The sequence below is a fragment of the Esox lucius genome, chromosome 25 (genome assembly GCF_011004845.1).
Source record: "Esox lucius isolate fEsoLuc1 chromosome 25, fEsoLuc1.pri, whole genome shotgun sequence".
Taxonomy (NCBI): domain Eukaryota; kingdom Metazoa; phylum Chordata; class Actinopteri; order Esociformes; family Esocidae; genus Esox; species Esox lucius.
This window is the reverse complement of record NC_047593.1, coordinates 3,492,319-3,636,497: the sequence shown is the minus strand read 5'-3', so window position 1 is coordinate 3,636,497 and position 144,179 is coordinate 3,492,319. Positions and strand designations below refer to the sequence as shown.

Sequence of the window (144,179 nt, the reverse complement as noted above, 5' to 3'; positions counted from 1 at the left end):
ATTATGGCTTTGAATGAAGGGTGATTGGAAGGAGAGAAATGGAGAAACAAATTTTTTGGAGTACGTTATCAGCCACTCAGATTGATGTTTTAAGTCACACAGCGTGACCGCACAGAAACACAATGTTGTTGTTTCGTTTCTTTTTTTACGTGTGGCGAGGCGAGCAAATATTAAGAAAGCAAACGGTCCACCTGTCTGGCAGGAGACGAAAGCCCCATCAGTGCCGTACCTATTGGAGTAAATCAGGGCCATACGTCCTTGTCAGCTGGGTGTCCGCACCGAGGCCAGGGCTGAACGATGACCATTAGGATGACACGGACAAATGAAGACTAAAACGACGTGGCGAGCCCCTGATTCATTTCAGGTCAGGAGGTTCGGATGATTTATTGCAACTCATCACCGGGAGGTGGGATCATAACATTATCACTCTCATGGTAGCCATCTTCCCAAACCAGCAATTAATAAAAAAAAAAAATATATATTTTATATTCAATTTTTTTTACACGGTGACAATGTAATTTAAGGCAAACAACAGTGTAACTTATTTTTTTGGGCAGATGAGCCTGGAGCCAGCCCAGCAAGCACAGCCATAAAACATGTCAACGGATATGTTATGACTCATTTGACAGCCGTCTGGTTATATTTTGATAGAAATACATGTTTTGTTTTTCTGCCCAGATCATAAAAGAGTAGGGTCTATCTGAATGACTAAAAGCTTAGTAATTTTATTTTCTTTCTATAACCTGGCTTAAAGGCTTTACAATACCAGGTGTAATGCAAGAACATGTAGGTGATGAAGTCCAGGAGAGGTTAAAATGTACTTACAGTGTAACAATCTTTTACAAACAACTCTGATTGCAACGTTGTCATAATGAATGCATGTATTTACATCGAATTGAGAATATACTTAGATGGATAGAATAGAAAAAAAACCCAATAATAACTCCCTCAACATTTGAATAAAACCAGATATTTTCAGCTAAATTTTGTGAATTTGTTCATTAAGCACAAAAAATACTTTTGAGTTTGGCGACACCACACAATTTACTATAACTATATCAAATTGAGAGCGTTGGTATATTTCACAGAGTCAAGTCTGACACTGGGGGAAAACATTCATCTTCCAAGAACATTAATGACATTAATGAACATTAATAATTCTGTCAGTTTTATTAATCCCTTTAAACTGTAGATGTTAAGAAGCTAATCTTCTAAAGAATCTCCTTTATAGAGGGGTGTCGTCTCCCATCTCTGAATCGGGCATGCCAGTAGTGAAAGAGTACTGTCAACTACTCTCAATGAGGATTTTATTAAAGTTACTGTTTATAAATAAAAGAAAAGCATGGATCCGTAAAAAGTAGGGTATATAGGGCAAATCTTTTTTGAAGAAAAAACAAATTCTCATAAAGAAATACCAAAAACGTGTGTCCTAATTCAAAATTCTTATGAACCACATCTAATAGAAAACCTTGCATGCCTGAAAATGGCATATTGCCCTGCAGGTAGAGCAGCAGCCTGAACAGTCAGTCTGAACAGTACAAGGAACGTTGCTAGATTGAATCCTTGAACCTTCAACATTAAATTATTGTTTTATAGTTAGGCCTATTATTATTAGTCTACTTGGGAAAATGCATTAAGAATATTTGTGAATTTACTGCCTAAAGCCTGGAATGTCATGACTTCAAGGACATTTTTGATTTTGATTTCCAGAGATGCCTAATCCACAGTGCAAATATCATTAACTAATATAGCCAAAAACATTGATTCGAAAGCAGGGGAAAAAATATTCTGCTAAGAACAATTTTCTATATGCATATTTTGACTACACAAATAATTAACATACACAGGGTAAAGCCTACATGACAGCCCTTGCAAATATGATTTACGTAGGTTCTAATCCTTACAGAGTTTAAACTTTTGATTACATTTGTGTAATAGTCAGGTGTGTTTGACAAATATCAATTAAACTGAACAAAGTTATAAACGCAACATTTTTGTTTTTGCCCCCATTCATCATGAGCTGAACTCAAAGATCTAAAACTTTCTCTATGTACACAAAAGGCCTATTTCTCTTAAATATTGTTCACAAATCCGTCTAAATCTTTGTTAGTGAGCACTTCTCCTTTGCCAAGATAAACCATCCACCTCAAAGGTGTGGCATAATAAGATGCTAATTTCACAGCATGATTATTGCGCAGATGTGCCTTAGGCTGGCCACAATAAAAGGCCACTCTAAAATGTGCAGTTCCATCACACAGCACAATGCCACCGATGTCGCAAGTTTTGAGGTAGCGTGCAATTGGCATGCTGACTGCAGGAAGGTCCACCAGAGCTGTTGCCCGTGAATTGAATGTTCATTTTGTTCAGTGAGGGTTCATTAACATTTATGTCTAAAGGCTTGATTCTGTTTTACATAGTTCTTAGGCACGTTCATTCTAATAAGAAAGAAGGACAGTGTGTGTTGAGCACTGCTACATACACCACTATACAGAGGCAATGAGCATTTGAAAATTCAACTATAAACCATTAACATCAGTTTGACATTTTTTTTCTTTGTTTGTTCATTTAGGACACACACCTAATGTTCTAGGCTCAAATATGACAAAATCAGATCGTCTAAATATTCTAGGCGTTATATAGCCTCAACACTTTCCTATGACACTGAAACTCTGCTGTATTTCTGTTTGTTGTGAGATATTTGTTATGTCATTAAGTAGCCAAAGGCACAGTTCTAGAAAAATTGTATTATAATCCATGGTAGTTGGTGTATGTCCAGATATCAGATGTTTGCATACCATTCATGTGAAACCCCTCGCTTGATTAATGCAGTTTTTCGATTTGTTTTCTCACTAATTGCACTTTAGATGAGACAAACGTAGCTAGGGCAGTGCTGCACCTTCAATGTGAATACATTATTACTACTATGGGGAATCGTACATTGACAAAAGCTAGTGGTTTCGAAAGTTCTTCAAAATACGTCTTGGATTTCAATACATTACCACTCCCTATTACAGCAATATCATCCCAACTAAGAATTTTACTGCAGATCTACACTGACCTCAAAAAACAACCTCTCCAGATAAGATCAAGGACTCTGGAGAGATTCTACATGAATGAATGGTCCCAGATCTCTTGCTATTTGTTTTCTGACCTCATTAAACATATTGGAAACTCAGTTCTATTATCTTGGCAAGGGGAGTGAGCCAATCATCGCGACACACATTTTTAAGAATTATGCTTAACTGTTTTTCTTTCTTTGAATAATTTTACCTTGATTGAATGTTTAGTTTCTCAGCCTTGACTCAGTAAAAGTATTTCAGGGTGAAACGATGCTGTATTTCATCCACAGCCACAGTCTGCCTGCTATGACTTATCTGGCAAATAACTGTGTACATTTAGAGATTTTTTTGCTGAGCCAGTACATAGTGTGCACGCTTATATTTCATTCATCTTTGCTCAAGATCATGTCTGCAAAATCAGCCATTATTTATTTTGCCTTTGATGACTAAATCATTAAGGTTGCAGAAATCACCTAGAAAACACATTGTTGTGTGCAAATATTGCAAAATGGCAATCACTGAGAAAGATTGGGGGGAAAGAATCCTCTCATGTGGAAAGGAAACACAAGGACAGGCAAGTTGAAATGCGGGATGGCAGTAACCATAATGTTGTTTGTATGATGGAAAAACATTGCGCAACTGATAAATAACCTCACAGCAATGACTACGATGACTGCGACAGTGAAGATATGAACTTGGATGTTGCACATCTATAGAAGAATGTATCTTGGAATAACAAGAAGAAACCCAGACTACTACAGCATGTGAATCTGTGTTTCACCAAACCAAGGTTCAGTAGACAGCACATAGTAGCAATCCATTCAAAGATACAGTACCTTGCCAAATTCTGCCAAAAAAACAAACACAGACAAGTCCTTGAAGGAAATGTGAAAACACACATGCAGTGGCTTTGGAACAAGTCTGTGAATGTCCATGAGCGGCCCAGTCAAAGCCCAGTCTTGCATTACATTGAATATCTGTGGGGACTTGAAGATCACAGTTCACTCACACTCCCCATTTAATCTGATAACATAAGGATCTACAAAAAAAAAGTGAAAAAAACACCCTACATTTAAATATTTTCTTAACCACACATTGCCTAACATTAAAAAAATATTTGGCATATTTTGACCATATGGCACTTTGCCCTTTTTGGCGCCAATGCGTTCCTATACTTAAAAATAAAATATACATAAAGGCAGAGAGCTCTGTTGCCTGTTTTCTTTTACAGTGGGTCTCAAAAGTATTGTCATAATGTCAAAGTATGAAACAGAAAATAACAGAAAGTATACATTTGGCAGCAATTACAGTCATGAGTCAATTTGGACTGACATCCAGGCTTTGACCTGGCCACCTCAGAATACTGACTTATTTGTTTTTAAGCCACTGGCTTTCGCTGTACGTTTTGGTTCAGTGTCCTAATGGAAGATGAAGCTTCTACATAGTATCAGGTCTGTTGCAGATTTCATCAGGTTTTCTTCCAGGATTTCTCTGTACATTTCTGCATTCATTTTCCAGGCCCTGGCGCATAGAAGTATTCACATAGTATGATACTGCAATACAACCATGCTTAGGGATGTTGGTGTTCTTAGGATGATGTGCTGTGTTAGGCATGTGCCAAATATAGCACTTAGTGTTGAGGCCAGAATGTTCTAATTTTAGTTTCATTAGACCATAGAATCTTCTTTCACTTGGTCTCAGAGTCTCCCACATACCTTTTGTACGGTGGCCCGGAAGTGCAACACACAACCACTAACACAATTACACACCTCCAATAAAAATACTGTGCAAAACACCACCACTAATACAATTACACCCCCCCAATAAAAATACTCCCCCCAATAGCACAAAATACAACCACTATTAACAGATTTTGTAATCAATATTTTTTCATATATATTTATAAATAATTCAGAATAACTTCAAGATGTTTTTTTTGACTTTGACATCATAGACATTTACTGTGTTGATTTAGCAATTTTGTCTTATGTTGTAACAAAAAAATATAGAAAAGCGTGTCTCAAAACTGTGTCTCAACAATCACCCTTTTTTAAACAACAATACGTAACAGTCTGGCCTATCGCCCACAAAATGCTAGGGCCAAATTTGCATGAAAAACCAAAACAATGGGCAACTTGGGTTGTCCATCATTGATGCCAGTGACTATAATTCCTGAATACGACTGATCGCAAAATACTTATACTTTACATTCCTCATTTACTGTTTCCTTTATTACAATAGATACCTGTACATTTTAGCTGGTAAAAACAATAATAATACAGTTTTACCAATTATTTCACAATGCACACAACTGTGATACTTATTTGCAGCGTGTACCATTTCAAAGATTTCCTAGAGAAACTCCCAATGGACACTACTGTGTGAAGCTAAGTAATTGTTCTAGAGTAGAGGGGAGGTTTAAAATGAAATGCTATTAATTAATTTCAGTTTGTTTGCAACTGCATAACTATGCATAATGAGGTCGATGGGGACAAAAAACAATACTCTTTACACATTATCCTTCTTGTAGCATGAAACGTCTATACACCCAAATCCAGACGCCCCTTGCCAATTTGTGATGTGCGATGAAGGCTGTTGAGCAGTCAGTAAGACGCTGCCTTTGCAGCATATGCCAATAACTCCCTGTGGGTGTTCCAACTTAGGCTATCATGCAATGCCGGAGCCAAAGCTCTGTGATTGAACAGAGAGCTGCCTGAATGCAGATGTATTTACTGAGTGTATATGCCTGCCCTGGGAAGTAGCATCAATCCAACAGACACCAAGCTCCATCCCTCCAAAGATATGAGCATTGATCCGTGAAAAAATAGCTAAATGGTTTAGGATCCAGGCAGTTCTCCAACAGCACTTACCAACTGCAGGGAGGAGAAGACGTCCTTGTAGATGTACTGCACAGAGAAAAGTCTTGAAAAGTATTTGCTTTTTGATTGCTCTTGAGCAGTATTTTATTGGATGTAAATTCAGCATTCTTCTAAATAAAAGCTCACCACAATTTCCCTCCAGTCTTTATCAGAAACCAGACCTCTGATTTAATGTTTAGTTCTCATGTGCAATTCGGTATCTAAATTGATGTGATCTACACACTAGATGTTCATTACCCTCCTTACATCCTTCTCACAGTCTTGGGTATTGTGATGGTTTAGTTGACAGGGACAATGCACATTAATTAGCATTCCTCTAAATAAAAATGATTTCACTGCAATCAAATGCAGTCACAACACTACTCAAGAAGCTCAACTTTGTTGGTGTAGCCTACGTTTCACAATAGTTCCACTGAGGAACAGTCAGCCTTACAGCACCATTTTTTTTTTCTTCACTTCAAAAAGAAGTCTTGACAAGTTGTCTTCAAAACAACCCTATCTGCGTCCTTCCCAATCTGACTATGGAGGAATATTGCTGTCAGAAAATGTTGTTACGCAAGAATGTTCTCCTTCCGCCAAATATCTCATTCACAATTCATATCCTTTCCCCCCTACTCACCCTATTTTTCTTTAGGATACTATTCAATGCTTCACACAGGGTCTGAAGTCTCGAAAAAGTGTTCATCATTCCAATTCACACTGCTTTACCCCAGCACTAAGGTTTATGCCTCCCGGCAAGTCTTGAAGCTTTGCAGCATCAGCCAACCGCTTCCAGAATAGGTCTGTTCTTTATTCATCAGAGAAAATATAAAATGGGTCTCTCCTCAATCACTCACTATGTGGCAGGAGAAGTGAGACTCATTTTCTGGGAATAAGAGATACATACATGGATTATTGCTTTACTGCAGTATATTAATGTAGTTTCAGGAATGGAACTGATGTAAAGATGAGCAGTCATTTTTCATTATTGTTTTCTGACTGAACTATTGTTTTGTGCCTTGGACTTGTCTTAGCCCCCATGCTGTTTACTGTGGTGTTCTGTTGTTGCAATGTCAATTATTAGAATTAACTACTGCAGATCTAGTTAGAAGACATGGTTAAGTAACGCCAGCTACTGTATACCTATGAACAAAGACCCCACTCCACAATCTGGCATGTTATAATGGGTGAAAGCAATTCAAACGGAAAGCTTTCTTACACCCAGATGATCAGTCACTGATTAGGCAGTGAAGAGGAAATCAAATTATGCACTTTAAAAGTGTCTCTTTACTTTCCTTCCTGCTGAAATGTAATGACGTTCTAGTAACTCAACCCGCTAACAAACAAATTGACAGTCTACGATTTTACCTTGACATTGTGTCAGTCAGTAAATGGGCTGACGGCAGTTAATTAGCTGACAATGTCATGAAATGCTCAGCTGGCATACTAATAGATTACACTTTTGAATAAGGTACCAATTGTACAGTGCCTATAATGGGTTTATAATGACACTATTAATGGTAATTTAAGAATTTGTAAAGCATTACAAACCATTTATAAACTGTTAAGATCACAAGATAGTGTGATATCTGGTCAGTACCAAATCATGAGCCAATATTTTACCCCAGTTATTAAACATTTATGGATGCACTTATAGGATGAACACTTATGTATCTAATGGTCAACCGTTACACAGCTGAATAATACAGTCCTTTGTTTGTATTATCCCACTTTATGATGTGAGTGGCCCAAATTTATAACCCATGGATATATCTCGTACATTTTCTGTCTGTCTTATTTCATTTTACCCTTTACAAGGTTATTCAAATCTCTGCACACCTGTGGGTAATAGTCCATGTTTAATGAACTCACTAACATGACAATGTACAACCCTATATTTAATTGGAAATAGTACAAAGACAACATACCAAATCTTGAAACTGAGAAATATTATTGTTTTTGGAAAAATACATGCCCATTTTGAATTTGATGCCAGCAACACGTTTCAAAAAAGATGGGACAGGGTATACCACTGTGTTGCATCACATCTTTTATCAGTGCTCAATCTCAAACAACCATGCTGTTGTGATACATGCAGAATCTAGTTTGGAACAACATTTGGTTGTTATACAAAGGTGTTACACATGTATATTTTAGATTCTTCAAAGGAGCCACCCTTTGACTTAATGACAGCTTTTCCTACCTTTGTCATTCTCTCTACTAGCTTCATGAAGTAGACACCTGGAATTCTTCCCGTCAGTCACAAAGGGGTCTGGCTGCGCGGTACCCTGTCAGCCGGGGTACTGTGGGCTGGTGGGCGGGGCTTGGGCACTGTGGACTCAACTGAGTTAACCCATTAGTCCACAACTGAGTTAACCCGTATTAGTTAGCTAGCTTTGTTTTACAGTATTGGCTTTGGGAACCTGTAATAACAGATAAAATAAAACAGATGAAAAATTAAGGATGTACAAATATAAAGATACTTGAATTATGTTAGGTAAATAATTACAATTGAGTGAATCATGTTATAGAATTAATTACTGTTGTTCTTTTTAAGAAAAGGGTTCCGTCTAGACACCCTACCCCATAGCCCATTCATATGAAGAATACGGGAGATTGTTGTCACATGTAGCACACAGCCGGTACTTGCCAGAAATTCCTGCAGTTCCTTTAATGTTGCTGTAGGCCTCTTGGAAGCCTCCCTGACTAGTTTTCTTCTCGTCTTTTCATAAATTTTGGAGGTACGTCCAGTTCTTGGTAATGTCTCTGTTGTGCCATATTTTCTCCACTTGATGATGACTGTCTTCACTGTTTTCCATGGTATATCTAATGCTTTGGACATTCTTTTGTACCCTTCTCCTGACTGATATGTTTCAACAATGAGATCCCTCTGATACTCTGGAAGCTCTCTGCAGACCATGGCTTTTGCTCTGAGATGCAACTAAGAAAATGTCAGGAAAATCCTACTAGAACAGCTGAACTATATTTGTGATTGATCAAAGTCACTTTAAATAATGGCAGGTGTGTAATTAATTCTATTTAACATGAGTTTGAATGTGATTGGTTCATTCTGAACACAGCCACATCCCCAGTTATAAGAGGGTGTGCACACTTATGCGACCAGGTTATTGTAAGGTTTTGATTTTTCATTTACCCCCCTCAACGATTTCAGTTTGTTTTTCAGTTGATTTGTTCACATTATAGGTCACATTAAAAGTGGAAAAGGTTCAGATATGATTTATCTTTGTCTGATTTTTTTACATCACAAAAACCTGGCATTTTAACAGGGGTGTGTAGACTTTTTATATCCATTGTATGACCAAGTGTTTAAAAGAGGTCCGGAGCCTGCTGGTTCTGTTCTACCTCATCATAAATTGCACTCATCTGGTATCCCAGGTCCTAATAAGTCCCTGTTTGCAATGAAAAAAAATTGTTAAACTGGCCTGAAAGATCAGAGTTGAGTTTGAGGGTAGTAGAGGATGATGGTGATAAAGTCTCCTGATACTCTTGTCATGTTTTTCTAAAACTAATGTCATAATTGAAAGTTAATTTGAGTTGCATTTGTTGTCTATATATTATTTAATTTAGTAAAATAGTTTTCTTATTTTGAAAGCCTTGCAAATGCCAGTCAGTATTGTTCAATCACTTAATAAGAAGTGGAAAATTCATGGATCTCTTGATACCAAGCTAAGGTTAACTAGACCAAGAAAGATTTCAGACAGAACTGTCAGAAGAATTATTCAGGATAGAAGAAAAAACCCACAGGTAACCTCAGGAGAAACACAGGCTGCTCTGGAAAAAGATGGTGTGGTTGTTACTTGAACAAAAATGAGTTGCATGGTCAAGTTGCCAGAAAGACTCCTTTACTGCGCCAATGCCGCAAAAAAAGACTGGTTACAATATGCCCGACAACACCTTGACACACCTCACAGCTTCTGGCACATTGTAATTTGGAATGACAAGACCAAAATAGTGCTTTATGGTCACAACCACGTTTTGTACAGGGGTCATCAAGGCCTACTGTATTGTGAAGAGAATACCATCCCCATTGTGAAGCATGGTGGTGGCTCACTGATGTTTTGGGGGTGTGTGAGCTCTAAAGGCATGGGGAATCTTGGTGAAAATGTATGGCAAGATGAATGCAGCATGTTATCAGAAAAAACTGGCAGACAACTTCTGCAGGAGAGCTGCACGTGGGTTGCTCTTGGACATTCCAGCAAGACAGTGACCCTAAGCACAAGGCCAAGTTGACCCTCCAGTGGTTACAGCAGAAAAAGTTGAAGGTTCTGTAGTGGCCATCACAGTCTCCTGACCTTATTGAGCCACTCTGGAGAGATCTCAAACATGCAATTCATGTAAGACGACAAAAGACTTTGCATGACCTGGAGGCATTTTGCCAAGATGAATGGGCAGCTATATCACCTACAATAATCTGGGGCCTCATAGACAACCATTACAAAAGACAGCACGCTGTCATTGATGCTAAAGGGGGCAATACACAGTATTAAGAACTAAGGGTATGCAGACTTTTGAGTCAGGGTCAGTTCAGTTTCTACTTTGTTGCCATTTTTTATTTTATGATTATGCCATTCTCTTATGACCTACAGTAGAATGGAATCCCATAAGAAATAAAATACATGTTTTCTTCACAAATGGTACACATATTACCAATTCTCCAAGGGTACAACTGCATATATGCCAACTAAAAGTTTTATGTTGGTTACGAGAGACTAAAGATTAGGTGAACGATTATAAAGAAGACTAATCCCTTTGTATACCATGCAGCCAATGAAGTATTTGGTTGTTTGCCTGTATACATTTTTTAGACATTTTCTTAAGTGACCAGATGCTCTATTGGGTTGAGATCTGGTGACTGTGGGGGCCATTTCAGTACAGTGAACTCATTGTCATGTTCAAGAAACCAATTTGAAATGATTTGAGCTTTGTGACATGGTGCATTATCCAGCTGGAAGTAGCCATCAGAGGATGGCTACATGGTGGTCATAAAGGGATGGACATGGTCAGAAACAATGTTCAGGAAGGCTGTGGCATTTAAACGATGCCCAATTGGCACTAAGGGGCCTAAAGTGTGCCAAGAAAACATCCCCCACACCATTACACCACCACCACCAGCCTGCACAGTGGTAACAAGGCATGATGGATCCATGTTTTCATTCTGTTTATGCCAAATTCTGACTCAGAAATGGAGACTCATCAGACCAGGCAACATTCTTCCAGTCTTCAACTGTCCAATTTTGGTGAGCTCGTGCAATTTGTAGCCTCTTTTACCTATTTGTAGTGGAGATGAGTGGTACCCGGTGGGGTCTTCTGCTGTTGTAGCCCATCCGCCTCAATGTTGTGCGTGTTGTGGCTTCACAAATGCTTTGCTGCATACCTGGGTTGTAACGAGTGGTTATTTAGGTCAAAGTTGCTCTTCTATCAGCTTGAATCAGTCGGCCCATTCTCCTCTGACCTCTAGCATCAACAAGGCATTTTCGCCCACAGGACTGCCGCATACTGGATGTTTTTCCCTTTTCACACCATTCTTTGTAAACCCTAGAAATGGTTGTGCGTGAAAATCCCAGTAACTGAGCAGACTGTGAAATACTCAGACCGGCCCGTCTGGCACCAACAACCATGCCACGCTCAAAATTGCTCAAATCACCTTTCTTTCCCATTTTGACATTCAGTTTGGAATTCAGGAGATTGTCTTGACCAGGGCCACACCCCTAAATGCATTGAAGCAACTGCCATGTGATTGGTTGATTAGATAATTGCATTAATGAGAAATTGAACAGGTGTTCCTAATAATCCTTTAGGTGAGTGTATATATATATATTTTATTATTGATTTTACTTTCTCATGTTTTGGTTGCCCTGTCATTCATCAAAATAACACACTACTGGGTTGTTCATGTAGCAGCCTAACATTGGAAAGCATGAATTAATTAATAAAACATCCATCCATCCATCCATCTTCTCCCGCTTATCCGGGGCCGGGTCGCGGGGGCAGCAGTCTAAGCAGGGATGCCCAGACTTCCCTCTCCCCAGACACTTCCTCTAGCTCTTCCGGGGGGACACCGAGGCGTTCCCAGGCCAGCCGGGAGACATAGTCCCTCCAGCGTGTCCTAGGTCTTCCCCGGGGTCTCTTCCCGGTGGGACGGGACCGGAACACCTTCCCAGGAAGGCGTTCCGGAGGCATCCGAAAAAGATGCCCAAGCCACCTCAGCTGACCCCTCTCGATGTGGAGGAGCAGCGGCTCTACTCTGAGCTCCTCCCGGGTGACCGAGCTTCTCACCCTATCTCTAAGGGATCGCCCGGCCACCCTGCGGAGAAAGCTCATTTCGGCCGCCTGTATCCGGGATCTTGTCCTTTCGGTCATGACCCAAAGCTCATGACCATAGGTGAGAGTAGGAACGTAGATTGACTGGTAAATCGAGAGCTTCGCCTTGCGGCTCAGTTCTTTCTTCACCACGACAGACCGATACATCGACTGCATTACTGCAGAAGCTGCACCGATCCGTCTGTCAATCTCCCGTTCCATCCTTCCCTCACTCGTGAACAAGACCCCTAGATACTTAAACTCCTCCACTTGAGGCAGGCACTCTCCACCAACCTGAAGTGGGCAAGCCACCCTTTTCCGACTGAGGACCATGGCCTCAGATTTGGAGGTACTGATTTTCATCCCCACCGCTTCACACTCGGCTGCAAACCGTCCCAGTGCATGCTGAAGGTCCTGGTTAGAAGGGGCCAACACGACAACATCATCTGCAAAGAGCAGAGACGAAATTGTGTGGTCCCCAAACCTGACACCCTCCGGCCCCTGGCTGCGCCTAGAAATTCTGTCCATAAAAATGACGAACAGAACCGGTGACAAAGGGCAGCCCTGCCGGAGTCCAACATGCACTGGGAACAAGTCTGACTTACTGCCGGCAATGCGGACCAAGCTCCTGCTTCGGTTGTACAGGGACCTGACAGCCCTTAGCAAAGGACCCAGGACCCCATATTCCCCAAGCTCCCTCCACAAGATGCCGCGAGGGACACAGTCGAATTCTTTCTCCAAATCCACAAAACACATGTGGATTGGTTGGGCAAACTCCCATGAACCCTCCAACACCCCGTAGAGGGTATAGAGCTGGTCCAATGTTCCACGGCCCGGACGAAAACCACACTGTTCCTCCTGAATCCGAGGTTCTACTATCGGCCGTATTCTCCTCTCCAGAACCCTGGCATAGACTTTCCCGGGGAGGCTGAGAAGTGTGATCCCCCTATAGTTGGAACACACCCTCCGGTCCCCCTTCTTAAAAAGAGGGACCACCACCCCGGTCTGCCATCCCAGAGGCACTGTCCCCGACCGCCACGCGATGTTGCACAGGCGTGTCAACCAAGACAGCCCCACAACATCCAGAGACTTGAGGTACTCAGGGCGGATCTCATCCACCCCCGGTGCTTTGCCACCGAGGAGTTTCTTGACCACCTCAGTGACTTCAGCCCGGGTGATGGACGAGTCTACCTCTGAGCCCTCATCCTCTGCTTCCTCAATGGAAGACGTGTCAGCGGGATTGAGGAGATCCTCGAAGTACTCCTTCCACCGCCCGACGACATCCTCAGTTGAGGTCAACAGCTGGCCACCTCTACTGTAAACAGCGTTGGTAGGGCACTGTTTCCCTCTCCTGAGGCGCCGGTTGGTTTGCCAGAATCTCTTCGAGGCCAGCCGATAGTCCTTCTCCATGGCCTCACCGAACTCCTCCCAGGCCCGAGTTTTTGCCTCCACAACCACCCGGGCTGCAGCCCGCTTGGCCTGTCGGTACCCGTCAGCTGCCTCAGGAGTCCCACAAGCCAACCAGGCCTGATAGGACTCCTTCTTCAGCTTGACGGCATCCCTTACTTCCGGTGTCCACCACCGGGTTCGGGGATTGCCGCCTCGACAGGCACCGGAGACCTTACGGCCACAGCTCCGAGCGGCCGCTTCGACAATGGCGGTGGAGAACATGGTCCACTCGGACTCCAACCTAATATCTCCAACCTCCCTCGGGATCCAGTCGAAACTCTGCCGGAGGTGGGAGTTAAAGATCTCTCTGACAGGAGACTCGGCCAGACGTTCCCAGCAGACCCTTACAGTACGCTTGGGCCTGCCGAGTCTGTCCAGCTTCCTCCCCCGCCATCGGATCCAACTCACCACCAGGTGGTGATCAGTTGACAGCTCCGCCCCTCTCTTCACCCGAGTGTCCAAGACATACGGCCGCAGGTCAGATGAGACGACAACATCGATCATCGACCTGCGGCCTAGGGTGTCCTGGTGCCACGTGCACTGATGGACACCCTTATGCTTGAACATGGTGTTCGTTATGGACAAACTGTGACTAGCACAGAAGTCCAATAATTGAACACCACTCGGGTTCAGATCCGGGGGGCCGTTCCTCCCAATCACGCCCCTCCAGGTGTCACTGTCGTTGCCCACGTGGGCGTTGAAGTCCCCCAGTAGAACAATAGAGTCCCCAGTCGGAGCACTTTCCAGCACCCCTCCCAGAGACTCCAAGAAGGTCGGGTACTCTGCACTGCCGTTCGGCCCGTAGGCACAAACAACAGTGAGAGACCTATCCCCGACCCGTAGGCGCAGGGAAACGACCCTCTCGTTCCCCGGGGTAAACTCCAACACATGGCGGCAGAGCTGGGGAGCTATGAGCAAACCCACACCAGCCCGCCGCCTCTCACCATGGGCAACTCCAGAGTGGTGAAGAGTCCATCCTCTCTCAAGGAGTGTGGTTCCAGAGCCCAAGCCGTGTGTAGAGGTGATCCCGATTACCTCTAATCGGAACCTCTCAACCTCACGCACCAACTCAGGCTCCTTCCCCGCCAGCGAGGTGACATTCCACGTCCCTAGAGCCAGTTTCCGTGTCCAGAGATCGGGTTGTCTAGGCCCCTGCCTTCGACTGCCGCCCGATCCTCTTCGCACCGGCCCCTTATGGCCCCTTATGGGCTGAGCCCGGCCGGGCCCCATGGGGGAAGGCCCGGCCACCAGGTGCTCGCATACGAGCCCCAACCCCGGGCCTGGCTCCAGGGTGGGGCCCCGGCTGCGCCATACCGGGCGACGTCACGGTACTCAAAATGTTTTTCTTCATTAAGGGGGTTTTGAACCGCTCTTAGTCTGACCCGTCGCCTAAGACCTGTTTGCCTTGGGAGACCCTACCAGGGGCATATAGCCCCAGACAACATAGCTCCTAGGGTCACTCGGGTACTCAAACCCCTCCACCACGTTAAGGTGGCAGTTCTTGGAGGGGGTTATTTAATTTAATTAATTAATTAAACAATACAAACAAAAGCAGACAATTACAATTATAAATTACAATTATGTGCAACAACTACATTTTGACAATAATAAAAGTCCTTCCTACACTGGAATGCCTAAAATAATATCAATACCAGCTAGGATCCATACAAAGCATGAGTCTTTTGATTCCATTGAAATGAAATGTTTAATGCTGGAAGGAATTCCTATTTGACAGATAGTATTTGATTAAGTATTTTTGGAGGTGTGGGGGAAAAAAGCATTCATCCATTTCATTTCTGATTCAAACAGGAGATCACTAAGTGAGAATGAGTGATAGGCTCATAACATGGATGACTAACTGATAGAGAGTAAATAGTTTATAATGAAAATGGTTGGATTCCCATTCCAAACTCTCTCCCTCTTTTTTTGTCTGTCTTTTCTTTTTCTACTCCCTCTATCTGTCTTACCCTCTTCCCCTGTATCCATTCCTCCCTTCTCTCTCTTCTTCCTCCCTCCCCTATACACTTATGCTTGCAACAAAGCTCTCCCAAGTTGCAACAGCAATGATGAATGGAGTTGCCTTAATCAGCAACGGTGCTGGCTCAAAACTCAGGGATGATATTAAAGAAGAAGAAGGGAAGGAGATAGGTAGAGGAATAAAGACGGATGCTCTCCTTGAGGGGAGTTGAGGGTTGCTTTTGCTGGTGCGTCTCAAGGTGTTGGGTGTTGCTGATCAGACATCGATGTGTTTCCATCTCACACCACACCTGACCAAATTTGGAATGCAGACATACTTACAAGGAGAGATGGGACATTAGCATCAGAAACAGATCAGTCAATGACACATTTCATCTGTTCCTTGGCTCTGATGATGATGATTAAAGTCATGATGGTACATTTTAATAGTAGCATTAAATTGCATACTTGACTGAAGTCTATCAATAAATATCATGGTATGCATATTAATACTCCACAACTAGAAAATGTCTCAGATAATATGTTAAGACTTCACATCACAATCCGTAGTTAAACAAACACACTGACCAAACCATACAACACTCTCTTGGAAATGATATTTTGCCCCCTCAATAATTCTGAAAACACTGAATGTAATTTCTAGATCAAAACTAGAACTATTTAAACATTCTGACTAATATCTACATGCTGTGTACACCGCTCGGCCATAACATCATGACCACTGGTGAAGTGAATAACACTAATACTCCCGTTATCATGGCACCAGTCAGTTGGTGGGATATAATAGGCAGCAAGTGAACATTCTGTCCTCAAACTTGATGTGTTAGAAGAAGGAAAAATGGGCAAGCATAAGGATCTTAGCGACTTTGACAAGGGCCAAACTGTGATGGCTAGACGACTGGGTCAGAGCATCTCCAACACTGCAGCCCTTGTAGTGTGTTCCCGGTCTGCAGTGGTCAGTACCTCTCAAAAGTGGTCCAAGGAAGGAAAAGCAGTGAACCGGCAACAGGGCCAAGGCTCATTGATGCATGTGAGGAGCAAAGGCTGGCCTGTGTGATCCGATCCAACAGACAAGCTATTGTAGCTCAAATAGCTGAAAAGGTTAATGCTGGTACTGATAGAAAGGTGTCAGAACACACACGCAAGCCAGTCAGGGTGCCCATGCTGACCCCTGTCTACTGCCCAATGCGCCTACAATGTGTAAATGAGCATCAGAACTGGACCACGGAGCAATGGAAGATGGTAGCCTGGTCTGATGAATCAAGTTTCCTTTTACATGACATGGATGGTGTGTCGCTTATCTAGAGAACACATGGCACCAGGATATACTGTGGGAAGGAGGCAAGCTGGGTGGAGGCAGTGGTTTGAGGAACACAACATCAATCCAACCGAGCATCTGTGGGATGTGTTGGATAAATAAGTCTAATCCATGGAGGCCCAACCTCACAAAATACAGGACTTGAAGGATCTGCTGCTAATGTCTTTGTGCCAGATAACACAGCACAAGTCTAGTGGAGTCCTAGTGGATCAGGGCTGTTTTGGCGGCAAATGTGAACCTACACAATACTAGGCAGGTGGTCTGATCGGTGTATAAATTATGAACAGGGAGGTTTTAATGTAAATGTACGTTCTGGCAAGGCGGCCTGCCATGCCAATGAATCCAATGCCCTCTCTCCCTCATTTCATCAAGGACACCTGTTTTCCCTCATTACGGACCCTATTTAAGTTCCACCTTCCCTAATGTACCCTGACAGTCTTTGTATTGGTATCACCAAATGTAACATTGTTCCATCCTGTTCTGTGTGTTTGTTTTGTTCTTGTCAATCCTAGTTTATTCATCCAGTTCTATTTTTGTTTGTGTTCATTTTAGTTCAGTTATTAAATGTCCACTGTTCTCCCAGCAAATGTGTCCTACCTATGATTTCAATGTTACAATAAGCTGATAGGAATGGTAAATGAAACAGTATACCATGGACATTACATCATATTTTACTGCTGTAAATGCGTTGGTAACCAGCTTGCATGTTGCCAATATACCATGACTAAACACTGTGTGCAGGCACTCTGCGATGTTTTATGCTTATGAACAGCTGTTAGCTGTGGTATATTAGGCATATACCTAACCCCCGCCCACACTTATTTATATAGCACATTTTGTATATAATCGAAATTTAAGGAATTTCAATAATTGGCTTCACAGTCTTTTATTAGGCACTGTTTGTTACTGTGTATGCACAAGAGAGCAGTCTTGATTCAAACCATTACGTTTGATTATAATGACAATCTCGCTGGAAATTGCTGATTTTTTATGGAATATCTACATAGGCATACAGAGGCCCATTATCAGCAACCATCAGTCCTGTGTTACAGTGGCACGTTGTGTTTGCTAATACAGGTTTATCATTTGAAAATGGTAATTGATCATTAGAAAAACTGTTGTGCGGATTACAGAAGCAAAAACTTTCTTTCTTTAGACTAGTTGAGTATCTGGAGCATCAACAGTTGTGGGTTCGATTACAGGGGCAACATGTCCAGAAACAAAGAACTTTCTTCTGGAACTTGTCAGTCTATTCTTGTTCTGAGAAAGGAAAGATTCTATTTCAGAAATTGCCAAGAAACAAAAGATCTTGTCCAACGTGGCATATTACTCTCTTACCAGAACAGAAAGAGAAGTGGGAGACCCTGATGCACAATTGAGCAAGATAAATACATTTATATAGTTACTTACTTACTTGCTTGACTTGAGCCAATTTCCTCCTACAACAGAAAAAATTACCCAAAGCACAGCTATGCACACAAACTATGCAAGAACTATTTAGGGAAGAAGCAGTCATCTGGTATTCTGTCTATAATGGAGTGGCCAGCACAGTCACTAGAACTCAACCTTATTGAGCTGTTGTGGGAGCAGCTTGAATGTATGGTACATAAGAAGTGCCCATCAAGCCAATCCAACTTGTGGGATGTGCTTCAGGAAGTATTGGGTGAAATCTCTTCAGATTACCTCAACAAACTGACAACTAGAATGCCAAAGGCCTGCAAGGCTGTAATTGCTGCAAATGGAGGATTCTTCGACGAAACCAACATTTCAAGTATACAACTATTATATCAATAATAAATCATTATTTTAACCTTGTGAATTACTATATTTCCCATTCATTTTGTAAACTTTTCCTATTGAAACACATTTCATGTAACAGAAGAAACTTTTGAACTATAATGTATAGTGAAGGACAGTATTTCTGTTTTAGTCTTCAGGTAAACATTGAGAGAGTATAAGGTGGTCAAAGATCTAAGGCACCACAAGGTGAAGCCATGTTTACAGGGAGATACAAGGCACCGGAAGGTGAATCCAAGTTTATTGGGATATTGAAGACACCTGAAGGTGAATCGATGTTAAAAGGAAGATTAAAGACACCTGAAGGTGAATCCATGTTTGCAGAGAGATCAAAGGCACCAAGGATGAATTAATGTTTACAGGGAGTCAACAGCTGAGATCATTTGTTTGGGATGAGATATACCCATCGTTGGGGAACAGGGAAAGCCTACAAGCAGAATCCCAGCTTGCAGATATTCCTAAACATTAAAAGAGCAGTTGTATAATATGATGTGCATTCCAATTGGTTCTCTCTTCACTCATGTAGTTCACATTTCATTGCATTTAACCCTCATCTATATGAGCTTTGATGAAGGGGTAATAGGTAGTCAAATGTATAATCAACTGCTAAATACAGTGCAATAATTGCAATGATAGGTGCATTTTATGTTGGCCCTGAAATAAGCCTCCCTATCAATGAGTTTAAACTGCACTTAGTATTTAGTTGAAATATGGTATTCATATAAAAAGATTAATCATAGAATTTAATAGATATTTACCAACAAGACCATTCCTGAATGTCCACTTGGCCAGTAATCTTATTCCCTTGAAATAATAATCAAGGTGTCTTATAACATAGGCCTACCTTACATGAAAACTAAGTCCATTCGTCGGTCTTTGTGAAGAGGGCGATGACGGCGTCATAAAGTATGTTGTGGGCCGTAGTATGATTACGGCGCTGCTCATCTAGCTAGAAAGATCAACTATCTTTTTTTTACAGTCTATGCTCTCACCACTCTGCAGATATTCGAACTTCATGAAGGCCTACGATCTTTAGTTTTTTTCCCGCCCACTTGAAATCGAAGCGTGATTGGTCGATTTGCCCGTCACTCTCCACACCAAAACACATAGCTTGGCCTTCCCCGGGATTCGTGAAGTCCTAACCAATGAATGAGCCAGCTAACCGGGCCTTAATAGAGACAGACGATTCTGATTGGATATTTTCAGGACATGAACTTGACAGTAAGCTTAACTTTAGAACATAGGTGAGAGAAAATGTATTGTATTAAATTAAATGAGATAGAAATAAAAAAATATATATATATTTTATATTGAATACTTAATTATTATTATTATTTAATTTTCTTGCCGTAGAAGGCTCTGAAGGTTCCCCACTGCACAAAACACAAACCTCTAAGTAGATGCATTTCTATGGCAACACTTTCCAATATTGTGTCAGAATACCTAATCACACAAAAAACTGACAGGCGCACACACACACACACACATAAAGAGGCCCACTGGGTGGCTGCACAGCAGGAGTCATTTCCCTCCCATCATTAAACATATTCCTATGGAAAAGTGTTGGAAAACAACCTTCCGGTCCCAATGCAGGGTTTAGATAGAAGAGTCTGGTGATTATACATTAGCATCCTCACACCCCTGTGAGTTGTTCTGGTTCCGGCGAAGATGGGTCATTCTGACATTTGACCAGAACATTTTTCATGAAATGTTATCTTAATTAAGGTACATTAGTTTATTTTCTTATCAATTTCAGATATTACACACTTAACCAGAATTTCTATACAATTATAATTAAGGTATCAAACAATCAAATGTATTTATAAAGCCCTTTTTATTTCAGCAGTTGTAACAAAGTGCTTTTGCAAAACACTCAGCCTGAAACCTCAAGGAGCATGCAACAATAGTTTTGATGCACAGTGGCTAGGAAAAACTCTCTAAAAGGGGACGAAACTAGAGAGGAACAAGGCTCGAAGGGTGACCAGTCCTCTTCTTGTTGTTGCCAGGTGAACATTTTAAGGATACAAATTGTAGTAATTAATAAATGCATGTGGTGTGTGTCTAGAGTCTATAAAACATAATCCAGGTCAAAAGCATGACCAGATGGACAAGGAAACTGACAATCTGGTGGGGAGAAATGGTCAGTGGAGTGACAGCTGGAATCGTTGGGTATCATCTTGTTTAGACGGAGCAGGAGTCAAGGAAAATTTAGAGAGTGCATTCCTTAGATTAACAAGGATCTACAATGGAGGAGAACTGACACTTCTCTCGCAGCACAATAATAGAGCAGCATAAAACACTTGGGGCTAAGACAAGACACAATGTCTACTGATTACCGAAAATGGTGCGACAAATAAAGTAGATCATCCTATAAGGGGGACTGTGGGCAGCTAGTTGATGAAAGAGGTTAAAGGAGAATGGTGACAATTTTGCATGCAATCTGAAAGGTCACATTATCAATTTATCAAATATATTTTATAAAGCCCTTTCTACATCCGCAAGTTCTTAAACAGATACCCAGCCTAAAACCCCAAAGAGCAACCAACAACAACAATAAACAGTGGCTGAGAAAAACCTTTTATTATTGTTGAAACCTAGAGGAGCTTGGCTCTGTACCACCACAATGGATTTGAAATGAAACAAACAAGATGCAACTGAAATGCAGAATTTCTGCTTTAATTAAAGGGGTTGAACAGAAATATCATATGAAACGTTTAGGAATTGCAACCAATTTCATACACAGTCCTCTTATTTCAGGGGCTCAAAAGTAATTGGACAAATTCATTTGTAATACTTTGTCGAGAATCCTTTGAAGGCAATGAATGCTTGAAGTCTGGAATACATGGACATCACCAAACGTTGGTCTTCCTCCTTTGTGATGCTCTGCCAGGCATTTACTGCAGCTGTCTTCAGTTGTTGTTTGTTAGTGGGTCTTTCCATCTTATGTTTTGTCTTCAGCAGGTGAAATGCATGTTTGATCGGGTTGAGATCAGGTGATTGACTCGGCCAATGCAGAATATTCCACTTCTTTGTCTTAAAAAACTCCTGGGTTGCTTTCACACTATGTTTTGGGTCATTGTTCATCTGTGAAGTGAAGCGCCGTCCAATCTACTTTGCTGAATTTGGTTGAATCTGAGCAGACAGTCTATCCCTATAAACTTAAGGATTCATCCCGCTGCTTCTGTCTTCTGTCACATCATCAATAAACACTAGTGACCCAGTGCCATTGGAAGCCATACATGGCCATGCCATCACACTGCCTCCACCATGTTTTACAGATTACGTTTTAAGCTTCGGATCATGAGCCGTTCCAAGACTTCTCCATGCTTTATTCTTCCCATCATTCTGGTACAGATTGATCTTAGTTTCATCTGTCCAAAGAATGCTGTTCCAGAAATAGGCTGGCTTCTATATGTTTATTTATATTTTATGTTTTTTGGCAGTCTAATCTGGCCTCTCTATTCTTGAGGCTTATCAATGGTTTGCACCTTGTGGTGAACCCTCTGTATTTGCTCTTGGGAAGTCTTCTCTTTTTGTGTTGCAGAGCTAACCAGTGTGTTCTTTTTTTTCTCAGAATGTACCAAACTGTTGGATTTTTTATTGCAGTCTAAGGATAGCCTGTTTCACTTGCATTGAAAGCTCATTAGATCACATGTTGTAGGGTCACAGCAGCAGCTTCCAAATGTGAATGCCACACCTGGAATCAACTCCAGACCTTTTATCAGCTTCATTGATGAAGAAATAACGAAGGAATAGCCCACACCTGTCCATGAAACAGCTTTTTAGTCAGTTGTCCAATTGATTTTGGTTCCTTGAAATAGAGGGGGCTACATAGTAACAAGCTGTTATTCCTAAACCCTTTCTCCAATTTGGATGTGAATGCCCTCAAATTAAACCTGAGAGACTGCACTTCATAGCCCATATATTATTTACCTCTAACTTGAATATATTTTGGTAAACAGACAAAATAACAAAACTTGTGTCAGTGTCCAATTATTTCCAGACCTAACTGTAAGCCATATCAATATACAACATCCAGTCATCAAGCAGAACATGAATCCTAAGCAACCCTGTAGAATTTGGACAGGGATGACTAGGACAGATACACCTGAGGCGTGCTCCAAGGACTTAGATCCTCCTAATATTCACCAGGACAACATAGAAAGGAGGAGGAACAATCCTTAGATCCAAAAGGATACCGTAGCTTATTTTTAGAATACACTCCAGTCCCCCGTCACATAAACTAATGCAACATTTAAAAAAACAGAGGAAAGTCTGATCTAGTCCCCTGAAATATATACTATTACAGAGTAAAAACTTGGGACTGAGGAAGGGGGGTTTGTAGGAGGGCTCCCTGGTAGGATATGTATCCACCCACTTTTCCAAGCACCAGACCACAAAATGGACACCAGTCAACCGCAAACAAACCAGAAACAGGGCCAAGTATAGCCCATTGAGTTATTTTGAAAAAGCATTAAGGACAGCATGGTGTAACATGAGTAAGCCTCTTCTCAGCACTGGAGAGAGGATATCCTAGGGAAGAGAGAGGCGCCCAATAGCAAAGACATCATCCAGTGGCTCGCTGTTCACCTTCACAGCCCTGGGCCAGTCTAAATCGTAGACAATACTGAAGAAATTCATTTTCAGTAAAGATGTCATTGTTGGGACTGAATCTGTCTCTCATTTTACTCAGCACATCATTCCACAACAATGGAGCTGTTCAAGAGAAAGTCTCGTCTCCATAGGGCTTTGCCACGGTTCATTGAAATGTACCGCTTTGTTTCGTCCACATGGCAGTAACTTCATCCCCTGGCTACTGCGCATTGCGCATTAAAGCCTGGAATAAAACAGGTTTTGAGCCAGCCACGAGCCCCATCTCCTTGGCTATAAGTACTCAACTCACACCTGATCACAGTGAGTAACGCTCTATTCTTTTGCCAGAGATTTTTCTTACCTTTTCCAACAGTCCTCAGCTACATTACATGATGCAGCGACAACAACTGTTAGCTGTTATAATGACGCTGACATTTTCATTTGTTTCCAGTAAGCAAAAGGTCTCCGTGCTATAGGTTGGACCACAGATATTCAATTGGACTGGAATCCTCGCTCCGACTTGGCCATTTCAGAACATTGATCTTCCTTTTTGGAGTCTATCAATTTCACTAACTGTTAGTCCTCTTTTAAAAGAATAGGGGGGAAGATGTCAGTATTGTTTTTATTTGTAGGTTTTCTGTAAACTAGTACTTAAGATAGTCCTGCTTTTGTGAATTGTACATCTAAAAATTTAAGCGAATCAAATGGTATTTCATTGTGAAAGTGTTTTATTCTTCTAGGGTAAGATATCGGCTCCATCTTTTGGTTACATGTTATCAAGATGTACAGATAGAGGTTTAATATTATGTTTAGTCACTGTGTCAATTCCACTAATTGAATAGTTTAATATGGGGACACTATGCTATCCAATTCTGTAAAAACCAAACAATGAAGTGACTACACATACGTTTTTCAATGTCCAAGTACTGTACATCATAGGCTTACACCACTTTACCATTGGAAACCACCTGTTACAGGTGCATGTGTGTTACATTTCTTCTTTTTTAAATGGTACTGAACATTTGTTTTAGTGACGTGTCATAGAAAAGAAAAACGATTCTCGTTCTATTTTCATCACCAGCATCGAAGCAAGCATGAAAAATAATTCATTGCAACACAAATCATATTGAATTGGATTGAAGAAGAGCTGAGCTCTCCATATGTTTTGCATACCCTAGTCTTTTTCCCATTCCTAAAGAAATTCTCAGCGCCGATGGGTCCATTAAAAACCAATACCACCTCATGCAAATTTTATATTGTCACCTTCCCCCCATTTTCATCTGGCATTCCTTCTCTCCCTCTCCTATAATAATGTTTCCATAAACCTCTTTCTTTCCCTCTACCTCTCTTAATTATTTTTTAAATATTGGAACATGCAACAAACAACTTGTTGCACTGTCAATAAAGCAAATAAGAGGTTTGCAATGTTTCACACGTGCAAATTATAATCTGGATTTAGAAAGTTGAATAGCACTACTCCAGCCACAACTGACATTAAAAAGCATTGTACTACCATGTTCATTGATTTGTCTAAGATGTGTATCACAAACGACCAGAACATTATTTTAGAGATTGTCAAACATAGGTTTTTTAGTAGAACTCTTGGTTGCTTTAATGACAATGTTTTCGAGTGATATTTGAGTTCCACAAGATTCCATTCATGTTCACTATTTATGTAAATGACTTGTGTGAAAACTTTGCTGATGCAAAGAGCATAAGGCATTTTTCATACTGCATAGAGGCGTTTGATGTGGTCCAACATAACTTTTATCATCATGAATTGGTCTTAAATTTGAAAAAACAAGACAAATGTTTAATTGTTAAAAAATAAATAACTGAATAGACCAATGGCGTATGAATTAACCTGGGAAAAATATCCACATGGTAATAAAGTAGCTAATGAAGGAATTAGCAGGTAGGCAAATTCAAGAGAGCAACATTGGCGAGCCAGAACTACAAAATGCCCCAATATCATTCAGGTCCGCTGTTTGGGAACATTTTGGTTTCCCTGTATGACATGTATTGCTATTGAGTGGTGGATATAACTTCTAAAACATATGGTCTCTGTTCACTGACTATATTCTATTCGGGTGGCAATACAAGTAACAACACTATTAATTAATTTATTGTTATACATGGAAAGTAGGAAATGCTTTTTCTCACATACAAATAATAATTTTTTATGTGACTTAATACTGATATACACTGCAGGGCTATGCTCTTTTGTTGAAGTTTTGTCTTAAATTACTATTTTATTTAATTTTTACACTGCTGTTTTTTGTTGTCCCTTTGTTTCCATATGCTCCTAGGAATTCAAGCTACCCATGTTTATTATTATAATGAGTGGAAAATCTAAATACAAATGACATACAGTTTTGCTCAAAAGTTTGCATACCCTTGGGGAATTGGTAATATATGCACCATTTGTAAAGAAAACTTGAGTGAGCAGGCAGAACACGTCTTTTATTTCTTATGGGATTCACATTCAACTGTAGGTCATAACAGAATGGCACAATCATAAAATAAAACATGGAAACAAAGAAAAAACTGAACTGACCCATGTTCAAAAGTCTGCATACCCTTAGTTCTTAATACTGTGTATTGCCCCCTTTAGCATCAATGACAGCATGCAGCCTTTTGTAATAGTTGTCTATGAGGCCCCAAATTCTTGCAGGTGGAATAGCTGCCCATTCATCTTGGCAAAATGCCTCCAGGTCATGCAAAGTCTTTGGTCGTCTTGCATGAACCACACATTTGAAATCTCCCCAGAGTGACTTGATGATGTTAAGGTGAGGAGACAGTGATGGTGTTAGAAATTAGCGGTTTTGTATAGTGTATGAAATAATGATCGCATATCCAGTCATCAAGGGAGAGAGTAATTCAATTATTTATTGCAGCATTAGATAGTCTATTGTTCATGATGTTACAGCCTCAATACTCAGTCTCACAAACTCGAGCTCATCTCAATCAATCTCAAAGAAACTTCCGGTTGTCCTCACCTTTATAGACATCCCATCCTGCAATACATATAAGCCCATTGGCCAATTACTGTTGCATTTTAAATTAATGTGACTTCCGGAGTACAGAAAAACAGATGGTCTTTTGTTATCTAAACATAAACAAGCATACATTAATATACTTCAACAATGGCCACTCCAGAACCTTCACCTTTTTCTGCTATTACCGCTGGAGGATCAACTTGGCCTTGTGCAAAAATTTTACAATTTCTGCTAGGGTATGCAAACTTATTAGCACAACTGTATTTCTCAGGCATTCATTTTGTAGATGTATCAAAACCATACCAAACTGTGACACCAATATACCGTATCGTACCGAACTGTGGGTTTGGTGAACTGTTTTACCCTTACTTGATACATATGTGACTGATACCCCCTATGGGTGTGTTTGTTATTGACAGAGATATGGTTGTTGCACTCACCAACTCACAACCCTGAAGCTTCCACACAGCTTTTAAAGCTGGGTGGAAGATATTAAAACCAACTTCTTGCAGCTAAGTTTTCAGGGAAATGTTGCTGGTGCTACCAAATCCCTTTTGGGTCAACCTAAAAAACATCCATTAAATGAAACAGAAATATTTAGGCTTTATACTCTGCAAGCAACTTGACTTGATCCAAATAAAAAATATCTGGTTACAAAACAAATAATTGCCGGACCAATATTCTTATGAATATTCCTAGGAAGTTAGACACTAGTAAGCCTATTACTAGGTAATAAGCTGTTAAAATGGCCTGTGGCAAAAGCAATACAGCTCATTGACGCTATGGTGGAGGTAAACTTAATAAGAAACGTTAATAAGTTTAACACAATCCTCAATGGAGTCTTGCGACTGCTGAAACGTATAATGCCATGGCGTAGTGGTTAAAGACAGTGCCTCTCATGTGGAAAACCTATTATTGTATTTTGTTTTGCCATGAAAGAAAATGATATGTTCTTATGCCATGAAATGAAATAGTTTTGGCAATCTCGCTAGCAATTGCTCAGTTCTTATCGCTATTCCAGTAAGTTAGTAGATACGGGGTAAAGTTTATTACTGGCTAATACGCTGTTAAAACGGCCAGTGGCAAACGCCATACATAGATGCTACTTGTGCTAGAGGTAAACTTAATAAGAAACGTTAATCGGTTTAACTGTATCAATGTCATTCACGAATGGCCAATTAACTATTAAAACAGCCAGTGGCAAAAGAGGATTTGTTCAGGATAGAGACAAGGGGCTATATTGACACCCTGCAAATGTACTGCTCTGTGCATGTTTTTCAACCAGATCGCGATAACTTATTAATTTGTGGTTTATGCTGTATATTGTGTTAATTATGCATGCTGATATCTTAGCAGGGGCTCACATTTTAAAGATGAATCCCAGTGAGCTCTCTGATTAAGTAAATAATAAATTTAAAGGTAATTTAAAAATAAACATGAAAAACACACATACAGGGGTAACATACAGCAATCAGAAAAATCTGTAGTATGCTAATTGCATGGTTTATTTTGTAACAACAGTAAAGGCATTTGACATAAAAAAAAAAGCTAATTATTTTGTGTATGTCAGGTATTGTATGATGTAAGAGAAAATATGAAAACAAACACCTGGTTTGGTCCTGGAATGAACACCAGCAAAATTTAACTCAATTGGTGTCTATGCGCTATTTGTACTGTTTTCATTGAGTAGCAGACACACCTTCAAATACACTCTGGGCTTTTAGCTGAAGTAGCATCAGACTGCGGCTCTTGGAACATTAAGAGAGAAAAAGTAGGATCAAACCTGTTTCAGTAGCTGAGGTGTTTAATGCATGAGTTGGGACTTCATTTGCATTCCTTCTATGCACATTCAGACTGCTTTTTCTTTGCATATATTACTCATTAAATGTAGTATTGTGGGTGGAGGGCAACTGGCTGATGAATTCATTGAGGGGCTTCTGCTTAAAGAAATTTGTGGTTAGAAAATCTATAGTACCAGTCAAACGTTTGGACACACTTATTCAAGGGTGTTTCTTTATTTTAGCTATTTTCCACATTGTTGAATAAAAGTGACATTAATAGAACAATGAAATAGCACATGAGGAATAATGTAGAACCAAAGAAATGTTAAAAATATCAAATAAATGTTATATATATTCTTTTTAGATTTTTCAAAGTAGCCACCCCTTGCCTTAATGCTTTGCACACTATTGGCATTCTCTCAACCAACTTCATGAGGCAGTCACCAGGGATGCTTTTCCAACAGTCTTGAAGGAGTTCCCACACATGCTGAGCATTTTTTGGCCACGTTTCCTTCCCTCTGCAGTCCAACACATCCCAAGCCTTCTTTATTTGGTTGAGGTCGAGTGATGGTGGATGCCAGGTCATCTGATGCAGCACCATCACTGTACTTCTTGGTCAAATAGCCCTTACACAGTCTGGAGGTGTGGTTTGGGTCATTGTCCTGCTGAAAAACAACTCATAGTCAAAAACCTAAGCGCAAACCAAATTGAATGGGGTATTGCTGAAAAATGCTTTGACAGTCATGGTGGTTATGTGTGCCTTGAATTCTGAATAAATCACAGTGTCACCAGTAAAGCACCACTATCACAACTCCTACATGCTTCATAGTGGAACTCCTCCTACATGCTTCATAGTGGAACTCCTCCTACATGCTTCATAGTGGAACTACTCCTACATGCTTCATAGTGGAACTCCTCCTACATGCTTCATAGTGGAACTCCTCCTACATGCTTCATAGTGGAACTACTCCTACATGCTTCATAGTGGAACTCCTCCTACATGCTTCATAGTGGAACCACACATGCAGAGATCATCCATTCACACACTCTGCATCTCACAAAGACACGGCAGTTACAACCAAAAATCTCCAAAGAACAGAACTCTACCAGTCTAATGTATTTTTCTCATGTTTCTTGGCCCAAAAAAGTATTTTCTTGTTGGTGTCCCACTTGAAGAAACTTTCAAAGTTCTCTGACCTTTTCTGAAAGTAATCATGGACTGTCTTTTCTCTTTGCTCATTTGAGCAGTTCAGGCCATAATATGGATTACTGCATTACGGGCATAATGATGGTCTTCTGTATCACCCTCTATGTCCCCCGCAACACATTAAGGAAATAAATTATACAAATGTACTTTTAAAAAGGCACATCTGCTAATTAATATGCATTCCAGAAAACAACCCCATGAAGCTGGTTGAGAGAAGTCAAAGTGTGTACATAAAGGCAAAGGTTGAAATTTGAAGAAAATGTATGTATTTTGATTTGTTTTACATTTGTTTTTTGGTTGCTACATTATTCTGTGTGTGTTATAACATAGTTTTGATGTCTTCACTATTATTCTACAGCAGGGGTATTCAAATCCTACCCTACAAGGGCAGGAGCCTGCTGGTTTTCTATTCTCCCTGATCATTAATTGGACCCACCTGGTGTCTTAAGTCTGAATATGTCCCTGATAAGAGGGTTGCAATGTAAACATGGAGTGGAACTTGTTAGAGTTCGTCTGACCCAGAATGCAGAGAAATCACACTGACCACGTAAGGTAGGTTCAAAAGGTTTTAATGGAGAAACAGGGTACTCAGAGAGTACTTTGTAGGCAGGGTCAGGGCTGGGAAACTCCTGGCAGGTCCGAAGCTGGAGGAGAGCTGACGGCGAAGAGTCCGAGTGGTTACTGGACACGAGGTGAACAGGTGGAGAGGAGTGTACTAATGGTGTTCGAAGGTGGAGGCGAAGGCTGGGTGGTGAGGCTGGAAGCTAGTAGGCGCAGCAGAGGAAGCAGCAGAGGAAGCAGCAGGTCTGAGCGGGAACAGGAGAGAAACACAGGGTAAGTACAAACTCAGGGAACAAAGGCAAACTGGGGTGCACGAGAATACACGATGATACTAGCGAACAACTAGAACTGAGAGCCAAGTACCACATGGGTAGTAGATAACAAACTGGCGCCAATCAGCCCAGGTTTAAATATTGCTGGAGTGAATCATGTGGATGAGCTGCAGCTGCGAAGATTGGCTGTGCAGTGACGACTCTGCCACGCCCCTTTACCTACTGAACACACCCCCAGCACTCCAGGTGGAAAAACACAAACAAACAGGGACCGAACTACCTGACTCAGGGTGGAAGGGGAGCAACCCATAACAGAACTGGCTTCAAGGGCCAGATTTGAATACCCCTGTTCTACAGTATGGAAAATAGTAAATGTCAAGAAATACCCTTGAATGAGTATGTTTCTCCAAACTGTTGGCTGGTACTGTATATTCTAAGTGCTTAGTGTGTGTCTCTCCAACAGAGTGGAGGAGTGTGCACTTGACAAGTAATGAAGATCTTGGCTTGGGGTTTTTGGGTGAATCTCAGTCATGATATACACTCATAACTATATTCATCAAGATGAAGCACTATGGCCTGAAGAAGATGCCTTTCCAATTCGTCAGGCAAATATTATGTTGCCCCTGTTGCCATGGAGATGGCACTCGCAAGAATACACCTGGCTGATTGGAACATTTTGCTCTTACTGGCTGAAATTCCAAAATTCAACAGAAATTCCAAAAAGTCACTTAAATTGCACTGTAAATCTAGATAATAGTACATTGAAATCACTGTTTAAATAATTCATCACTGCCAGGCAAAATCCTCAATAGAGAAAGGGGTTAATGCTAAGATTAATGTTTAATTGAAAACAAACTGTTTTAGCTATCGATTCTGAACAGTTAAAACGTGCCCACCTGAGGAAACTTCCAGTCAGAACATTTTGTTGATTACCACTTGCCGGGGTTACACTTACAACAACCAGCTGTATATTGTTACCATCAAGTATGCTAACATCACCTACCTAATGTGTTATGTGAGCACACCATTTCAGTAAAGACAGGACCACTGTCTATCAATTATACAATGTCTACAGTGCCCTCCATTAGTATTGGGACAGTGAAGACAAAATTGGTATTTTTGCTATTTTTGCTATCCACTCAAGGCATAGTAAAATAGGTATAAAAGATTAACATTAGGCAAAAGTACAGACTGTCACCTTTTATGTCTGTCTGTTTCACACTTCCAAATAAGAAAAACAGCCCTTCAGTCAGCACTTCAATAATTTCCATTCCTGATGCATTGATTGTTCACAATCAAAAGGTGTGAACGTGTAGGCTCAGATTTATTCTTTCCTTTTGCCTTTTGAGTCTGCATTTGGTGTCAGTAGGCATAAACATGGGGTTAGGATTAAGAAATGAAAAGTGACAGAAATGAAAGTGATTTGGATGCTAAAAGAAAAGAGGAACTCCGTTGGAACCAAAGCACAGTTGAGAATAACCAAATCAACAGTTTGAAATGTCCTGAAATCAAAGAACCACTGGTGATGACAGCAGTTCATCACAAAAAAATGACCAGAGCTGTTCGTAAGAAGACTTTGGCAGGAGATTAACAAAGGCAGCGCTGCAAGTTGCAAACCTCTAATCAGCACGAAATGCAGAATTGCCAGGATAGAATTTGCTAAAGTGCTCATCAATCGCTGTCTCTGGAGCAGGCTTACACATCTTTGGAGATGTAAGAATGATAGCAGCAGAATGAATGAAGAAGTGAATAGAAGCAAATCTTGGATATGTACAAGAATATACCACCAGAACCATTGGGCGACACTTCACAATACAACAGGACAATGACTCAAAACACACTGCCAGTGCAACCAAGGTGTTTACCAGGGAAAAAAGTGGAACGTTTTTGACTGACTAAGTCAATCTCCAGATATAAATTCAGAAACGTCAGAAACTACCCAAAACAAGTCAAAACTCAAAATGACTGTAGTAAAGGATCGGCAAAGCATCTCATGAGAATGACACCAAAATGTGATGTCAAAGGGTCAGAGACTCACTGCTGTTATTGTATGCCAGCAATATTCGTACTTATATAAGTTGAATTGTCCCAATATGTATGCATGAAATGAGGGATGAAACTCTATAAGTGCTGTTATTCGTAGTTGGTAAAACAGACAGAAATAAGAGGTGACAGTCAGCACTTTTGCCTCACACTCATATTTTAAACATATTTTCATATGCCTTGAGTGTACAGCGAAAATAGCAATTTTGAGTTTACTGTCTCAATACATATGGAGGGCAATGTAAATTGCTGCTGCAAATCATCAGTTGAAATGTTTAAAAATACACTTCACTAATATATGCAGCCTGACTAGGACATTGTTTGGAAGATTAAAGTCAAGTTTGTTGTACATGCCAGAGGGCTGCGGGTGAGTTTACTCTTTAGGAGTAATGGAAAGGTTAAGAAGGAGCAATTCCTCTATGCAAAAAACTAATTTGCATTAGTAATCTAAACCATTTTGACTGCATGGTAGAAAGGAGGCCTAGTGGTTAGAGCATCTGAGTGGTAACATTCCATCCCTGAGAAAGACAGTTAACCCTAACTGTCTCTTACACACATAACATTCCCCCTAGGTTGTTTCTGTAAATAATGATTAGTTCTGAATCAACTTGACTGGTTATCGACTACTATTTACATATACATTTGAGCTATTTAAAAGATGCTCTTTTCAAGATGTATCTATATTTAGTGCATTCATCTCCAATATAGCTAGGTGTTACAATCACATTACTCAGGAGTCGTAAGTCCACCTTACCCAGTTATCTAGCAGCAAAATGTGTAACAGAATGAAGAGAAATACTAATATTTGAAATTGTTATATAAATGAAATTAGAAATTTGTATGCAAACACAAATTCTGAAGACCATCCCATTAAATGGGCTCACTCACTGGAGTATTGACCTTTATTTGATTCAATTAATATTTCATCAGATATGTTTATCTTCTTTAGTCCAGACAACTGTAGGTCAATACATTAAAGTCAAAATAACATCTATCCCTCAGACCTCAGAAAAGCTAGTTTGGGGAGCCTGCTAACAACATCTCACAATGGGATGCCTCATGCCGGAACCTATGCCAAAGAAAGGAGAACCACTGTCTCATGAATAGATGGAATGACTATAATGTTGACTATAGTGCTAACACATAACATTTCTAAATAGTCATAATTAGAAATACTAGCTTAGGGTGTGTGACATCTGCTCCGCGTTGCACCGCAGCTCTATTTCCTATCCAGCGTTCCACCTCACTGGTGTACTAACCACTGGCTGGAGAGTGATGGCAGCAGCGCCTGTTTTCACTCACTCATTAGTTGTGTTTATATTGTTTTTGTTTGCCACTGCACCTCACAGATTATTGTTTCTGTCCTACTGAACGTGAGGTGCGTAATCTGTATTTGACCTAAGTCAAAGAAATCATATAAAGAACTGAACCATCTTCGCTTGAGTTTTGTTTTTCTTTACACTGCCTAATTTCTACGCACGCGTGGCACTCGCATCAACACAGGATGTAGGATTTTGGTTGACCTACTGTTTTGCAGCTTTATTTGAATGCAAACTAAACATGGATTTCCTCACCTACCTTATTCTATGGTTATATGCAATGTAGGCTTACATGGCAATTAATGAATAGACCACTGGTAATTTGAAAAACAGTTAATTGCTAAACTATGAACATGTCTGGTATGTGCTTGGGTTTCTTTAGATATTCTAAATGCAAGTTAATGTTTGGGTTGAGTCATTATAGCCAGGGACGGTTTTAGGCACAAACCACCACAGATTATTTTGTGTTTACCATAAACATTTTATTTAATCAGAAACAGTCATTTTGATCTGACATAACAGGTTTATAGCTACCAATTCCCTATGTTGGCTTAGAGGATGATTTGGTACAGGTTAAAAAAGTAAACTTCAAGTTGCATTGGATAAATCAAGTAGGTAAGTAAAATCTGGTGGGTAAATTGGTACTAATTGAACCAATCAAAGAACATAGAGAAAACTTGGTCAGTTTGGTGTTAGCCATACAGTTGAACACAAAACACACCGTGCCAAGAGGACCGGAGATCTAAGAGGACATGAATCTGGGGAAGGCTATACAACCATCTCAAAATGATTTGAGCTTTATCACTCTACTGTGAAACAAATCATTTAAAGAGCATTTAAGATGACCGCAAATCAGCTTAGAAGTGGCACCCTTCCAAAATCTCCCTAAGAGCCACAACAAAAATAATAAAATAGGTAAATGCCAACCCAAACATAACATCTGGAGAGTCACCCTCCCTTGCAGCATCTTCACTAAGGTTAATGTGCATGTTTCAATAATAAGAAGAACACTGAATTGAAATGGCATTTATTGGAGTGTTGCTAAGAAGAAGCCTGTGCTTTCAAAAAAACAACCAAACAGCCCATCTTAACTTTGCCAGAGACTATTTGAACAAAGGTTTCTGGAAGTCAATTCCAAAATTAAAATTTTTGGTCACAATCCAAACCCTGCCTACCACCAAACGATATTTCTTAACAGCCAAGCATGGGAATGACAATATCTGGCGCTGCTTGAAATACATACAATATATACATGCATCCCCAGTATTTATCTTTTATTCTCAATTGAATAAATTGCATCTTCTAGTGCTCAGTCATGTCTTCATATGCAATGATCCACATGACGTCCTGGTTGGAGAAGCAGTGGGAAAAATAGCAGAATGGCTTGCCGCATATGCACAATAGAGTTTTTACCTTGCCAGTCCAGCAATTCCAATGTAACAACCTTTTAGTTACTAATGTTCTAATCATTTTGCAGTAAAGACCTAGAATCAAGCATCACATCAGATAGCATTGTCAGTATTTTATTCTTGTGGAGTAAGGTGCATGAGATGCAGTAGGCAAGTAAATACACTGATTGCCACATTCCAATTTTGACATTTATTCTCTTAAATGCAATCAAACGCCGACCCAGACCCCCCTTATAAAGTGTCCATCCATCCATCTTCTTCCGCTTATCCGGGGCCGGGTCGCGGGGGCAGCAGTCTAAGCAGGGATGCCCAGACCTCCCTCTCCCCAGACACTTCCTCTAGCTCTTCCGGGGGGACACCGAGTCGAATGCCTTCTCCAAATCCACAAAACACATGTGGATTGGTTGGGCAAACTCCCATGAACCCTCCAACACCCCGTAGAGGGTATAGAGCTGGACCTTATAAAGTGTATGCAACTATTCCTTTATTGATGTCTTCAGATTTTGTATAGCTTTTTCCATATTCTTTAATAAGTACAGTAAGCAATCTTTGTGATCAGAGGTAGTGATGTCTTTGTCTTGAAAACAGTCTTCATTGTGCTGTTCTGACCAAGCTCTATTCACACCTCCTGAGGTCAAATCAAATGTACAGTGGCTTTGGAAAGTATTCAAACCCCTTCACTTACTCTCACATTTTGTTGTATTACTGACTAAATTTGTTTAAAAAAATAAAAATACAAACAGTACCACTCAATGACTAAGTGAAATCAAGTTTTTAGTTGCAAATATATTGAAAATATCTACAATCCTATTTCAAAGAAATTTGGACAGTGTGTAAAATGTAAAGAAAAACAGAATGCAATGATCTGCAAATCATTTAAACTCTATATTCAATATAAAATAGTAGAAAAACAACATGTTGAAACTGAGAAATTTTATTGCTTCTTGAAAAATATATGCCCCCCTTGAATTTTATGCTAGCAACATGTTTTAAAAAAGCTGGAACAGAGGCAACAAAAGACTGGAAAAGTTGTGTAATGCAAAAAAAATCTGGTGGAACTACTTTGTTTAATTGGCAACAGGTTAGTAAAATTATTGGGTATAAAAAGAGCATCCCAGATATGATGAGTCTTTCAGAGGTAAAGATGGGGAGGGGTTCACCTCTCAGTGAAAGACTGTGCAGGCAAATAGTGCAACAATTTAAGAATAACATTTTCTCCACATAAAATTGCAAATAGTTTGGTGATCTCATCATCTAGTGTACATCATATCACTAAAATATTCAGAGAATCCAGAGAAATCTCTGTACGCAAGGGACAAGGCTGAAAACCAATATTCGGGCCCTCAGGTGGCGCTGCATTACAAACAGACACGAATCTGTTGTGGAAGTCAATGCATGGGTTCAGGAACACTTCCGAAAACCATTGTCTGTGAACACAGTATGTCATTGCATCCACAAATACAAGTTAAAACTCTACCAAGCAATGAATAAACCATAACAAGATCCAGAAATGCCACCGCGTTCTCTGGGCCCGAGCTCATTTAAAAAACTTTACTGTGGTCTGATTAAATTTGAAATTATTTTATGGGAATCATGGACGCCGCATGCTCTGGACTAAAGAGGAGAGGGAATATCCGGCTTGTTATCAGTGCCCAGCTTAACAGCCAGCATCCATGATGGTATGGGGGTGCATTAGTGCACATGGTGTGGGTGACTTGCACATCTGTGAAGGCACCATTAATGCTGAACAATATATACAGGTTTTTGAGCAACATATGCTGCCATACAGACAACACATTTTTCAATGAAGGCCTTGCTTATTTCAGCAAGACAATGCCAAACCACATTCTCCACATATTACAAAAGCATGGCTCCATATTAAAAGAGTCTGGCTGCTAAACTGGCCAGCTTGCAGTCCAGACCTGTCACCCATTGAAAACATTTGGTGCATTATGAAACTATGACAAAGGAGTCCCCAAACTGATTGAGAAAAGCATATATACACTCACCTAAAGGATTATTAGGAACACCATACTAATACTGTGTTTGAACCCTTTCGCCTTCAGAACTGCCTTAATTCTACATGGCATTGATTAAACAAGGTGCTGAAAACATTCTTTAGAAATGTTGGCCCATATTGATAGGATAGCATCTTGCAGTTGATGGAGATTTGTGGGATGCACATCCAGGGCACAAAGCTCCCGTTCCACCACATCCCAAAGATGCTCTATTGGGTTGAGATCTGGTGACTGTGGGGGCCATTTCAGTACAGTGAACTCATTGTCATGTTCAAGAAACAAATTTTAAATGATTCGAGCTTTGTGACATGGTGCATTATCCTGCTGGAAGTAGCCATCAGAGGGTGGGTACATGGTGGTCATAAAGGAATGGATATGGTCAGAAACAATGCTCAGGTAGGCCGTGGCATTTAAACGATGCCCAATTGGTACTAAGGGGCCTAAAGTGTGCCAAGAAAACATACCCCACACCATTACACCACCACCACCAGCCTGCACAGTGGTAACAAGGCATGATGGATCCATGTTCTCATTCTGTTTACGCCAAATTCTGACTCTACCATCTGAATGTCTCAACAGAAATCAAGACTCATCAGACCAGGCAAAATTCTTCCAGTCTTCAACTGTCCAATTTTGGTGAGCTCATGCAAATGGTAGCCTCTTTTTCCTATTTGTAGTGGAGATGAGTGGTACCTGGTGGGGTCTTCTGCCCGTCTGACACCAACAACCATGCCACGCTCCAAATCACCTTTCTTTCCCATTCTGACATTCAGTTTGGAGTTCAGGAGATTGTCTTGACCAGGACCACACCCCTAAATGCCTTGAAGCAACTGCCATATGATTGGTTGATTAGATAATTGCATTAATGAGAAATTGAGCAGGTGTTCCTAACAATCCTTTAGGTGAGTGTATTTCATTATTTTAACACATAATATTCAGTGTTAAAATATATGACATGCATTGTCTTATGATATTGTGAGAAGCGCAAGTTATATATTTCATGAACATATTCAAGGCACATATGTAAAAATATGTTGAGTTATCCTCTACCTATATGTGTATATATATTTTGCATGAGTTTTCCGTATGGGGGCCTCTCTGTATTTTGTCCTGTTCATCTTTCGCTCAATCCTGACAAGCCCTAGCCACTGAGAAGCCTTCCCATAGCATGATGCTTCTAACACTATGCTTCACCATAGGGATGGTGTTTGCCAGATCATGAGCGGTACTTTGTTTTTGCCAGATGTTGAACTTGGCATTCCGGCCTAATAGTTCAATTGAGAAATTTCTTCATGCTTTCAAAGTCCTTCAAGTGGTAGCATGTCAAATGCCTTTTACTCAGGAGTGCCTTTTGTCTAGCTACTCAACCATAAAAGCCTGGTTAATGGAATGGGGCAGAGATGTTGTTCTTCTGGCAGTTTCTACAATTTCTGCAGGGAAAATTCTGAAGCTCTGTTAGAGTGATCATTGGGTACTTGGTCACATCCCTGTCTCTAGGAAGTTTTGGTGATTCCAAAGCTCTTGTGTTTCACAATAATGGAGCCCCCAGCACTCCTGGGAACTTTAGATTCTTCAGCAATTTGTTTATAACCTTCCCCAGATTTATGCATTTGCAGTTCACAAATCTCATAGGTATACAGAGAATACCTTATACTTCATACATTTTTGCTCAACACATAAGCATTATGAAGTCTGGGATTTAATTTACATGTGAGTATGCCTTTCTACTCCAACCATGTTCTAGAGACAACTCAAGGATAATCAAAGGACACAGGATGGGTTAGGGTCTGAATATTTCTGTACATGAGATATTTCAGTTTTCTATACATATAAACATTTCAAACTTTTTTCTCTATATTGATGGCAAAAAATAAGTGTAATGTATAACATTACTAAATGTGAAGAAAGGGAAGATGTCTGAATACTTTTCATTTTCTTTCACAGAATTTATGCAGGATCTTCGGATCTATTATTCTTTTTTGTCTTTGTACTGCCATGTTCTTCTTGTAGTGAAATGTTCTGTAAGATTATATTTTAGTCTTATGGAATAGAAAAGGTTTTGGGAAAAAAGTTTGTGATACACATACACTGATCAGCAATAACATTATGACCACTGACAGGTGAAGTGAATAACACTGATAATCTCATTATCATGGCACCTGTCAGTGGGTGGGATATATTAGGCAGCAAGTGAATATTCTCCTCAAAGTTGATGTGTTAGAAGCAGGGAAAATGGGCAAGTCACTACCTTTCAAATGTGGTCCAAGGAAGGAAAAGCGGTGAACCTGCGACTGTCATGGGCGGCCAAGACTCATTGATGCACGTGGGGACCAAAGGCTGGCCCATGTGGTCCGGTCCAACAGACGAGTTACTGTAGCTCAAATTGCTGAAAAGTTAATGCTGGTACTGAAAGGTGTCAGAACACACAGTGTATCGCAGTTTGTTTCGAATGGGGCTGTGTAGCCGCAGACCAGTCAGGTGCCCATGCTGACCCCTGTCCACACCCTACAATGGGCATGTGAGCTTTAGAACTGGACCCCGGAGCAATAAAATAAGGTGGCCTGGTCTGATGAATCATGTTTACTTTTACATCATGTGGATGACAGGGTGTGTGTGTGTCGCTTACCTGGAGAACACATGGCACCAGGATGCACTATGGGAAGGAGGAAAACCGGCGGAGGCAGTGTGATGCTTTGGGCAATGTTCTGCTGGGAATCATTGGGTCCTGACATTCATGTGGATGTTACTTTGACACATACTACTTACCTAAGCATTGTTGCAGACCATGTAAAACCTTTCATGGCAATGGTATTCCCTGGTGGCATTGGCCTCTTTCAGCGGGATAGTTCGCCCTGCCACAAAACAAAAATGGTTCAGGAATGGTTTGAGGAACACAACAACGAGTTCAAGGTTGGCTTGGCCTCCAAATTCCCTAAATCTCGATCCAATCAAGCATCTGTGGGATAGGCTGGACAAACAAGTCCAATACATGGATGCCCCAACTTGCAACTTACATCTGCAGCTAACATCTTGCCAGATACCACATCACACCTTCAGAAGTCTAGTGGAGTCCATGCCTTGACAGGTCAGGGCTGTTTTGTTGGAAAAAGGGGGACCCAAACAATATTAGCCAGGTGGTCATAATGTTATGACTGATCGGTGTATACATTTCTTATTTTGTAACCCATATGTGACCCATATAAGACTATTCAAGTGTATTAGTAAAAGTCTATTAAGCAGTGTCTATCTCTATGACTGAAAAAAAGAATAAAATAAAAGATGCAAGCGATGTAAATCATTGAGTAGTTGCAAGAATATGACTGATGGTTTGGCCCAAAAGCTGAACGAACATGATAACAATGGTCCTAAAATAAATTGGACAGTTGCCTAGGGTTGCTCAGTGGTCTAAGCCGCTGCCTCTGGTGCAAAAATATACTGCTGCAGGCTGGTTTTAAATCTAGCCGACTGAAAAAGAAACTTTCTACTCAATCCCAACTATTCTACATTCCATCAATAAAGCATAAATACTGGAAAAGGCATCATAAAATAATATAGGAATTGACAAGCAATGAAATTATTGAATCAATGGCATCATGTTGGCAGACATAAAAGGAGGTGTATGAAATAAATTGTAAAGGCATTTTCTCAGTAAAAACATAAATGGAATTTAATGCAATTACACTCTAAACTGACAACATTCCAAAAATCTTTCTTGGGAAAAGAAACCCAAAAGTGGGGCATTGAGGCTGACAATTACAAATGTTGAAGATAGTGCTATACATTTATGGACAAGGTAGGAGAGAGCACCTCCACTTAAAGATGCACATTGGTCCCCACTTAAGAACTTCCATCAACTCTCTTACTACTCATAATTTTATAGCCAGTCCATTCACAGTAGCAGCAGGCCACTTTTCATTTATTCGTAAAAGCAAAAACAACACAGCCAGTAATTTTCAAGTCTGCTAACACCACGAATGCAGCCTGTCATTTTTATGTCAGCTAACAGGTCACAATGTAACCTATCATTTTGATGTCTTCTAACAGGTCACCTCTAACTTACAAAACTACTGGACCATTCCAAGCAAAATCTCCATTCACAACATGGTGGGAAAGGGTGATGACTCAACGGAAAGCATTCAGTCTTGACTGCAACATGTATGAAAATGACTCAGGGTATCAATTCCAAGTGAAATTATCCACAGACCTAGGGATGAAATTTAAAATGGCACAATTTGCCACCAGCTTTTTAAAGATGAAAGCAATGCAGACATTAAAGACTTCAAGGTCAATGTTATAAAGGCTGGACTAGGGATATGGCCTGTACTCAGGGCTCAAGATAATATTTTATCATAACAGTATGGTGAGCGAGTAAGGCGCTTCCCTTATTCTCCCCATCATGTGGCGATGACGCGAAGATTGCTAACAAGCAACTCAGGCTCTGCTGAGTAAATTGTCAAGGTGAGGAAATCCTACTGAAAACACATTTCAAGAATACAATTCTAATTTTGAATGTAGAAAGGACAGCTTAACTTTTAATGTTCCAGTGCATCTACATCCTACAATCAGTGACCATCAGTGTTGCCCATAAATGTTTTTCTGAATAGAAACAAGGTACATACAGGCAGTGGACAAAATAACTAAAACACAACATGTTAAAGGAATGTTTTTTTTTTCTTCAACTTGTCCTTCATCTGCATGTCATCTATAAAAGAGATCAAACAATTAGTACTTTGATATTTCACAGCTTATGTGAAGCAACAGAGTTCCAAAAGGCCAAAATGTCAGTGCCCGAACTGGAGGTGTACTGTATCTGTCACAAAAACTGCTAAATGATTTAATGAATCTAGGGGAACAGTCTCAAAAATCATGACAGTATAACCCGTACATGGACAACTTGCATTGGCATAGAAGAACAGTGTTCGAAAGTCAAAGTTGACTGAACAGGACAGATGCCCAATGCCCCAGAAGCACTGCCTGGAACATTTCCACAGAACTGAATAAGCACCTCTGTGACCCAGTCTCAACAAAAGCTGGGCTTCACCAAGCTGGAACTTATTGCAGGGCTGCCATTCGGAAACCGCTTGTATCCAAGGCCAACAAACAAAGACACATAGCTTGGTGTATGCTACACAAAACCTGGACCCCTGAGCCAATGGCGATCTGCTAAGGTATGGGGAGCCATTTCACGGGAATCATTGGGTCCGATGATTGCTATGCATGATTGTATAATGTCCAAAGAACATGAGGCCATTTTACAGGACCAAGTGAACTCTATGATGCAAATCATATTCCATAATAATGTTCCAATATTTCAGAATGATAATGCCCCCATATCCACAGCTAAAAACAATTCAAGTGTGGTTTTATGAACACCTGGATGAACTCAAATGCCTTCCATGGCCTCTCCAATTACCAGGTCTGAACATCATTAAAACTTTATGGGAAGTTCTGGAGTGCAGAGTGTGAAGTAGATTACTAACGCCTTCATCCCTCCAAAAATCGGAGGCCTTTCTTCTTGAAGAATGGCACAATATCCCACTACACACAGTTCAGGACTTGTATAACAGCATTCCAAGAAGGATTTGAGTTTTTCTGAAAGCCAATGGTGGCCCTAATCTTTATTGTGTCCTTGATATTAATATATTGTTCATTGTTTCTGTTATTTATTACGCTAAGTCTTATTGAATAAAATATCACGCAGGGTCTGATATTTTGGCAGTTATCACGCTGTGGTAATGGGTGGAGCGGTAGTATAGTGGTAAGTCAGATATGCAGTTACCCACCAAAGACCAGGATTCAATCCCAGCATCCTCCCATGCTATCGTTCTTCTGTCTGCCTGCCTGACCCCCTCTACCTAACCCACTATGCAAAATAGTAATTATGTTGAATATTGTGATCTGTTGTGTAGTCTATCCCACATAGACTACCTGTAATCCGTAATCTTAACATAGCGAGAAGAGCTGCCACAGTGAATAGTACATTTAACCCTTTTAATCTTGTGTGGTAATCAGTTGTACTTGATTTCTGTGTAATTTATCTGTAAAGTTGATTGTTTTCTCATGCTGTTTCTTGTGCTGCATGGGCAAGAACTGTACTTATTGATGAATGTACGAATTATAAATGACATTAAAACATAACGACAGAATAGAAGCTATTTGAAAGAAAGCCTTTACTCATCTGACCACGCAACCTGAGTTCCAATTAAACTTCCAATGACATTTAACAAACTCCAGGCACTTACGTTTCTCTTGGTGAGAGTAAAGGCTTTTATGTGGCATCTAATTATAGTTTTGGACTCAAAGATTCAATTAACTTTTGCAATTCTCAAAAAGTTATCCTTGGATAATTTCTTACCTCTCAAACAATCCTCTTCACAGTGCAAAATACAAATTCATCTTTTTTCCAGACAGGTTAATCAAAACACCAGGTTGATTAAAGCTGCTTAATCTTTGGCCTTATAGTGAACATTTGTATTTTCAGCCATTGCCTGATTTATGAAGGCAGAAAACCTTTTGTCTCAATTCATTTGTGTTTTCTATGACCTTGCGCATATTGATAGATGAGGAGTTTAGCATGTGACTCACTACATAATAACCAAGTGAAACAGGAAGTCATGGGTTGCCACATGCAAGTCCTTAATGACCCAAATGAACTTGAAGTATAGCGTCTTCTATAAATATTCAAAACCATGACCAATTCTTTAATTTTACTGAATTACAATGGGCACATTACCATTAATTTTGTTTTTGTTTTGTTTAATATAAATGTATATATTTGAGAGAAATTAAACACTGAAATAGGTTGCTTTTATAAGTATTAAACCCCTACAATTTTATATTAAGGAGTGCTTAATGCTTTAAGTCTTTTGACAAGTAATGTATGAACTAGCTTTGCAGTGTCAGTGATTTAGTCCTATTATTGTAGCGACCTTGGTAGGGCTGCTACTCGTCCCTCCAAATGGGATATCCCTATTTGGAGCAGTGGGTAGTGTGCCTGCCTGGGGAGCCGAAGGATATGGGTTCAAGACACTGCCCTGCTGGATGCTACATTATTTTTGGGTGATTTGCTGCAGGATGTTCAGGCGTGTTGGACAATGCATGTGTCCTGCAATTTGTGTGCCACAGATATTCAATAGGATTGACTGGGCTACTCAAGGACTTTCACCTTTTTGTTCTCGAGCCATTCCAATGTTTATTTGGCTTTTTGCTTAGGATCATTGTCCTGCTGAAAGGTGAATTTTCCTTCAAAGCTGACTGAAGCAAGTTCTCTTGCACTATTCCCTGGTATTTTGGTCTATCTATTTTTCTTTCCGTTTTAACAAGATCCAGAGTCCCTGCTGATGGGAAGCATTTTCACAGCAAGATGCTGCCAGCCAGGGCCGATTCTAGGCCTAACAACATAACCAGTCGCTTTGGGCCACCGACCGCTAGGGGGCCCTCGACCGCTAGGGACCACTAGGGAAAGGCCCACTAGCGTTATAAGTCCATGTAGGTTTGCCCCACCAATAGAGTTTTGGCAAAAAAGCTGTTTTGGTCTTTTTGTGGAGAAAAAAAACTCTGCAGAATGCAGTCTACATCTTCACCATAACGTTTGACAGAGTTCAGGTTTTTTACAGCTTAGGAAGACAAGGTGAGGATCAAACAAAAGGCTGTGGTGACATTCAGTCTAGGAAGAGGAAGAAAGTGGGCTCACAATGCACAGCATCAAAATGAACAAGATAGCATGATCTCAGGGATCACTCTCAGATTCCCTGTTCCTTTGTATATTCTTAGAATGACTGGCATCCTCAGTTGTCAGCAGGATGGCTCTAAGGCCTGGTCATGGGTCATAAACATATGATAAGAAACTACTCTGTAACACACAGTCATGTGTCATCAAATGTTCAGCAACCACTTTAACATTGTGAGAAGATTATTAAGGGATCAATAAATGTCCATGTTACATGACAAGATACATACAAAGATTTATATTTTTAATAGTCTTATCTGACCAAAAAACATTTTCTGACCAGTCTCCAGCATTCAGATAATTTTTGCGTAATGGCTACTTTTATGCCAGCTTCTAAAACAGACCAGTCTTATGCAGAACTCTTGATATGGTTGACATTCACCATTACTTCACTCCAAGCCACTGAACTCTGTAGTTCCTTTAAAGTGAATGTTGGCCCCTCTGTGGCTTCTCATTCTAGTTCTTATTTAAATGGTGAGTTAAAATGACAGCTTTTTTTAGCAGTGCCTGGGTGGTGTGATGCAGTTTCCAGTTCCTGATTATTGATCATTACTGTACTTTCTGGGATATCCCAAAAAAGAAATATTATTTTGGACCCTTTTCTTGCTATATGCATTTGTATTACTTCCTCTCTAACTTATATAGAATTTTCTTTGGTTTTCAGATATACAGCCTTCTTCGACAACTGGGTTTTTATCAAGTGTGGTCCACATTTCCCAGGTCGAGCCCATTGGGAAAGTAACTACTTTCATTAGGGTAATTTCTTTCATCTGTGTAAACGTCCAAAGCACAGTGATTGTATACTTATGTGAGGCACTGTATATCAACAGGTAAATCTTTCATTAGATTTGTTTTATAATAATTTGTAGGGGTGCCAATCATGACACGTTTTGAAGCTCTTTATTTCTGATATATATACGGTATATCTTATTTCAATCAAATGATGGATTTCTAATAATTGTGTAGAAAAAAATAGCTTTTTTATTTTGATAATCTATACTAAGGGTTCCAATACATGCCAGGGCACTGTATTAGACCATATTATTAAGAAGGTGTGCTATTCACTGTAGTAATTATCAGGCAGTTATATTCTGTCATTCAAATAAAATTATTGTAATTTTTTTAAACATCAAGTCTTTAGGCTTTCAAATGAATATGAATGTTCCAGGCTAAAACTACTCCAAAGTAAATAAAAAAATATATAATTGCTGCCAGACGTTGAAATATAAAATTTAAATGTATTTTTCTCTTCCAGAAATGAGCCCATAACATTTGTCCATTTTATTGGACTGGTTTGGTATTTAAACCATTAGGCCTACATGCTGTAGCCTATCACCTGTAGCCTAACTGATGGAAAATAAAACTTGAATGGCCCATTTTTCCACTGCCAAAGACTTCCAGTGAGTCATATGTATTACATCTTACCTGTGCAACAATTCGGCTTTGGCCTCACTGATCACTTCAGTAGGTCAACCAAAAGAGAAGACAGAGAGAAAGATACTGGTCTTTGGTCTGCATGCTTGCTGGCCTTTTCTAATTTGCTAATTCATTAGTCAGTCAAGTGGGGAAACTCTTTTTCAAACTTTTAACGTAAATCACATTTCTAGCATGGGTCACCAACCTATGACTGCCATTGAGATAGCACAAAAATAGCAGAAATGGGTACAGACATTGTGCCAGTGTGACAGGGACCTCTGCCCTGGTCTCCCATAGAACGTGACATGCTGACCATTCTACAATGTGAATGTTTAAATGTAATATTGATTAGGTCATATTTGTTGGCTCAGGAAGTTGTCATTTGGGCACAAACAAAACGGACATAACCAAAGATACTGGCCCCCGCCTTGCTTTCAGTTGCTTTCCTTGTGCACGGTCCTATGGGAAACCCAGCCACAAAGAGATGAAGTAGCTTAAACCTTTGTGCCAGCCGGCAAGTAGTTGTGCATAAAAAGATGCTAGCCAATCAGCTTACTCCATGTGCTCACCAAATAGAATCTGTTCTAATTTGGTTCAGTTTTTAATGGATAACTGTGGCCTCATTCTAATCACATAACCGCTTTAAGTAACATCCAAGCACAACCACCAAATAGAACAATTCTACAAAAAATCTTGGTAATGAATCGATATTCCCTTTGAAGCTAAAAGAGAAGTCCCAGTGCATCTTCAGAAAACGTCAAAAAACCTATCTTTAAAATACTAATTGAGGGGGACGGCCTCATATTGGCTATTATAAATGGGCATACCCAAATGTTCATTTTATACACACGCGAAAAGAAAATGCATCAAGACAATTGTGATACAAATATTCAAAAAACAAGCTTAGGGCTTTATTTGTTGGTCATGCCGTAGGCAGCTTGCTGTTACCTACATGGCCATCAGCCACACTTTTCAGACTTGACATTTTTTTATGATTATTAAGTTATTTTTTATTTAAAAATGTGCTAGAAAGATCTGTCAGCATCGAGTAATTGCCTCTGGCCCCCTCCCAGCTAGGGGTAGTGACGAGATCAACAGCAGACTCACACAACTCAATCGCTGTCTGAAAACAAAGTTCTGCCCATCACAGGAGGAAGAGTTTGTAGATAACTGGCTCTCATTTTAGGACTCTCACAGAAATAGGGCCATGCCTGATCTGCTGTATAGCGATGGGACTCCATCCAAGCTGGATTAGTGCTTTTCTTTAACTTAGGAACATAGGCAAGAGATTACTCCTACAGCCTCACCTTGAGATAGGGTGCAGGTCAGGCAGCTGGCTGTTGGCCAGGCTGCTAGTCTGCCGATAGCATAGTCAGAGCAGTATAGTTCTCCCAATTGAGACCGTGACTCGTTCCAGGCTGCCAAAAATAAAACAAGGTAGTGTTAACCAGAGTAGGAATTTCACAACGGCCATGGCCGTCGTTGCCCTTTGCTCCGGCCGTAATGCCCTGAAAATCATGGTATGTCCTATGGCCACCATGGCCTTTGTGCCCAACTAAACTACTTAATGAGCTTCAGGAAGGAGCGTACTGCCTGTGCATGGTCTGCCAATGTTGAACATAATAAATTGTTTCCCTATCCTCTGGATACGTCCCAAACTCACTACAAGTATTAGAAATAAAGCCCCTTCTAAAAAAAAAAAAAAAATTGATCTGGACATATTAAACAGTTATAGGCCAATATCGAACCTCCCGTTGTTCTCAAAAATGTTACTGTCCAAAAGTCAGTTTCCCAACAACTCAATGCCTTCCTGAAGACAAATAATATTTATGAAATTATCCAGTCCTGTTTCAGACCCCATTATTGCAGTGTGACTGCACTTGTGACGGTGATAAATGTTATTTTTTAATGACTTCAGACAAAGGTTCTGCATCCATCCTATTGTTTCTTGATCTTAGTGCTGCCTTTCATACCATTGATCATTCCCTTTTTTTGGAGAGATTGGAAACCCATGTCGGGCTACGTGGACACATTCTTGCCTGGTTTATTTATTTATTTTATTTATATAATTTATATAAAAAGAGACCAGTTTTTATGTGTCGATGGTTTTTCTTTTGACAAATAAAAGGTATGTTTTGGTGTTGCTCAAGGCTCAGACCACTACTGTTTTCATTGCATATGCTGCCTCTGGGTGATGTCAAATATCAGTTGTATATTTCGATGAAATATGGAGGAGCCCCAAAATTAGCTACTCTGGAAGCATGTGTATCAGACATAAAGAAATGGATGCTTTTAAAAAAAATAAAAAGTTCATTTTAGAACCTGTGAAAGGATTTTGTTGCCTGATCTCACAGTGAACCTTGACGATTGTATGGTTGTATCCCAAGAAACTGTGAGAGACCTTGGTGTTACTCGGGTATGTATATTGTGGATTGTGACCAGATGCACGACTGTGCCTTTCTTAACACATGACTTCTGTGAGAGTCTTAAAATGAGAGCCAAACTCTTCTTCCTGCAATGGGCAAAACTACGTTTTCAGCTGGCCATTAAGTTGTGAGACTGCTGTTGATCTCGTCCCTACCCCTAGCTGGGAGGGGGCCAGAGACAATTATTTGATGCTGACAGATCTTTCTAGCACATTTACAAGCTGACGCAATGTTCTGACTATGTTCTAACCTCTGACTCTTTCATTCTAACATGGTGCCAATATAATTAACATTATCTTTGAACGCTCCTCCATGAACTGCCACCTTAACGTGGTGGAGGGGTTTGAGTACCCGAGTGACCCTAGGAGCTATGTTGTCTGGGGCTATATGCCCCTGGTAGGGTCTCCCAAGGCAAACAGGTCCTAGGCGACGGGTCAGACTAAGAGCGGTTCAAAACACCCCTCAATGATGAAAAATTATTTGAGTTCCGTGACGTCGCCCGGTATGGCGCAGCCGGGGCCCCACCCTGGAGCCAGGCCCGGGGTTGGGGCTCGCACGCGAGCGCCTGGTGGCCGGGCCTTTCCCCATGGGGTCCGGCCGGGCATAGCCCGAAGGAGCGACGTGGGGCCGCCTTCCCGTGGGCTCACCACCCACAGGAGGGACCATAAGGGGTCGGTGCGTAGAGGATCGGGCGGCAGTCGAAGGCAGGGGCCTAGGCAACCCGATCCCTGGACACGGAAACAAGCTCTAGGGACGTGGAACGTCACCTCGCTGGCGGGGAAGGAGCCTGAGATAGTGCGTGAGGTTGAGAGGTTCCGACTGGAGGTAGTCGGAATCACCTCTACGCACGGCTTGGGCTCTGGAACCACACTCCTTGAGAGAGGATGGACTCTTCACCACTCTGGAGTTGCCCATGGTGAGAGGCGGAGGGCTGGTGTGGGTTTGCTTATAGCTCCCCAGCTCTGCCGCCATGTGTTGGAGTTTACCCCGGTGAACGAGAGGGTCGTTTCCCTGCGCCTTCGGGTCGGGGATAGGTCTCTCACTGTTGTTTGTGCCTATGGGCCGAACGGCAGTGCAGAGTACCCGACCTTCTTGGAGTCTCTGGGAGGGGTGCTGGAAAGTGCTCCAACTGGGGACTCTATCGTTCTACTGGGGGACTTCAACGCCCACGTGGGCAACGACAGTGACACCTGGAGGGGTGTGATTGGGAGGAACGGCCCCCCTGATCTGAACCCGAGTGGTGTTCAGTTATTGGACTTCTGTGCTAGTCACAGTTTGTCCATAACGAACACCATGTTCAAGCATAAGGGTGTCCATCAGTGCACATGGCACCAGGACACCCTAGGCCGCAGGTCGATGATCAACTTTGTTGTCGTTTCATCTGACCTGCGGCCGTATGTCTTGGACACTCGGGTGAAGAGAGGGGCGGAGCTGTCAACTGATCACCACCTGGTGGTGAGCTGGACCCGATGGCGGGGGAGGAAGCTGGACAGACTCGGCAGGCCCAAGCGTACTGTAAGGGTCTGCTGGGAACGTCTGGCCGAGTCTCCTGTCAGAGAGATCTTTAACTCCCACCTCCGACAGAGCTTCGACTGGATCCCGAGGGAGGCTGGAGATATTGAGTCCGAGTGGACCATGTTCTCCACCGCCATTGTCGAAGCGGCCGTTCGGAGCTGTGGACGTAAGGTCTCCGGTGCCTGTCGAGGCGGCAATCCCCGAACCCGGTGGTGGACACCGGAAGTAAGGGATGCCGTCAAGCTGAAGAAGGAGTCCTATCAGGCCTGGTTGGCTTGTGGGACTCCTGAGGCAGCTGACGGGTACCGACAGGCCAAGCGGACTGCAGCCCGGGTGGTTGTGGAGGCAAAAACTCGGGCCTGGGAGGAGTTCGGTGAGGCCATGGAGAAGGACTATCGGCTGGCCTCGAAGAGATTCTGGCAAACCGTCCGGCGCCTCAGGAGAGGGAAACAGTGCCCTACCAACGCTGTTTACAGTAGAGGTGGCCAGCTGTTGACCTCAACTGGGGATGTCGTCGGGCGGTGGAAGGAGTACTTCGAGGATCTCCTCAATCCCGCCGTCACATCTTCCATTGAGGAAGCAGAGGATGAGGGCTCAGAGGTGGACTCGTCCATCACCCGGGCTGAAGTCACTGAGGTGGTCAAGAAACTCCTCGGTGGCAAGGCACCGGGGGTGGATGAGATCCGCCCTGAGTACCTCAAGTCTCTGGATGTTGTGGGGCTGTCTTGTTTGACACGCCTGTGCAACATCGCGTGGCGGTCGGGGACAGTGCCTTTGGGATGGAAGACCGGGGTGGTGGTCCCTCTTTTTAAGAAGGGGGACCGGAGGGTGTGTTCCAACTACAGGGGGATCACACTTCTCAGCCTCCCCGGGAAAGTCTATGCCAGGGTTCTGGAGAGGAGAATACGGCCGATAGTAGAACCTCGGATTCAGGAGGAACAGTCTGGTTTTCGTCCGGGCCGTGGAACACTGGACCAGCTTTATACCCTCTACGGGGTGTTGGAGGGTTCATGGGAGTTTGCCCAACCAATCCACATGTGTTTTGTGGATTTGGAGAAGGCATTCGACTGTGTCCCTCGCGGCATCCTGTGGAGAGTGCTTCGGGAATATGGGGTCCTGGGTCCTTTGCTAAGGGCTGTCAGGTCCCTGTACGACCGAAGCAGGAGCTTGGTCCGCATTGCCGGCAGTAAGTCAGACTTGTTCCCAGTGCATGTTGGACTCCGGCAGGGCTGCCCTTTGTCACCGGTCCTGTTCATAATTTTTATGGACAGAATTTCTAGGCGCAGCCAGGGGCCGGAGGGTGTCAGGTTTGGGGACCACACGATTTCGTCTCTGCTCTTTGCGGATGATGTTGTCGTGTTGGCCTCTTCAAACCAGGACCTTCAGCATGCGCTGGGACGGTTTGCAGCCGAGTGTGAAGCGGTGGGGATGAGAATCAGTACCTCCAAATCTGAGGCCATGGTCCTCAGTCGGAAAAGGGTGGCTTGCTCACTTCAGGTTGGTGGAGAGTGCCTGCCTCAAGTGGAGGAGTTTAAGTATCTAGGGGTCTTGTTCACGAGTGAGGGAAGGATGGAACGGGAGATTGACAGACGGATCGGTGCAGCTTCTGCAGTAATGCGGTCGATGTATCGGTCTGTCGTGGTGAAGAAAGAGCTGAGCCGCAAGGCGAAGCTCTCGATTTACCGGTCAATCTACGTTCCTACTCTCACCTATGGTCATGAGCTTTGGGTCATGACCGAAAGGACAAGATCCCGGATACAGGCGGCCGAAATGAGCTTTCTCCGCAGGGTGGCTGGGCGTTCCCTTAGAGATAGGGTGAGAAGCTCGGTCACCCGGGAGGAGCTCGGAGTAGAGCCGCTGCTCCTCCACATCGAGAGGGGTCAGCTGAGGTGGCTTGGGCATCTGTTTCGGATGCCTCCGGAACGCCTTCCAGGAAAGGTGTTCCGGTCCCGTCCCACCGGGAGGAGACCCCGGGGAAGACCTAGGACACGCTGGAGGGACTATGTCTCCCGGCTGGCCTGGGAACGCCTCGGTGTCCCCCCGGAAGAGCTGCAGGAAGTGTCTGGGGAGAGGGAAGTCTGGGCATCCCTGCTTAGACTGCTGCCCCCGCGACCCGGCCCCGGATGAAGCGGAAGAAGATGATGATGATGATGATGATTATCTTTGAACTCTCTATACTTGCCAATTTTATACTTCACCTGCACCAACCCCAGATTCGTGGCTACTTCGGTGGCCCTGGACCCTGATAAACAGTGCATGATCACTGGCTGATTTGTTTGTTAAATACTGCAAGTAATGCAGTCGCCGATGACTAGGGTTTTAGTTTTTCCGGGGAACCGGTAGAAAACGCTTGCCAATCATTCCCCCCTTCAGAAGACAGCTCGGGCCTTCATTTTGACTCCAGTGGGGAAAACCACTTGAAATTCTCTGTTGGCTCTGACAGCGACCAGGTTTCAGCATTTCTTTCCAGTGACCAAAAGAAACCTGCTGCATGGATTTTCTCATTTCTACGCTAGCATAACCTTCGTCTGACGTTTGTGTCTGAAGCCAACAGCAATTATTAGAAAATGGAAGAAGTTCAAGATGACAGTCAATCTCCCTCGGTCTGGGGATCCATGCAAGATCTCACCTCGTGGAGTATCAATGATTATGAGGAAGGTGATGGATCAGCCCAGAACTACATGGCAGGACCTGGTCAATGACCTGAAGATAGCTGGGACTACAGTCTCAAAGAAAACCATTAGTAACACACTACGCCGTCATGGATTAAAATCCTGCAGCAGACGCAAGGTCCCCCTGCTCAAGCCAGCGCATGTCCAGGCCTGTCTGAAGTTTGCCAATTACCATCTGGATGATCTAAAGGAGGAATGGGAGAAGGTCATGTGGTCTGATGAGACAAAAATAGAGCTTTTTGGTCTAAACTCCACTCGCCGTGTTTGGAGGAAGAAGAAGGATGAGTACAACCCCAAAAACACCATCCCAACCATGAAGCATGGAGGTGGAAATATCATTCTTTGGGGATGCTTTTCTGCAAAGGGGACAGGACGACTGCACCGTATTGAGGGGAGGATTGATGAGGCCATGCATTGTGAGATCTTGGCCAACAACCTCCTTCCCTCAGTAAGAGCATTGAAGATGGCTGGGTCGTGGCTGGGTTTTCCATCATGACAACGACCCGAAACACACAGCCAGGGCAACTAAGGAGTGGCTCCGTAAGAAGCATCTCAAGGTCCTGGAGTAGCCTAGCCAGTCTCCAGACCTGAACCCAATAGAAAATCTTTGGAGGGAGCTGAAAGTCTGTATTGCCCAGCGACAGCCCCAAAACCTGAAAGATCTGGAGAAGGTCTGTATGGAGGAGTGGGCCAAAATCCCTGCTGCAGTGTGTGCAAACATGGTCAAGAACTACAGGAAACGTATGATCTCTGTAATTGCAAACAAAGTTTTCTGTACCAAATATTAAGTTCTGCTTTTCTGATGCAATAAAATGCTAATTAATTACTTAAAAATCATACAATGTGATTTTCTTAATTTTTGTTTTAGATTCTGTCACTCACAATTGAAGAATACCTATGATAAGAATTACTAGTGGGAAAACCTGCAAAATCGGCAGTGTATCAAATATTTGTTCTCCCCACTGTATTATTACACACACTAACTTCATTCTAGTAATATAATTAGTTCCATCCCTCTAGATTCCAAAGAGGCAACCATCTTTCCCAGTAGACTAAACATTTTTCGTTACCATCAGCAATATATTTCTTGATCTTACTAAGATTCTTTACAACATATTTGAATCTGTCAATGCTCAAGGCATCCACCAATGCGGTCTTGAAAATGTATGTTTTACTAAGGAGAAGAATCATGTTTTCAATTGATTGAGCATTGCCTCTCAGGTCACCCAATATGACTCTCTGTAAACTAACTTCCAGGGTCACTCTGTGACACAATAACCAATCTCGAACTTGAATCCAGAATTTTGGTAGTATAGGACAGTACCAAAATAGATGATCTATTGTTTCGGTTTCGTCCTGGCACAGTTTGTACACGGCGGCTGCTCAATTTCACATAATCTAAGCATTTTTTTGGTGGCCAGAATTCTTTACAAAATGTTATTCTGAAAGGCTCTCAGAGACTCATCAATAGTTGTTTTATATACTAGTCCATACACGTGCTATGGGATTGGAATATCAAAACGATTTTCCCAAATGTTTTGAAAACTCAATGGTGCAGCAGGCAGACTTTGTGTAGCAAGATGGAAGATATACATTTAATGGTTTATGTTAGTCATGTTTAACTATGCATGATCTTTAATAGATTGGCCACCAAGAGATTCAGTGCTTTCTATAGTTTTCATTTTCTTTCTCCATTTGTTTGGTATGGCTGCAGTTAGTACCTCTGAAGTGAGCATGTTTCACCATATGATTGTTTTAGTTGTTCATGAGTGATAAGTTTCCCGTCTTTGTTCTTGATGTCTTTAAGATACAAGATACCCTTCTTGTACAGTTTTTCAATGAAAATAGTTATTTTTTTCAATTAATATTTGTTAGTTTAGCCATATAATTTGGATCATTAAAGGATACTCCTTTTACATTTCCATGTAAAATTGCAATCAAATGGACCGATGAATGGACCGATGAACCAGCTTTTGTTCTAGCTGTTCAGGGGGATGGAATTGGAACCAGCTTTGTATACATTCCTTCATAAATGTCGATGTTTCAAGTAATTTACCATTGTCTATCAGTTTAAAATGGCAAATTTGTATCTGCAGCATGGCAACGAGTCCGTCTTTAAACATGGGTTGGGCCTGTCTTATTAGTCTACTTGAGAACCAGTTTGAATTCAGATATAGTTCTGGTATAATTGAAGCTTTAAGTGACTGATTCAAAGCGCTGATATTTATTACTTTGACCCCACCCATTTTATATACATTATATAAATATGTTTGTTTTATTTTATCTGGCTTGCCATTCCAGATAAAATCAAATATTAATTTTTCACAGGACTTAAAACCAGACTCCCCCGGCGTAGGGAGTGTCATAAATAAATGTGTGAACTGGAATAATATGAGTGAGTTGACTAAGTAACATTAGTATAGTTAGATGCATTCCTGTCCAAGATTTTAATATGCGAACGATATTGGTCATTTTCCTTAATAGAAACAAGATTTTAGTTTTATGGGGGAATATGTATACCGAGGACATCCTCCTCCCCATCGGTCCATTTGATTGGAAGTTTACATAGAAATGTAAAAGGAGTATCCTTTAATGATCCAATGCATAATATGGTGCACTTTTCATAGTTGGGTTTTAATTTTAATGAGAAAGGATAGTGATTCTATATTTGACTAAATGACAAAACTTTAATCATCTGCATACATAAAGACTTTTGTTTATAATCCAATCCATTAATGGATTTCCAATCCCTTAATTTTGTTATTTGTTCTGATTTTGCCAGCTAAAATGTCTATGGCCATTCTGAATAAATGCAAGGATATTAAATTCCCTACCAAATCTAAAACTGTTTGAAATAATTTGGGGTCATTATACATCACCTTCACCCACTGTATAAGACATAGGTCTTCAACCCTCTCCTGGGGAACCACCAGCCATTCCATCTATTAAATGTATCCCAGAGCTAGCATACCTGATTCAACTACTTAAATAATTAACAAGCCCTTACCTGTTGAATCAGGTGAGCTATTTCAGGGCAAAAACGAAACTGTGGGATGGCTGGGGGGTCCCCAGGAGATGGTTGAAGACCTATGGTGTAAGAGATCTACTTAAATTGAAATAGGTCACTCATTAAAAAATATAATCTCAGGCCTTTTTGATTTATTGTTCAGCTCTGTTTCCAGTAATTGACGTATATTGGCACCAATGTATCGGCCAGGGTGTATTATTTCTGGAATGTTTTTTTTTATTCGAAACATTTTGCTGAAATGTTTGCGTCGCAGCCCTGTAGAGTAAGAGGTCTAAAAAAAAAATACAGAGTAGGATCCTTATATTTACCGGCTGGGTGTTGTTTGAGCAGCAGTGATATTAGACCCTCTTTTTGAGTTGCAGACCATTTAGACACCTTATATGAGGAGTTAAAACAAGCTAATAATGTGTCGTTTAGTTTTTCAAAATATTTTAGATATAAAGGTGAGACATTCTATGAGCCTCTCCAAGAACTGCCACCTTAACGTGGTGGAGGGGTTTGAGTACCCGAGTGACCCTAGGAGCTATGTTGTCTGGGGCTATATGCCCCTGGTAGGGTCTCCCAAGGCAAACAGGTCTTAGGCGACGGGTCAGACTAAGAGCGGTTCAAACCCCCCTTAATGAAGAACAACATAATGAGTACCGTGACGTCGCCCGGTATGGCGCAGCCGGGGCCCCACCCTGGAGCCAGGCCCGGGGTTGGGGCTCGTATGCGAGCGCCTGGTGGCCGGGCCTTCCCCCATGGGGCCCGGCCGGGCTCAGCCTGAACGGGTGACGTGGGGCCGCCCTCCCGTGGGCTCACCACCCACAGGAGGGACCATAAGGGGCCGGTGCGAAGAGGATCGGGCGGCAGTCGAAGACAACCCGATCTCTGGACACAGAAACTAGCTCTAGGGACGTGGAATGTCACCTCGCTGGCGGGGAAGGAGCCTGAGCTAGTGCGTGAGGTTGAGAGGTTCCGATTAGAGGTAGTCGGGATCACCTCTACGCACGGCTTGGGCTCTGGAACCACACTCCTTGAGAGAGGATGGACTCTTCACCACTCTGGAGTTGCCCATGGTGAGAGGCGGCGGGCTGGTGTGGGTTTGCTTATAGCTCCCCAGCTCTGCCGCCATGTGTTGGAGTTTACCCCGGTGAACGAGAGGGTCGTTTCCCTGCGCCTACGGGTCGGGGATAGGTCTCTCACTGTTGTTTGTGCCTACGGGCCGAACGGCAGTGCAGAGTACCCGACCTTCTTGGAGTCTCTGGGAGGGGTGCTGGAAAGTGCTCCGACTGGGGACTCTATTGTTCTACTGGGGGACTTCAACGCCCACGTGGGCAACGACAGTGACACCTGGAGGGGCGTGATTGGGAGGAACGGCCCCCCTGATCTGAACCCGAGTGGTGTTCAGTTATTGGACTTCTGTGCTAGTCACAGTTTGTCCATAACGAACACCATGTTCAAGCATAAGGGTGTCCATCAGTGCACGTGGCACCAGGACACCCTAGGCCGCAGGTCGATGATCGACTTTGTTGTCGTCTCATCTGACCTGCGGCCGTATGTCTTGGACACTCGGGTGAAGAGAGGGGCGGAGCTGTCAACTGATCACCACCTGGTGGTGAGTTGGATCCGATGGCGGGGGAGAAAGCTGGACAGACTCGGCAGGCCCAAGCGAACTGTAAGGGTCTGCTGGGAACGTCTGGCCGAGTCTCCTGTCAGAGAGATCTTTAACTCCCACCTCCGGCAGAGCTTCGACTGGATCCCGAGGGAGGTTGGAGATATTGAGTCCGAGTGGACCATGTTCTCCACCGCCATTGTCGAAGCGGCCGCTCGGAGCTGTGGCCGTAAGGTCTCCGGTGCCTGTCGAGGCGGCAATCCCCGAACCCGGTGGTGGACACCGGAAGTAAGGGATGCCGTCAAGCTGAAGAAGGAGTCCTATCAGGCCTGGTTGGCTTGTGGGACTCCTGACGCAGCTGACGGGTACCGACAGGCCAAGCGGGCTGCAGCCCGGGTGGTTGTGGAGGCAAAAACTCGGGCCTGGGAGGAGTTCGGTGAGGCCATGGAGAAGGACTATCGGCTGGCCTCGAAGAGATTCTGGCAAACCATCCGGCGCCTCAGGAGAGGGAAACAGTGCCCTACCAACGCTGTTTACAGTAGAGGTGGGCAGCTGTTGACCTCAACTGAGGATGTCGTCGGGCGGTGGAAGGAATACTTCGAGGATCTCCTCAATCCCGCTGTCACTTCTTCCATTGAGGAAGCAGAGGATGAGGGCTCAGAGGTGGACTCGTCCATCACCCGGGCTGAAGTCACTGAGGTGGTCAAGAAACTCCTTGGTGGCAAGGCACCGGGGGTGGATGAGATCCGCCCTGAGTACCTCAAGTCTCTGGATGTTGTGGGGCTGTCTTGGTTGACACGCCTGTGCAACATCGCGTGGCGGTCGGGGACAGTGCTTCTGGGATGGCAGACCGGTGTGGTGGTCCCTCTTTTTAAGAAGGGGGACCGGAGGGTGTGTTCCAACTATAGGGGGATCACACTTCTCAGCCTCCCCGGGAAAGTCTATGCCAGGGTACTGGAGAGGAGAATACGGCCGATAGTAGAACCTCGGATTCAGGAGGAACAGTGTGGTTTTCGTCCGGGCCGTGGAACACTGGACCAGCTCTATACCCTCTACGGGGTGTTGGAGGGTTCATGGGAGTTTGCCCAACCAATCCACATGTGTTTTGTGGATTTGGAGAAAGCATTCGACTGTGTCCCTCGCGGCATCTTGTGGAGGGTGCTTGGGGAATATGGGGTCCTGGGTCCTTTGCTAAGGGCTGTCAGGTCCCTGTACAACCGAAGCAGGAGCTTGGTCCGCATTGCCGGCAGTAAGTCAGACTTGTTCCCAGTGCATGTTGGACTCCGGCAGGGCTGCCCTTTGTCACCGGTTCTGTTCGTAATTTTTATGGACAGAATTTCTAGGCGCAGCCAGGGGCCGGAGGGTGTCAGGTTTGGGGACCACACAATTTCGTCTCTGCTTTTTGCAGATGATGTTGTCGTGTTGGCCCCTTCTAACCAGGACCTTCAGCATGCGCTGGGACGGTTTGCAGCCGAGTGTGAAGCGGTGGGGATGAGAATCAGTACCTCCAAATCAGAGGCCATGGTCCTCAGTCGGAAAAGGGTGGCTTGCCCGCTTCAGGTTGGTGGAGAGTGCCTGCCTCAAGTGGAGGAGTTTAAGTATCTAGGGGTCTTGTTCACGAGTGAGGGAAGGATGGAACGGGAGATTGACAGACGGATCGGTGCAGCTTCTGCAGTAATGCAGTCGATGTATCGGTCTGTCGTGGTGAAGAAAGAGCTGAGCCGCAAGGCGAAGCTCTCGATTTACCAGTCAATCTACGTTCCTACTCTCACCTATGGTCATGAGCTTTGGGTCATTACCGAAAGGACAAGATCCCGGATACAGGCTGCTGAAATGAGCTTTCTCCGCAGGGTGGCCGGGCGATCCCTTAGAGATAGGGTGAGAAGCTCGGTCACCCGGGAGGAGCTCAGAGTAGAGCCGCTGCTCCTCCACATCGAGAGGGGTCAGCTGAGGTGGCTTGGGCATCTTTTTCGGATGCCTCCGGAACGCCTTCCTGGGAAGGTGTTCCGGTCCCGTCCCACCGGGAGGAGACCCCGGGGAAGACCTAGGACTCGCTGGAGGGACTATGTCTCCCGGCTGGCCTGGGAACGCCTCGGTGTCCCCCCGGAAGAGCTAGAGGAAGTGTCTGGGGAGAGGGAAGTCTGGGCATCCCTGCTTAGACTGCTGCCCCCGCGACCCGGCCCCGGATAAGCGGAAGAAGATGACATGACATTCTATGAGAATGCCATCGAGACCTGGTGACTTGCCAGTCTCTAAAGATTTGATTACCTCCAGGAGTTGCTCAACTGTTATTTTTTCCTAACACTGTTCCTTATGCAAATATGAAATTACCTTCCTGTTTATTAGGAAGGATGTCCTCGCAATAGTCCTTAGTTGGGGGGTAAAGTGGAGGTTTTATTGTGTATTTATCCTCAAAACACTTTGTTGTCTCTCCCAAGACATCTTCAGATGCAATTTTTTAGATATAAAAACAGAGTTCCTGTTGAAGATTTTTGTAAATGTAGTACATTTTTCACTGTTTTCCATTCAGTTTAAAAACTCATCTCTACAGCACGGTTTATAATTAGGTGTAGCCTGGCCCAGAAGCGGGAAGATGACCAGAAGGCTTGATACTGTTCACCCTTGCTGTCTTGCCAGCTGGGCTCTCGTTGCGACTGGGATGCCCTCCCTCAAATGCCTTTCGGAGGAAGAGTCCCTGGCTTGTTGTTGTCTCTCTGTTGCGCACTTGTGCAATTGGGCTGTACTCTGCTGGCAATACTCAGCCCTCATTCAGGGTGGTTGCGGTTGGTGGGTGTCCCTTTGGTTGATGTATGGTAATGTGGATGAATTGATTTCCTGCCTGTTGGGCCCTGTCCGGGCCCCCCGTCTCAGTTCCAAGGTCTTACGCTGCTATACTATTGTGCTGGGGGATAGGGTCAGTTCTCCTTCCCCACAAAGTTCTCCTTCTCCACTATATATCGTTGTTGATATGAGGAATGCATCTTCTGAATTTTCCAAGTCTCCTCCCGTTTTAAACTTTAGGAGGACATGAGCTCCTGGTCCACACCTGCGGAGTACCTGGTTTGGGGGGCCCGTTGCTGTCCCTGTCCTTGTCCATCTGGTCCATACGTCTGACCTAGTCTAAATTTAAACAGACTCTGGATTTAGCCCACATGCATTTATTCATTATTCCAATTGGACTCTTAATATCTCACCCGGCACAGCCAGAAGAGGACTGGTCACCCCTCTGAGCCTGGGTCCTCTCTAAGTTTCTTCCTAAAATTCGGCCTTCCTAGGGAGTTTTTCTTAGTCACTGAAATTCAACAATACTGTTGTTTGCTCCTTGGGGTTAATGGACGGGTGTTTCTGTAAAAGCACTTTGTGATAACTGCTGTTGTAAAAAGGGCTTTATAAATAAATTTGATTGATTGATTGAATTTGATTGAGTTGGCATTGTTTTTATAATAGGAGAGGTATGATTGTTCCTGAATTATAGACTCCATTTCTTTTTGTTTCATTTCTAATTTGTTTTGCTTATTTTTTTTATTGTTTTAATTACTATCTAACTCAACAATTAGATTTTCCCTTGCCTGGTATTTGTTCTTATGTATTTGCAGAATATAGTATTGAGTAATGCATCCCATACCACATGAGGATCTTCTGAGTCAATATTGTCCTTAAAATATTTTTCTGGTCACGACTGATTCATCCTTTAAACGGCTTTGATTGAACTTCCAGTATCCTTGTCCTATTGGGAATTCAGTGGAGTAGATGCCAATCAAATTGTGATCCGAGCACATTCTAAAAAATTATGCAGATGGGTGGCCTGAGATAAACTCCTCCAAGTATATCTCTCCTGTCTGGGTTTTTTACCTCCATACATCAACTAGATCTTCTGTGTCCATAATTTGAGAAATGTGTCTAAGTGCCCCTGGGTGATAGTTTGTTGTGTGATGGCCTTTGCGATCCTTTGAAGTATTAAGGACAGTGTTGTAATCCCCCAACATTATAACATTATCATCATTATCATTTAAATGTACAAGATTGCAGTATATGTCTGCAAAGAAGTGTGGATCATCTTTGTTAAGAGCAAAGAGGTTAATGAGTCATAACTGTTTATCGTCTAGTTCCAAGTTAAAAATGAACCACTGTCCATGTGTGTCTTTGTGTCTTTTTTTCAGCTAAGCCATTGCTATTATAACTTGATATACTAAACTCACCAACTATTAAAATAACTAGGTGTAGATAGTGTGATTGCATAATTCTGTTAGCTAAAGACAGGACTGGTTAGTGGTATGGTGTTTATGCACGTTCGGTGTGGCATTGTATGGTTTGTATTTTTTTTATTGTCATTGTATTGGTTATACTAATGGTATTACATAAGTACAGATGTGATTTCTAGAAAAGCCATGGTGTCACTTTTTGTTCACGGAATAATTACCCATCTAAACATAGTTTGTCCACTATAATATATGCAATTTCTTCTTTTGTTCGTTCGCTTTTTTGAATGGGGTAAAACGTTAGTCTCAGGTCATTTATTTATTGTGGGAATTGATCATTCATGCCGAATTGTGTTCCTTTGAGTTTTCTGCCTTTATTCTTAATAATTTCCTTTTGTTTGTCATGTTCAAACTTTACAATGATTGGTCGTGGGCACTTGTTGGCATTGTTCCACGATCCTAGTCTATACACCCAGTTAAAAGTAATTTTGTTCACGGTATCCGTTGCTATTTTGAGTGAGGTGCTTGGCAGCATATTCAGGGTTATCTGCGTTCATGACTTCAGGGATCATATTTTCTCTCCCTTGTTCGCAAATCCAACATATTCCTTTACCGATTGATTTTTAGCTTGTAACCTCATCATATTCGAATCAACAGTTTTGATAGTGGCTGTGAGCAATTTGTTGTCTTTCTGCAAAGCGAGGGTTTCTGCTAGTCTGTACTCCAAGCTAGCTTGGAGGCCAGCAACTTCTTTGCGCAAGCTTTCAAAAGCTGCGTGGACCACTGAAAATTCCACATCAAGGGTAAATAAATCATTGGTATCATCACCTAGAATTTCTAAACAGACAGCTGGTGACAAGGCTTTCTCCCATAGATCTCTAATACTTTGGAATGACCTACCAATTCAGGTTAGAGACGGAGACTCAGTCCCAACCTTTAAGTGTCTACTGAATACTAATCTCTTCAGCAAAGTCTTTGAGTCTAGCCTAGGGGTGTGAAGGTGAACAGAAAGGCTTGGATACAATCCACCGTTGCTGCCTTTGCCAGGCAGGCTCTCATCTCCACATGTTATTCAGTGGCGGAGTCACTGGCTAACTGTTGTTCTCTGTTGCTGTCCTCTTGCAATGGGAGTGATCACTGTGGGCAATACTCGGCCCTCTTACAGGGTGGTTGCAGTTGGTTGGTGTCCCTTTAGTTAGATGCTTTAAAGTGGTTGGAGTGACTTCCTGCCTGTTGGACCCTGTCCGGGGTTACCCTCGGAGTGGACCCTCTGAGTCACTGGACCCTTCTGTCACAGCCCCAAGGCTTTACAATTCTTCATAATTGTGCCTGGGGGAGTAAGGTAAGGTGTCTAACTTTCCTTGTGTCATCAAGGACATGAGCCCTTGGACCACAGCTCGGGACTACCAGGCCCGGATTACTCGCAGTAGTTCCTGTCTAAAGTCCTCCTGGTTGTGTTGCAGATCAAGTTGCTGAGAATACCTGACGATTACGGCTGCCACTCCGCTGACCCCACCCCACCTTGATCGTCCCTGTCCTTGTCCATCTGGTCATGCATCTGACTTGGATTGTTTTACAGACCCGGACATAGCCCAGATGTGTTTATTCATTTTTACAATTCCCACTCTTAAAATACAGTGGGGCAAAAAAGTATTTAGTCAGCCACCAATTGTGCAAGTTCTCCCACTTAAAAATATGACAGAGGCCTGTAATTTACATCATAGGTACACTTCAACTATGAGAGACAAAATTAGGAAAATAATTTATTGGTCAATTATGGTTGAAAAATAAGTATTTGGTCAATAACAAAAGTTAATCTCAATACTTTGTTATATACCCTTTGTTGGCAATGACAGAGGTCAAAAGTTTTTCATAAGATTTTCACACACTGTTGCTGGTATTTTGGCCCATTCCTCCATGCAGATCTCCTCTAGAGCAATGATGTTTTGGGGCTGTCGCTGGGCAACACAGACTTTCAACTCCCTCCAAAGATTTTCTATGGGGTTGATTTCTGGTGACTGGCTAGGCCACTCCAGGACCTTCAAAAATTTTCTTACGAAGCCACTCCTTCGTTGCCCAGGTCGTGTGTTTGGGATCATTGTCATGCTGAAAGACCCAGCCACGTTTCATCTTCAATGCCCTTGCTGATGGAAGGAGGTTTTCACTCAAAATCTCACCATACATGGCCCCATTCATTCTTTCCTGTACACGGATCAGTCGTCCTGGTCCCTTTGCAGAAAAACAGCCCCAAAGCATGATGTTTCCACCCCCATGCTTCACAGTAGGTATGGTGTTCTCAGGATTCTTTCTCCTCCAAACACGATGAGTTGAGTTTTTACCAAAAAGTTCAATCCTGGTTTCATCTGATCATATGACTTTCTCCCAATCCTCTTCTGGACCATCCAAATGCTCTCTAGCAAACCTCAGACGGGCCTGGACATGTACTGGCTTAACCATTCATGGTCGACGTCCGCGATCCCGCGGACAGTGCTAATTTGCATACATATTTCGAAAAATAGATTCTCCATAATCGTCCGATTCCAATGGTATATTATTTGTAGCCACTTTCCTGAAGCGTTCCGTGTATAATTGGGGTTTTCCGTGTATAATATGGGTTGTATAGTTGTATAGTTTGGGTTGCTATGAGAACTTTTCACCAGGCAACGACATTGCCTATTCATCTTAGAAAGGCTCATTTGTACATCAGTATAAATATTACAAGCGTGTACATCACTATATATGATGTTTTTAACCATAATACATCGTTTGTATTATATATAAGATATAAAAATTAATATTTAGTCAAAATAGTATGGGGATGTTCTTGAGTTTTTGGGAAGAAGTTGGTAATTTTTCTGAGTTTATAAAATATATAAGTCCAAACGTAACTAGCGATCTAGTGCTGCCATCTGCTGGCCGTTTTGAGTCATTACACCTATTACATGGGATTTTACATTCAATCTTATTTATTTCATAATGTTTTATTTCTAGGTAGAAGAACCACATTTTTTGGGGGTGCCTATATTTTTTACCTTCTATTATATTATTTTTCATTATTTTCAACCCAATTACAGTGTAATTTGATAGTAAAGGCATGAAAGTATGAGGAAATACCATTGACACAAAATCTAATAATGCTTTAAAAAAAAAATCTTGATGCTGAATGGCAGAAATGTTTTCCGAAAACATTTTTTTTGCCTGTCAAACAGATGAGTTTTATAAATATTGACCCAGAAGTCTGTTTTTATGTGTTTTTATTGTAGCCAGAGGGGTTGCTATTAAAAGGATACATCATAATAGGTTGTATCTGTTACAGAAATGAATCTAGGACCCAAAATGTCCCACTAGTGAAATCCGGCCGAAAGCCCCATAGGCTACCAAGGGTTAAGCAGGGGGACACGTCTGGCACTGCAGGATTTGAGTCCCTGGCGGCGTAGTGTGTTACTGATGGTAGCCTTTGTTACTTTGGTCCCAGCTCTCTGCAGGTCATTCACTAGGTCCCCCCGTGTGGTTCTGGGATTTTTGCTCACCGTTCTTGTGATCATTTTGACCCCACGGGGTGAGATCTTGCGTGGAGCCCTGGATCGAGGGAGATTATCAGTGATCTTGTATGTCTTCCATTTTCTTATAATTGCTCCCACAGTTGATTTCTTCACACCAAGCTGCTTACCTATTGCAGATTCAGTCTTCCCAGCCTGGTGCAGGTCTTCAATTTTGTTTCTGGGGTCCTTTGACAGCTCTTTGGTCTTGGCCATAGTGGAGTTTGGAGTGTGACTGTTTGAGGTTGTGTACAGGTGTCTTTTATACTGATAAGTTCAAACAGGTGCCATTAATACAGGTAACAAGTGGAGGACAGAGGAGCCTCTTAAAGAAGTTGTTACAGGTCTATGAGCGCCAGAAATCTTGCTTGTTTGTAGGTGACCAAATACTTACTTTACTGAGGAATTTACCAATAAATGAATTAAAAATCCTACATATGTGATTTTCTGGATTTTATTTCTCATTTTGTCTCTTATAGTTGAAGTGCACCTATGATGAAAATTACAGGCCTCTCTCATCTTTTTAAGTGGGAGAACTTGCAGAATTGGTGGCTGACTAAATACTTTTTTGCCCCACTGTATTCACCCGACAAGTCAGAAGAGGACTGCCCCCCCAACAACCAGAGCTTGGTTCCTCTCTAGGATCCTTCTTAAGTTTTGACCCTATTAGGGAGTTTTTCCTAGCCACTGTGCATCAACCCTGTTGTCTCTTGCTCTTAGGGGTTTTTAGGCTGGGTTTTTGTAAGTTGATAATAAAGGGCTAAAAAAGTAACTGTTGATGTATAAACAGCATTATAAAATACATTTGATTGATTTATATTTTCTTTATAACTTATGTGTATCTTGTCTCCCACCTCATTTGCTATGTGCAAAAAGATCAAGTGGGAGAAAGCATGGCATTGCTGTGGTTAGCGGTCTGTGGAAAATTACGGTTGGAATCTCCTTGAAAATAAGATTGAAATTCCACAGGCAGCCCTTAGTATGGTAATTTCTTTCACACAAACTAGAAAGTGATTGCTAACAATGGGTACACATAATGATAATAATTGATCTTGGCACCCTGCCGCAACTGATAATGCGCCATTGTCCAGTACAGGAGGGGAATTTGAACTGTGTATGGGTTGTTCAAACTGTATCCTTATTAAGCAATGAAGATGGATAACCATTCCCACTCCCTCCCACTCTGTGTTTCTAATTTTGTCCTCAAGGTAGAATAATGAGAAGGGGCTACACCTACGTGAATAAGTGGTTATCAGGAAAAAAGACTTGCTAACGTTGCCTCTCAATCCAGCTAGCTTTCACGCAGGTTACTAATAATTACTAAGATCTAACTAACTAACCAGGGTGGAGAACAATGCACACCTTTGACCTTTTTACAAATTTCAAAATGTGACAAAACATTTGAATGACATTTCATGTATACAGTATACAATAATACAATAAGTACAGTGGATATAAAATGTCTACACACCCCTGTTAAAATGCCAGGTTCTTGTGATGTAAAAGAATGAGACAAAGATAAATCATGTCATAACTTTTCCGCCTTTAATGTATATAAAATATAACGTTTCAGTTGAAAAACAAACTGAAATCTTTGAGGGGGAAAAAAAACATAAACTCACAATAACCTGGTTGCATAAGTGTGCACACCTTTAAACTAATACTTTGTTAAAGCACCTTTTGATTTTATTACAGCACTCTGTCTTTTTGGGTAGGAGTCTATTAGCATGGCACATCTTGACATGGCAATATTTGCCCACTCTTCTTTGCAAAAGAGCTCCAAATCTGTCAGAATGCGAGGACATCTATGCACAGCCCTCTTCAGATCACCCCACAGATGTTCAATTGGATTCAGGGCTGGGCTCTGGCTGGGCCATTCCAAAATGTTAATCTTCTTCTAGTGCTTTTGTGGATTTGGATGTGAGCTTTGGGTCGTTGTCGGGCTGAAAGGTGAACTTCATCTTCAGCTTTCTAACGGACACCTGAAGATTTAACCAGGCCAAAATTGTCTGGTATTTGGAACTGTTCATAATTCCCCCCACCCTGACTAAGGTCCCGGTTCCAGCTGAAGAAAAACACCACCAAAGCATGATGCTGCCACCACCATGCTTCACTGTGGATATGGTGTTCTTTGGGTGATAATTCCAAACATACCTTTTGGAATTATGGCCAAAAAGTTAAACCTTGGTTTCATCAGACCATAACACATTTTCCCACATGCTTTTGGGGGAATTTATGTTTGTTTTTACAAACTTCAGCTGGGCTTGGATGTTTTTCTTTGTAAGAAAAGGCTTTTGTCTTGCCACCCTACCCCATAGTCCATTCATATGAAGTATATGGGAGATCACATGTCACATGTAGCACACAGCCAGTACGTGCCAGAAATTCCTGCAAATCCTTTAATGTTGCTGTAGGCCTCTTGGAAGCCTCCCTGACCAGTTTTCTTCTTGTCTTTTCATACATTTTGGAGGGATGTCCAGTTCTTGGTAATGTCTTTGTTGTGCCATATTTTCTCCACTTAATGATGACTGTCTTCACTGTGTTCCATGGTATATCTAATACTTTGGAAATTCTTGTGTACCCTTTTCCTGACTGATATCTTTCAACAATGAGGACCCTCTGATGCTTTGGAATCTCTCTGCGGACCTTGGCTTTTGCTCTGAGATGCAACTAAGAAAATGTCAGGAAAACAGCTGAACTTTATTTTTGATTAATCAGAGTCACTTTAAATGATAGCAGGTGCGTAATGACTTCTATTTAACATGTGATTGGTTTGAATGTGATTGGTTCATTCTGAACCAAGACACATCTCCAGTTATAAGAGGGGGTGCACACTTACGCAACCACTGACATGATTTATCTTTGTCTCATTCTATTACATCACAAAAACCTGGCATTTTAAAAGGGTTGTGTAGACTTTTTATATCCACTGTAATTGGTACAGTAATGGCATACTTACACCACATCTACATATGTTGTATGCTCCAATACACAGTGGCTAATACTCTGTGGCTCTGGATTGTTCAGCATGTTGAAAACATTTGTAAAAAAGGATTGTGCAACATCATACACACCATTTTAATCACAATGAGAGTTTTTCTGAATTAACTGATCGCTTCATTAAAAAGCTAATGAGATTTTCAGGAGCCTAATAGCTGGCCTATGTCCAGTCTAAAACTAACTTTGCACTAAAGACTATCTCAAACAGGTATGAGTTAGAGGTCCGAAATGTATATAGGATGCAGTATATACAGGTGCTGGTCATAAAATTTGAATATCATCAAAAAGTTGATTTATTTCAGTAATTCCATTCAAAAAGTGAAACTTGTATATTATATTCATTCATTACACACAGACTGATATATTTCAAATGTTTATTTATTTTAATTGTGATTATTATAACTGACAACGAATGAAAATCCCAATTTCAGTATCTCAGAAAATTAGAATATTACTTAAGACCAATACAAAAAAAATATTTTTTGAAATGTTGGCCAGCTGAAAAGTATAGACATAAAAAGTTTGAGCATGTACAGCACTCAATACTTAGTTGGGGCTCCTTTTGCCTCAATTACTGCAGCAATGCGGCGTGGCATGGAGTCGATCAGTCTGTGGCACTGCTCAGGTGTTATGAGACCCCAGGTTGCTCTGATAGTGGCCTTCAGCTCTTCTGCATTGTTGGGTCTGGTGTATCGCATCTTCCTCTTCACATTACCCCATAGATTTTCTATAGGGTTAAGGTCAGGCGAGTTTGCTGGCCAATTAAGAACAGGGATACCATGGTCCTTAAACCAGGTACTGGTAGCTTTGGCACTGTGTGCAGGTGCCAAGTCCTTGTGGAAAATGAAATCTGCATCTCCATAAAGTTGGTCAGCAGCAGGAAGCATGAAGTGCTCTAAAACTTCCTGGTAGACGGCTGCGACCTCAGAAAACATAGTGGACCAACACCAGCAGATGACATGGCACCCCAAACCATCACTGACTGTGGAAATTTTACACTGGAATTCAAGCAATGTGGATTCTGTGCCTCTCCTCTCTTCCTCCAGACTCAGGGACCTTGATTTCCAAAGGAAATGCAAAATTTACTTTCATCAGAGAACATTACTCAGCAGCAGTCCAGTCCTTTTTGTCTTTAGCCCAGGCGAGACGCTTCTGACGCTGTGTCTTGTTCAAGAGTGGCTTGACACAAGGAATGCGACAGCTGAAACCCATGTCTTGCATATGTCTGTGCGTGGTAGTTCTTAAAGCACGGACTCCAGCTGCAGTCCACTCTTTGTGAATCTCCCCCACATTTTTGAATGGGTTTTGTTTCACAATCCTCTCCAGGGTGTGGTTATCCCTATTGCTTGTACACTTTTTTCTACCACATCTTTTCCTTCCCTTCGCCTCTCTATTAATTTGCTTGGACACAGAGCTCTGTGAACAGCCAGCCTCTTTAGCTATGACCTTTTGTGTCTTGCCCTCCTTGTGCAAGGTGTCAGTGGTCATCTTTTGGACAGCTGTCAAGTCAGCAGTCTTCCCCATGATTGTGTTGCCTACAAAACTAGACTGAGAGACCATTTAAAGGCCTTTGCAGGTGTTTTTGGTTAATTAGCTGATTAGAGTGTGGCACCAGGTGTCTTCAATATTGAACCTTTTCACAATATTCAAATTTTCTGAGATACTGAATTTGGGGTTTTCATTAGTTGTCAGATATAATCATCAAACTTAAAAGAAATAAACACTTGAAATATATCAGTCTGTGTGGAATGAAGTTTCACTTTTTGAATGGAATTCAACTTTTTTATGATATTCAAACTTTATGACCAGCACCTGTAGGATGCAGTCTAACTGCATACTTGAATTTCCTTTTCCACACACCCATGAGATCTGACCAATGTAAATGTGGTTTTATATTTGATTTTCCAATACCTCTTCCAAAAAAAATCGTACAAAGACGACAGTGATATATATAGAATTGGGTGAGGGTAGAGAGCAAGATACATCTGTTGATTTTATCGAAAATCTAACTTTTACTTTAGCAGAGCCCAACATTTTCAATATGCTGTCGAATGTCGGTTTAGTAGTTTAGGGACCATCATAAAAGTGCAATACCGCTGACTGATTATGATTTAATTTTGTGTCAACCTATTAATACCTGCCCCTGTAAAGGAAAAACATAGGTAAGAGACACTTTTTGTGTTATTAAATAAACCTATAATTTTCTATATTTCTTTTTTAAATCAGATATATTTCATTTTTTGAAGAGATTCCTATAGAGATGTCACATACATCTAAAACCCACTTGTATTTGGTCACTGACCTTTAGATTTTCCATTTAAAATGTTGGTGAATTTTCAGGAATTTCTTTCTAAACAACTACTTTTTTATAGCTCACTAGCCATATGAGCTATAGAGTCATGTGTTATTTTACTGTATTCATTATCTGTATTTTCTTTTTTAAATATTAGTGTTATTATAAATCTTTTAACCTAATTAACATGGACTTTTTTAATAGCCTCCTATCCAGATGACATGTACAGTGGGGAGAACAAGTATTTGATAACCTGCAAAATCAGCAGTGTTTCCCACTTACAAAGCATGTAGAAGTCTGTAATTTTTTATCATAGGTACTCTTCAACTGTGAGTGACGGAATCTAAAACAAAAATCCAGAAAATAACATTGTATGATTTTTAAGTAATTTATTTGCATTTTATTGCATGACATAAGTATTTGATACATCAGCAGAACTTAATATGTGGTATAGAAACCTTTGTTTGCAATTACAGAGATCATACGTTTCCTGTAGTTCTTGACCAGGTCTGCACACACTGCAGCAGGGATTTTGGCCCACTCCTCCATACAGACCTTCTCCAGATCCTTCAGGTTTCGTGGCTGTCGCTGAGCAATACAGACTTTCAGCTCCCTCCAAAGATTTTCTATTGGGTTCAGGTCTGGAGACTGGCAAGGCCACTCCAGGACCTGGAGATGCTTCTTACGGAGACACTTCTTAGTTGCCCTGGCTGTGTGTTTTGGGTTGTTGTCATGATGGAAAACCCAACCACGACCCAGCCATCTTCAATGCTCTTACTGAGGGAAGGAGGTTGTTGGCCAAGATCTCACAATACATGGCCTCATCAATCCTTCCCTCAATATGGTGCAGTTATCCTGTCCCCTTCCCAGAAAAGCATCCCCAAAGAATGATATTTCCACCTCCATGCTTCACGGTTGGGATGGTGTTTTTGGGGTTGTACTCATCCTTCTTCCTCCAAACACGGCGAGTGGAGTTTAGACCAAAAAGGTGACCCTGTCACCGGCAAGTGTCACCAGACCCCGACAAAATGAAGGCAGTTACCGAGTGGCCCACGCCAACGTTGCAGAAACAGCTGCAACGCTTCCTAGGCTTCGCCAATTTCTATCGCCGCTTCATCAAGGAGTTGTAGCTCCCCTGACCAAACTCACCTCCCCCAAGGTTCCGTTTCTCTGGACGTCAGAAGCCGTGTCTGCCGTGAGTACTCTTAAGGAACGGTTTTCCACCTCTCCTGTTTTGATTCATCCTGATAACAGCTTACAGTTTGTTGTGAAGGTGGATGCTTCTGAAACTGGGGTGTGAGCGGTTCTCTCGCAACGCTCCCCCGCAGACCAGAAACTCCATCCGGTGGCCTTCTTTTCCAATAAATTATCCCCCGCAGAAAAGAACTACGATGTGGGGAACCGGGAGCTACTAGTGGTCAAGTTGGCATTGGAGGAGTGGAGACACTGGCTGGACGGAACAGAGCAGCCCTTTATAGTCTTGACAGACCACAAAAACCTGGCCTACATCCAGTCCACCAAGAGACTAAACTCCCGTCAGGCCAGATGGGTGCTGTTCTTCAGCAGGTTCAATTTCATTTTGTCCTACCGTCCTGGCACCCTAATTCCAAGCCTGATGCTCTCTCTCGCCAGTTCACAGACTCTGAAGATACCGGTGACCCTGAAACCATCCTGCCTGCTTCCTGTGTGGTGGCGGCAGTCCACTGGGAGATAGAGTCCCTCGTCAGATCGGCACAAGAGACGGAACCTGGACCGGCTGATGGACCCCCCAATCTCCTCTACGTCCCCTCAGCCGTACGGCCTCGAATACTCACCTGGGTCCACACCCGCTTCTCTTGTCACCCCGGTAGTAACCGAACGCTGTCACTTCTGAAGAGACGCTTCTGGTGGCCATCCGTTGAGGCTGACGTCCGGGCTTTGTGGCGGCCTGCACTATCTGTGCCCGGAACAAGACCTCCCACCGGTCTCCCTCGGGCCTGCTGCTGCCTCTCCCAGTCCCCAGTCACTCCTGTTCTCATGTGGCCTTGGACTTTGTCACCGGTCTTCCCCAGTCTGAAGGTAATGACACAATACTGACCATCGTGGACAGATTCTCTAAATCTGCCCATTTTGTTGCGTTACCGAAATTACCGTCTGCCAGTGAGACGGCTGACCTCCTTGTCCTACATGTATTCCGTCCCCATGGAATACCTGAGGACATAGTTTCCGATAGAGGCCCACACTTCATTTCTCGAGTGTGGAAGGAGTTCTGTTCTGCCCTGGGTGCCTCCGTTAGTCTCTCCTCAGGTTTCCATCCCCAGTCCAATGGCCAGACCGAGAGAACCAATCAGGACCTGGAGGCTGCTCTTCGCTGTGTGACAGCCCAGAACCATTCCACCTGGGCGAAACAGCTTCCGTGGGTCGAATATCCCCACAACTCCCTAAACTCCTCTGCCACCGGCCTCTCCCCATTTTAGGTCTCTTTGGGATACCAACCGCCCTTGTTTCCATTGCAGGAAAAGGATCTGGCTGTCCCGTCTGTTCAGGACAACCTTCGTCGCTGCCGCAAGGTGTGGGAGGAGACCCGTGAAGCCCTTCTCCAAACCGCAGAGCGGAACAAGAAGGCGGCGTACAGGCACAGGGTGGCTGCTCCCCAGTACCAACCTGGACAGTAACATCCCCCTGAGCACTGAATCCTGTAAGCTGTCGCCCTGGTTTTTGGGTCCCTTCAAGATCGAGTCCATCATCAACCCATCGGCCGTTCGGTTGAAGCTACCCCGTTCCATGAGGGTCCATCCGACCTTCCACGTGTCCCAGCTGAAGCCAGTCGTCGCCAGTCCCCTGTGTCCGCCTGTGGATCCCCCTCCTCCGCCGCGTACGATCGACGATCATCCGGCGTACACAGTGCGGAGACTGCTTGACGTCCGGAAACGTGGGAGGGGGTTCCAGTACTTGGTGGACTGGGAGGGTTATGGGCCTGAGGAGAGGACCTGGATCCCCAAGCGCTTAATTCTGGACCCTCAGTTGGTGAAGGACTTCCATAGGGTCCACCCTGGCAAGCCGGGTGGGTCGCCGGGTGGCGCCCGTTGGGGGGGGGTACTGTTATGGGTGGGCTCTGTTTACCCAGTCCCAGCCTGTTTTCCTCTTCCCCTTTTCCTTGTCTGTTGTCTGTGTTTGGCTCCACCTGCTGGGCAAGGATCGCGCTCACAGAGGATCCTGGCCAAGGGGCATGGCCACTCTCTCCTGCTCCGTTTCCAGCCAGCTGCAGCACATTTCCAGTAATCACCCAGCAAATATCAACCTGGGCCGTTCACCTATTCGGCGCCAGTTCGTTACAACATTACCCGTGGTAACCTGGCTCTGCCTACCTTCAGACATCCCGCTCCTAGTCCCTACGCGTTCTAGACAAACTTTATTTCAGTGTGCCCTTACTAACCTGTATCTCCTCTATCCAGATCCCGCTCAGACATTGCTGCATGCTCACCTTGCCACTCAGCTTCCATTGCTGCCTGCTCGCCTGCTGCCCGCTCACCTTGCCATCCAGCTTCCATCGTTGCCTACTCACCTGTTGCCTGTTGACTTTGCCACTCAACTCCCCTCGCTGCTCGCCTCCTGGAGCCACTCCACCCTGTACAATCCCTCTGTTTGATTTTGGTCGGGTGAATAAACACCTCAACTGCCTCCCCTAGTCCGTGTGTCTCCCTAAACATCTGAGTCACAAGCCGGAGCATAACAGGTCTACAATTTTATCCCTGATGACCTTACACAGCTCTCTGGTCTTGGCCATTGTGGAGAGGTTGGAGTCTGTTTGATTGAATGTGTGGACAGGTGTCTTTTATACAGGTAACGAGTTCAAACATGTGCAGTTAATACAGGTAATGAGTGGAAAACAGGAGGTCTTCTTAAAGAAAAACTAACAGGTCGGTGAGAGCCGGAATTCTTACTGGTTGGTAGGTGATCACATACTTAAGTCATGCAATAAAATGCAAATTATTTAAAAATCATACAATGTGATTTTTTGGATTTTTTTTTTAGATTGCGTCTCTCACAGTTGAAGTGTACCAATGCTAAAAAATTACAGACCTCTACATTTCTTACTTACAGCTGTAAGTAAGAAAACATGCAAAATCGGCAGTGTATCAAATACTTGTTCTCCCCACTGTACCTCTAAAACCACATGCATTTTGGTCACTGACCTTCCTTGCCTAGAGTATGCCCCATAGAGTTAACATTTTCAATTTTGGTGATTTTATCAAAATGTATCATTCCACACAATCCTTTTTTAATAGCTCACTATGCATATGAGCCAGAGATCTACATACAAGTGTGATGTTAGGTTACCTCACTTTTTCAAAATTAGTTATCAGTATTTTTTTCTAAATAAATACATGTATTATTACAACCCTATTATCTAATTAACCAACTTTTTTTAATAGCTTCCCATCCGGATGACCTGTACCTCTAAAACCACATAGATTTTTCATGATCAATTCTGGTGAATTTACAATAATTTATCCTTCTATACAGCTATTATCCATATAAGCTAGAGATCTACAAATAACCATTGGGTGTTCGGTACCCCTCTTCAAAATGTGTACATGTACATGTATTATTGCAACTCCATTACCAATTCAACAAACTTTTTTAATTGCTTCTTTTACATTTTGAACTGTGGCCATTTTTACAATAACAATAAGTGATTGACATTATTAACTGTAATTTTGTAATATATTGTCTATTTATTTAATGTTGTTATTTCTGTCTATCAAAAGATTAAGATTTTGATGATGAGTGGGGCATGTGTAAGGTCCTGGCTGGGGGCCTAAAGGCATCTCTATGCGCCTGGGGGCCACAGTAGGCCTGATCACAGAGGTGCCTCTAGACACCCGCGTTGCCTCTAATTGGGGACTCTATTTAAATTGCCCTTTTATCTCTTTGTGTTGTGGATCATTACTTGTGCCAGTTGTGTTGTTCCTCAGTTTGTGGTTTGCCTATCCGTTTGCTGTTTTGATGTTACAATTAAAAAGATTTTACCCTACTATACCTCTGCTCCTAGTGTCCTGACTTCCTTCAACTGTTACACATTTTAAAATGTTTTTGTTAATGTGAATGGCATTTTGTTAATGTGTTGGCAACATAACAATAGAATCCACCAAAGGTAGCTGTAGTGTCAAAATTGATGGAATAGAAAAGCAACTGGACAATTAGGTATGTATACCTACTGCAGACAGAACAACTTGTAATCAAACAGAGACAAAATTGTGGAGGTGGATACTGACATCAGAACATTTCCCAACTCTGCCACTTCAGATTGATGGGTCATTTCTTACAGCTAAATTAGACTAGGTTCCCAGGGTCCATCATCTCCCTCTCAAGTGAGAGAGCAACATTGCAAGAGATGTGGCATCTGAAAACCAAGTTGGATAGTGAACTATTAAAAATCTCACAGTCAATTCCGACTTGACTACATCAATCTCAGAGTCCATTCTCATTTTCATCCATAACCATCTGGATTGGGTCTGTGTCTGCCCACTGCAGTGGTAAACTGCTACACATTGTAGTGTCCACAGTAAGGGTCCTCAGATTCCAAGGCCTCTGCATAACTCTGGCTAGAAATCAGACAATAAATATCATTACTGAACATTCCCACCCTTGTCACCCACTTTTACTTCAAGGCAGTACAGTTTGTAACTGGACAAGTATCAGAAAAAACTAATAGCAGACAATAGAGTCAAACAATGAGTTTCACGTATTCATATACATTTTTCATTTTTATATTTATTTTACCCCCTTTTTCTTCCAACCTCACTGTAAGATAATGTGCCACCACTACAACAGTCCATGTGGAGTCAGGAGAGTTGTAGATCACCACAGGCTTCCTCCAAAACCCAATAAGCAGTTCTCCTTCTTTACAGCCAACACGTCGGAGGAAACGTTTGCTCACATTGCCTTATGCATGGCCAGATCAGAGGCGCCTGCCCTGCCAGAGACATTACTGGAACATGGAGGCACAAGTAAATCCCCTGGGCGATGCCAGCCTAATATGCACCTCCCATCCGGACACTCCGGCCACAATCAGCAGTGGGATGACCAGGACTCAAACCCACAGCCATATCGGAGTTTCACGTTTATAACTGCTAGGTCAAATGTGACAATACAATATAAACAAAAGCTGCAACAGGAAAGATCATAGTGTTTTATTAATACCATCAAAATATGGGTTTGAGTAAAATGAATTTGTTTTATTCAATAAACTACTGACAACATTATACCCAAATTCAAAATAAACATATTGTCATTTAGAGTATTTATTTCTAGAAAACAACAGGTCAAAATAACCAATAAAATATGCATAGTTTTCAGACCTCAAATAATGCAAAGAAAAATTCATATTCATTTTCAACAACAAAATTACTAATGTTTAGAAATCAATATTTGGTGGAATAACCCTGATTTTTAATCACAGATTTCATACATTTTGGCATGCTCTCCACCAGTCTGTCACATTGCTGTTGGGTGACTTTATGCCACTCCTGACACAAAAATTCAAGTAGCCCGGCTTTGTTTGATGGCTTGTGACCATCCATCTTTGATGGCTTGTGACCATCCCCGTTTTCAATGGGGTTCAGGTCTGGAGATTTGGCTGGCCATGACAGGATCTGGTGGTTCCCCATCCATACCTTGATTGACTTGGCTGTGTGACATGCAGCATTGTCCTGCTGGAAAAAACAATTCTCAGAGTTGGGGAAAATTGTCAGAGCAGAAGGAAGCAGATGCTCTTTCAGGATAACCTTGTACTTGGCTTGATTCATGTGTCCTTCACAAAGACAAATCTGCCTGATTCCAGCCTTGCTGAAGCATCACTGATCGTCCAGCAAATTTCAGTGGTTGCGAGACACTGTGGCTTTTAGGCCTCTCCAGGTCGCCGTCTAACCATTAGACAACGACGTGTTGGTCAAAGCCGAACATTTGACTCTAGGGGTGTAACGATCCATCTACTACATCGATGTATCGATTTATATTCCTATGATCCAACTACATCGATCTGTGCTCAGCAAGTTGGCCTTCCGGACGACATGTATCGATCTAACATCGTTTTAAAATGTAATCAATCGATTGTATCGATACTAGGAAATAACCCATTGGATTTAAGCACGTCATACTTTATAGGAATGTTTTTTCTTAGCACTTTTAATAATAAAGGCGATAGACGTTACTCGATTCAGTCTGCCTATCCGTGACGTCATCGCCCCGGGCCAGCAGCAGCGCAAAGACTACAAAATATAGCATGGCAGATGGCAGAGGAGAAGCCGACAAGCGAGAAATTATCAAGCCAACATTGCGGTCCAGTGTGTGGAAAATGTTGGTTGCACTTCATTTTTGATATTAATACTGTATTTGTATTATTTCTATGTTGAAAAACTACAGCAAAGGTAGCAGGTAAACCTACTGTTAATTCAACCTGAAGAGATGTTGGTTGCACTTTATTTTTTATAGTAATATAGTAGTATTTTTATGTTGAAAAACAAAAGCACAAGTAGCAGGTAAACCTACTGTTGAAATGTTGGTTGCACTTACTGTACTTTTATTGAAAATGTATTGATTATTGAAAATGAGAGCAGAACATTTTAACTTCCTGTTAAATCAACCTAAAGTGTTGGTTGCACTTTATTCAAATAAAATGTGAATGCATTTGCCATTAATTGTTGTTTAGTTGTTTGTTTATATCCATAATTAATTTGATATCTGATTCCCTTACAAGAAACAACAGGAATCTAGGAAACTTCACCTGCACTGTCCAGTATCCAGGTATTTATTTCAGTCAAACGGGTTGAATTTTTGGCTGAAAAGATACTGAATCGATTTCAAGTCACTGAATCGTTTCAGATCGTATCGTTCTAAATGAACCATTATCGGCCTTGAATCGTATCGACAACCACGAATCGTGGTTAAAATGAATCGTTACACCCCTATTTGACTCGTCAGAGAAGATTACCTTATTCCATTCCTCTACAGTCAAATCCTTAGGGTCTTTTGCAAACTTCAGCCTGGCTCTTCTTTGCTTCTCATTGATGATGAAGGCCTTTTTTCTAGCTTTGCACGACTTCAGCCCAGCCCCTAGGAACCTGTTTCGAACTGTCCTCGCCGTGTACTTCACCCCAGCTGCTGCTTGCCATTCTTTTTGTAGGTCACTTGATGTCATCCTATGGTTGTTGAGTTACATGCGAATGAGTTGACGGTCATCTTGGTCAGTGGACACTTGTTTCCGCCCTCTGCCAGTCTGTAGCTTTGTTGTCCCAATGTCTGTTGCTTGACCTTGTTCTTATGAACCGCCATCTTTGACTTTTGTGATGCTGAATTGTTATGTTTTTATTCAAATTACCCTTGAGGTACTACTTGCACTGTTTTTATCATCCAGCTGGTCCTATTGTAAGAGGACAGTGATGACCACAGCAGTGGTTTTTATACTTTTCCTCGTTAAATTAGATTTGGTTCAGGTAATCACCTAATCAGTACCTCATTAAGTAAAATGAGGTGTGCCTGTGTTGGAATTTAACAGCCACTGGAATGGAATGGCTGCCATACATGTAGAGAAGCTGATTTAAGAAAAAATAGGGGGTGTACCTTTGAGAGGAGAGGTAAAGAACACACCACTCTTGTTCGTAGATCTCCATCTCATATGGTATATGAGCTATTAAAAAGGTATTGCATAGATAGATGTACCTCTTCAAAAAAATTATATGCCACCTGTTTAGGAACATATTGTAAAACGCATCTATATGTTAAGTGTTGTAATAAGGTAAAAAAAAATGTAATGGAAAAAAGAGACCTGCAACTTTGTAAGCAAAGATAATGGAATATTTCTGTGCACCTCTAGCCCATATGGGTTTTAAGCTATTAGAAAACTGGAAATTTGTCTGGTTGTTCCGCCCACGGGCCGGCCGCGGAACAAAGGCGGTAGGAAGGCGGCGAGCCGGCAAACGTGTTTGCGTTTAAGACATTCTGACGCTTCTACGGTCTCTGGAGGACCGCCGCTGGTCCGCCGACTCATTGCTATCTCCAATTAAAATGAATTTGAAGTTACCTATAACTTGATAATAAATATCTACAATTACATTATGACTGGCTGTAATTCCAGTTTCAGATGTCTTCAGTTTAATTCAGACTAGTCAGAATTCCAGTTCAAGATATCTACAACTGATTTATGACTATAGTTAAAACGTTATTTAAGATATTGCAAAAGAACGATCCAGATATCTTAAATTGAGGGTGATTTAAGATATCTTGAACTGGAATTGTGACAATTCAGAATTGAATGATAGATATCTGGAACTGTTATTACAACTAGTCATAATACAGTTGAAGGTATCAACAATAGACATTGCGGATATCTGCAACTGATTTAAAAATATCTGTAATGAGAAACCTCAGAGAAATGAATGAATGTTCGTTTAAAACTGACTTGTCAAAACTGAATTACAGATGTCTCCATCCAACTGCCGTTGACTAGTCAGAATGACGTTATAGATATCTTGAATTGGAGTTTTCGCTAGGCGAAATTATGTTGCAGATATCTGTAAGGAATATCCAGTCTAACGAATAAATGTTAAAACGGCTTGCTGTACACTCAAAGTTACGTGCAGCTAGGCCTATGGCATGTCCTTCCCTCCACCAATGTGAGATGGGAAGAATTAAGACTAATTAAATCTCTCTTTGCCCAATGTCAAAGCCAAAGTGGAAGTTGATGGCTTATTCAAGTAAACAGGATAATGACCATGTCCGTTTTCTTCCCTTCTCTCAGTACACAACACCCAGTCTAAGAACGTCTACCAGAAAGCATAGGTTATACTGTCAGCTTTCGAGTCCCTATTTGTCTGCCTTCATTTCTGAGGTTCATTGCCAATTTGTGTGTATACTCCATGTCTGTAGACGAAGGGCAAAGGCATACTTAATAGACTCTGTGCACCAGCGTAGTGAGGAACTTCCGCTTTTGTCTAGAAGTCTGCATTGCAGTTTCCGGTTTACTTACTAATACTCATCCGCATTAGTAAACACCTAAACTCACAAGATGAGTGATGCTGTTGTACGGAAAAAAGAAATATAATGTACGTGACTCATTTAAGTTTCAAGGTACAAGTGGGGCATCATTTTAATCAGGAGAATGTCCTCTTTTTAATAAAATATGGCTTGCGCCATTCAATGACTTCAAACGCTAGACTAGAAATAGTCAGAAAAGCAAGCGTGCCGCACAAGCCCTGAAAAGTGAAGCCAAAACGTCTCGATCCCCCCTGGTGAGTGGTCCCAGTATAGGTCATAAATCCCGCCCTCCCCATGTTATTCAATGGGACGCGAGACCAACTAAACAATTAAATTACCCTTCAAATATATTTTTTCCAAAGCTGGTTTCTGTCATTTACTGTAGTTTGTATCACACTAATGTAAATTCAAGAGTTTGTTTTTAAAATAAGTTTGTTTTTAGTTAGTTATTTAATGCTCTAAAAACGGTGGTGTGACGTCGTGATTGACAGCTGTGATTGACAGCTATCTGAGCCGAGGAGCCACTGAATCTTCGGAGGACTGAGGAGATTGGAACTTTACATTTAATCTCTAAATTTCTATAATTGATATAATTTCACACGGACATAATGGGTTGTTCTGCAGTACATTGTGCTAACCGATCTGGCATTTCCAATCGATCTTTGAATTTTTTTCGGTAAGTTAAATTTATAAGCTATTTAATTAGTAAATAAATGTAATGGGCTAGCTAACGTTAGCTAAAAGACAACAAGCCTCGTTAATAGCCATGTTAATAGCTAGCAGGTGATCGTTAGCTAGAAGTTACCAATTATTTTTGTATTAGGCCTATTCTAAATTAAGGTTAAACATGATGTAAGTTAGGCTATAACATATCGTTTAGGTTTAACAAGCAAAGGTTGTACTGTACTTGGACTTGCGATTGATTACGGTATGCGCATTCTGCGAGGGAGAGTGAGGGCGGGGCACAGGGGTGGGGCCGTTGATTTCGCGGCTTTACGGCTTTACTTCCTTCTCGCTACTGCGCATAACTACTGCGCAGAACTGGTCCCAAGGTTGCTATCTGCGCAGACGCAAGTCCAAGATGTCAGCGCCGTATCAGGACACTGGTGGCTTCATTTTTCACCAATGGAAAAGAGCGAAAGGGCGTTGTCCATTATTTATACAGTCTATGCAGAAAAGGTGATTTTTTTTATATACTTCCACGTAACGCAGGTTTAAGCGCAATTAATACCATATAGGACCAGATGTTTACTTCCTATGCCAGTTGTTATTTTTCAGTTTCGTTGTGAAATGAAGTTACAGTAGTAAAATAAAAGAGACCTGTTTTGGTGGTTTTTTGAGGCTATGGAATTTTAAGATTCATTCTTGTTAGAAGAGGCTGAAGGAAGGTTTGTTTCAATTCACTTGCTATGACGCGCTAGCGTTCCAGCTCAGCCAGGATTCTTTTTCCGTTTTTGAGGCTAGGGTGAATTTTTATGCGTTCTATTGTCCTGCCTAATACCACACTAAAAAGGATCATGTCGCTAACTAACTTAGCCGACTACTTACCCTCGTAGTTGTACAGATAACTCGATATGTAGAGTTTGAATCCCTTTTTCCGCTTGCTTGTTGGAGCAGGGGACCAGGCATCAACAATTCGATGGACATCACTAATGCTTATTTTAGGCAGGTATCGGAGACATCTACTAAAAACTGAAATTTTGGGCGATGCTGGTGATCAACTTAAGTAAACCGGAAAATTAAATGCCGACATCTGGCTAAAGCGGAAGTTTGTCCATACGCTTGTGCACAGAGCCTATTAAGCGTTGTTTTGTTATATTAATGAATTAACCAAAGAACAAACTATAGCGCCAAGGCTAGCTAAATGGAGCGGGCAACGTTATCCAAAGTATTTGATTATGATAACCATTCGTTCACGTAGGCAAGTGTACTCCCTCCTCTCCGCAAACACGTCTGTGTACACTTCATTATTCTACATTGTGGATGAAATTAGAAACACGAACTCAAGGCAGCGGGAATGATTATCCGTCTTTGTCGCATAAGGATATAGTTTGAACGAACCTTACCCGGATCGATTTTAAACCTTAATTACACACCGAAATCCCTTCACGTTTAGAGAATAGTCTATATTCCAGAGACGTCCATCTGCAACGTTGTTCTTCAATTTCCAATATACTTTTTATTTAATGTCACAAACTTTGTATTCTAGAAAGGTCTGGGCTTAAGTGTCCTAATCTTCATAAGTCTTACTAAATGTAGCCTTATTTTTCTACTGTGCTATTCTGTCGCTTCTTTCCCGCGTAAATAGGATTCCGTGCGAGAGGAATGAATCTAGGCCTGAAAGCATTAACGACGATCACACTATTTACCCACTGAAAGATAATAGACGCTTTCATTGGCCCAGGCATTTCTGACGCCTGGGAGATCTTACAACTCTTGGGAGTTATGACAAGTCCGTAAAGCCATATAAACTGGGTTATGAGAAGCACATGGTGAATTGAGGAATCACTTTTGTATTCTTTATCTGGTATACAATTTCAACGTTTTTATTATATGATGAAGCAATTCAATTTCACTGTAGGGTAAATAATTCCTCCTACACACTTTCCAACGATGTGTGCACGAGAAAATGCTAATCCCTGCTAAAAGCCTGTAATGGGAGACATGTAGTTCCATTATAGCACCCGACACCTGTGGATTGCATCTAACCCCTCCTAATTGGTCTTGCCTGGCAGTGACACTGAATAAAAGGGGGGCGGGTGTGATTGGATGAATTCATTAGTGTCACTTTAAAAAGAAAACAAACATTCAGTTAATTCCTTTCCAGATTGATACAGAAAACAAACATGTATGGGTAAAAAATGGGGGCGCTACAGCAATTGCCGCCAATTCAACCTGTCATATCTCAATTGGTCAAAACATGGTGCATATTCTTTTGAAGGAAGATAGGTTTACCGTTGTCTTGTTGTGAATATTAAGATGCTGTGAACCTTGAAGGAACCAATTCCCTATGCACATCGGTTAAAATAACTGATACCATTTCTACACAGTGAGCCAGAGTGAGCTGAACATAAAAATGAGGCGACAGCCAAAAGGTGTTTGAGAAATATTCTTATATCAGGTGTACAGCCAGCGAGAACAGACAAGTTGATGGAATACTTAGTTACATTAGAACACAGAAATAGTCACCTAGGTTGCCATGGCATCCCTCCTCCGTTGTCCGACTAAATGTGACACATAGGAAGCTACAAGAATGGGTGAAAATAACTGTCCTCTAAAAGGCTGTTTCACTAAAGTCTATAACCAGCACGTCGTTGTGTATTTAAAAGAACACCATTGAGATATCTAATCCCTTTCTCATGGAAATGTGTGAATTCAAAGCTGAAATCAAAAACATTGAAACGCTGCATGTATTGTAGTTTAACCAAACTGCAGGAGGGTTGAGGGGGATTGGAAGACGCTGGAGGGAATGCCAAATGGGCTCGCCTATGATCGGGGAGCATGTGCAGATGGCGAGCTGACGAGGTGTTGCCTTGACTGGTTCACAACATCTTCCTCTTCTCAAACTCCTGCGGAGAGATGGACAGAGCAGGCAGGCGTTGGAGGAAGAGAGAGAGAAAAGAGAGAACGTCTTAGTCAGGTAGATACAAAGGGTTTGTTATGATCTGGAAGCTACATGGGGTGGGGGGCAGCAGCTAAAGACCCTGATGAGGCAGTTTTTTGTCTTCTGTGGGAGTGGGGAAGGAGAGGTGGGAAACTGAGTTATTCATGTGGGTGGAAAGAACAACCCCAGAGGGTTGGGTGGTGGTGGGGGGGTTATTTATTCCCTTACATTTAAAGTTTGTTTTGACCAGGATGCTACGTGTCTGCTGATGCCTAATAAACACACATGCACAGACCATGATCCTGTCGGCATTTTAAAAGGCATTACAAACACGAAAATCAGCAGTTTTGGAATCAGAAAAGGAGATGTTTTTATGAATCTCAGAAAGAAGGTTCAAGCATGCCTGTCTCTGTCTACTGGTCATATTCTGGAAGACAAGCAGGCGGCGTCAGAGTAGAAGAAATCATTTTACATTTTAGTCCTTTAGTAGATGCTCTTATCCAGAGGGACTTACAGTAAGTAGTAAGCAATTCTGTTTATTTGTTCAGAAAACAAATGGGGCCAATGTTGGCAGGGGAAAGCATATTTCTTTCAATCCGTCATAGAAAATGGCTGACCCTAGTCGTCATCGATAAGAAGGCAGATGACACTGCACGGCAGTCAACTAGTGGAATTATCCGTTTGTCATGTTCTCAATTACAATAAGGAGGGAATACCAGGTCCTTGTTATCATGTATTGTTTTGGCCAAGTGAAAGGCAAATGGATAAACTCCATTTTGAAATGTTTTCATTATTCTTTTTTAATTATTTTTCATTTCAGTGTGTGTGCACCTCTGTGTATGTGTGGAGAGGAGGTTCCAAAGTGACAGAAAAGACCCATTAGCCAAAAAGTTTGAGAACCACATTTTTCAAACATTAGTTGACTGGTGTATTTACCCTCTCCCATTTACAAAATATCCAACAAAGAAGACAGAATGCATATTCTCTCGCTCCCTTCCTCTTAGAATGTCCCATTTCACGGTGCAAAAAGCATCCTTTATGCAAATGTCATTTATCAGGTTTGCAACCAAACACACATGACGACGCCTTTTCCGAAAAAGTCTGTCTCGCAAATGCCTGGATCATTACTGTCACCTAGTGGCAGGAAACGGCAACTGCGGCTCTACTTTGACACTCAAAGAGGTGAGTGAGTTATCTGCAAGGGAGAATTAAGGGGGTTGATGCCCTTCAGGCTCACGCGGCATGGACAAAGCGTATCCGCACTCACCGATCAAGGACAAAGTGAAGAGAGAAAAAGGAAAGAGAAGAAAGGAAAAAGACCAAAAGGAAAAGATAGGAGGGAAAAATAGAGAGAAAGAAAAAAGCAAAAAGGCACAGGGTGGGGAGGGGGTCTTTCAAGGGTTTGGGATAGGACTGCTGACACGGTTGGCTCGTGGCCTTGGGCACTTCTGTGATGAATGAGAGGTGGGTGGGAGGTGGCACTAGGTCTACTCCGAGTCCAGAAAACGCAAGACAGAGATGAGAACAGAGGACAAGACAGAAGAGAGCGAGAGAGAGAGACTGTGCGTTAGCTCCTGAGATACATCTTCAGGTAGAGGGGGAGGAACGAGTGGGGGAGAGAGATGGATGGGTCGTCCATCGCTGTGACAGAAACAGTCGAGAGAGAGGAGGGTGTCAAAGGTGTTTCAGACTGAAGGAATGAGAGTGGCAAACCACGAGGCAGAGGTTGGGGGGGGGGGGGGGGGGGGGGGGGGGCGAAGGAGAGGACAGAGCGATAAAGAGTGTGCGCTCCACAGGGACAATTTTTCAAGAGGGGAGGCCACAAGAAAGACAGTGAAAAATGAGAGACAGGGGCATACTGGCGACCTGACATTGCACCAGGCAAGCTAAAACCTAGCAAAAGCTGTAGTATGCAAAAGTAAACAAACGCTAAAAGATTGGGAGGTGTGGACACAGGGAGGAGTTTAGCTAAGACTGGAGCGGGTTGGCCCTGGGACCGAACCAACCACCCCTGGCAGGCACTACTTTCATTTCTGTATTACTACGCCGATTACAGCGGCAGCCAATGAGATTAACAGAGACTTATGAACACCATGGGCCGGGAAATTAACAGGCCGGGGGAAGAGCGTTTTTCATCGTTACACGCAATGATTATGAATTAGACAAAGATACGTCCCAGTCGCTGCTGTGCAAATCCATTTTTGTGTGTTCGGGTTTGCTGCCCGGCATTCACTCATAATGAAACAATAAGATGAATGGTCGTAATAAACACTTTCACTTTTTACACGTCTTGTTAAAAACACAGGCTTCGTCCTGTGATGAATTGGTATAAAGAGGCGGCAGGGTTGCTAAATCGCTTGCTGCATCGTCAAGAGCCACGCTTATTAATTTCCCCCCTTTGCCTTGCGGTTGCCTTGCTTTATTGTCTATAAAAAAAGGTTAAATCCCAAGCACCCCCAAACCTTGCATGTTAAGCGGACAGCTTGTTAACACTTAAGACATGCTAAAGTAAACCATTAACATTGTACACCCACGGCTTTTGGAAGAATGGTATGGTCCGTTTCGACACCAAATTGAATTGAACACATAAGGTGAGACCACACCATTACCTTAGAGGTAATGGGGGGGGGGTTGCTGTGGCTATTAGACTTGGGGCTCGGTAGGAGGCGGGGGGGGGGGGGGGCAAATCCCTTTCTATTTTTGTTTATACTTGGTTGTTAACTGTACCCAGCTGACGTCCTGGGTCTGATTAAATCACAAAATCGGAAAGAAATAGGATGTTAACCGGAAGTGCACCCGCCCTTTAAGACCGGAGTTGAATAGCCCTGCTGATTCTATACAGGCACCACTGTATCTGGCCTATGATGTGTGCATGTGCCTCACCTTGAACATGGTGCTACCCAGCTGGGCAGGGGACATACTAACCACCACGCCAGCCTGCTGCAGGGCGGCAATCTTCTCTTTGGCTCCGCCCTTGCCCCCGGCGATAATGGCCCCAGCATGGCCCATCCTACGGCCCGGTGGGGCCGTGAGCCCGGCAATGAAGGACACCACTGGCTTGGCATTCGCTCCCTGGGAGAGGATGGGGAGGACAGAGAGTGAGAGAGAGTGAGTGAGTGAGACTTTAGCATCAGTCAGAAATAATGCAACGCTTTTCCCACTCTTGCAGACTTCATTGGTAACTTCCATAATCAAGGAAGAATTGTTGCTCGTCTGGTAAATCAGAGGTTCTCCTCAGCATGTTCAGTGCGTTTGCTCTATTCCAAAACAAGCACACTTGACTAAACTTGCCAACTTATTAGCTCCTTAATCATTAAGTCCTTAACTTATTAAGTCCCTTGTTGAGAGCTACAACAACACTGAAAGGTCAAGGGGTCCCCAGAGGGGTGGTTTCTAAAGGGATAAATGTCCTCCTATTAACAGCCTCTTCTTAAACAGATGTTCTAACCAACCTCTCATGCTTCGTGTCTCTGTATTATTAAATTAACAAGAATATTTTGGCGTAGAGTAAATCATAAGTATATTCCTTACGCAAGTCAAACTTAATGCCAATGCTTCTGCAGACTAAATTCTCTTTCCAGATGTGTGTGATGGGATCAATGAGACCATTTAATTGCATGGGTGGGCACAGACACACATCCCCAGAAAGACACACACACTTTGTGATCATATTCTTGTAGAAGCAAGTAAGTAGTCATGCAGACACTTGATTAGCTCTGGCTCATTCCTTTCGGCACATCCTGATGGATGGCTACAGTGAAGTTCAACAGTTTCAGATCATCGTCCAGGGCTGGCGGGGTGACAGTGGAAGCTAATATTTCACGCTCAGGGATTACATTGTAATGGGGATGAAAGTGACTGAGGGCGAGGCTTGTTTGTAAGGACATGCAATGGAAAACGGTTGGAAACGGGAATGACAACGGATATTTGTCATTGGATGAGGTAGCGTCGTCATAACCGACCCTGGCCCGTTTGATGCCAAATGGACATAGCCCAGGTCTTTTGGTCGGGTGTTCTTCTAGGCAGTGTGTACCGTTGTAAGAGGAGACATCCCACTTTCTTTCCCTCTCCTGTGCAGGCAAAGCGTTTAACACGGAGCATTGTACAACTGGTCGACAAACTTTGGGAAATGCTGCTTACGGCTTCAGTTAAATGTGTCCGCCATTTCTGCAAGGCCTTTCCAAAACACTGGAAACTGACAGGATCTACAGTGGCCCGACTGCCAAAAACTTAACACTGATGTAGACAGAGTAATTGTTTAAGCGGCATGGCCAATCCACTTGTGTCATGGACCAAACTCTGTCTTCAGATGGGGAGGAGGGGAAAAAAGGGAGCTATTTTTGGCCGGAATTTGACTGCAATAAAGGCTGGTGGTACAGAAATTAATTAGAGGTGCCCGTTTCCGCTTGTAAGGGTGCCCAAAAAAATTTGGGATATACCCTTCCTCCTTGTCACATACCTCATTATTCTGCAGTTTACATTTATATTTCAGGAATTTGGTCAAGGGCAACTTATAGTTAAGGCCATTCAGTTTTATTTAGCCATTTAAGACAGTCATGGTGATTGCGTCCCTGGGTGGTCTACTCGGCGGCTTTCTAAGACCTACTAGCTAAACCCCACACACCTAGCAGCTCTTAAGGAAGAGTGATATAGCTCTACACAACTGCACCGTTATGATCCCCAAAGGCTAACCTGATTCCTAATCAGTTCATGAAATACAGGCCAATTGCTGTTCCAGTAGCTAGTCCCTAAAAACCTGAGTTCCATCTCTTGCTAGTTTCCTGGCCTAGTGAATTTGCGTCATTCACAAACAAACCACCCTAAATCAACCTTTAAATCTATCTAGACAGGTTAGGGAGGTAATAAGTAAAATAAAATTCACATCGGAAAAGAAGTTGGTGCATGGTAAGAGGCCTTGGCCTTTGACCACCATTGTTAACGGTTCAGATGTATTAATTTAATTACAAAATGAGACAGAATGGGAAAAGACAAAGAGGCCAGAACCTTGTTTCCCTACATTTTCAGTTTGTTCCTGCTAAGGAGGTGTGTAGTAGGTTGTGGAGGTTTGTCCCAAAAGGGGCATGGCTTTAGGTATAGCCATTATCCTTTCAGATTAAGACACCAAACTGTGAGACAGTAACACATTTACAAGGCTCCCTAGTTACACACTGGAGGTGAGACAACATGCGCCCCCTTCTCTTCTCACAATCACTCCCCTGCCAACTTGACGACAATCAGTGCATGTTTTTAGTGAATTACAAGGGCTTTGCATCTTGTGTAAGGCACCTAGGAGAGATACAGAGAGAGAGAGAAAGGGAGGAAAAAAAAGAAAGAGGGAGAGAGACAGACAGAGCAGGGGCTAAGAGTCAGATGATGTAATGAAACCGGATTAAAGGATCCAACTTGAGTGTTCACGGTTGGTTAGCTGCCAAGTACTCTCAACACCTGTCTCATTCGAATGGATGGGCCTGATGCGTTTAGGTCTTAACTCTTCACTGCAGTGGGCTAAATCAGTCACAGAACTTTTTTTTTGTTTTAAACAAATCTACTTTGAAGCTAAAGTTAACATTATTATAATAAGCTTAAAAAAAGAATTAAGAAACCATTACAAGGTCAGATATAGTTAAAATAGTAGTTGATCTTTGAATTAAAATATAAACCAAGGAATCAATGGTTTAGTTGTCATCAAACATCCATCGCATATTTGAGCCACCATTAGGTGACCATTTATCCACACTAACTTTAAACCAAATATGGGGACTTACAGGTATTTCACAAGCCGTATTCAAATGTTTTTTTAAGCGTTAAAATAACTACATAGGGTTTACAGATTTCTATGTATTTTCCTAGAAATACTGAGAAAAATAGATGAGGTTTGCCTTTTTTTATGTTTTGGCGACAAATACGAGTATGAGATGAATTAGATCAGATTATTTGGGTAAATATGAACTTTAAAAAAGTTGTATTTTCACTAAGCAGTTACTTTAGGCAACAATATTGGACGTCTATTTATCAAAAAGTTAAAGGATAAAAAAATAATCTATTTTAGTCTGATACAGTTCAATTAATGTGATACTGGATGGCCGTTAATTGTCCTCATGTCCTACCTGTGCTTTACACAAAACCTGTCATTGGTCAAGGGAAGATATTTTTCAGTCCATGACGCCCCTGATTTGTGGTGTGAAATAGTAATGGCTACCCCTTCCTTTCCCACACATGGTTTATACAACCACATCAAAGGTCTGTGAGTCAAGTCCATCCTGAACTGTCTTGATTTGCATACATATCCCGTAGCGGTATGTATGAACACCCCAGAAATGTTTATATTACTTCCCACACCTATTGTCACAGATATTGCTGTAACACTCAAAAATGACCTCCTTTTATTTTGTTTGACTTTTGGAATTGCTGAAACTCAATATAGTAACAATTTTGGGGAACGGCTTTTCATTTCCTTTATTCGTGCCTCAATGTCATCAATAAAGCAGCTCGGGTGAAACAACTATTTCAAGCTTTGGTTAAACTGCTGCCTTGGGTGTGCAACTCTGAACCCACAACCGAAGTTGAGAACTACCCCCCCCATGCGCTTGAATGGTCTTTTCATGCATGTTGCCCTCTTGTACCATGGGTCCCTGGTTCTTAACCATTTGGACGATAAGTGAGTCCGTTTGTACTTGAGGGATGGAGGTTCTGTCCCAACTCGAGTTCTATTCCCAAAGTAGTACACTACTTTTGACCCAGGACCTTAAGGTGTATATTGTACAGAGAATAAGGTGCCATTTGGAACACAGCCAAATAGTTATTCTCCTGAGACATAAGGTGGCAAGAGATTTGCATGAATTAGGGCCGCCGAGAGCACATGTAATTCATTTTCAGCCTGCCTTGAACTTGTGTTTATCTAATGTCTGTGCGGTACTTTGAACCCACTACCTCAGTGGAAGATCCAGTACTGAAGATCCAATAACACAGGGTCCGGCCATCATTTAGGGTCAATGGCTACGCTGGGAAGATAAGATGCAGAAAAATCTGCAGTTTTTTTTATTTGAAGTTCTTTAGGTCCTTAGATATTCTATTTTTTCGTGGAAGAGATTTAAAGACCGATGTAGATATTGCCCTGCTGGGATGACATGCACAAATACACACCCACTAAGGACTATGAATGTTCCCTCCTGAGGGGGTCCGTGGAACCCCAAAAAATTTACTGCAGCACCTGACAGAACTACATTCATCAAGAGGGTCTGGATAACTCATGAAAGCTGTAGGTGTACCATCATTGGTGTTCAAAGTTTCAGGCTGAATGTTCACGTGTCTCTCTTACAGAGTTGTGCTGTTTGAGGTAATCGGCGGCGTTTTCCTCGGCGTTGCCCCCAATCTCTCCAATCAGGATGATGCCCTCAGTCTTGGGGTCCTGTAGGAATACCTCCAGACAGTCGATGAAGTTTGTCCCATTGAAGGGGTCACCGCCGATGCCTGAAAAAAGAAAAACACCCAAAGCATTTGAAAACATTGAACAGCAGCTTAGAACTTGAGATGGATATCTGATGTGACAGATTTTTTTTGGTTTAACTGACAAGGAATGTGTGTGTTCGAAAATCTCACGTACCAATGCAGAGAGACTGCCCCAGGCCAACTTGCGTAGTCTGGTGGACTGCTTCATATGTGAGAGTTCCCGACCTGGAGACAATGCCTGAAAGATGGACAAAATCCTTTCGGACCAAGTCTCTGGTGATAAGTGTGCAACTGTGCCTTTGCAGAAACTGCAGCCTACATGGTCTGCTGTGCCGCAGTGCTGACTGCTTATCAAACCGACACAAAAACTGCACTGGCCGCTGAGCTGTTCGGCACGTCTTATCTCTTTCCCTCCTCTACTTCTCTTTCGTTTGCTCCCTCCCCTTTCTCCCTCTTTTCATCCACATACAGCTTCCCGTTTGCTCCCCACGTCCTCTCTTTCGCTCCCTCTACCCCTTCCCCCTCAGTTTCACCCTCCGTCTCTCTGACTCATTATCACATTTCAACAACAAGTATGCCATTGCCTGGTCTCTAACCTACTGCTAACCTTACATTAAAAGCAGAACAGGCTACTGGTCTGTCAGTATTTTGACACTGCGGCCAAGTAAAAAGAGATTGTATGCAATGATTCATTCAGATGAATGCAAGTGAGGCGGGGAAAAATAATCTCTCACCAATTCTCCCTTTCTTGTGAATGTGGCCTGGCATGATCCCAATCTTGCATTCTCCAGGCTGCAAAATGGGAAAACACAAAGGAATATATAGCGGCTTCAGAAAGAATGGATATCCATAAATAAATCTATTCAAATGTTTGCACAGGTGGAAAAACAAGCCTAGAGATATTTCAGTTTTTTTTATTTTCAATAAATTGGAACAAATCCACCCCCCCTCCCAGTAGTATTGAGACACTTTATTCAGTACCCTATACAAGTGCCTTTGGCAATGATCACAGATTTGAGTCTACTTAAGAATGCCTCTACCAGCTAGCAAAATGGGATTTGGACAGTTTCTCCCATTTTTCATTTCAGATAAAGCTCTGTCAAAACAGCGTTTTTCAGGTAACCCTGCAGATATTTAAAGGGGTTTAAGTCCAGACTTGGCTGGGCCATTCAAAGACATTCATAGACTTCCCAAACCCACTCCAGTGATGCCTTGGCTGTGTACTTCGGGTTGTTGTTTCAACCTGACAGATTAATATTTCCCACAATTTTAGGTCCAGTGCTCTTTGGATTAGGTTTTCTTCAAGGACTTCTCTGTATTTTGCTCTGTTCGTCCTTTCCTCAATCCAGAAGTGTACCAGTCACTCCCACTGAAAATAATCTCCATACCATGATGCTCCCACCACCATGCTTCACCATAGGGATGGTATTAGCCAAGTGATAAGCGGTACCTTGCTTTCGCCAGATATAACTTGTAACATTCAGGGTTGATAGTTCAGGTTTAGTGTATTCAGACCAGAGAATAATTTTCCTCCTACTCTCAGGGTCCTCTAAGAGCCGTTTGTCACACTCCAGGGTCCTCTAAGTGCTGTTTGTCAAACTCCAGGCCGCATGTCATATGCTCAGAAGTGGCTTCCGTCCAGCAACTCTACCATAAAAGCCTGAATGATGGAGTGCTGCAGAGATAATTTTCTTTCTGGTAGGTCCTTCCATCTCTACAGAGAAACTCTGAAGCTTTGTGGCCACCATAACAGCAGATAATGGGAAAGTGAAGGGTCTCAGTGGCGTTTTTATAAGTAAAATATTGGTGGGGCACAAACCATTTCAAAATATAGGATACATACCAGGTAAAGCTACAAAACTCCCTCTTGCTACTGATGTGTTTCTTTAACACATCAACAAACAGTGTGGCGCCGCAAAACACTTAATGACAGAGTGGCTTGCTTCTACCAGGTGTTGTAGTACACATACTGGAGAGAGAGAGAGACCTTGTGTAATTAGTCGCCTTCTCTCTCACACACACACACACACACACACACACATTAAATTACCACTGTCACAGTTACAAACCTAAATTAGGAATGCAACCAAGCTCAGAACCAATGTACCTGGCCCATACACGAACAGCAATGAGCTCAACACCACTGAAGGCCACAACAAAGTGGAAATACTTTTTAGGGATAAAGATCCATTCTATGTCAACAACTTTAATTGATAAGCATAGACACACTGACACTTTTCGATGACTTTGGGAATGAAGTCATGTAGCTGCTGAATCAGCTGGCTTTCGATGGACAACATGGCCAATGCGTTGAATCGCGGTTGTCCCATGGTATTGCGAGTGAAGGTTTTTACCCTCTTCAAGGTGGAAAAGTTCCTCTCTGACTCGGATGTCGTCATAGGTGTTATGATCATATTCAGCAGAGTGACGGTCTCAGCAAAAGCCTCCTCTAGGTTGTTCTCATGAACGGATCTTAACAGAGACAGGGCCGTCTTACCAGTGTGAAGCTCAGTGTGGCGGTACAGAGTGGTCAGCTGAGACTTCAACTTTTCCTTCCTTTTCCTAGAGGCCATAGTTTCACCAGTCAAGTTCAGTCAAGTTCAGATATAGGGAATGACAGGACAAACTGTGGAGAGAGCGAGATGTCAACCAGCTTGGCAGCGATCAGGTGGTCACTTTGTGAAAACCTCTGCTCCACCTGGGAGATGACTGTGTCGCATGCCTCCTTCATCACCGGTACTGTGTTGGTTACTCGTCGGCCTGGCTCGACCGTTCCATCGTGAACGGTGGCAGCCCATTTATCAGTTTGCTTCCGCATATTCTGGACATTCTCCTTGAAACGGGTGAGCGTACTGGTAATCCCAGATGCATCGATGCTCCATTTTTACAGTGTTGTATAAAACATTAACTTCTGGCATAAAGAAGACAAGACAAATCCAGTAGCTGCAGAAAGTCTCGGTCCCAGTATTTTTGAGAGACTTATGGTGGCCTCATCTCATCCTGGTTGTGTGCGTATGTCCTCCATACACAGGAGCAGCACAGCACGGTTTCCCAAACAGCATTTACAGTTCTGCTTTTAAAGATCCATCATACAGTGGGTGGCCTTGGAACTAGCCACTTTTTCTTCAAAAACCACTCAACGTTAAACCCGCGGTTACTTTTACCAGCAGTTTGAGTGATGACAATATTCCGTGGATAATGGGCACCAAGTCGCTTTACTTCAAGTTTCTCCTGTAAATTAAGGGTTTCAAACCGGTGCTCGAGTATGAAATTCACTTTATTCATTTTCTCTTATCTGCCATTTGTGAAGCTAACAAGCTAGCTAAGACAATCTAGCCTCCTCGCTTTTCTTGCTGACTAATGTTGGCGCCAAACAGCCAGGCAGCCAATCAGGTCTGAAATACGAAATTACACTGTAGTGGGGCTACCGGCTATCAGCCCCACTTGACATCAAATTTGTGCTGTGCCACCTGCCCCTAATGACCAGTCGCCCCTGAGGGGTCTTAATACTTTCCAAAGTCACTGAATACGCACATATATACCCGTGGACAATAGTATTGGCACTCTTGCACTTTCTTCAAATACATCCTAATTGTCTCTAAAAAATTGGTTCATATCGACAAAAGTATTTGGTCTCCACAATTCATTCACAAGTAATATCACAGAAATGTTTTATTCAAAACCAAATATAAGAAAATAAACAGAAATGGCATTGAAAAGCTACTGACACCTTAAACTCAACACTTAGCACAGCCTTTGGCCAAAGTAACGACAATCAATAATTTCCTATAGCCATGGATGAGCTTCCTGGATGAGCCAGGAACAATAACAGTTGTGTAAATATCACAATATATACCAGATAAAAATATTAATGTATTCCCGTGGATGTTGTCATTAATAAGAAACCAGAAAAAGGGTATGCTGTCATTTGACTTTTTTCCCTTTTTATGAATATGTACTCAAAAGGCTAGCGCAAAAGCGGCCACAACCTTTACGTTAGAAGATGCTGTTTCTGTGTTGTTTGGTGATGCTATGTTGGAAACGTCCTTGCTCTTTGAAAGCGTTAATGATGTCGAGGTGAGTAACAAATAAACTGGGGACAGGGGCGGACTGGCCATCTGTGTGAACTGGAGAATCACAGAATGGCTGGTACTCCAGGACGGCCGGCGGGCCGGTCCACCACCCGCCACACACGCAGTCATCACCTGTTTTTTCCCCCCACTAATCTGTTTCACATTCCAGTACTGTAGGTGGCAGCAATGCACCTTTAAGTTGGATGCCAGCTGCACTGGCCGTGGCCGCCAAGTAAGGAGAAGAAGTGGAAGAGGAGGAAGAAACCAACAGCAAAGACGTTAGATAGAAGCATAGAAACAAACAATATGCATAACGCGGCCGCGGGTAAAAAACGAAAAGAAAAGGGTGGGGTTGAGAAGGCGAAATAAAAAAAAATGCGGAATTTAGATACTGAAGCCGCTAAATGTCACAAACTAACTGAAATATTTAGCTGCACAGGCAGCAGCAGCACCTTGCAGTTAAATATTAGCAGCAGACCCAGCAGTGAAGAAGTGAGCCAGACAGCTATGCAGCAACATGCCACCATTGATGATGAGGGACAGAAAGATGAGCTGGTTCCACAGGCAGATACAGGGCAAGTAAGTATGGAACATGAGAGAAGAAAGAGAGAGTAACTTGCTAGGGATGTTAGGAAGTGATATTCAGCTTGCTAAATTTTTATTGATTACAGTAGTTAAAACAGCTAAACTTCAACATTTTAGCTGTAAAATGCCACATGCAGTAGCTAATATTAAGTTTATGTAGTGCTTTTACTTTTAAAATGCTGGTAAAGATACAGTTAATGCTTACAAACTTTGAAGATTTTGAATACAGAAGTTACATTTGTAATGGTGTATTTTAATTTAGATAGTATTATTATTTGTGCAGTAAGATTACTGCATAAATTAATTAAGATTATTAAGTAATAAATTCATTTTAAGACAGCAATAATCTAGAATAATATGCTTTTAACACAACATCTAGTCAACATCAGTGCTCTTGCTATAATTTGGATGGTATAGTATCATGAGCCACAATTAAAGTCTTGTGACACTCATGCCAGGCGGCAGGCGTTATTGTTGTTGTTGTCGAGTTTCCACACGCCGATTGCTTTGGGCCGGGCCTAGTCAAAGTCCAGGGCCGTTTTTCGGTCCCAGTCCGTCCCTGACTGGGGATATAGGTTTGGTGTTGTCTATAGTTGATGCAGCTACAATTTGGTATTGTATTTTAGATGACAATAGCAAGCCTGTAGTGATAACTTGGTAAGCAAGCAATGCAGCTCGAATGTTTGCTTGCGCTTGTAATTGAAAGAGTTGCCGTATTTAGCTGTCTAGTCTGCTACATAGTTGAATGTTTTCTTGCATTTCTTCTGATTTCATTCATATGGAAACAGCCATAGCTAACTAGACAAAACTGTCAGATTCAGTTCGTACGTCAGACTATAGAAAAAGTGTCTGGCCGCAAACGTGTTTTGCTTGTGAGGCGACAAACTGTCACTTTCACTAGGTAGCTAAGAGTGGTGGCAGTCTGTGCTTTGCTGACAAAGTTGTCAATTGATTGTGAAGATGTCCGGCACATTCTAGCAAAGTCTTGAGATGTGTGCCTTATTCTTACATTGTTATGATCACGTTAGGTGTGCGGACCTCGAATGATTGCTTGCTCAATTTCTCCCAAAATGATTTTTTTTTGTTATACAAACAGTGTTATGTTATACAAACTTAGTTGTTTGTTCATGTTTTTACCGAAATCAGTCATATAGAAAGAACCCCAACTGCTTGGGTGAAGTGAGCTTACTATCTGACTAGTCTAAGAAGCTATTAGAGAAATGGTGTCGTGGAAAATGGGTGCTGCGCTCGCAGAGGGAGTGGAGGAACAGTGAGTGGTCGATCTTATTATTACAAGCGTTTACAAAACGGGAAAACAAATTATATTATTAGAAATTACATTAATTTAGTATCAAATTAAAGAAGAGGATGTGCTCTTTAAAACAAAGTTAACTTGTAATTTGTTCTTGGTTTTTGTCCTATGTTTGTTTGAAAATGTGTGAGAAAATGTAATTAATTTTGATAATTCTCTGCAGCATTCTAGAATTCTATTAGGGTCTAAAACGGTTAAGTGAATTCTGGGTCACTGTACTGCCGGAACTCTCATGCCAGAGTCCCAACTTTCTGACATTGGGTTTGACAATGCACTCCAAAATACCTTGGTATACCCAAAATACCCATGCACACATTCAAGGCACCCAAGGACAAAAGCAGAAAAGCAACCCCAAAACATTACTGAACTTGCTATATACATGAATGTGGGGAAGGTGTTGTATTTTTGTTCTGTAAACATAGAGATGGTGGGTTTAAAAAAAAAAAAAAAAAAAAACTATAATTTGGTCTCATCTGTCTACAGCAGTTTGCAGCATATACAGGTGTGTTTTGGCAAATTGTAGTCAGGCTGTTTATCTTGCTCAGCACTAGGGTCCTCCTGGGTCTCCCACCATACAACCCCCTTTAATTGAGTTGGCGATAGATGGTGCAAGTTGAAACTATGTGGGAGCTGATCGAAGTGCTTTCTCCATCATTTGAACAATCCTTTTTCAATGTCTTCCATCAAGAAGTCTCTTTCCGCCAACTTTCAGGGATGTTGGCTACAATGACAAGGGCTCTAAACGCCTTGATAACATTACGCATTGTGGATACAAGAACATTAAGGTCTCAGCTGATGGCCTTGTTGCCTTGAGGTTACCCCTGCTTGGCTATGATATTTTTTTGTTTTCTTTCTTTCTACATTATTATTGCGGTACACACAGTGACTCTATTCAAATTGGTTGAATTAGTTATTTTCTTAAAATTCTAGAGGAAAATCACCTAATAACTCCAAAATGGTGCCTATGATATTGCTAACACACATTTGACAGTACTCGTTTTTTGCACAGTACCGCCGCATCCAAAACGTGACAGATGGCGGCAAGTGCAGCTGCAGCTCCGCCCTGACTTGTCGAAAAGATAAACCAGTATGCAAATAGTGCTTTCAAACTGTCGAGACTAAAGGAGGAAACACTTGCAACTTAGCGAAGCACCTCAAAGATAGATATGCAGATTTATTAAAAAAATTCAAGGCAGGTGAGTTTCAATTCACGTTATATTAACAACGTATCCAAAGTATTATCCTTGTTATATCCTTATCCTGAAAAACACAATTATTTTTGTTTGAGACAGCTGGCATTGCTGTGTAGCCTAGCCAACCATGTTCCATATGATGTTTGCAATGGCTTAAAACCTCTTAAACCAGGCCTAGAATGTCACTAGGAGGCCAAGGCAGCCAGACGAGATTGGAGTAATGTAAATGTAAACATAGTTCGTATTGTAAACACAGCTTGTAGTAGTAGGCTACACTCCATACCGTTCAGTCTGTGTCATCTGTCATCAAAATATAACGTTAACATTTTACATAAATATTTCCAGACTAATGGTGTATCACCATGTCAGCCAATTTAAATTACTTCTTGCACTCAGAGTAGAGGTGTGTGTGTGTAGCCTCTGCAGCTTTCTTAAATAAATGGGATATATTGTTTTGTTTTAGTTTCTTTCTGTGGTAAGAAGAAGCGAAAGTGGAAAAAACAGGTTTGAATGAAGACATTTAAAGATCGGACGTGAAATTATTTTAGCATACACTTTTTCCACGCTTAAATCTATTTTTTTTTCATATGATTGATTTTAGTTTTTTCATGCTATGAAATATTACAGTTACACCTTTCTTTTCTTAGTCAATAAATTTCAGCTCAATTTGGCTCAATACCATCAAGCCAATCCAACTTGTGGGAGGTGTGTCAGGAAGCATAGTGTGAAATCTCTTCAGATTATCTAAAATTGACAGCTAGAATGCCAAAGGTCGGCAAGGATGTAATTGCTGCAAATGGAGGATTCTTTCACAAAAGCTAAGTTTTTAATTCCTAACCATGTCAATGACTAAACTCACCTAAAGGATTATTAGGAACACCATACTAATACTGTGTTTGACCCCCTTTCGCCTTCAGAACTGCCTTAATTCTATGTGGCATTGATTCAACAAGGTGCTGAAAGCATTCTTTAGAAATGTTGGCCCATATTGATAGGATAGCATCTTGCATTTGATGGAGATTTGTGGGATGCACATCCAGGGCACGAAGCTCCCGTTCCACCACATCCCAAAGATGCTCTATTGGGTTGAGATCTGGTGACTGTGGGGGCCATTTCAGTATAGTGAACTCATTGTCATGTTCAAGAAACCAATTTAAAATGATTCAAGCTTTGTGACATGGTGCATTATCCTGCTGGAAGTAGCCATCAGAGGATGGGTACATGGTGGTCATAAAGGGATGGACATGGTCAGAAACAATGCTCAGGTAGGCTGTGGCATTTAAACAATGCCCAATTGGTACTAAGGGGCCTAAAGTGTGCCAAGAAACATCCCCCACACCATTACACCACCACCACCAGCCTGCACAGTGGTAACAAGGCATGATGGATCCATGTTCTCATTCTGTTTACGCCAAATTCTGACTCTACCATCTGAATGTCTCAACAGAAACCGAGACTCATCAGACCAGGCAACATTCTTCCAGTCTTGAACTGTCCAATTTTGGTGAGCTCGTGCAAATTATAGCCTCTTTTTCCTATTTGTAGTGGAGATGAGTGGTACCCGGTGGGGTCTTCTGCTGTTGTAGCCCATCCGCCTCGAGGTTGTGCGTGTTGTGGCTTCACAAATGCTTTGCTGCATACCTCGGTTGTAATGAGTGGTTATTTCAGTCAAAGTTGCTCTTCTATCAGCTTGAATCAGTCGGCCCATTCTCCTCTGACCTCTAGCATTTTCACCCACAGGACTGCCGCATACTGGATGTTTTTCCCTTTTCACACCATTCTTTGTAAACCCTAGAAATGGTTGTGCGTGAAAATCCCAGTAACTGAGCAAATTGTGAAATACTCAGACCGGCCTGTCTGGCACCAACGAACATGCCACGCTCAAAATTGCTTAAATCACCTTTCTTTCCCATTCTGACATTCAGTTTGGAGTTCAGGAGATTGTCTTGACCAGGACCACACCCCTAAATGCATTGATGCAACAGCCATGTGACTGGTTGATTAGATAATTGCATTAATGAGAAATTTAACAGGTGTTCCTAATAATCCTTTAGGTGAGTGTATATTTCCTATTCAAACTCATTCCATTTACGTTTTCATGAAAAACAAGGAAATATCTAAGTGACCCAAAACTTTTGAACACTGGTGTGTACACAATTAGGAAAAGTTTATTCTCGTTTACTAAGACAACCATAGGATTCTTACGTTAATTACTCCAGGGCAGTTGGGTCCAATAAGGCGAGTGGTATTCTGGCGCAGCAGCTTGTGTTTGACCCGGACCATGTCCTGCTGGGGGATGCCCTCGGTAATACACACCACCAGGGGCATACCGGCGTCAATGGCCTCCATGATGGCAGCGCCAGCGAACGGAGGGGGCACGTAGATTACCGAGGCGTCAGCCCCAGTGCCCGCTCTAGCCTGGAGGGTAGGGAGAAGGCCAGGGCCATGGAATTAACAATTGGCCTGCCGTGCTAACGAGGGTGCGCATGGAATTGCACCCTATTCTCTATATAGTGCACTACTTTTGATTAGGGCCATTAGAGTACTAGAGAATGATATGCCGTTTAGGATAACAATAAGGAACATGTCGACTTACCTCCTTGACGGAGTTGAAGACAGGCACTCCGAGGTGCGTCTTTCCCCCCTTGCCAGGTGATACTCCACCTACTAGCTTGGAGCCATAGTCGATCGCTTGCTGACTGTGAAATGTCCCCTTGAGGGAGACAGAGAGGGAGACAGATTGTGTGTGAGATAGAGAGACTGAGATGGAGAGACAGAGCGGGAGCAGGGGCTGAGTCAGGTGATGAAATGAAACTGGATTAAAGGATCCACCTTGAGTGTTCACAGTTGATTAGCTGCCATGTACTCTCAACACCGGTCTCATTCAAATGCATGTGCACAACTTAAGGGGTAAGTGTCAGGGCCTCAGAGAATCAGCTGGTCCCAATTCTTCAAATGCTTCTCTAGGCCTTATCCCACTACAAAGTTTGGTTGTAGAACTGTAAGGTGATTGCAATATCTTGGAATCGCCACTGCAATTCAAAGATTCTTCAGTACAAAGAGATAGGACCGAAAGAGAGTGAATTTGGATAATCAGAGAGAAGAGAACAAGGGACAGAATATGATGGATGGACAGAGCAGGGGTCATCAGGGACGGTCAAGGTGGCAGTTGTTAACCTTGAGTTACAGTTGAGCTCAAAAGTTTGCATACCCTTGGAGAATTGGTAATATGTTCCATTTGTAAAGAAAACATGAGTGAGCAGGCAAAACACATCTTTTGTTTCTTATGGGATTCACATTCAAATGTTGGTCATAACAGAATGGCACAATCATAAAACAAAACAAAAAATTAACCGACCCCTGTTTAAAAGTCTGCATACATCTTGGCAAAATGAAAGTCCAAGAGTGTCCCATGCGCTGCTTTTGTGCAGAAGAATGCAAATTGTCTTCCGGTATTTTTTGATAACATGCTGCATTAATCTTGCCATGAATTTTCACAAGATACCCTGCCTTTAAAGCTCACACACCTACAAAACATCAGTGAGCCACCACCATGCTTCACAGTGGGGATGGCATTCTGTTCACTATAGGCTTTGTTGACCCCACTCCAAAAAGCTCTATTATGATCTTGTCACTCCAAATTACAGTGTACCAGAAGCGTGTCAAGGTGTTTTCAGGCATATTGTAACCAGGCTTTTGTGCGGCATTGGCGGAGTAAAGGTTCTTTCTGCAACTCGACCAATGCAGCTCATTTTTGTTCAAGTATCGTCGTATTGTGCTCCTTGAAACAATCACACAGTCTTTTTCCTGAACAGCGGTACCTTTCGGGTTTTTCTTTGTATCCCGAACAATTCTTCAGGCGGTTTTGGCTGAAATCTTTCTTGGTCTACTTGACCTTAGCTTGGAATCAAGAGATCCCTGAATTTTCCACTTCTTAATTAGTGATAGAACAGTACTGACTGGCATTTGCAAGGCTTTGGATATCTGATTATATCCTTTTCCATTTTTATAAAGTTACATTACCCTGTTACGCAGGTCTTTTGACAGTTCTTTTCTGCTCCCCATGGCTCAGTATCTAGTCTGCTCAGTGTATCCACGTAAGAGCTAACAAACTCACTGCCTATTTATAAACAGACACTAATTGCAATTTAAAAAGACACAGGTGTGTCACAAAATTTCCACCTGTGTGTGTCACCTTGTGTGTTTGTAACAAGGCCAAACATTCAAGGGTATGTAAACTTTTGATCAGGGCCATTTAGGTGATTTCTGTTATCAATGATTTCAAAATAATAAATGGCTTCATATGATCACCATCTTTAAATAAAATTAATCAATGACAAAATTTCAACAAGGGTATGCAAACTTATGAGCACAACTTAAAAACTTAAAGACATGTAACAGGGAATAAGAAGAACTAGTCTGCAAGTCACCATTAATCACCTGGTCAGAATGGTGATGGTTGCCTACTGAGGACAAAGGGGGTCAAGCTGGCATAGATGGGCATTCAGACACCATCAGCATACTACGACTTGGTACAGTAGGTAAATTGAGGACAATGTGGATGGATGTTAAAGAGGACATGACATTCAGGTAATATGTGGTCTTCTTGATTGGACAAAACTTGCCCCTTTGTTATTTTTCTACTTAATTTACTTAAGTGCGATTATACTGAAGTACAATCACTGAGGTGCAATTTAGTATTGGCCTGTAAGCGAAAAAAAGGTTAGGGTAGGTATTGTACGCAATCATGTTCGATCATGCCCAGACTCACTAAAATGTCCATAACCAACGGCGTTGGTCCTTATGTCTCAGTATTATACATTTTATAGATCACTCCTGAGTCCAGAGTCCATGTTACTTTTTCAGGGGGCACCCAGGCCAATGATGTGTCGTAATACTGCTGATATTCAATCTACCAAGAACCGGCTGTCTTCAGTTAATAATTGAAGAGGATGCATGTTGAGACGCTATAGGTAGCCAAAGTCTTCCTACAGGTCCAACTTTGAGAGGTAAAAATCAATGAAGATCATTTTAAAACTATAATTACAATGGGTTAAGAGAAAGGAAGACTGAGCCAGCAACTTTTAAAAAATAATTGTGAGACAGATCTTTTAGTTTAAACATTTCTTCGCTCAGCAAGACTCATCCGTTTTCTCCTCCCTTGTAAATGTTTTATGCAACACGCACTGTCTGCCAACTTTGCTTTCCTTCCCACTCTGTCGTCCCTAGCTATCGTCGATTAATGACAGGACAATGAATTTGAAGTATGGTTCGCTTATCAAGCCATAAAGGCAAGTCGATGTGCAGAGGTGGCAGTGACACGAGTCATTGCTCATCCCTTTCTAATCAGCATGAGTGTTCATTAGAAGAACTATATTTAATAACCATGAAGAGTTGTTGAAGAGAAAGGGAGGGATGGCTTGTATTAATCTACAAAATGAAAGGTGGTTGCTTGTTAGACAATAGCGTTGACATTCTTCTTTCAACTGGGCCACTGACACACCATTATTGAGCTCTTCCATCCTCGTCTAAAACAATATTTGGGAAACAAGGTGCAGCTGAACACCCTCTGCTAAATTCACTTAATGTATAGGAGGTAGGGGTCTGTGCATGTGTGCGCGTACCTTAGGGTTTGGCAATGTCTGGACTGACACCTGTGCAAACATCGTCAATAGACAATTAAATTGTTTTATTTCTTTATATCCATGAAAAGGGTGCATAAAGCAAATATAAAAGGACTGAATTTACATTACATTGGCTACAAATTGTATTTTAGGAATCTGAATCATTATAAGCTACAGTCCCTGAAATAAAGCACATTTGAAAGTAAAGACATGGACCTCGATATATTTCTCTAGTCTCAGATGCAGAATGAGGTTTACCTTGATCAGGCTCTGTATTCCCCTGTATCAGACATGAAATATGGCAAAAGAATGTTAAAAGCGAATACAGCCCTGGAAAAATTAAGAGACCACGGCACCTTTTTATTTTCTTTCCAAAAAAGTCAAAAAGGAAGGTTTTGAGTGAGAAACAGAAGGGTTAAAATTAAGAGCCCACTGCAAATTGAACACTTGTTCCTCACTCAAAACTTTCCTTTTCAACTTTTTTGGAAAGGAAAAAAAAGGTGCAGTGGTCTTTTAATTGATGTAAGGTTCCGAACTGCACTTTTGAAAAATTATATACAACCTATTGACATCCAGCTGCATCTGTTCCTATAGTAATGGCTAGAGCCTAAAATATTAATCTGTTTAACCATTATTAATTTTTTTACTTGATGTTATTGCGGTAAGCAAATGAGAATCCTAAGGATTAGAATGATTTGTAATTTTGTTCATTTTGAAGCATTATATGAGTATATAATGTAATAATCTTATGTTTTTGCTTATTATTATAAAAGTACAAATTACCTTTAATACGATGTCTGTTACTCAAGACTTGACACAAAAACCTTTCTCCTCTTTATTGAAACTAAAGATTCAGGTGGTGGGATCAGAGTATCAGCAATAGCCCATTCAAGTTTAACTTGTCAAGGTAATGTTTAAGTAGCATGATTTGTAATTTCTGAAATGTTTTAGCCTACACAAATATCAGGTTTGTTTGAACTTTCTATTTCATGAGTGTATATTTCATTGATTCTCTATTTTTGCCGGTCCGCGTAAGTGGAGTCGGCCCAGAAGTGCGAGCGCGGCCGGCTGCCTGACTGACGTTAACTAGCATAGTGGTTAAAGACACAGACTGCCACGCATTCGACCGGGGATCGATACTCGCCACCGACCAAATAAATTAGGCATTAGGATTTGTTCAGGATAGGCTAAAACTTTTATGGCTACAAGCTTCAGTATCTATTATAGTAAGCCTAATGTAAAACTGTTTATGGTTATAGTGAGATGGACGTCATTCCAACAAATCATTGTTTTCATTAATGGGTACTGTAAAGTTATCTAGCCAACATTAATGTGTTGAATGTAGTGTTGCAATCCTGTTAAACCTGTTGTTGGTTAGTAAAACTGTTTAAGGTTATATTGCGATGGGCGAACTGCTCCTACAAGGACCATTTCGTTGTACATAGTGTAGTTCACAAGAACCAGCCATGGAGTGATGGGAGTCAATGTTTTCATTATACGTAATGTATAGCTATTAGCTAGACATCTACAGTAATCTCTTTCAAATTGAACGTGTTGAATGTAATGTTGCTGTTGTTAGTTAGGATGTTAATAGATAATGTATTGAACTAGTTTCAAGAACCATGCGGGCTACAAGCTAGCATAATAGTTAGAGACACGCGCCGCAACACAGTCAACCAGGCTTCAATCCTTCCCACGGACCAAACAAAGTAGGCATTAGAATTTGTTCAGGATAAGCAAAAACTTTGCTGGCTACATCCTTCAGTGGCTACATTATAGTGCTGTTTATGGTTTTATTGCGATCGACGAAATGCACCGACAAGGACCATTTCGGAGTCATTGTGTTGCGACCATATTATCGAGGCCATAAGAAAATCGCAATTTTGCGGACTACATTGAAATCTTGAAATTAGCCAAACACCGAGACTTTTTCTGTTTTTGTGTTAAAAAATTTACCATATTTCTTTCTATTTCATATTAACATGCTTTACCTACAAGCTCTGCTGTCACAGTAAGTTACATATGCACTGTATACAGCAGTGCAGCTTAGAGTAGCCCTTGTGGTCATGTGACTTTGACACTGCAGTGGAAAACATTCTAAGCAGAAGCGCTGGACATAAAATAACAATCACAAAATGGATGCCTCAAAAAAATAAAAAAATTCATGGAAAGCAATATCCAAGAGGAGTCTTGCATACCCACGGAGGTAAGCACTTCTGTAATGTTACTCTAGATCACTACAGAAAATCGTCAACTTTGTATTAGTAAAAAAAGAGGCTTAGCTATTATACCTGTTGCTGGTTTGGATGTTAATACAGTGGATATAAAAAGTCTACACACCCCTGTGAAAAAGATAAATTATGTCAGAAATGTATCCACTTTTAATGTGACCTATAATGGGAACAATTCAATTGAAAAACAAACTGGAATCTTCGATGGGAAAAAATAAAATAAAAACCTTACAATAACCTGGTTGCATAAGTGTGCACACCCTCTTATAACTGGGAATGTGGCTGTGTTCAGAATTAAACAATCACATTCAAATTCATGTTAAGTGTAATTCATTACACACCTGCTATCATTTAAAGTGACTCGGATTAATCACAAATAAAGTTCAGCTGTTCTAGTAGGATTTTCCTGACGTTTTCTTAGTTGCATCTCAGAGCAAAAGCCATGGTCTGCAGAGAGCTTCCAAAGCATCAGAGGGATCTCATTGTTGAAAGATATCAGTCAGGAGAAGGGTACAAATACATGTATTTGTCTCATTTACATCACAAAAACATGGCATTTTCACAGGGGTGTGTAGACTTTTTATATCCACTGTAGGTAATCTAGGAGAACTAGTTTCGGGAACCGTGGAGCTGACTAATTGGTTTTTCAATACAGGAAGTAAACAGACACCACATCTCTACACATGTATAATGCACAACTACACCCAACGTTTAAATAGCGTACTGGTTAAAGCTGTCACATAGGACACCGTGGATCAAATCCTGCCAGGGCAACAACATTCATTCCTTCTAGTCGCGGGCCGACTGAACTAAGCTTGCCTGGATTCTTGTTCATAATTGCTTTTGAAGTGGAACTCCATTAGGCCCATAGATTAATTGATGGTTGAGTTTGAAAGAGAGGAAAAAAAACACAATGTCCCATTTGACTTTGCTTTGGTGCTCTCTGCTATCCACTATCTACATGGGAAATAGTCAATAGGCCCTTTGGCATGTTGCCCTGCTCGTGCACTGCAGTTGTGCACTGACAGAATTGTACAGCACAAGCTTAAATACAATGAAACATCGTTTTTTACATCATGATGTTGTCCCCTCTGACGATGGCTGTCAATCTCCCAACCTTAGTGTGTCTGTGTATCTCCACACAATCATTACCAAAAACTATGACTGTGTAACCAAATACATCCAATAACAAGCACTGAGCTCTGCTGACAGGGCTAAAATGAAATCTGAACACTGGGCCGTCCAACTATTCTATGGTGCCATCGAAAACTCACAAACCTTTACTTTCTACACATTTTCTTGTTAAAGACACCATTTAAAACTGATTAAAAAATTGCGTTATATCTACACAATACATAGTGACAATGTGAAAAACAGATTGGAACGGGAGCGTCATAGAACTGTGATCTTCAGGTCTCCCAGTAGATGTTCAATGAGGATCAAGTCTAAGCTTTGGCTGAGCTTTGCCTGCTTCACCGTAGGGATGGTATTAGCCAGGTGATGAGCTATTGTTAAGAGATTGTTGTCATTTTAACTGGTTCTCCCACCACTGACAATCTCTGGAATTGTTTTAAGAGTGGCCATTGGGTTTGGCAGGATGGCCATGTCTAGGAAGAGTCTGTGTGCCTTTCTATATCATGTCCAAAAATAACATTTGTGACAGGCAGTGTCTAATCAATATCATTAAATGAACACATTTCTAAAAATGTGTTTTCACTTTCTACTTCGGTTGTATACTTTTGGCAAAATAAGTATATTTAATCAACAATAAATTGCATCTATAACAAAAAACACAAAAGTAAAAAAGGTCTCAATACTTTCTGAAGGCACTGTACAAAAATGTACACGATACTAGTGCCAACATTGAACTGCCATTCGGGAAGTTAACTTAGTGACAGATGGTAAATACAGATAAATTACTACCACAGCAGTTTTGATTCCACAGGAATATCCCCAACAATCCCCAACCTCTGACCTTTTACACCCTGTATATAGCCTAATTTATGGCATGTTTATGGGTAGTTATATATATCATATGACATAGAAATATTACAGAAATATTGGTGCCCTAAATAGAGATCCAACCCCATAGGTTGGGAACACTAGTTGAATGAACATAGCAGCTTGTGCAACTTACATACCTGCTTCCCAGTGAAGCCTTGGCAAATGACCTTGGTGTCTTTATCAATGTACAGGTGCTTCCTTGAAGCAGTATAACAGTTCCTCACCCCATTCTGCTGCACTGCAAATGAAGACAGAGGAAAAGGCAAGTTGGTCCCAAGCTGGACAGTATTCATAAATTACTTGATTCTGATGGAAAGACTGTTGTTTGCATTAATGAGTGCTGCCCAATTATACCCAATTAATTATGATGCTACCACCCCCATGCAAAACAAAACAACTGGATCTAGTATTCTTACAGGCGCTACACAGCGATGACACATGGCACTTTCCATCTGAATAATCTACAAGTTCGACTGTTATATAGTCAAATTTAAAAAATGAGGAAATGAAACATAAATAACATAGAGAAACCTATAGAAAATCAGGAACTGTGTGCATTCTGAATTTACACACACTTAGAAATGCTGCCACCAGTATTGGGCCCCAAAGTCACACTTGAAAAGAGGGAAACAACAGACTATCACCAACCAGTACCCAATGCAATTACAACCTAATCATGCCTGTGTTATAATGGGTTTGAACCACCCAGTTAATGATTAAAAACATCATATTACAACAGTTTATCCTTTGACTGTATCAAGCGGTAGTTCATCTCGTCTATTGATGACTTTGAGAACTGTAACTAAACTGCAGAAGACGGAAGCAAAATAAGCAGACAGGATATTGATTAATTTTCAGGTTACTGATAGGGACAGCTGAGTCCTCAGAACTAGAAACCAATCTATTTCTATTTCAGCTGGTAAAAACATTTGCGTAAAGATTATTTGATACATTAAAGCAGGCCAATTGACAAGAGACGGTATTCCCATGTATATAAATCAGAACATGACAACATAAAGAAAACTAGCTAAAGTGAAAACCTTGCACTTACAGATTGCAACCTTCAGAGCTCAGTTAAAGGGGAGTAACATTAGTTAGCCAGTCAAATTGCCAACTGTCAGGAGTTATTTTCAATTGACTAAAAAATAAACTGCATAAAATCTAAACCAAAGAAATGTCATACATACACTGTTCCTTCATATATAGAAATGCCATGCTATGTATAAACACTGAAGGACAACCCGGGTCAAAGTTCAGTAGTTCAGACTGTGCGTGGCCTACAAATGAACGAGCTACAGTAGCAGCAGTATGCTAAAACAGCTAACTAGATAGTACTACAGTACTGCTTGGCTTGCCATAGCTATCAGACTGGCGTCCAAAAGCTGACTCCTTTGTTAATACTATTTGCTGGAAAATAAACAGTTTGACGACTTCTTCTGGAAATGAACAGTTGTTATACTTACAGAGCAGTCGGGCAAACAACCTACTATGCGACATCTTCGGTCATTCACCAATGACACAGGCCCCTCTACTGCTCCGTACCAATGACGTACGCTCTTGGACCTAAACGTCAAAAGAGAAAAAGATAACCATAGATATGCCCGACAAAAACAACTAGGTTTTTGCTTACATGGCAAACATGCATGGACTTAGTCAATAAGAATTAAAAAAATCTATATTTTATCATTAAAATTATTAATAAAGTCACTGACAAAATCAGTTTACCAAAAATGTGCACAGGCAATGAATTAAGGTTAACTTTAAACCGCACGGAATGTTGGATAGTGTAGTTCAATCACTTTCACCAGCAACTCGGATGAGCATGCATATCTGTAACACTAGAGGGTGTGTTATACCACTGATTGATTTCCCAAGGTTAAAAGTTAAAACCTGATAGAAATGTTTTATTCTTCTTTGTATTTATAAGGGAATACATTGAATATCAACTGGAAAAGTGCAACATAATACATGCAAGGGTTAATGTAATGCAGGGCGATAGGCTTGCATACCAACTGTCTAGTGGCTTAGTACACATAAAAAAGTTTATTTAAACCAACCTACAGTTGTAGGAAAATTGAACACATTGTCATCCACATTGAATTCCAAATTTCCTCTGTTTTCAGATCAGTGAAGCAGCAAATTGCTGAACAAATGAGACAAGAACAAGCTGGAAAGAGAATCACCCTATACTCAAACTGAAATGGTTTCTGATTATTAACAATGTGTGGGAAATAATTTCTGATTATAAGTCATGTTTGAAATTCTTGTAATAGTTCCCAAACCTTTTGGTGGATCCCAACAACTCACAGAATGTGCAACCACACATTCTAACACACGCACATATAGTCCAGTATTACTAACCTTGTGGGGACACAAAAAAGTCTGTATTCCCTAAACCTAACCGTAACCTTAATAAACTTAATACCAGAACTTAACCAACCCCCTTTTGGAAGTTTCAACTTAATCCTAAATCAGAAAATATTTGTTTCTTTAGTGGGGACATCTGCACAATTCTTCATGTTTTATTTTACATTTATTTTACATTCTGCTGACTTTTGGGCCCCAGAAGGTAAGTGAAACATGCCAACACACATACATACAGTACATAAGGTACATATGTTTGTTTTTCTTCCCTTGTGAGTACCAGCAATCCATTTCTGTTTTCCCTCACCCCAAACCAAACCATAACCTAACCTTAACTTAAATAACCTTATCTTTATGTCTAAACTCTGACATAACACAAATCTGAACCCAAACCTAAACCCTAAGCTGGAAATAAACATTGTCCTAACTTGGATTGGCAAAACATTGTCTGTTTTTTATTATATATAAAATGTTCCTTTGAGAGAACATTCTTCAAAAGTGTACCTACGAGTACAGAACTGTTCTTGTTTCGTACCTCCATTTCAGAGTGTGTGTGTGTGTGTATGTATATGTATATATATATATATATATATATATATATATATATATATATATATATAAAATACATGCAAGTATATATAGTCAGGACCCGCAAGAATTTCTCCTATAGTCATGATTTGCCATGGGTTACTATAATATACATGAGATCGTCTGGTCCTCATGAGTACAGTAGTACACACACTCACACACACTGGGAGACTATGCAAATACATATCAGCCTATTTAACTTCCTCTTGAAGTTGTGATAATACTGTGTGTGCAGTGCTATTATATGGATGCAATAATACCACAAACACCTTTTCTTGGGATACACATGACAAAAACATTGCCCAGAGCACATAATATAACTGATTAATTTTCTCCCGGACAACAATAACAAAAAAAATCACAAGAATGAAGCACAAACTAATTTCTTGTTGATCACTTGGTAAGTGCAAGGCGCTTGCACGCAAAGATTGTATGTTGTATTCCCAAGGGGGAGCTGTACGAAAAAGTAAGAAAATGTATGAACGCTGCCCTGGATAAGATTACTTTAGCAGAACTTTGTATCTGCCCCATTATAAATCGTCCAATCAGGTTTCACCAACTCTCCTAACCTTCATTGGCTACATGTTCCAGAGTCAGTTCACGCTACTGCGCCTATTCACCAACATATATACGCTTCTTCTGTATTTATTTCTATTTAAAAGAGTATTGGTACCCCATTGACGATTTGCGCTTCGGAAACTACGTAATGACGCAAGACCTCAGGAACTATCCAGCTCAAAGTAAAACCTGTCTGTGGTTTCATTCACGATGGTGTTAGAAACTATTTCGAGGATCATAAAAATCCAGCTTCCAGCCTATCTCAAAAAGCTCCCCCTTCCCGAGACGATTGGAGGATTTGCGAGGTTAACAGGTATATTGTTTTTACAGTGTTGGTGAAAACCGGAAAGACATAATAGCTTGTCCTCCGTGCATGCAAACCTACTTGACTAACCTCCTGTAGGTTAACTCAAGTATGAATGATGTTGTCTCCAAGTTTCTACTTGATGTAATGGGCTTTCCTTGTCATTCTTAAGGTCCTCATTCACAAATGGAATAATGTTTCTTACTTTGCACAAGCCAAGTATATTTTACACTACAGGGTAGGCTAGGTTGAAAGTACACCTACTTTGAGATGTTTTCTTGCAAATAATCTTAGTATGCTTCAGACAAGAACGGAAACATTGTATAAAGTTTATTGTAAGTGTAACAAAGTGGTTTTATGTAGATATTTATTGTATTTTATCATTGAGTTCAGTAATGCATTTGAGTAAAAATATCTGTTCCAAGCATATGAATATGCTAAAACAAAAAGCATGTTAACATGCTCAGTTAATGGATCTCAATAACTAAAGCTAATAGAGTACATGACAACAGCACATGATCTTGCACTCGTGTATATTGTGGGGAGCTACTGAAAGCTGTCCATAAACAGAAAAAAATGCAGTTGTTGACACTTGACATCAATGTATATAGTGTCAAATGTTTACAATCTGATTATAACATATAAAAGGTTTTTAGAATGGCTGATTACTTGTTGTATAGGGAAGTGTCATGCTAGGATGTAGACTCCAAGAGATAGTGTACTTGTACTTAGTGTACACTGCATTTTCCTCCTGTTTAAAATCTATCATAAAGAATTCTGTTTTGAAGTCAAAGCAGGATATAGAATGTGAATTATATTCAAAATGAAGGTTCAAAGTTTATCTAAATAGGGGGCTAGATAGAGGGGAAGAACTTTGTTTTTCAAGGATACGAGATGTGAAGTTCAGCACTTGCAGAATAATGCACCACTACAGATTTTCAGCATAGGGGCTGGCCTAGGGAACATGCTTATTTAATGTGGAACAGATGTTCATTTAGCCTTACAGCAGAACTAGGCCCACTAGCCTTTTTCAGTAGCTGTGAGAGGAAAAACATCTGACAACAATGGCTGTCAGCGCATGTCACGACATGTCACATTTAAAAGTAATTCCTTTTATTTTAGAAACCGTGACATACCCACTATAAATTATTGGTTTGTAGTGCTGCATTTAGGAGATAATTTTTCTGTTTTATCCATTTAAAACTGAAGAAACACGTTTTCACTTTAGAGTCAACATTTACCACATCCCGATGGAAAGTGTCAGATTTGAAGAGTATAAATATCCCCAAACTGAGCTGGGCTTGCATAACAAACATGCTTGTGTGGAGTGACAACCTGATTGCTGAGGAAAGCAGCCAAACTGGGGGTCAAATGCTATTGGAAATCTCTTCAAATCGCTTTGGGTTTCCACTCCTCTGCCTGGATCGTCTGTTGGGAGTGGTATGAAGGAATAGTATATTGGTCCAGTGGACCATGGATTAACTCAAACAAGGACATATAAATTAAGTGACATTATAATAATATTACTTGAATCCAGGGCTGAAAAGCAGTGGTGGTAAATAAATGCTTTCTCTCATTACTCCTGTGTTCTCCTTTCTGAGGAAAATAGACATTGTAAACATTTATTTAATTAGTCTGCGGTAGGCAAATCTATAGGAGAGGCATGAACATGAACTAACTGGAATATCTGGCGTGGCATTGGAAGCTCGATGATTGTTAATTTGATAACTGGAAAAATTGGCATTGCACTGGAAGACGAATGACTATTAATTGGATTGGCATTCTGTGTAGCTTTGCAGATACCTTGCCTGCAGTCAGGAGTATGAGTATGCTCTAACGGTTTCCCCTCCTTATCTAAATGTATGTGAGATTTGAATGAGAATGTATTTTGTATATAATATTTGTACTTGTTATGGCTCCTCTGTTTGGTGCAATTTTCCTTAAACAGTCATTCCAAACTTCAGCTTACTTTAGGAACTGAGCTAAACATCTATGGAAGTAATGGTGGCTAACAGTAAATTACCTGAACTCAACTCTGCAGCACAACATCTTGCATCCCACTGCTGGGTTGCATCAGAAGCAAAGCAGGGTCAGTCATGATTGCTCGCTGGATGGGAGACCAGATGGTTTTGGAGGGCCAGAAGGGGGTACAATTCCACGTGGTCATAAGACAATATCCAAATGCCCCAGGACATTGACGGGGACATTGCCTATGTAGTGTGGGACATTAAACAGTTACCCTGACTGAGTGGTAACCCCATTGTCCAGGCTAAAATGTGAATGTATTGGTTTTAAAATTTGGGGTGGTTAAGGTTAACTGACATTTGTAAGGGCTGTTTAAACAACTGGATAGCAATTTCAAGACCACTACATTCAGGTTGAGGAACCATCTAATAGCTATTTGGCTACAAAAAAAAGTAGAGTGGTTCATTAAATGATTTTGTTCTTTTGTCTAGAGTTTAGCCATTTTCCTTTTGAAGTCCAGAAATCGTGTTATGAGATTAACATTCTCCTATAAAACATATGAACCCTTTTAATCACGTATGAAAGCCTTTTAATCACATTTCCGTAAGATTAAAATACACATCCTTAACTGCTGTCTGAATGAGTGGTAAAAATAATGTGTTATTATCCACTGTTGGTTTGGCCTCTTAACCTGTGTCTATCAGAAACTGAAATGGTCTGAGAACAGGAGGTCTGATCTAGGATCAGTTTAGCTTTAAGATAATATTGAATAAGAATTGTATTAGGATTCCTATTAGCTACTGACAAAAGCAGCAGGTTCTCTACCTCTGGTCCCTGTTATAATAGCAGCAGGTTCTCTACCTCTGGTCCCCTTTATAATAGTGGCCCTGTTCATATGTTCATTCTGGTGAACATGGATCAGTTTTGCTACTAGTTGTATTCGGCCAAAGGTAGACAGCTAAGACTTGAATGTAGCTATTTCTCTGTTTTTGTTTGGGGGTGCATGTAGCATGGAACACAGATACTGAACACCCCGGAGGGGAATTTGTGGAATGAGTGGATCAATAGAAGAAGATTGCGTCAGACCATTTTATGTTTTATGCACACGTGTTTGTATGCATTTTTGTATTTCTTATTTTTTTACAGTTTTCTGGTTACTCTAGTTATATGTGTGCTAATTAGAAAATCCAACATCTGAGCACTTCTACTATTTCCTGTGTGTGTGTGTAAGAGGGAGCTCACCTTGTGGTGGCCCTAAATGTCTGTCTATCTTCTTGTGTTTCCTCTTAATGCTGTGCTTCCCCTTTTAATTCCTAATCAAGGACCTTGTATCAGTTGCAAAAACGAATTAATGAGGAAGGTTATTCTCCCCCAGTCTCAGAGTGGCTTCGATTGCTGCCTCTTCTTGGCATTCTGGCATTGCTGGGTTACCTCACCATCCGTCCCTTCCTGCCCAAGAAGAAGAAGCAGAGGGACAGTCTGATCAACCTGAAGATCCAGAAGGAGAACCCCAAAGTGGTCAACGAGATCGACATTGAGGACCTGGAAAGCACAAACGTCTGCTACTGTCGCTGCTGGCGCTCAAAAACAGTATGTTTTGCTAGAGATGGTGGTTATATTAAACTGAATGGTGGCCCCGTCAGCAAGTGCCTGCAAGCCATTGCATATAATTTAACTGGAGCCGATGCAAATGACCGCTGAGATCATGCAATCGTTTCACGCCACAGTTGGGTTTTAACACTTAACAGAGGAAGCATTTCACTGTTAATAAAACTGTCAAACATGCAGTGAGTTCAGTGAGAACTATGTATATTATCGAAGCCATTTTTAATCGAAGCCATCTTTACAGATATTTATCATGTTGTTTCCTTTTGCAGTTTCCTGTTTGTGATAAATCACACATAAAGCACAACGAATTGACTGGAGACAATGTGGGCCCTCTCATACTCAAGAAGAAGATTCGATAATTCATCTTAAACACTGCAGTGGAGCCAACATTTTTACTCCCTTCTTTTCTTGTTGCCTTTAGTTCTTTTAATAAAAACACCTTTGCCTGTATTTTATTTCCTTTTTATTTTTAATTTTTTTCTCTAAGTCTCTAATTTCTCTAACACATGTTGATATGCAGCATACTTTGCTTTTGGTTGAACAGCAGCAGGAATGTTGGTGGCACATTAAAGATGCATTCCAGGATCCTAAGCACACTTAATGTGGATGGATTTGTAGTGTGTCAGACAAATTACTGGATGTGAAAAAAATAAACACACAAAATGGAAGATGTAGTACACATAAAACGCAGAACGTTTTAGCTCATGATCAAAACTGACTACAACTGGCTGAAATATACAAACTTGTGTGCATCTTTAACACAACGCTTTTTAATTAATCTTTAAGTTTGACTTTTTTCTGCCAAATTGCCAATAATGTGCCAAAACTGAGGTAGGCTTTAAGCTTCTCTGTTGTATAGCATTTCAAACTTCGTGCTCATTGTTGTTTCTGCAAGCTTTTCGTATAGTGGTAATTGTCCTGTCTGATTTTAGCTCGCTCACTTTAGAAAATGACAGTCCCTACCAATTGGGACCACATTGAGGGGAAAACTTGAATTGTGATAACTAAAGCAGAAACTAGCCATTTGTGGTAGTAGTGTATTGTCTTAAGACTTTATGTGCCGTTTTTGGTCTCCTAAACTACTAGACTCTTTAAGTCTTTACCTGCATACACTTCCAGGATGTGAAATATATTTAAATTATTGCAAACTTGTTTTTCTGCCATTGATGTTCATAACCTTATAAAACTTGCCTACAGTTGTGTTCATAATTTATCCTTGTATTCAAAAAAGAATGTTAAGGAATTTCATAACATAGCAGTATCCTGTATTGTAGAATGACCCCCCCCCCCCCCCCCCCCCCAAACACACACATACACTAAACCCATGTTTTTTCCAGACCTAAATAATTAAGCAATTTGATGCTTCTACCTTTAACGTATAGAACATGTATGGGGTCCAAATGTCTCTGCATCAGGACTATTCATTGAAGAAATTTCATAATTAATTAAACAACATTTCTTTTAGTCTTTGAATCTGATTCCTTGAATAACTCATGCTTTTGTTAAATGCTAACAACAGCACTGTGCCCTCCAATGGACTTTTGTACAATAAAAAAAAAAAAGTCTTGAAGTTGTGAGAAATGATTGTTCTGCTGTTGATCCCTTGACACAGGCAGAGAATTTACCCACCTACTCCTGCAGGCTCAGGAGAGACAAAGATCAGTAAGTGTGTCCTCCGTCAGCTTCAGCTTGCAGGCACCAAATTTACGAGGAGGAAAGGCAGCCCTTGTCCAATACCAACCCCGGACAGTGCTGGCACTTTTGCACAATGACATGCAAGGTTAATGTCTGTGTTCCCCAAAAGGATTTTAATTATTTCTGCCCGCAATGATGCTCTGTGAGGCAGTGATGCAGACATTTTCACAGAGCTATTGTGTCCAGGACATAACCTAAATTTGCATTGGATTTCCATCCCAAAGCACCTAAACTAACCTTTGCTTTCTAAAGGTGATAGGAAAATCAGATGCTTTCTAATATTACCACCATAACCTAACCCCCGAAAAACAAGAAAAACAACCACATATAGTAACTATCTACATACAGTCAAAGGTCTATCACATTTTTTAAAGGCCCATTGCAGCTGTTTTACTAATTTCTGGGTGTAGTAAATTGGATAAGCTCAGCTTCAGTATATTTAAGTGCTCTGTCTGGCAAGTGATAGTTTCACTGATGTAACGTATATCAAACTGCTATTCCTATTAAACTGAAACATTGAGCCTTAATCTTCAAAACATTTATTTATTTTAAAAAGTTCACATTTGAAATCTAAAAAGAATTATTTAATACCATATAATTATTTTTTTATCTGCTCAAAAAACTTCTATGAAAACATAACCGATTTTATTATTCTATATCCACTGTACAATTAACTCTTCATGAAATCATAAATATTTAATATTGAGAATAAAAACATATAAAATAAATAAAACAAAAACAATGTTTTTGTTTTATTTTTGTTTAGAAAGTTTTGCTCAAAATGTTGGATTTACAATATAATGCTTGAAATGTAAACTAGTCCCCAGGTTTGGATTTCAGAGGACTGGCTGACGAGATTACACAGACTCCGAGATTAAATTATCTGAGCTACACTGTGCCATTTTGCAACAACACCACGTTGTTAAAAAGCACAGATCAAATCTTTAATGCCCCCAATAAATATTTTCCAAAACATAATTTAGTGACATTTGGTACACACAACACATCATTATTTGACTACAGCCTAAATGAAAATGCACAATAAATATTCATTCATCCAGATTCTAGCTAACCTTCCATTGCTAAAAATATATTTTCTTTATATCAAATCTCACAAGCAATCTACAACACAGTTTCCGTATATAAATGCAAACATGAAATTCAAACAGAACACACCATCTGCAGCTGGTAAATATTTGATGCGTAAGGCCTAAAGACAGAAAATGCTGTTCTGAGGATGCGCATATACTTTATGACTATGAAAATGAACACTTTGTTTGCCTGGAAGGTTAACGACAACACATTCAAATGATTGGCTCGGTAAACAGAGCGACTTCAAAAATGGGAGTGTTTTGCCAGTAACGTTACGTAATGTAACATCACAGTGCACACTTGTTGGATATACTGGTGTTGTTGGGTTGAGTGGCGGGTGTAGCTCGAGGGCTGAAAATGACCCTTCGGGGAGGTATGAATAAATGCCGAGTCACCTCTTCCTGAAGGTTTCCATATACACACATGGTAGACAGACAGATGAGAGAAGTACGATGAAAAAGAGACAACAATGGAAAAAGCCCCTTAACGAAAGGCAATAGCATCAGTGTGTCACCACACCATTCCCTGTGCAGTAAAGTACAAGAAGGGAAACAGTGTGTCGTTTTTTTAATTCTCCCTCTGAGTTTTGGTGACGCCGAAGTGTTTTCCTGCGATCCGTCCTCACGTGTCACTTCCTCCTTTGTGAAGTGTGTTAGTTCTCGGCACCCAGGTTGGTTTGTTCTTACAGGGTACTTTCATAGGTGACCGGGGTGTCAGTTATAGTTGAGCTCTGCTCCCGCTCTGTATATCCAAAGGAGATGGAAAAAAAAGAATGGAATGATCAACTGCTTCTACTGTGTGTGTTTGTGGGTTGTGTGTTTGTGTGTGTGCGCACATGACTGAGTGAGTATGCCTGGTGTGAGAGCAAGAAATAGGAGTGTGTATGTATGTGTATGTATGTATGTATGTATGTGTGTGCGTGTGTGTAAACAAAACATGAGTGAAAAGTATAGGCCGATAACACACAATGATTGCCAGGATGACATTTTGCCAGGCCACAGTGTAGTCAAACCAAAAAACCTGGGGAGCAAACAAGGCCAGCGTTGCTTAGCGACAATGCAACTGATCCCCTAAAGCAGCAATGCAAATCAGTGTTGCATATACAGATTTCCATTTTGATTCTGAGCTAATTCTAATGAATGACAATCTCCCTTATAGAAGAATGCTGCCATTCCCGCTTTTGGAGTTATCACAAGCTGCCGTGTGTGTGTGAGTGTGTGTGTGTCAAAAAGCATAACGGCTCATGTTCAAACTACGTTTAAATGCTTTGTGGACGGTCACTGTTTACATTATCTTGGGCTAATGGCAGTGACTAAAACAGGGCTTACGGTATTGTCAGTCCATTTTAAAACACTTTGTTTGGTGTGCTGCGTGTGTGCATGCATGCACGCACATGCACGTCGGTGTGTCCTCACCCCAGGCTGGGTTCTTGGGTTTCTGCAGCAGCATTGGACCCGTGAGGCCGATGACCAGGGCCCCTATGGGGGCGGTGATCATGATGGCTAACACGGCCACTGTCAGCACATCCATGGCGTACTTCTCCAGCACCTTATCCTCCTTGATGCGGGCCATGTCCAGCGCTGTGGAGCCAATGGCCGCCTGAGGGGAGAACGTTAAGGGAGGGGCGCTTTGTCGACAGGTTTACTTCAAGGTTGTGAGAGATGAAGCACCCATAATGTATTAGAACTCTCCAGAACTGAAATAACTACAAAACATGCTTCTTCAATGGCCTATGTCTCAAACTTGATTTCTGACATGCAGAAATGTAAAGGACTGTATACATAGTGGAGCAATACAGTAATAATATGTATATGGATACTCTTCACAGACAACAGTGGCCTTTAAAGCCAATTCACTGAATTTACATTAAATACACTGAATTTTGCACAATCCCTGGCTCAAATATTCAGATGATACTGGTGATGTGTTGCACGACCCGTGCAGTACAGTGGGTTGGATTCGACACATATGTAACTAATATACCATACGCACTTTGAATAAGTGTCCAAAAAACATGAATATTGTATATGCAGATTATATTTATCACAACATTCAATCTGGTGTGTAATGTTGTCTACCTGCACTGTGGCTTTGGGTAGCCAGGCAAGGGCCATGAAAAGCTTTTCCTTGAAGTTGAAACCCGCAAACAGCACACAGATGAAGGTGAAGAGAACACGAACCAGCAGCCCTATGGCCAGAGTGGCTGCACCCAGGCCTGGTAAGGAACACAGACAAAAAGGGGATAAGATGATAGGAACACTTTTTGGATTTTATATTTATGGCACTGACATTTTCATGCTTTAATGATAAAGGCAGTGGGAGATAGATAGGGGAGTTTCTTCGACTGTATCAATAAAATCGTAACATCCTCGCAAAATGGTTAGTCAATAGGTATACAGGTTAGGAGTTAGGGTTAAGTTTAGATTTAGGGTCAAAGTTAGGTTTTTAGTTAGAAAACTAATTGTCTCCACTCTACAGTAGAACAGTTTGCTTGTGTGTATGTGTGTCTTCTCACCAACGCTGTTCGTGTCCAGCTCTGTTATTCTGATCTCAGCCCCAATAAGGCCAAAGAGCAGTGGCTGGAACACTTCCCAGGCAATCCCCACTATGTCCTCCACAGGGACCTGACACACACACACACACACACACACACACACACACACACCTTATGGTTGCAGGTCACAAAGGTATGTGGAAGGGTTTATGATGAGAAAGTGAACATTCACACCATATACCATTACGAATACAGAAATAAAGAACACAACTGGTTTTCTACTGGAAAATCTGCCAGGCATAGATAAGGCCAGGCGTTTTTGGTCTGTCTGGCCCCATGAAGCATTTTGGCATATGAATCATATCGGAACAAAATGCCTGGCCAAAATCATAGATGCTCATTCAAACCAGGTCTGACTCGTCTAACCAGATGATTCAGTGATAGTGTATTTGTGTTTTGCGTCTGCCGGGAAAGGGTCTTACTGTGCCCTAAAACAACGATTTTCATTACGCTGAAACATTCAAGCTGTCCCGCTGCCCTCCAACGCTTTTTCCAGGAGGTTTCTAATGAGTCGTGGGTGTCTGAGTAAAGGTTTCCTGATTTATTTGGTAATGATTTTATTCAATAATTTTCCAGTTGGATGCCAATTATGAAGAACCAAGACTTTTACATTCTTTCATCTCTCAAAAGTTTTTCTTAGGTTAGCGGAGCTATTTAATATGACTTTGTGGTCAAATAGCAATTTAAAATTACTGACTTGAATGAAAGATCGGTTTGTTCTTTATTGAATGAATAAGTTCTGAATGTTGTTCCCTTGTGTAATATTATTGCTACATTTACAATCAATATAGTATCACTCTTTTTCAGATATCACTTTCCAAATAGTCTTGAAAACCACTGCTTTAGTCCACTTTAAGGTAATTCGGAAATTGGTGAAAAGAAAGATTTTCAGGGCACGGAGGGGTTAAGAGAGGAGTCTGCAAGAGATAGACTGATAGTGGGTGTGTTAGTGACTTACCTTTGACCTCCTCCAGCTCAGGCCGGCCAGGAAGGAAAGGACCAGGGTACAGAGGCCCCCTGATCCGGGAAAGCCGGCCACGTTGCTGCCAAACACAGCGAACACAGACAGACCTAACAGCAGGAACGAGCGCTTCATAACTATTTTGTCCTACGAGACAGAAAGAGAGGCAAGACAGATTGAGAGCGGAGAGAAAGACAGGAGGAACAAATATAACGAGAAGGGGGAAAGAACAGAGAGAAGGAAGAGAGAGAGAAGACAGAGGATCAGAGAACAAAGAATGTGAGAACAAAAAGAGTGAAAGCCATGGTTCCACCACATAGCTTTTGTCCATCCAGTCAGTTCATATCAGGGATTCCTTCAGGGAATGGCAAGAGGAAGGGGTGGTGCATTATTAACAATGTCCCTGGTGTAACACTTAAGAAATGGTAAAAGCTGTGAAAACTCTTTGAACTCTGGAACAGGACATTTATACAGGCCAGTGTTCTGGACTTTGCCATTTCCTAGATTAAACATTTTTAATGTCAATTCCTACCTGGTCTTTACTGGGGAAGTAGCGCAGCAGGAACCCCAGCAGCACCCCAGCTACAATTCCACCTCCCACCTCCAGTATCCCTCTCAAAAGGTTGTACCACATCGAGCCTGCAGAGGGAGATGAAGTGCAACAAAACAAAAATAAGTAGTTTTTGTGGAACCATGTAAGCGGAGCCAGCCAAGAGGAGTGAATGTCTCTTAGTGAGTGAGTGAGTGACTGACCCTTTTCAAATAGCGTAGTGTTAGAGATGCGGTCTCCCACCCAGGGGGCAGGTGTTCGAGCCTCGTCGCAGTCTAAGCAAATACTGCAACAGGATGTGTTCAGGACAGACAAAACCTTTGCTGACCACAACCTTCGGAAGCTACGTTACAGTAAGCCTAACATAAATTGTCTATGGTTATATTTCAACTTTTTCTGGTGGATTTCGAAGTACGCATCCGTGCATGCTTTTTGGAATAATAGCCTATAGATCACAACCCCCATGCCCAGTAAAAGAGGAGGTGTTTCCACAATCCTCTCGTCTTTTCACTTGAAAAGTGTATCGTCACCTATACTGATAACTATTGTATTAATGTCATTCACAATTAAAAAATAGTGTTGTTGTGCCATGAAATGACATAGCTTTGGCCGTGTACAGTTCATCTTCAATCTCATTAGCAACTGCTCAATTCTTATGACTATTCCAAGTAGTACGTTAGTAGATACTAGTAAGCCTATTACTGGCTATAAAGCTGTTGAAATGGCCAGTGGCAAAAGCCATACAATTCATTGATGCCATTTGTGGTGGAGGTAAACTTAATATGAAACGCTAGTCGGTTAAACTCAATGCTTAATGGTGTCTAACAAAATATTCAAAATGATATAATATTGAGATGCTACATGTATACCGACACTGCATGCATGTAGCTTAATGATGTAGTGGTTAAAGCCAATGCTGCTCATGTGGGAGACCCAGGTTCAAATTTCGATGACAGCATTGATCCCTTTAAAATCGTGGGCTGGCTGAATTAGGATTGCCTGGTTGCCTGACATTTTCTTGTTTCCTAAAGGGCACCTTATTCCTATTCATATAAATATGCTATAATTAACTGTTTTGTTCGAGCCTAAAATGCTAACTGTCTGAAAGATGTGGTATATCAGGGTATGACAAAAAAGTGGAAAAGTGTCTAATTTAACTTTACTGCTAAGGGCTGTATCCATGCATGTTGCATTACCTAATGCCGAAGAACAACCCTTAGCTGTGATGTATTGGCTATACACCACACCTCCTCTTAGCCATAATAATGTACAAAACGTGTGCACTTTATGTAGGGTGCTTTTAATCCAGCATGCAATAAGATGTATTTCATCAAACATGCAATACTGTACCTTCCTTTTCAACTTTTTTGGAAAGGAAAGAAAAAAATTCCGGAGCTCTATATTTCAAATTAAACAGATAGGGCTAAGAGTTAAAGGGCAGATCAACAAGCTCCCTCTGGATTGGCTTCCTACCGGTGGCGAAGGCTATGCCAATGCAGGTGGTGAAGCCGGTGATGGCCAGGATGTCATCAAAGCTGCCTGCAGCCATAAGTAGGGTGGGGATGCCTTGCTCAAGCCCATAGCCTTCCCTCTGAAGCAACAGCATGGAGGGGACCACCACAGCCGGAGACACGGCTCCCAACACAAACCTGCGCGAGATGAGGGTTCAGAGTGAGAGTTGCGGACACGAGAACACAACATACATACCGGACCAAGTGAAAGTCTTGACATTTGGCTGCTGTCAAATGTACTTTGTAAAGGGATTTACAGAGTATTGTGGTGGCAACATCAAATATTGTGGTGGCCACATCATTTTATGGGTATGTCTGTCATCGGCAGCAACTGGGGAGTTTGATCAAAATAAATAGTAACGGGATAATTCCATTTTGAGTGTGTTATGAATGACTATTTCACCTATTGCAGTGTTATAGTTCAATTTCTGAGCTACTTTGGCTGGTTTGTTAACTTGCATGGTGGATGAACTCACCCAAACAATGTAATACGGCTTATGCAAGTAACGAACCCAGCCAAAAAAGTTCAGGAATGGATCTTTGAAACTTAATAAACACAGACTACAAAATTAATAATTAAGGCTGTCATAGTTAACACACAATACATTTTGTAATGCTTTAACGCATTTAGATTAAATGAGCCTCAGAACCATCCATAGTGGTTCATAGTCCATCCTTGACATCCTTGGCTATTTTCTGCATTCTCATACTCATAACTTTACAGGTGCTTGTCTTGTTCAGAGTGCCTAATGTACTTTTACAGTTTTTCTCCATCGCTTTGGCTTAATTCTTAAATGAGAATTATTTTTTAAGTTCAAATCTCTGAACAATAAGTTCTTTGTTCACACCATATTTACATTTCTTATTTATTTAACCAAATTGCACGTTTGGCTCGTGTACAAAGAGTAAGTATAATTGTCTACAAAATGCACATGGCTTGCTGATCAAAACTGATGAGTTAATTCTCAGTGAAATTGTCATACTCTTCACAACATTCTTTCATCATGTGAGCAATCACATGCAAAATTATCCAGTTATCAAAAACTGTCAGACATACATGCATATTCCATAAGTACCGTGGACATAAAAATTCTACACACCCTTGTTAAAATGCAAGGTTCTTGTGATGTACAAGAATGAGACAAAGATAAATCATGTCAGAACTTTTTCCACCTTTAATGTGACCTATAATGTGAACAATTCAATTGAAAAACAAACTGAAATCATTGAGGGGGAAAAATAAAAACTGACAATAACCTGGTTGCATAAGTTTGAACACCCTAAAACTAATACTTTGTTGAAGCACCTTTTGATTTTATTACAGCACTCAGTCTTTTTGGGTAGGAGTCTATTAGCATGGCACATCTTGATGTGGCAATATTTGCCCACTCTTCTTTGCAAAAACACTCCAAATCTGTCAGGGCTCTGGCTGGGCCATTCCAAAACATTAATGTTCTTCTGGTGAAGCCATGCTTTTGTGGATTTGGATGTGTGCTTTGGGTCGTTGTCATGCTGAAAGATGAATTTCCTCTTCCTTCACCTGAAGGTTTTGTGCCAAAATTGCCTGGTTTTGGAACTGTTCATAATTTCCTTCAACCTGACTAAGGCCATGGTTCCAGTTGAAGAAAAACAGCCCCAAAGCATGATGCTGCCACCAACATGCTTCACTGTGGGTATGGTGTTCTTTGGGTGATGTGCAGTGTGGTTTTTGCGCCAAACATAACTTTTGGAATAATGGCCAAAAAGTTCAACCTTGGTTTCATCAGACCATAACACATTTTCCTACATGCTTTTGGGAGACTTGATGTTTATTTCTGCAAACTTCAGCTGGGCTTGGATGTTTTTCTTTGTAAGAAAAGGCTTCCGTCTTGCCACCCTACCCCATAGCCCATTCATATGAAGAATACAGGAGATTGTTGTCACATGTAGCACACAGCCAATACTTGCCAGAAATTTCTGCAGTTACTTAAATATTGCTGTAGGCCTCTTGGAAGCCACCCTGACCAGTTTTCTTGTCTTTTCATTCATTTTGGAGGGACGTCCAGTTCTTGGCAATGTCTCTGTTGTGCCATATTTTCTCCACTGATGATGACTGTCTTCACTGCGTTCCATGGTATATCTAATGGCTTGGAAATTATTTTGTACCCTTCTCCTGACTGATATCTTTCAACAATGAGATCCCTCTGATGCTTAGGAACACTCTGCGGACCATGGCTTTTGCTCTGAGATGCAACTAAGAAAATGTCAGGAAAATCCTACTAGAACAGCTGGACTTTATTTGTGATTAATCAGAGTGACTTTAAATGATGGCAGGTGTGTAATGACTTCTATTTAACATGAGTTTGAATGTGAATTCAAACTCATGGAATTTTAACAGGAGTGTGTAGACTTTATATCCACTGTATATATGACATGGAATGTTTGTGGTGTCTGCTAAATTGGAAAATGACCTGCCAGGTGACTTAGTAATGAAACAGGAATCGCAAGGAGGATTTTCTCCTAATGGATCGCAAGGGAAATCATCAGATGTGATGTTGATAAAAATCTCTGGCCAGACCAGTGACAGCATGTCCACAAAGATGGGAACTTGAAGTGTTATGTACTGTGAGGAGGTACAATTTAATGTTTTACTACTGCAGGGTTATTCATTGTTGTTGCTGGCATTTTTTTCTTGCAGGGATGTCCTTTTGTGGTGAATTTTCTGTTCACTATCCATTACTTTATATGTAAGAAATATGTAAAAATGAACAAGCAAATATGAATTTTCTGTTTACATATAACACTGCTACAAAAATAAATTCACTGTATACATACAAATGTGCATATCCTTTTTCTCCATGCTACAGTATTGTACCATATTGACTTTCCCCATTGAACCTTTACCCACTGTTGATCCTATTATCTAAAAAGCATAGGGTGATACACAGTAGCATTCATCTAGACAAACCTGACATTCTTGTGTGGTACAGTAAGCAGTCATTGTCACCAAAAAAGTAGAACAAAACTGATGTTTGTGTAACAAACATTTCCAGGGTTGACAGCCATGCTAAAAAAAAACAACATCTTAACATTTTGACCAGTACAGCTCACACGATTCCAATTTACTGACACAATAACTATGTTTTGAAACATAAATTAAATATTTTGGGAGATTTACTACATTACAGACATGCAATATAGTTGTGATATCCCGTAAAACAGTTGTGACGACTGCACTTAGAATTTAGAGAATGTTAAGACGGTTTCAAGAAATGAACCGAAGCGACTGAGAAAACTGTAAAATATAAAATGGGGTGAGTATGACGTGAATTGCGTTTACTCGCCCTTTTTGTTTATCCTGTCAAAAGCGTGTAGGGCAGGCTACACATCGGTTAGAACAATGGATGCGCTGTTCCAAGTTTTGGAAATTGGAAAATCTCCATGCGTCCCCCATCCCAGCATCCCTCCAAAACTGTAAAATCTCAGTGACTGGCCGACCGATCGGACGAAAAATCCATGCGTGAATACCCTATTCTCTAAGTGGTCACAGGTGCTGTGTGGGTGAGAATCAACGTTGCTTTTAGCATGGTAACATCACAATAATCAGAATTTACTGTTCTTCTAGTGTTAATGTCGTCCTAGTCGTATTTCCAAAATATATATTAATAGCATAATAAACAAAACCTCCACGCTATGCTTAAAATACAGATCTCTCTTGATTAAAGGTCACAATAGATATACAGTGTCGATTAAGTAAAGTGTTAGAATTTGTTAAATGCATTTAATTGCTGTGGCAAAAATGGTAAAATTGTAACGTGGAAAAACTATGTATCTTCGTTCAATGTGTGAGTGAATACCACGAATCACCTGGCATATGGCTCCGTGGCGCAATGGATAGCGCATTGGACTTCTAGGCGTAAAACTGTGGTTATTCAAAGGTTGTGGGTTCGAGTCCCACCGGAGTCGTACTTTTAAAATATATTTGAATTGATGTTATTATGTATGTAAGACTTTTAGTTCGTTTTTAACGCAATATTAATATAATTTCATTATTCTATTAAAGACGTTCCCCATCTCTTCTCCCTCTGTGAGGTCCGTGGAATCCCATGCTATGTCCATCAAACGTGGCCAGGATTAGAACTCTGTTATGAATTGTACAGGTGACCTAATGAGGAAAAATACCTAATCGTCTCTTCCGCTAAATGTACAGACAATATATTTTAACCAGTGCTGTGCCAATACAACGATTTAATGAAAAATCCTGATTATTTTTTTCACAAAATTGTATCCATATACTGATCTCAGAATCAATGTTAATTTATTATGCTGTCGACAGCCATCTTTTAAATTACTGTAGTAGTGGTCACTGAACGGCGTGCTTCTTTAACAATAATAGTTGGGTAACTTCACAAAATCTACCTGATAAAAGCCTATTACTGTATTCCCATGGATGTTGTCATTAATAAGAAATCAGAAGAGTATACTGTAATTAGATTTTTTTTGTTTTATTAATTTATTTACACAAAATGCTAGCGCCAAATCTGCCATTACATTTTACATTAGAAGAGATTTTTTCTGTGTTGTTTGGTGATACAAGATAATAAACGTCCTTGCTCTTTAAAAGCAATAATGATGTCGAGGTGAATAAGTAAACTGTGGCTATAAGTTTTGTGTTGTCCATACTTTATACTGTGAAATTTGGGTAATATCTTTCAGATGACAACAAATGTCGTGATAACTTGATAGACAAGCACATCAGCTGTGGAGCTCTAATGGTCAAATATGGAAAAGGCCATTGCTAACTAAACAAATAATTGTCCGGTTTGTTTCGTCTGTCAGACTAAAATAAAGTTGTCTGCCCGCAAATGTTTCACTTTTGCGATCACTTTCACTCGCTAGCCAAAAAGCGGTAAAATGTTGTGCTTCGCTGACGACGTTGTCACTTGATTGCAATGATGTCCTGCATCTGCCAAAAGATGTACGCCACATACTTCCCCTTATCATATATAATGACTTGTATGTCTTGAGATTTGCCTTGTGTTTACTTTATTATGAACACATTAGCTGTACGGGCCTAATTTGACTCTGGCTCAATCTCGTCGCAGTATATCATTTTATTCAAACTCAGACATTCCTTCTTTCTATTAATTGTTAATGGGAGAAAACTAATTATATTATTCCAAGTTATAGTAATGTGTTGTCCATTTAAAGAAGAGTATGTGCTCTTTAAAACAAAGTTAATTTGTAATTTGTTTTTTGTGCTATGTCTGTTTTGTTTGAAATGTGTGAGCATTTTTTTTTTAACAGCAGCATTCTAGAATTCTATTGGGGTCTGAAGGGTTACATTTTGAAGTTCTAAGTCATTTCAAATTGAGTGTTTATTTTTTTATTAGGGGTTGCCCATGGGGATTAGTTAAAATTGTCCTTTAATGTATATACCCAAATATTATTTTAGGTTTTCTTTAGCACTTCAGTAAGTATCTTGATTCAGTTGTGAAATGGTGATGATTTGAATTGTAACATGTGTATCGTGATATATAGTATCGCAAGGTAATTGCCAATACCCAACCCTAATTTTAACAATGTAATATTTTGCAGTTGTTACATAAATCACAACTCTAAAAAAGTGTTGATGATTATTTACAATGATGAACAACAGTATCCCTATTGTGAACTGGACTTTTTTGAACAGTAATTGGAATTTTGGATGGGACCCTCAGAATACATACACGAAATCATGTGTTGGAGAATATCTACAAGAGTTGGTGATTGCATGGAATGACTGACAGTTTTACATTTACATTTTATACTGACGCCCTTATCCAGAGCGACTTACAGTATTGAGTGCATACATTTCTGACCGGGTCCCCGTAGGAATCAAACCCACAACCTCTGGCGTTGCAAGCACCTTTCTCAACCAACAGAGCTAAACGGGACAGTTTGAAAGACAGACAGCAAGGGAAGGAGAACAACAGAGACATATAACGAGAAAGAGAGAGAGCAAGACAGATGTTTAGAAGAAAAAATTGAGACAAAGTGTATTAAAGAAAATTTGTGATTTAAAAAAAAAAATGTTTACCCTAGGATGAATCCCCAAATCCAGGGCAGGCCCAGTAGGAAGTGGGCGAGGATGGATACGGTGCAGGCCTCCATCATGCAGGGTCCAATTGCCACACGCATACACACCATGCTCAGCTTCTTCAGAGCCTGTGAAGACAAGCACAAACACAGAAATATAGCATAATTAATAATTTACATAGAGCACTGGTCTGTGGTGAGAAATGAGATGTATTTAACTGACGCACCGAGCCGTCCAATCCCAGGCCTGCTCTGGCCAAAATGATAGCAAGGGCAATGTTTCTCAGGGAGGCGGACCATCGGAAGTCTATGTACACGGCGTCCGTTACCACCGGGATGTTACGCAGCAGGAAACCTGTGAGTAGCATACCTGTTGAGAGAGGCTGAGAAAATCAATACTTCATCACACTGTTATTATATTAAAGATATGTTTTTATTAACAGACAAGTTCTGTTATTCTTTGGACTTTCTCTCACAGCATGAGAGCAAAAAACAATGTCTTATTGCATTGCTGTGTGGATAAACAGTTTTGTTATAAAATAGCCAAGATATCATCCCCATCCTCACAATGCCAAGATTTTTTTCCCCAGGAATCTCTGTTCGGTCCAAAAACTGGGGATTCAAAGGGGATTTTACGATACAAGATGCACTGAGGCATGGAGGGAAAACTGTTCAATCAAATGAAAGAAAAAGTAGAATCTGCTGTATGAAAGAAAACAGAGTTTGAAAGAACAAATGAATAGACAAAAGAACACTAGATCACAGGTCAGCAAATGTGTTCCTAGAGAGCCAGGGGGCATTCAGGATGTTGATTAAATTGACCTGGAAGACCAGGTGTGTAACAATTCTATGTTATAAAGGATAGAGACCACGTAGAAAGATATCGTGGATATAAAATGTCTACACACCCCTGTTAAAAAGCCTGGTTCTTGTGATGTAAAAGAATGAGACAAAGATAAATCATGTCAGAACTTTTCTACCTTTAATGTGACCTATAATGTGAACAATTCAATTGAAAAACAAACTGAAATCTCAGAGTCAAGATCTGCCATGCTAATAAACTCCTACCCAAAAAGACTGAGTGCTGTAATAAAATCAAAAGGTGTTTCAACAAAGTATTAGTTTAAGGGTGTGCACACTTATACAACCAGGTTATTGTGAGTTTATCTTTCCCCCTCTGAGACTTCAGTTTGTTTTTCAATTGAATTGTTCACATTATAGGTCACATTAAGAGTGGAAAAAGTTCTGACATGATTTATCTTTGTCTCTTTTTTTTACATCATAGAAACCTGGCATTTCAACAGGGGTGTGTAGACTATTTATATCCACTGTAGTTGGGACGATTCAAACCCATAACTATTTATTTTAATGCTATACTGACATCAATCCCATTTTTTTGTGTCTCAGACTTTTAATCTGAATCCCCTAAATCTATACATTTCTATCTACATTTTGTATAATTTCATTATTTATAAAGAATAAACATATATTTGTCAATTTCTATATATTTTCTTTTTCCAAATTGTTGTGTATTTTGCTGTAGAATTTACTGGTTTTGGACAGGTCATCATAAAACATTTTGAATTGGCTAAGAATCAATTATTGATTGCATGCTGCAAGGATAATTTATTGATTATTAAATGTTATCATTAGACACATTTGCAGAACCAAAACCCAGGCAAGTTGCCTCCATTCAATAGGCTAAAGCTCAAGAATTAATAGTTTTGAAGGGCTGCTGCAGTCAGAAACCAATATGGTTAACCCCACGTTAATCAAGCAATTGCCAATAGATCTGGTTTTAAAGGCCTCATTTTTAATACCTAGCAAACCAACATTAACTGTACTGAAAGATTAAGTACACTCATGTGAATATGAATATCATTCATATATTTGTTGTCATTTCATTTTGTCTTGCCATTATTACACTTTCATAATTTTTGTACGTCTTTTCTAGCACTGTCCTGCTGCAAATTCTATTTTGGGTACAACTTACTCTTTTTGACAAACATTGTGGAACTCATGGTTAACTCAATAATGGAATGCAGCAAAGTAAGCGTAATGCCCCACCACCATCTTCACGGTTGGTATGCCTTTCTTATGTTTAAAGCCTTTGTTTTGTTTTTGCCAGTTGTGACGTCTGGAATTGTGACCAAACAACTCAACCTTTGACATGTCAATCTATAGCACATTGTTCCTTTTGTTTTGTTCTTCATCCAGGTGTTGTCTGTAAACCTTCAGTTGTGCATTTATAGTTTATTTTAAGACTAGAGGCATCATTTGATGGTATGATGAATGTTATCGCATAAATGACTGAAGTTCATTTATGGGGCAAAAAAGCTTTCATTCATTAAAATGCTTTCACTCTATTGCAAATGGTCAAAAACGTTCTCCCTGTATACCAGTCTCTCTTGCTTGTCTCTCTTTTCTTAACATTAACTCACAATACTTTAACATAATTCCCTAATAATGTGAGTCCTCCCCCACAAAAAATCCTTCCAGACTCATAATAAAAGCAAATATTTCAGTTAGTTTTTTAATTGAATTGTTCATGTTTTGGTCACATTAAAGGTGGAAAAGGTTCTGACATGATTTATCTTTGTCTCATTCTTTTACATCACAAGAACCTGGCATTTTAACTGGGGTGTGTAGATTTTTTATATCCACTGTATATTACAGGGTGTTCCATTTGGGGGTTAAATAGGGGTAGAAAATGTAGTTTTGCTGGATGTAGCACACAGGGCCCCATGATTTGACATAATATTTTGGATATTACACACTCTCCTGTGTATTTCATACAATACATTCACTAAGGCACAGAATAGTATTTCTTAGTAAGGTAAAACATTTTTAAATATTAGATATGTTTTCTACATTTATTTACTGAAGCTCTAATGATTTCTGAATGTTCTCTTACAATATTCTTCACCTAGTGTAAAATATAATGTAGTTAATCAAAATGTCCCCTATGCCATTCTGAATTTTTTTTAAATTTCATATCATAGATATCACTTTTATTTTGAAGGCAAAATACGAAAAGTGGAAGTCATATTGTAGTTGCCAAAATGCATGTCCTGCATTACGCTAATGTATTGCAGCCGATTGTAGCTATCAGGTTGTGACAGTTAGCTAGCTATATAGGGTCTTACATTTGGTTCTCAGGCGATAGCAAACTGTATTATATCAGTGTTACAACCAATTACTGATAGTTCCACAGACTTTTCTGTGGCGGCGAATCACAATTTAGCAGCAGCAGAACGCCGTTTTAAATACAGTAAGAGGGAAACGGTGTCAGCCCTTTATACTGTTTGAAGACTCCAAATTGAAGTTGGAAAGAATGGTTGAAAACATGCTGAAAAACAAATAAAATCTTATTTTGAATTAGTTTGCCCACTGGGAGGTCAAAGCTGTGCCCTATCTCTACCAAGTTTCTTTTGTATGGTTACAAATGCAAACACAGTTTCATTCACTCCTTATCAGATTAGGTCAACAAGGGCATGCTTTTTGTTTGAAACAGGTTATTAACTTATGTCTAGGTTGGGGTAGAGTGGCAATTCTGGTAAAGCCAGAAAGAAAAGGGATTGTTTGTTCATCAATGTATTGTGGTAAACATTAGTAGGACGAGCAAGTTCATGTAAGCATGCTACATTTAGTCAATATGTGTTGAATTTTAATGTGTGTATGTGTGTCCTGGTCTAAGAACATAGGTATGTTTTAGGCTTGGGGTTATTGTTATATTGATGTTTAAGGTTGAAATAAGGTTAAGAGTTAAGGAATATAGGAATTTTAGGAATAACTCTTAATAATACCATTGTGTGTGTTTGTGTGTTTGAATTATTTTATCAGTTGATATAATGTAGTTGCATCATCATCCATTCCAGAGCTGACTATATAGAAAACAACAAAAGGATGACCTCATCCAGAGCTTCAGTGTTCACATCTATGAATGTTACCAAGGAACAAAGGTCCAGTGACACTTTGATGGTGCCATTATGTCTCAATCTCAACAAGTCATGGTACTATAGTGGCCCCACCCCACATGCATTCTTTATTTCTCAATGACTACCTGCATTACATTATATCAGTGAGACAGCCATTTACTGACCGTTACACACATACGTATGCGTGCACAGACACAGCCAGTTGCGTTTCTCTGACCTCACTTGTTAGCTTGGTACTCCAAATGTTGAGGTGCGGGATGTTGTTGCTTGGCTCTGATGAGTGTGAGATGGTGAGCTGCGCACAGCTTGGTAAAAATAAAATGCTTAAAAATATGTTTTTCCTGTGGCGGCACATCACAATTTAGCAGTGGCAGAATGGCGCTTTCATGTCACAAGAAGGAAACAGTGTCAGCACTGTATACTGTTTGAAAACACCAAATTGAAGTTGGAAAGAATGGTTGAAAAGATGAAAAACAATTAAAATGTTCTATTGAATTACTTTGCCCAATGGTCGGTCAAAGCTGTGCCCTATCTCTACCAAGTTTCTTTTGTATGGTTACAAATGCAAACACAGTTTCATTCATTCCCTATCAGACTAAGTCAACAAGGGTGTTTTTTTGGTTTGAAGTGGGATATTAACTTATGCCTGGCTGTGGTGAATCCAATTGGCCATTTTGCTAAAGCCAGACAGAAAAATAAGTTACTGTTTTTCCATCAATGTATTGTGGTAAACATTAGTGGGACGAGACAATTCATGTAAGTATGCTTAATTATGGCAATAAGTGTGTTGAGTTTTAATATGTGTATGTGTGTGTGCAGGTCTTAGAAAAAATAGTGTTTTAAGCTTGTGGTTATGGTAAGGTTTATATTAGGCCTGTTCTAAGCCCTGAGCTATCTTAGTGTGAACATGCCTATTGAGGATTAGGGTTAAAATAATGTAAAAGGTTAAGGAATATATGACTATTGGGAATAACTGTTAATAATATAATTATGGGTATGTTTGTTTGTGTGTTCTATGTACTTTATCAGTTGATAAACTATAGTTGCATCAGCAGCCATACCACAGCTCACTATATCAAAAACAACAGAAGGATGACCTCATCCAGAAGTTCAGTGTTCTCATTAATGAGTGTTACTAAGGAACAAAGGTCTGGTAACACCCTGACACTACCATTATGTCTCAATCTCAGCAAGTCATAGTGACCCCAATCCACGCTCATTCTTTCTTTCTCAAAAAATTTATTACCTACCCAAGAGAGGGGGGAAAGGGGGCAGTTTGGGCAGCCGCATGAGGCCTACCACCTTGCCCCCCGTGAAGGAGCAGATGAAAAGCACGATGATGCCGAACAGGTTCCCCCCCGGTAGACATTCTTTCTGTGTAACGGACCACACCACACCAAACAGCACTAATGCAATGAAGACTGGAAAAGAGGGGATGTTGGAGGTCAGTTAACAAAGTTCTTTGTTTTTTCCCCTGAACTGTGAAATACTTTTTAGTTTAATACATTGAAAATAATAATACCCTCCCTGTTTTATTAAAAATAAATGACTTCAAAATACATCAAACGTACTTCTAGACATGGTCCAAAAAACTTTCTAATTCATGTGCTTTTCTTGATTTGGTAAAATGGAAAAATATAACGAAAAGAGCCACACAATGTTAATGCTCATTATATCCAAAAGAGAAAGCAAGAGAAAAAAGAAAGATTAGAAACGTATCATGATCTATGCATTTTTTTAAACCTAGTGTTATTAAGAGGATTGTTTTCTACCCTGTTGCCCACCTTTGGTGATGAGTGAGGCCAGGAGGCCCCGGGGGGGACAAGGACATGCTCGTCGGAGCCTGCCACAGCAGATGACTGGGGGGTCAGTGTTGGTGCCTGCGTCCACCCCCGGGTTACGGGGGATGAAGTAGGTTGTCTCCTCCATGACCTGTGGTGTGGAGCTCCGGCGGACCACTACCTGAATCTTGTTTACGCCCAAGAGCTGTCGGGGAGACAGAAAAGGTATTGGATAGTGTTGCAAAGAATGGGATATACCAAACACAGTATAGATGTTTAACAATACACGACCAGAAGGTATTATTAAGGGATGTAAAATCTTTCTGCCTTTGAGCAATACAGGTAACTTAATTGCTTCTGATAGTTGTTCTGGACAAGAGTTGCTTAATGATTAAAATGTAAAAAACAAAACAATGTATACAAAATATTTAATGTTGTGGCCCTTTCGGGTATTTCAGGTTATTACACATGTCCGATTATCTGGTCCTTGGCATGGTTTAACAATGTATAATATATGAAATAATTAAATATGATTTTAAAGTATATATTATAAAGTGATCTGATCAGTCAAACCTGATTCATTAATCAAAATCTTGATGATCAGCTGACAAGGGTAATCAGGTTTGCTGATACATGGATCAACTATGGGTCCCTGGTGAAAGGGTTGAATATGTCTGAATATGTCTTTAAAAAGTTTCATCTTTTTTTAATTAACACAGATTTGACTAAAAATATATTTTCGATCAGTATTTTGGCAACACAAAATGAAAATATGTCAGTTGCCATAGGTTTAGTAAATCTTTATTAAATAATTTGATATTTAAATGGATTTGAAAACTGTCAGCCTAATGATGTTTCAAACACACATCACTACCAGTAAACACTCAAATCGATGTGGCCATAAAGAAAATTATTCTACCTTAACATCTGAAAACATTTTCACCCAAAATGACTAGTATGCCTAAACATATTATTCCAAAGCCATTTCCTATCGCTTTAGCTATAGAATTCTTAAATGATAGGCTAGACATCAGCATTATGGCTAAAGCACTAGCCACTGCATGTTTGAAGAGGTTAATTAAATACTATACCTCTGAATGATTTGTTACTGGCGAACCTCCGGGACTGTGTTCTAGGTCCAAAGGGGTAGGTGGTTTCGATTTTGGCTGGTCGTCCTCCATCATGGCTTTCAGTAATCAACTAAGCCCCTTTCTCCAACTCTCTTCTACTTCCTACTTCCAACTTCACAGTAAACCTGGTGGTGGGGTGTGGTTTGTCATTGGTGTGTTGCACTGCTATATGCAATGTATCTCAGGGTCTGACTCTGTCCAGCACTTGCTGCAACTCAGCAAGTCGTCACCTGTTCATCAATGAAAGGAAGATGGTGTGTTTGCAGTTAATCTTGCTGGAGAGCTAAGAGGCAATTTGGCAAACATGGACAAGCAGTTAAAAGTAGCCACTGCAGGTTAAACACTACAGCTTGCAGGTGAAATTGTTGACGAAATTAAAGTGAACAAATACGTTTTGACTGCATCACTATAGATTATGAATGCCAATGAGAAGATCATGCAGAATTGTAGTACAACTTTTTAATTCTTTTATTTACCTGCTGAAACCCATGATAAAGGCATGATGGCAGTTAACTAACAGCACTGTCCATTGTATCTAACTTTACATTCCTTTCAATCAAAAACAAATTATCAGCAGCACTGTAAAAAAAAAGTTACAATATGGCAGATTACAGATATGGTGGTATGTCAAATATGAATTGCTGGTTAGCTTAGTTTGATAGCTGTACAGATGTATACACAGCAGATCATATACATTGAACTCCGAGTATTTGGACTGGGAGATTTGTCTTTATTTTTTGGATCTATATTCCAGCACAATGAAAAAATGTATATGGGTTTAAAGTGCAGTGTTAGCTTTAATTTGAGGTTATCCACATCACGTTTTACACTTCACATTTTAGGGACCAAAAGTATTTGGACACATTAACATTATGTACAGTAAAATAATCATGTTTAGTCCCTTGGTGCATATCTTTGGCATGCAATGAATGCTGTAATTCTCAGACAATACATATCACCAGACTATGTTCCCTGGTGACACTCTGCAAGACTGGATCTTGCAACAGGATAATGTCCCAAAACACACAAGCAAAGCTACACGATGGCTCAAAAAGAAGAAATGGAGAGTTATGGAATGGCAGAGTGTACTCTGTTAGAGGCGTTATAGTAGTGCTTATGGGTACTTACACCTCATTACCCCGGAAAATAACTCTGGATGTAGGGTGAGTATTTGACCATGATAGTGGTTGGGGGAAAAACACTATTTTTAAAAGTTGTTTTACTATAATTTTATTTTGCATTTGCTTATGAGCATAACAAATTCCAATATTTAGAAATTCGGACCTTTATTTTGAAGGTTTACTCAGACCACCAAACTGAACCGTCATAGTGTGAGCAGCTAGCCGAAGACTAAATGTAGCAGCGCTGTAAAAGGTCTGTAATAATTGCCAGTATGCATTTTGTATGAAACACACTGTAACGAACAACCGCGTACTGAAAAACGGCAATCACAGCCTACCATAAACATACTATTGTTTACACCAGTAAGCAATGCTAAGCGAAGTTGATTAATCCAATTGTAAAAAGACACAAGCAAGCTTTAGCGCGCAACCATATGGCACCTTTTGAGGGCTATAGATACAGTAAACTATCGAGTCTTGGACATATGGTGTCGCGCATTAACATCATGTTGAAGCTAATTGGCTTCTTCACTTCATTATCTTTACATTTAGCAGTATCTTAGCCTAAATAGAGTCCTTCATTGATAGAATATGAAACACAGCTAACGTAACACAGTAACAATATTTTTTGCAAACCACGCTTTGTCGCTACTGTGGCTTTCTTCAGCGCACGTCGGCTGGTAGCTACCGTTATGCTAATTACGGCGCGCGCATGATTACAGCCGGTTTGCTAGCTGGCACATCTTTAGAACATTACGTTTTAGTAAACATAGCCATCATCATGAACATGTTGTTACTGACCTTATACCGCAATAACTGCCATTCCCTGCGTGCCTGCTGGCAGGTTCCACAGATGGAAACCAGTGGGATTAACTAGAGTTGAGATGTCCAAATAGAAATGAGCTTCACGGAATTGCAACGGTACTTCAGGGGCAGGAGCGACTTAAGTGGATAACACAACAAAACAGTCATATGAGTTAGGTGATTTAAATCAGGACACTGACTACAATTTAGCCTCCTAAAGGCAAGAACATTGATTCACAAACGCGTTCCAAGATTTTATCAAAATACCTAATAGAAAAGTAAATAAGTAAAAAACTAGACTGACAGCTTCCACTTTTCTTTTATGTTGATAGTTACGGTACCTACAAATTATGAGAATTCGATCAGTATGTCTACTAGCCTATATATTAAGATGGTTGTTGATTATAGGTACTTACTATTAATGCTAAAAAACAAGGAGACAAATATTTTCTTTAAGAGATCATTAGGAATCCACATGATTTCAACAAAATAGTCAAAATGTTGATTGTTTCTTATGACATATCATGGAAATATAAAGATTTTGACATTCTTGTAAAACTGTTATATTGCAGCGACTACAGTAGTAAGAAATAGTGGCAGCTTCAAAGTCACTCCGTGTTCACTGCACTAACCGTCAATGGCTTCCTCTATTCCAGTCCTATCGGCAGACTAATGCTCCCCTCGGTATGGGAAATATTCTTACACATTTATAACACAAAATAGTTTCGTAACTAAAAAGATGACACACAATAACAAACCACTGGCTACATTAACTGTCGTCTTACGTGACCCATACATTAGCTGTAATTTAGCACAACCCGGTGGTTAAATTATGCTCTTTAACTGTATGTGACGGTATGGTACCAGAATGATGAAAACACTTTTTACACAGCTATGGCTGACTGTAGTTCGAATGTGTCTGACATCTAAGACAGTATGAATGTATAAGGCTATTTAAAGAGCTGCATTTGAGGTGGCATATTATTCCCCTGACATTGAACCATATGAACACACACACACACACTTCCCTTAGCATTTAGTTCTCTTTCCTGTCCCTCAACTCTCCAAGTGTGTTGAGTTTGGGGCACTGCGGTGGCCAGTCTACCATCTGCAGACCTTCATTCTAGGTCTTAATTGCCCTTTCAGGGTGTTTATGGTAATTATCATGCTGAAATAACCTTTTTTTTATGTCAAAGACAGCCAGCCATTTCTTGTAATATTACTCCTCACAGTTAAAGTGTGACTATCAGGCACTTGATTTATTTCCATCTGTCCCTCAAGGAAGTTGCTTTTTTAATACTAAGAAAGCTTTTTAGGTCTTCTAATGTGTTTCCCTAGTTTCTTGCCAAGTTTCTTCCATTTCTTATGATATTGATTTTAGCTATCTCACAAGATATAACATTGCCTTTTAGACAAACAAAACATTCTTATTACTTTCAGTTGGGGATACAGTGCCATTTGGGACAAACTCAGACAAATGAGGGTGAATTCCGTGTTGTGCTCACCAGCTCTATATGGAGTTAAACTGAAAGCCATATTCAATGAAATCAGCTGCTTGACAGCTGCTTGGTAATCCCCGTGACTGCAGTGTTTAAGGTATTGCAATGTACACACAACAAACATTCACAACTGGGAAAGATTAGAAGAAACACACAAGCACACACACAAAAGTTTTAAGTTCACTAATTACATTGTCAAAGATAAGAGGATCAGAATGGACATCTAGCTGGTTTTCAGGAGACATGTCTTCAGATATTAGTGGACACAAAATCTCAAACATATTTAGCTTTCTTACTTATTGTAGGACAATGATACCAGGGTATGATGTTCCCTGTAATTCTACATTGAGAAAACAAAGTTGATAAAGAAGTAAACATGATAGACTTTGTGTATGAAATAAATTATATAAACAGGGTACAGAATAGATGTTACATTTAGGGCACTGAGCATTCCTTATCCAGACAGATTATTATACAAGCCAACTCAAGATTTATTCATAGAGGCCAGAGTGGTCCGTATTCAGATGATTGGTAGCTTGTTAATTGTGTGCTACATCATCCATTTTGTAAGATACACAAGAGAGTGAAAGTCAACACATCCATTGCGCATTCATCACATTTTGCTTCCTACAAATTAAATATATATTATGTAAATATATATTATCAATCTCTGAAACGACAAGGCTTGTGCGGTGCTCCCAGTCGGTTTCTCACTCAGAACTTTCCTTTTCAACTTTTGTGAGCTGTATATTATATGAACATTAAACCATACTCCTTTCACCCCTAAATCTGCATTGTAAGGCATTAGTCTAATATTTTTATACTAAAGGGTGCAAAGATCTACAGGATGTGAAAGATCATTATAGAACATTTTCCAGAAGTATGAACATTTTAAATAAAGAGTAAGGCCCTAATCATCCCAAGCTCTCAATTGGCTCAATCATCGTTTCCCCATTTGTATTGACCGTAAATGGCTTGTCCATTCTGACTGTAATTTGTGTTATCTTTGGAGATTTAATTTTTTATATAATATATATATATATATATATATATATATATATATATATATATATATAATTACCCTTTTTGCACATTCCTGTAAACCATTATAAAGTAATATAATTCCTATATATATATATATATGGAATTAAATATGACAGTTATAGTAGTAAAATATCTTAGTTAATGCAGCTCATATGAAAGTGTTGATTGTGTAATTGCTTATGTCTAAATGCCCCAGACTTAGTAGTTTGTCTAAGCAGCTTTGACAACCAACAAAGCTATGAATCCTTTTGAATGATATTCTAACAAATTTGCACAACAATTTTGCCCAAAATATTATTCGTAACAAGTTTGCAAAAGCTCAGTCAATTTATTTTGGAATCACTGATGGACAGCAATATTTAAGTAATTAGTCAGATCTTTAAGTTTAATTGAGTTAGGATTGAGGCTTCAGTATTATTATTTTTTTATATTACATAAATGTGTGTTTTTTTCCATATAAAACAAGCCCTATATTTAAGCCAATTAGCACCACCACCTGCGACCCCCAGACACAGTGTGCCGTGACCAGTGTTAGATCCTTTGCTTACAAAGATGTAGCTTTGCTACAAGGCAGTGTTTTAAACTGCTATGCCTCTTGGGAACCCATGTAACCTTTAGATTTAAGGCAGTGAAATGTGATAAAGGGTGCAAAGGGTGTGTAGACTTTCACTAGCTACTGTATGTTATGATACTGATTAAAGACAGTGCCATAGATAATTAGGGAACGAGAGTTCACATAAAATTCTGGAAAAGAAAGCCGAAGCCAAACTGTGATGTCACAAAGCAACTTATTTTTCAATGCAATAATTGTATAATTTAAATTGCATTTGACCCTACACAAATAAACAATTTGATATGTCAAACTACCTGGCAACATTGAACAACACAATCAACAAGGTCAGACTATGGCTAATGCTTCCACTATGTCCTTTGTGTCGTAGATCATATGAAGCGATTTGTGTCAAGATTAACAGGATTAGTTGGTGGGATTAGAGGTGCACACACGGAGGAGAGCAGTAAGGACTGTATGCAGTCCTATATATTTAGGAACAGATAATGAAAGACCATGTATTGGTTAATCACCTAAATACACATTGATGAGCCAAAACATTATGACCATTCAAAGGTGAAGCAAATAACACTGATAATTTCCTAACAAGGGCACTTGTCAAGTTCTGGGTAGATTATATGGTAAGCCAACAATAATTTCTTCTAGTCAATGTGTTGGATGCAGGAGAAATGGGCAGAAGACCTGAGCAACTTTGACTAAGGCCAAATTGTTATGGCCAGATGACTGGGTCAGAGAATCTCTGAAACGGCAAGGCTTGTGCAGTGCTCCCAGTCAGCAGTGGTGAGTACCTACTGACAGTGGTCCAAGGAGGAACAAACCTGTAACAGGGTGTTGGGCGCCCAAGGCTCATTGAGGCGCAAGGGCAACTCAGGTTATTTGTCTGGTCCAAACCGACAGAAAGTCTACTGTAGAACAAGTCACAGAAAATGTTAATAATGGTTACAGGAGGAAAGTGTCACAACACAGAGCGATTGCGATGCTCTGGGCAATACTGCTGGAAAACAATGGGGCCGGGCAATCAATCTGACATGTGCCACCTACCTAAACATTGTTGCAGAACAGGTTCACGGTACTGCCCTGCCCAACATATTCCCCAGATCGCAATCTGATTGAGCATCTGTGGGATGTGCAGGACCGACAAGTCCGATCCACATTGGCTCCACCTCGCAACTTACCGGACCTGAAGGATCTGCTGCTAATATCTTGGTGCCAGATACCACAGGACACCTTCAGGCATCTTGTAGAGTCCAAGTCTCAGCAGGTGGGTGCTGTTTTGGCAATATGCAGAGGACCAACATCATATTTGCCAGGTGGTCATAACGTTTTGGCTCATTAGTGTACATGTAAAGTGTGTAAAGGTGTAAAGGGAATGTGACTAAAGAGCTCATCACAGAGAAACAGTGAAATATGGTAACGTATGAGAAGAGTCTGAATTATTTATTTATTTTCAGCTTATTCATTGCAATTAAACTGCGATGCTCAGTGACAAAATGCTTTTTTTTTTCAGCTCAGGATAAGTAGTGTACAATCAGACAAGATTTCTTCTAATCACCTCTCTTTTGCTCATGCTGTCCTTCTGCCCATAAGAAACTAAACCTTCCCCCTTTTCCACTCCTGCCTCTTAAGTTTCATTTCCTTTCAATTATCCGTCTTGCTCTGACACATGCAGTCTCACCCCACGCAGGTGGAGAAAATCAGACAGCAACCTCTCAGGACATTCATTGTTCACTGCTACAGTGTAATCGAAGGAGAGTAGAAAAAGGTTCATAGAAATAATTATTTTTATGCAGCTTTCAAACTCACCTGATAAATAATATATAATTCAGAGTTGATGTCAATCAGTTTCTCTCAAAATATCTAAACTGGTTGCTATTATAATAAGGTTAGTATTAGTGGTTAATGTTAGTGATGTGAGGGATGGGTTTATTGTCAGACAGTTTTAGTGGACCATAATTGGGACATTTCTGGAACAATTACAAACCTTGGCATACACTTTTACT

General features: G+C 41.0%; 3 protein-coding genes and 1 non-coding gene across 5 annotated transcripts; 2 read left to right on the top strand and 2 right to left on the bottom strand.

Moving 5' to 3' along the window:
* Positions 1–83,503: 83,503 nt before the first annotated feature.
* Positions 83,504–110,059, bottom strand: suclg1 (succinate-CoA ligase GDP/ADP-forming subunit alph). The gene is made up of 9 exons (XM_010899677.4): positions 109,948–110,059; positions 108,622–108,722; positions 101,222–101,338; positions 100,831–101,043; positions 92,197–92,254; positions 91,617–91,700; positions 91,332–91,483; positions 86,897–87,085; positions 83,504–83,978 (listed from the first exon to the last, which is right to left on the bottom strand). The coding sequence occupies exons 1-9, from the start codon at positions 109,979–109,981 to the stop codon at positions 83,952–83,954; spliced, it is 975 nt and encodes a 324-aa protein (XP_010897979.2). The 5' UTR covers positions 109,982–110,059; the 3' UTR covers positions 83,504–83,951.
* A 1,991-nt stretch (positions 110,060–112,050) lies between these two features.
* On the top strand, positions 112,051–117,335 carry cisd2 (CDGSH iron sulfur domain 2). The gene is made up of 3 exons (XM_010899678.5): positions 112,051–112,307; positions 115,639–115,853; positions 116,141–117,335. The coding sequence occupies exons 1-3, from the start codon at positions 112,205–112,207 to the stop codon at positions 116,228–116,230; spliced, it is 408 nt and encodes a 135-aa protein (XP_010897980.1). The 5' UTR covers positions 112,051–112,204; the 3' UTR covers positions 116,231–117,335.
* Positions 117,336–118,189: 854 nt separating this feature from the next.
* On the bottom strand, positions 118,190–139,896 carry si:dkey-162b23.4 (sodium/hydrogen exchanger 9B2). 2 transcript variants are annotated; one of them, XM_034291201.1, is made up of 14 exons: positions 139,482–139,896; positions 139,063–139,203; positions 137,102–137,370; positions 136,014–136,215; positions 135,480–135,650; positions 130,519–130,661; positions 130,293–130,420; positions 124,197–124,372; positions 122,706–122,812; positions 122,171–122,320; positions 121,174–121,282; positions 120,737–120,873; positions 120,074–120,257; positions 118,190–119,399 (listed from the first exon to the last, which is right to left on the bottom strand). In XM_034291201.1, the coding sequence occupies exons 3-14, from the start codon at positions 137,192–137,194 to the stop codon at positions 119,341–119,343; spliced, it is 1,659 nt and encodes a 552-aa protein (XP_034147092.1). In that variant the 5' UTR covers positions 137,195–137,370; positions 139,063–139,203; positions 139,482–139,896; the 3' UTR covers positions 118,190–119,340. The 2 variants fall into 2 exon arrangements, with proteins under 2 accessions (XP_034147092.1, XP_010897981.1); XM_010899679.5 differs by having other exon boundaries at positions 139,063–139,896.
* trnar-ucu lies at positions 128,090–128,179 on the top strand. The gene is given in 2 exon segments: positions 128,090–128,126; positions 128,144–128,179. It is a non-coding gene; the product is annotated as a tRNA-Arg (tRNA).
* Positions 139,897–144,179: the final 4,283 nt, after the last annotated feature.

Bases quoted from the DNA above. Each gene is read 5' to 3' on its own strand.
- suclg1 (XM_010899677.4), bottom strand. From the start codon at position 109,981: ATGTCGCATAGTAGGTTGTTTGCCCGACTGCTCT. The intron at 108,723-109,947 runs GTAAGTATAACA...CTTCATTTGCAG, and splicing joins GTTGTTTGCCCGACTGCTCT to TGCAGCAGAATGGGGTGAGG. The intron at 101,339-108,621 runs GTATGTAAGTTG...GTCTCCCTCAAG, and splicing joins AAGGCTTCACTGGGAAGCAG to GGGACATTTCACAGTCAGCA.
- cisd2 (XM_010899678.5), top strand. From the start codon at position 112,205: ATGGTGTTAGAAACTATTTCGAGGATCATAAAAATCCAGCTTCCAGCC. The intron at 112,308-115,638 runs GTATATTGTTTT...ATTCTCCCCCAG, and splicing joins AGGATTTGCGAGGTTAACAG to TCTCAGAGTGGCTTCGATTG. The intron at 115,854-116,140 runs GTATGTTTTGCT...TTCCTTTTGCAG, and splicing joins GCTGCTGGCGCTCAAAAACA to TTTCCTGTTTGTGATAAATC.
- si:dkey-162b23.4 (XM_010899679.5), bottom strand. From the start codon at position 137,194: ATGATGGAGGACGACCAGCCAAAATCGAAACCACCTACCCCTTTGGAC. The intron at 130,421-130,518 runs GTGCGTCAGTTA...TTGTCTTCACAG, and splicing joins GCCTGGGATTGGACGGCTCG to GCTCTGAAGAAGCTGAGCAT. The intron at 122,813-124,196 runs GTAGGAAGCCAA...CTCCCTCTGCAG, and splicing joins TGGCATAGCCTTCGCCACCG to GCTCGATGTGGTACAACCTT.